This window comes from Polypterus senegalus, chromosome 15, assembly GCF_016835505.1.
Source record: "Polypterus senegalus isolate Bchr_013 chromosome 15, ASM1683550v1, whole genome shotgun sequence".
Lineage (NCBI taxonomy): Eukaryota > Metazoa > Chordata > Cladistia > Polypteriformes > Polypteridae > Polypterus > Polypterus senegalus.
Genome location: NC_053168.1, coordinates 113,429,391 through 113,573,569, shown reverse-complemented (window position 1 = coordinate 113,573,569; position 144,179 = coordinate 113,429,391). Strand labels below are relative to the sequence as shown.

Below are 144,179 nucleotides of genomic sequence, written 5' to 3'. Positions count from 1 at the left end.
CATGTCAGAGGACTGGGACAAATGTGGTCTATCTAGCCTCACGTGGGGAGGAAAAAATGGGGTGGCGGGTGGACTGGGGGGGGGAGAGAAAGAGAGAAAGCTATCTCTAATCTATCCTTTTAATCCTTATCATTACTAGGGGGCTTTGCCCCCGCTTGCTTCGCTTGCCAATCTCTGTGTTTGGTTAATCGGATATACAATTTTTTTTTTCTTTGGAATTGTTTCAGTTTCATTATTTGCACTTTTACTAAAAAGCTTCATTAAAAACAATATTTTTTGGAGACACATTGTGACAACGTAACGTATAACTGCCCGTGAGTGTTTCTGTTTCTCTAATAAATAATCTGACTTTTTCTAATGTTTGTCTCTGTGATTTATTGATTGTCATAGCAAAAGCTATTCTCACGGTAAACTGTAAATATTTTAATACGAATGGCATATCACAATCTCCTTTGGTGTGTAATGTTATTCGTGGAATATATACATCACCTTTCTTTTTGCCTGTTAAAATTTTTTCGCTTCTCCGTGATCATAAATATACACCTGACCAAATTGTGTAGTCTTTGAAATTCAACTTGTCGTTACTTTAACTGTTCCGGGACCACAGATTCTCATAGCGCATGGTCTATTATTGTGTACATCCACATTTTGTGCATTGAATGATACAAATGCGAAAAGACTTTGTTGTCTGCTCTTTGCCTTTTATTTCTGACCTCGGTTTGTCCTGCTCTGTTTTCAGTTACACCTGGTTCTGATGGTTAATCATCTTTAAAGTGTCACAAAAGTTTTACTTGAACAATCGCTGACTTCGTAACCCCAAACACGATTTTCTAACACCCTCTCCAATCCCTCATCCCCTGGGTCTTGACCACCTCAATCAGTACCCCGCTATCAGTCTTCCGTGCTGTACTCCTCCCTCCCTCCATCGGACCGAACAGTCACTTAAAACCAAAAAGCCCTCAACATGGCTGGGAAGCTACAATACTTTCGAATTTTACTGCTTTCATATTCTGTACCTTTCTCTGCATGTGTATCACGCCATCGTTTATTTGAGTATTTCGAATTACACTGCTTTCATAATCTCTTATCTGCTTTTTTTTCTATCTAATGCCTTTGGGTCTCTATTCTCCGTATTGTTCTTATAAGCTTTATATGTGTTGAGAGCACAGGATCTCTGTGCACTACGTGCTTTTACCAAGACTGACTGTTTTTTGATGGATGTGCTCTTATATGATATCTTTTGTAAGTAGGGCGTGTCTTTCAAGAATCTCATGTTCCACGTCCCCGCGAGATGGCCCTGGGACCATCTCTTGCCACCAGGTCTCATGCTTACGGTCCCCGCAAGACACTCCGTGGCAAGTCTCTTTGTCTCGCGGGTCTTTTAAATGCCTACCAAGAACTTCCAAGAAGATCACGTATCGTCGCCTTGCTTTTGCTTTCCAGGATTTCTTTTTATAATAGAAAGATAAGTGCCAACATAACAATAGGCTTCATGGCAATAACTCCTGGAAAAATTGGAAATTAAGGTCAAATCTGTCTTATTTTTAAGTTAAGACTACAAAATGACAACAGAAGTTCAGAAGAATTGTGGCAATAGCATTGAGTTAGTACTGTTCTGATTTACTGGTTTGTGAATTTTTTTGCTTTGGTTTTGGTCGCTGAAGAGCTGGTTTGAGGAATGGTCTTGTTTACCTTTTCAGGTGTAACCTTTATGGGATTATTTTGTACACTTTCCTGTTTTTGCTATTTTTTGCTATGCTTTTGCTTACACAAATAAATCCTTCAAATTGTAAAACTTCTTGATTGTCGTTGTTATTCATTCCAGAGGTTATTATGGTTAATTCTCTCTTCTTCTTCTTGAGTATGTTGAATAAATAAAGCATTTTTGAACTTTCATAGCCAATATGCCATTTTGGGTCTAAGCAGGTGAATTTTGGGGTCTGGCTGCTTGGAATGAGACTTATTTTGGTAGGCACATTCAATGAGGTCTTTGTCTAGGATGTTTGTTTTTGAATCCTTAGCACCCTTTTCACCATTTCAATCTTATGTTTTTATGTGAACATCAGAGTTAACAAAGCTAATGAAATGGGCAATTATGAACACCAATGCTGAACAACAGCAAACATTATCAAAAACATCCATCAAAAATCTTAAGCTGCCCCAGTTTTCTGGGTGATGTTGCATCACACACCCTAAAGGTACATTCACACATTCACCCACAAAGTGCATGCACATGTACACATGCATCCTGTAACATGTAACACCATGATAATCGTCATAATGACATCCCAATTGTGTGATCATCATAAGCCTGCAAAGTTAAAAAAAAAAAATGAAAAAATTGACTTAACTGGATGCTGAACTCAGTAGTTTTCATTTTTGCCTTGGAGTGTTGAAGCCCTAATGCACAGTATGAAAGAAGAATTGTTGATTTTTGTACAACAGATTAAAAACTGCTATTGATTATATAAGGGTGGCCATTGTAATTTTGATTGCTGTTATTTAAGTAATAAAAACGGGAACAATAGCAGTGCTTTCTATATTTATAAACTGTATATTATTAAATGGATGATGAAAAGCATCAACAGCTTACAGCCTTGGATAACTGCTTAATCCTTTCATACATAAGAAACTTAAAACAGACACTGCAAGGACAAAACCCACAAAACAAATAATAGAAAAAAACAGCAATGGGCTTGAATTTTAATGTTGTGTTCCAATGAGCAGAAAAGAAATAAAGGAGGTTTGGGGTCTCCCAATCATTGCAGATATGGTTAAATGGTGAAAGAGAAAGAACTTCTGGGTTTGCAGCATTACAGCCTTCCACAATAATCTTGTAATGCAGGCTGGAAGTCCAGACATGAGATGGTGGAAATGATAGGTGAATGAGTTTATATGTACTTTAGACACTGGAAAAAGCACGGCAGTTAGTCATCTTCTCCCAAGACCTGGCCTTCTAGTCTGCAGAAAAAAGAAAAAGAGAGTGAGGTGACCTCCTTTACACTCTCAATGCCAATCCCCCATATAACCTTTAATTTAGTTCCTTTAAGATGTTGTGATGCTATTAGAAAATCAAGCTTTACCGTATGCTGAATATGACTCATAATATTTAATTTGTGTAGTTTTATTTCAGCCTGTTTTTATTTTAGAATTATTTTGAGATTGACTGTTAAGTTAAGTTGTGGACTCGTGAGAAATTTTCTGAAACTGAAAGGGCAGGCAGGTACAAATGATCTCATCAGCTCATTAATATTCATGAGGTAGTTCCCTAAAACTGCCACTTTTTGGGGTGTATGCAAATACACACAAATTCTGGGAAAATAAGTACAAATTGTTAAAGAGTGTTACTGTTTATTAGATAATGTTGTGGATGCGTGCCCGGACACAGACTCGCGGACATGTTGTTAATCACCACCACATATTTATTTACACAAATATTTACAAATGAGTCCAGTGCACGCACACAAACCCCACACAGTCCTGGCCACACAATGCCTTCCTCTTCAGGCCACCTCCACTCTCCTCTCCTGCTTTGTCCTGCTTCCACCCGACTCCAGCCTCAAATGAAGGGAGACGGCCCCTTTTATTTCACCCTGGATGGGCTCCAGGTGTTTCCCAGTACTCCTCCCTGGACACGCCCCAGTGTGGTGGAAGTGCCGGCTGTTCTCCCGGAAACACTCCGGGTGTCCCTTCTCCTCTTCCCCCCAGCACTTCCTGGTGTGGCGGAAGTGCTGAGGTCCAGGGTCCCCAAGGCATTGGGGAGCCCCCTGGCGGTGACCACGGGTCACTACAGGGTTGGGCTTCCAAGCCCCCTACCCGTGGCCCCCAAAGCAACCAGGATGGCAGCCCTCACGTGATCCAGGGTGGGCATAGACCCTCTTCCGGTCCCTCAAGGCGTCCCGGCCGAGACGTAACCCCTGGCATTCCTGACAGTGCCCCACAGCCAGCGAAGACCACTCTGGAGGAGCGACACGGGCTTAACCCCGAAGCGGGTCCTACTTCTGGGCAGCCGAGGTCCGGCCCTGTTCTCCTAACAGGGATAGGGGTGGAGACGCCACGTGAACACCACCACTTGGTGCCCTCCTGTGCCTCGCACAGGCTGCAATCCCCCCTCTTACCGGCACGCCAGGGCCCACTCCTTTGGCACCCCCTCCGAGGATTTCATGCCCCTTTGGTTGGAGCCACTCGCTCCCTCGTTGTCTCCTCCAGCCGTGGCAGCACCCGCACACCAGCGGAGAGTTCTTCCAGCAGACGGCCCGTCTCCTGAGGGCAGGTTCCCAACGAAATGGGTCCTACTGCTTTTCTGGGGTCCGGCCCTGAAACAGACAGAAAGAAAGGGGCAGAACCACTGCCTGGACACCCTTCCCTGGTGTCCTTCTGTGCTACGCATTGGCAGCGTTCCCCCCTCCATCTGGCACCCCGGCACTTGCCTGTTCGGCACCCCCTCTGCGGGTTACGTGTCCCTCCTGTCGTTGGAATAGATGGAACTGCCTGCACTCCTTTCCTCTCCGCTGACCTCAAGGATTCCCTCTGCCCCCGCAGAGGACGGCCAGCACCCGGACGTCTGCACCCAGCACCACGTTCCATCCTTTCGGAGGAACTGGCATTCAACCTCCGATTCCTCCTGTCACTCTGGGATGCCCTGACGGTCTGAGTCTCCTTATTAGAAAGAAAGAGACTCCTTCCCGTCTGCGTCCCTGTAGAGCGGCACGAGACTGCTGCCGACTCGGGGTGGAGGGCGCTAGGACCTGGATAAAAGAAATCAGTGAAAACTGTAGCCTTCAAATTAATGTGACACTTGAAAACACAGCCCTACACAAAAATGGGATTCTATGAACACACAAAGTGATGTCATCAAAGAGAAAGTGGAACGGGCTACAGTTCCACGCTACCTGTTTGTACTTTTAATGTGCATAGGACACCCAGAAAAAAATGCTTGTGGTTACTCAGAAATGTCAGAAGCTGTAATTATTAAATTTTTTTTTTCCTTTTCCTTGCAGTCTTTAAAAAAATGCAGCCTATGCATGACAGATTTGTGGAACAGGAATTCACCTGATAATTTGCAGCTCAGGATGTCAGTTCAATGATGCAGGCAGGAGGACGTAGTCCAAGCGTAACATATGGGACAAAACTAAGCACAGTTTGTTCTCCTCCTTTACAGTTACAGGAAAAATGTAAAAGTGAGTGAACTTCATATATAATTGATTTTACAGTTGAAGTCAGATGTTTGCGTACATTTAGGGTGCATTCTTTAAAACTCACTTTATAGCCCCTCCACTGATTTTATACTAACATACTATAAATTTGGTATTTAATTTGAGACACCTATTTTTGCCATGCAAAAGGATTTTCTTCCAACAATGTTCACAGTATTTCACTTTTTATTGACTGTATCACAATTCCAGTGGTTCACAGGTTTACATACACTTTGTTTATACTGTATTTGGTAGCATTGCCTTTAAATTGTTTAACTTGAGCCAACCGTTTTGGCTCGCCCTTCACAAGCTTCTTACACTAAGTTGCTGAAATTTTGTCCCATTCCTCCAAACAGAACTGGTGTAACTGGGACAGGTTGGTATGCCTCCTTGCTCGCATGTGAGTTTTCAGTTCTACCCACAAATTCTTCAATATCAGCTTTGTTGTCCTTAAGCCATTTTGCCACAATGTTGTAGGTCTGCTTGGGGTCATTGTTTATTTGGAAGACCCATTTAACTCCAAACAACGATGGTCATTATGGCCAAGCAGTGTGATTATGGATTCATCAGAGCAGAGGATGTTTCTCCAGAAGGTAAGATCTTTGTCCCTATGTGCCACATCAAACTGCAGTCTGGCTTTATGGTGGCTTTGGAGCAGTGGCTTTTTCCTTGCTGAGCAGCCTTTCAAGTTATATTGATACAGGACTTGTTTTACTATAAATATAGATACTTGCATACCCATTTCCTCCAGCATCTTCACATGGTCATTTGCTGTCATTCTGGGATTGATTTGTACTTTTTGTGCTAAAGTAGGTTCTTCTCTAGGAGATAGAATGTGTCTCCTTCCTGAGCAATATGATGGCTATGTGGTCCCATGGTGTTCATACTTGCATATAATTGTTTGTACAGATGAACATGGAAACTTCAGGTGTTTGGAAATTATTCCCAAGGATGAACCAGATTTGTGGTGGACCACAGTTTTTTCTAAGGTTATAGCCGATTTCTTTTGATTTTCCTATTTTGTCAAGCAAGGAGGTAGTGAGTTTGATGGTAGGCCTTTACATACATACCGATCTTGACTCCAATTAGGCTAACTGGCTATCAGAAGGTAATTGCTGTTGCCTAATGTCTTGACATCAATTTCTGGAATTTTCCAAGATGTTTAATATATAGTACCAGTAACAGCGTACTGCACGATAATGTGCAGTGAATACACTTCACTTAAGCATTCCTAGTTTTCCTCCTCTTTCTCTGTTTATTTGTAGTGGCCCAGGGTAAAAGACCCCAACAGCAACTTATTTTGGTTCATTGTTTCATTTGGGACCTCCGGAGCACAACAAAACAGAGGGACCACACCCACACGTAGCGGCAAGTTCAAATACACATTTATTGAATGAGCAAGTTTTTCTATCCAGATGGTAAGTCTCTCCCCTTGGTCCGGGCCCCCCTTCCAACCCACCCGTGATAAACACAGCAGTCCAAAATAACCAAAACCACCCTCAGTTCTTCTTCACACAGCACTCAAGTTATATCACCCTGGGAAAGCACAACACTCAATTCTTATACCCACAACACTCAAATTATATCACTCGGGGGAAACACAGGACACTACAAATACCATTAAGGGATGGGGGAAGCATAAAAGGGGGAAAAAAAACAGTGAATAACTAAACTCCACAAACAATAACCCAATACTTGAACATTAAGAAATAAATAACTAAACAAACTTAAACAATTCTTGGGCCTTTGTGCTCTCACCACGAGGCCCTCACTTAAACCAAAATAAATAACCAAATACCAAAAACCTCTGGCAGCGCCCAATGTCCCCTGTGCTCAAATGCTCAGTTCCCACAAGTCCCGATTTTCCAGTGCTGAACACCTTCCCTATAATCCACCACGGTGTCCAGTTGCAGCAATCCAGTAATGGTATCCTTCCAACCAGCCAATCACTGTTGCTGCTCCACACCGCTGTCGCCGTCTCTCCTCCGTCACATCACGGACCCTACAGCAAAAGGGCCAAAAGAAAAACCCTCAGACCCTCTTTTCCCCCTCCTTAGCCATGAGGCCAGTGCACACACTCTCAACTCGCTATTAGCGACTTCCTTTTAGGCGGACGAGGGTTTCGCGGGAGTCTGAGTTACTCTCTCTCTCTCCGTTCTGGTCCACCCACCGTCCATTCCATCAGCCTGGTTCCACTCCCAATCTCTCTCAGCGTCACCCGATCAGCCTCGGTGTTCTCACTCACTCGCTTCAATCAGGTACCTGGACACAAAGAGAAAAACGGGACAAATATCCCGTGGCCGCTGCCCCTGCCGCCGATGCCGCTTTTCCCTCCGGACTTGGACCACCGCGCCGTAGTCCACTCTCTTTAGGTCCTGACGACACCGCACTTGCAGCCAGCAGCAAACCACCTTACAAAAAGTCCAAACATTTAGTCCCTTCGCAGCAATTCTGGACACCTTTCTCCCAAGCAAGCACCCCAAACAAACAGCAGTGGCCATCTTAAATCCTGTCTCAACCCCGCCCCAACTACCTTGTCAGTGATTGTCCAGCGAATCAATCGCATTAGGGGCGGGTTCACACAAGACCTGCATTGCTGTCCAAGGCGCTGCCAGGGTAAAATAAATTAAAGCAACATACACAAAGAAAAAGAAAAAAGAAAAAAAATGATGCTCCTCGCACCGGGACACAACACATTTACCATTCGTTTGCTCAGAGGTTGATACGCTTGTTGTTTCCTGAGCAACTCTTCTTTTCTCCACCTCACTCTTCTTTCGTCGGCATCTTTTCACGTTAAAACTAATTAAGTTAGTTTTTGAGTTGCAATTACTTAGTATGTTTTCTTTAATTTGTCACTTAAGCTGGCATTTAAGTCTTCAATCTGCCTCAAGAATGATTAGTGAAGGTGGTAGGGAATGAGAATGGTGCCCATACGTATGTGCCGCACGGCCGCCCTGCTACATGCTGCCGAGAATTGATTCTACAATAAAATAAAATAAAAATAAAAAGAGTAATAAAAATCATCACCCCGAAAGCAGATAGTAGACGTCACGTATTATATGTGTACCAAATTTCAAGTCAGCAGGTGAAACAGTTTGCGAGCTACAGGTGATCCTGGACAGACAAATGAACAGCCACGGTAGCATATTATATAAGAAGATATGTAAACTTGTGACCCACTGGAATTATGATATAATAAATAAAAAGTTAAATAACTTGTTGGAAAAATTACTTTTGCCCTGCACAAAGTAGATGTCTTAAACAATATGCCAGATTTACCCTAAACCTCTGACGTTAGCTGACTTTATTGTCTTAGACAGTGCGTATCAAGTCAGCAGCCATCTAAAAAGCAGACTGCGTGTGAAGCAATGTATTGGTTGAGGTATCTAAAATGAGTACTGCTGACATTGAAAAAAATAAAATTGTCATTTAGAAGCTGTTGTGATAAAAAAGGAAAATCAGAAATATTGCATTTGGTTTATATGTATTCAAATTATATTTAAAAAGTGTTATTTGACTTGACAACCTTAAAGACAGAGATTTCAGCTGCCACCAGGTAAGATGTATTAGCTGTTCTTTTTTTATAATCTAATTCAAATGGAATTCAGCAAGCTTTGCAGCCTTTGTTTTTTTTTTTTACTAAACCAGACCCACCTGAACACAGCTGGAGAGCCAAGACGTAAGCCTCGCACAGAAACATCTCACTTGTTATCCTTTTGCACCAGAGATTCTTGCTTTGATTATGTGATGTCTACGTATGAATGGCCTACGTGAATGGCCACCAGATTTAGGGATGGTGATGGGTTCTTTTTTCAGCATTAAAATTCAAGCTAAATGACATTTTTCTCTAATGTTGGGAGTGCTTTCTCCTTGACTGCCCCTTTCGAGGTGTGAGTTTGTTTTTGGGCTGACATTAGTTCACGAGACAGAAGTATCTATTTATCATGGAACATGTACTCTTAAAAAAATCCATTGTTAAATTATAAACTGTGAGAAGCTGTGTATATATGGAACCTCTCCCATGGTCTGGTCCACAGCCTCCATCAAAGAGTTAGAATCCTGTAATATTTTAACCTTGGATTCATCTAATGACCTTAGCCTCTGGAAGAATGCCCTCCGTGTGCTGTGTTTATGGACGTAAGAGTCAGCAGACCTGTGAGCAGAAGCCTGATGTGCACTGTTTTCCTTGCAGAAGATGATGAAAAGAAATGACCGTCTGAGTTGCTCTATGGCATGTGTGACACATCTAAGTAGTTCTGACAAATATTTCAGTGGCCTCCTTTAGGGGAGTACCTGATGTGACCCCTGCAATGCCGCCTTCTTTGAGGCCGAAGTGCCGCCAGTCACTGTGGGACTCCAGGCCTCTTCCTGCGCTAATTCTTTGTTTGTGTGCTCGTGCATGTCTTTCATCTTTAACGTTCTTCCTCCGTGCATACAATTTGAATGAGTTTGCAAACAGCATGACCCGCTTCTAAAACAATCTGCTTTCCATACATCAGGGAGTAAAGGGTAGACGCAGAATGGCAGATCACATTTGTCAAAGCTGGTACTTACACATTCAACTGTTTCTTTTTGTGAATTATTTAATTAGCAAGTATCTGCATATTTTCAGCAGAGCCTAATTAGCCCCTTTTAATGCCATGCTGCTCTCCTACCACATTCCTCATCAGGTTTATTGCTATCTACGTCTGTCGGGGTGTCATTTTTTAAGGCCTCTCTTGGGGACTGCTGTTTGTTTAATAAAACACCCTGCAGATCATTATTAAGATACTAGCTGAGGCTTTTATTTTAGTGTTTACAAGAAAAAAGAACAGATTTCCTTATTTATTGGTTTTATAAATGTTTTAAAATGAATACATTACAAATCAGTCGAACATACCAGGCATTTAATGCAGATTCAATATTCCCCCACCCGATATTCAACATGGCCTGATTGTATTTTTCAGTTGTCAGGCGTTTGTGTGTTTGAGGGCTATACAACACAAATAAGCACGCAATATTCATCCAACCATCTCTGTTCTATGGGGGCTGCAGCCTAGTATACCCTAGTAGCGTTAATTATAGAAAAAAACGAAACCAGCCCAGATCTGCTTATTGCAGGGCAAACTCACACACACAGCCACACCCACTCACATCAGGACAATCGAGAGTCGCAGATCAATCTAAATTATATGTCTTGAGCATGTAGGAGCAACTCTGAGATGCCAGGCAACAATCTTCACAAACCCAGGGAGGACATGCAAACCTCACACAGACAGATGTGAAGCTGGGAATCAAAATGCAGTCTCTGGAGAGGCAAAGCACTACTCCCCGCTACTGCACCCCCTTGTTACATTTATTTATTCAACCATTTCCAGAAGCCTCATATTCTGTTAAAAAGATGTAAGAGGCCAGAAATTGTTTTTGAGTGTTTAAGTCTGCACATGCACATGCTTGGCCAATATCTTCTTCTTTCTTCTTTCAGCTGCTCCCATTAGGGGTCTCCACAGCAGATCATATATTTCCATATCTTCCTGTCTTCTGCATCTTGCTCTGTCACACCCACCACCTGCATGTTCTCGCTCACAACCTTCATAAACCTTCTCTTAGGGCTTCTTCATTTCATCTTGCTTGGCAGCCCTACCTCTAGCATCCTTCTCCCAATATAATATCAACAGAAAATGGTTTATTTTGACTTTGGAAATGTATTGTTACAGCCTAAGAGTTCACATTAAAAATACTGAATGGATAAATCTTTTGTCATGCTGAAAATGATGATGACTGAAAGTGATTGAATACTTTTGCATGCCACTGTACTCTATGTATGTGTGTGGGTGTGTACCCATGTGTTGAATGCATATACAGTTATGTTACTGTAGCTGATTTTTGTTTGACAACCCAGTTAATGTGCCCCAATAGTATAGAAAGCAAATCCAAAAATCTTATGAAAAAAATACTCTACTATTACAATTACCTAGAGAATGATTATGGTTAGAAAGGAAAGTCAGCAGGCCTCTTGACCCTAGAATACTAGTATGGCGGCATGGATTGTGGACTATCTTACAGACAGACCTCAGTATGTGCGTCTCGGGAACTGCAGGTCTGACATTGTGGTCAGCAACACAGGAGCGCCGCAGGGGACTGTACTTTCTCCAGTCTTGTTCAGCCTATATATATCAGACTTCCAATACAACTCGGAGTCCTGCCACGTGCAAAAGTTCGTTGACGACACTGCCATCATGGGCTGCATCAGGAGTGGAGTATAGGAGTATAGAAACCTAATCAAGGACTTTGTTGAATGGTGCGACTCAAACCACCTACAACAGAACACCAGCAAAACCAAGGAGCTGGTGGTAGATTTTAGGAGGCCCAGGCCCCTCCTGGACCCCGTGATCATCAGAGGAGACTGTGTGCAGAGGGTACAGACCTATAAATACCTAGGGGTGCAGCTGGATGATAAATTGGACTGGACTGCCAATACTAATGCTCTGTGCAAGAGAGGACAGAGCCGACTATACTTCCTTAGAAGGCTGGCGTCCTTCAACATCTTCAATAAGATGCTGCAGATGTTCTACCAGGCGGTTGTGGTGAGCGCCCTCTTCTACGTGGTGGTGTGCTGGGGAGGCAGCATAAAGAAGAAGGACGTCTCACGTCTGGACAAACTTGTGAGGAAGGCAGGCTCTATTGTAGGCATGGAGCTGGACAGTTTGACATCTGTGGTGGAGCGACGGGCGCTGAGCAGGCTGCTGTCAATCATAGAGAATCCACTGCATCCACTGAAAAGGCAGGCAGATGAGCAGCTTCAGCGACAGACTGCTGTCACTGTTCTGCTCCACTGACAGACTGAGGAGATCGTTCCTCGCCCACACTATGCGACTCTTCAATTCCACCCACTTAAAGTTAACATTATTCAAAGTTATTGTCTGTTTTTACCTGTATTTTTATTACTCTTTAATTTAATATTGTTTTTTGTATCAGTATTCTGCTGCTGGATTATTTGAATTTCCCCTTGGGGTTTAATAAAATATCTATCTATCTATCTATCTATCTATCTATCTATCTATCTATCTATCTATCTATCTATCTATCTATCTATCTATCTATCTATCTATCTATCTATCTATCTATCTATCAGACCCTTCCTTCTTCCATTCTCTATTCTCATTCTTCCATTTTATTCTCTTCTTCCATTTACTGTTAAGTGTAATGCCCTTTTACCACCCAGTCTATTAACTTGCTACAAAGTAGAAGTTATTACTACTTTTTACTGTATTAAAAGGTTCCTTTCAGATATTGTTTATAATCACATTTTCATAATAAAGGTCCTAAGAAACCAGACTCTATCCTTGTTGTAGCTTGTTCCAGTCAAGGAATGGCATTCCTGTCTGTCTGTCACATGGCACTACTTCTTAAAGAAGACAAATTAGCCTAGACTTTCTATTCTAAGTATTGTGGCCTGCCAGGGGGTACACCAGCTCCACAAACCTGACATAGAGAGACGCAGACACAAGTTCAGCAACACACATGGACTTTATTCTGTTGTGGGAAACGGTTTCACTCTTGTTTCCCACCAGGACCAGTACAGCAGTACAGAAAATCACCAGAAACAAAAAAGCACAATTTTCTTTCTCTGTCTTTCTCTCTCTTATTCTTTTTGCTTCTGCCTCCACTTCTGCTCCAGCAAGCTCCATCTTCTCCCTTCCGACGCTGGCTCCTGGAGCAGTGGCAACAGGCCTCTTATATCCTGCGCCCAGGAGTACTTCCAGTGGCCTGTTAGTATGGACAAGATGCACTTTCAGGTCAGGTGGAAGACTGACAATGAAGCCATCAAACTCCAACTCCCAGCATTCCCAGTGGGACTCCATAGAGCTGCCATCTAGCGATCCAAGGGAGATAATGGATAATGCCCTGTGCACGCTCTCTCCCCCAGTCCTTACTTTAAGAAGGAATCCCTGGCCATCCTCCACAGTATGTTGTGGAAAAAAATGTCTGACTCTTTACAAATGCCGAGTGGAGCCTTTCACTAATGTATAACAGACAGTTATGCCAATAATTTAAGCAAATTCTTGAGAATTTTGTTTTATATTTCCGACAAAGCTTGTATTTATTTATTGACATTGTAAAGAGAAGTATATTTAATTTAATGTTAAGTGACAGCAGGGATGTCCTCAATCCATACTGAAAAGTAAAACTTTAAAGCATCTTCTTTGTAACCCACAGCTCTGATGACACAGGGACTGGCTGCACAGGAGTGACAGTCAACAGTGTCTCACATAATTTTTGACCCGCTCTCCAGCCAAATCAAGTGACTGTGTAACCAATGTTCTCATTAGATAAACAGCTGCTTGATTTGTTGTATAATTCATTGGCTCATTAAAAAAAGAAACGATCTGCTGCAAGAAACACAAGAGCAAATAGCACTGGGCTGCTGTATATGTACTGTAACTCAGAGCTGGTTATGTTTAGCGGTTATGAAAGACAAAAGATTTTATTTTCATCTTTAATTTTAAAAATTCTAATTTTAATTGTTAGCACTATTTACAGTAGGTACTGCTCCAGAGTCGTAGGTTTAAATCTTGGCCTGAACACTAAGTGCAGAGATTGCATGTTCTCCCCTTTTTATGTAGGTTTGCCTCTTTACCTTGGGAATCCAAAACTTTGTTCCATTCTTACTTGTTTGTTTGTTTTTCGTTTTTTTTATATTTTATTAAAACTGCTTTGTTCTGTTCAGGATTGCAGGAACCAGAGTCCACCACAACAACACTGGACACAAGGTATAATCAAACCAGAATGGGTTTCAATCCACTGCTGACCAGGTATGGTCAATAGAACTGCCATGTGTTTGAGATAAGTGGGGAAAGCCCCCCAGGCAAATACACATGTGCACACACACAGTTTAGAGTTGCCAAGTAGCCTGAAATGCACATTTTAGGGACTTTGGAAGAAAACCAGTGTAGTTGTAGAAATGGGGAATATGGGCAGACTGCACAAAGATGATGACCATGCCATACCACCACAAAGGCTTTTAGATAAAGATGACTGGAAACTCTAAATCAGCCCAGTGTGAGGGAGTGTGAATGTATCATGTGTGTGGCTGGGCCTTACAAGGTACTGAAACCCCACTCAGGTCTGGTGCCAGTTTGCATTCAGTGCTACATTGGAAAACAAGTGAATGAATGAAATTTAATTAATCAAGCAATCTTACATCACATCTACAGTGCATCCGGAAAGTATTCACAGTGCATCACTTTCTCCACATTTTATTACGTTACAGCCTTATTTCAAAATGGATTATATTAATTTTTTTCCTCAGAATTGTACACACAACACCCCATAATGACAACATGAAAAAAGTTTACTTGAGGTTTTTGCAAATGTATTAAAAATAAAAAAACTGAGAAATCCCATGTACATAAGTATTCACAGCCTTTTCTCAATACTTTGTCGATGCACCTTTGGCAGCAATTATAGCCTCAAGTCTTTTTGAATATGATGCCACAAGCTTGGCACACCTATCCTTGGCCAGTTCTCTGGCCCATTGCTCTTTGCAGCACCTCTCAAGCTCCATCAGATTGGATGGGAAGCGTCAGTGCACAGCCATTTTAAGATCTCTCCAGTGATGTTGAATCAGATTCAAGTCTGGGCTCTGGCCGGGCCACTCAAGGACATTCACAGAGTTGTCCTGAAGCCACTTCTTTGATATCTTGGCTGTGTGCTTAGGGTCGTTGTCCTGCTGAAAGATGAACCGTCGCCCCAGTCTGAGGTCAAGAGCGCTCTGGAGCAGGTTTTCATCCAGGATGTCTCTGTACATTGCTGCAGTCATCTTTCCCTTTATCCTGACTAGTCTCCCAGTTCCTGCCGCTGAAAAACATCCCCACAGCATGATGCTCCCACCACCATGCTTCACTGTAGGGATGGTATTGGCCTGGTGATGAGCGGTGCCTGGTTTCCTCCAAAAGTGACGCCTGGCATTCACACCAAAGAGTTCAATCTTTGTCTCATCAGACCAGAGAATTTTGTTTCCCATGGTCTGAGAGTCCTTCAGGTGCCTTTTGGCAAACTCCAGGTGGGCTGCCATGTGCCTTTTACTAAGGAGTGGCTTCCGTCTGGCCACTCTACCATACAGGTCTGATTGGTGGATTGCTGCAGAGATTGTTGTCCTTCTGGAAGGTTCTTCTCTCTCCACAGAGGACCTCTGGAGCTCTGACAGAGTGACCATCGTATTCTTGGTCACCTCCCTGACTAAGGCCCTTCTCCCCTGATCGCTCAGTTTAGATGGCCGGCCAGCTCTAGGAAGAGTCCTGGTGGTTTCGAACTTCTTCCACTTACAGATGATGGAGGCCACTGTGCTCATTGGGACCTTCAAAGCAGCAGAAATTTTTCTGTAACCTTCCCCAGATTTGTGCTTTGAGACAATCCTGTCTCGGAGGTCTACAGACAATTCCTTTGACTTCATGCTTGGTTTGTGCTCTGACATGAACTGTCAACTGTGGGACCTTCTATAGACAGGTGTGTGCCTTTCCAAATCATGTCCAATCAACTGAATTTACCACAGGTGGACTCCAATTAAGCTGCAGAAACATCTCAAGGATGATCAGGAGAAACAGGATGCACCTGAGCTCAATTTGGAGCTTCATGGCAAAGGCTGTGAATACTTATGTACATGTGATTTCTCAGTTTTTTTATTTTTAATAAATTTGCAAAAACCTCAAGTAAACTTTTTTCATGTTGTCATTATGGGGTGTTGTGTGTAGAATTCTGAGTAAAACAATGAATGTAATCCATTTTGGAATAAGGTTGTAACATAACAAAATGTGGAACAAGTGATGCACTTTGAATACTTTCCAGATGCACTGTATCACTTTTTAAAATTTTGTGTTATTGACATCCATCAGAAATCAGTGACTATTGGCATTGCAATGATAAATCAAATATTGCAATGAATTTTTGTATTTCATTTTAATCTTATAAACACACTCTATATATACAATAAAAACATATACAAATGTATATTATATAAAAAAGGTAGCTTTGTCAGGGATTCTTTTGTTTAATGAATGTCTTTGATTTAAATAAATATTACATCTCACTAATGCCCCCCCCCCTTACATTTACTGAATCAACAAGTCTTTTGTTCATATACAGTACTAATGTTCACTTAAAGCAATTCAGGGTAGCAGGGAGGCAGAGAGCTACCCTTACAGCACTGAATACAAGGCAGGAAGCAGAACTCTGAACTGGGAACCAGTCTTTCACAGGGCCAACTCCCAACACCCCCACATTCACACAGCGCCAATCTGTAATCTTCCAATAGTCAAATTTGCACACTTCAGTGTTATCAAAAAAGATGCTTATTGTTTACCATAATTGATTGACTGAGTGATTATAAACAGATTTACACTAACAAACTAAAATTTAGAACAAATTTTAATGTTAAGAAAGAAAGAAAGAAAGACATGTGACAGCTTACAGGCCTTGTTTCATATTTGTTTCTTTTTTGCTGACCTAAATAAAACCCCTTTTATTTCAAAGGTTCCCCCCAAAGGAAATGCCTGAGGTGTCACATTTTGTCATCCAACTTACTGCAAGCAAAGTGTACCCATCTGACAGGATGACAATGAAGGTGTTAGCCACACCAGGGGAAGCAGCAGCTGTTTTTTAGGTCAGGTAGGCTACTTACAAAATCTGGACCCTTTATTTTGCTGTTCAAAATCTTGATTAATAAGTCTTGGTGGGCTTTAATAATAATGAGCAGTAAGAATAATATTCACAATAGCAATTTCTTGATATGGTGCCTTTACAGGTCCTTGGGCAAGCCACAGCAGCAGCAAACTAAAAGTGAGAATGTCTCTTGGTAGGTGCCATGGTGTCATTCAGCTGCCACTTCTCAGAATGAAGGAAGTTGTGACAAGACCCAGCAAAGCAATAGAAAGGAAAATGTTCACAAACAGAGTTCTCAAAATTCTTCAAAAGGGCATACATTGATTCATAGAAGTTCTTTTCCCAGCCTGTTTTTAGAATCTTGGGGCAGACCCTTAGCAGTGAAGATAGAGCAGTAAGGTAAGGGATCCACCTACTAAATACAAGGAACATGATAGACTACAATTACCCACATAGAAACAAAATAATAGATAAATAAAAATATAGACAGGAAATACATAATTAGACAAATAATAGAAATAAATAACAATATTAACAGAAACAATTGCAATAAATGGATCAAAAACAAACATGGTCAAAAATAAATGGAACAAAAAAGACATAAAAATGAAATTTAAACGTAAGAATGGGGAAGAAACTTAGGTACAAACTAGCCGTCGACCATAAAAAATACCACAAGATCCTGAGTCTGATCACGAGACTAGTCTTTTTCTCTTCCTGGTTCAGATACACTGAACTCTGCATTTATCTCTGAATACCAAGTGACCATCTCAGTGTGAGTAGGTGAACACAATTGATGTACTATACTGTATCCCAGCCTTCACTGGAATTGTGACACCTACAGTGAACATTTATCCCTTTGGACAATCCCACATCCTTCAGAGTCATAATGATTTACCTGCAGTTTACCATATTATGCCCTTAGCCGAGATCCTAGTGCTGATCACCTCTTTGCTTAGCTTCCTGGCAGGTTCTAAACATTATATTAACATTTTTAATCCTTAAATAACAATCCAAAACAGGCAAACACAGGAATTCAAGAATGGTGGCTGTTGAAGAGGCACAAAACTGTCGCAGCACCACCATCTGATCTCCAAACCTTTATTTCCAAAGCCCCTCTGGTCATGTTACAGCTGTGTTATTAATGTTGCATAGCAACAGAACACAGCAAGGGGACAATATCAAGCAAAATGAGGAGTTATGGGCAGAGTGGCAGCCAGTTCTTGACAATGCCACATTCATTCAGTTTATTATTTTCAAGCTGCAAAGTCCATCCATCCATCCATCCTGCTGTATCCTAACTACAGGGTCAATCCCAGCCAACACAGGGCGCAAGGCAGATAACAAACCTTGGGCAGGGTGTCAGCCCACTGCAGAAGATGCAAAGTTTACCAAATAAATAGTAAACATGCATTTAACCATACTGAGATATGCCTTAATGCAGCGATATGTCATGCTTAAGCTTGAGCCCTGAAGAGGTACAACTGACTGCTTTTTACTTAGAGATTTGGGCAAACGTCCAACCTGATCAGAGAGCATGAACAATTGTGAGGATGGCAGTATCAGGCAAATATTATGGGACTCATATTCTGTAACCATTCCATTTGAATAAACTTTATTTTATTTGTACTTATTAATTAATAAAACCTATATGCATCCTGGTGGAGGATGAGTGCTAGCTGGATAGGTACTGGAGAAAAATGGACTTGTTTGTCATTATCTTTATGAATACAGATTTTTGCAGTCATAATATTGACACATTTACAGAATACATGTCTCCTTGATTAGATTAAATCAATTACTAGGTTTTCAAACTGATTTAGGGTTAGTCCATGCAGTTTTAATGTTTCCTTCTGTCGTTTTCCCATAAGCAATAGTCAAATTTACCGTGTGGTCTTTGCTTAGAATTACTTCCGGACAGAAGAGATGCAAAACAACTTTGAAGTGGTTCACCTTTACAATAATCAGAAAATAGACACCTGAGATACCAAGTCATGACATGTGACATCCTCAAGTGACAAAAGGTAGATCAAGACCCAAAACACTAAAACTGAACAAGAACCAGAAAGTTAAAGAGCGAAAATGAGTCCAGTGTTCACAATTCTTTTTCTTTAAATATTTAGGCTAGGGTTAGGGTTAGGGAATCTTTTATATAGGAGGCTCAGTGACATTACATCTTGTGAACTGTGAATACCACTTGAATAGCAGTGGAATAGTAGCTGTAAATAATACAGTAGAACCCATGACTAGGAGGACACTTAAGGCAAAGATCACAAAAAATGCTAAACCAAATAGTGCAGTGATGTTTCCAAAATAAAGTGAAAATAATTGACATATAAAAAAATGATGCAAATGCAATTACTTAAATTAACTAAAAATCGTCATAATAAATTCCATAAAGGCCATATCACATTACCTGATTTCTCCAGTGATTTTCAGTCTGGGACTTCATTTACATAATCTTAGCGAGACTGATGCGTTCGTTCTACCACAACCAATGACATACAGTATACAGAGGCTCAGTCCGACCAGTCTGCGATGTGCTACGACAACATGAAATAGGTGTGACTTTGTCTTGGAAGAGTTGAGAACCAATGAGAGTTCAGCAAGAAATACAATCCAATTAATACAGCTATGAGGAATGAGGAAGGGGGGTGTTTTGGACCTCACAGATAGAAGAGAGGCTCGTCGGTCTGATGTCTTGTGTTTTATGTATCATAACATAATGGAAAAAAAAAAAAAGGTGCACAGATTGTGGCTGAATTCACTGTACCTGGAGAGCATATGTATAGCACCAGCTGTATCAACAGCACATTATTATTTGACAGAAAAAAGGTTTAAACTTTGGAAATATGAAACCATCCTGGAAAGTTGTCACAATGTAATGCAATGTTCATAGCCTATGATACGGAGTTATGAAATGTAACAACCTCAAAAGGCAAAGGTAGCAACTGCAGTCATCAACTTTCACATTCACATCCTCTTAAGTTGAAGTGATGTAATGTGTTTGAGTAAACCTCCCGGCCCATAACACACATGAACCTTTTTATCAGTCATTAACCTCCATAACGGTTAACCTGATTATCACTCGGGCTGTGAAAACAGTGTTAAAAGTGTTTGTCCCGAGTGTCACTCATGCAACTGTATAGACGTGTCTCACATAAGCATTAGACTCGCGCTGTCGAAGTGCTAACAGAGTTAATCCCGAGCATTACTTGGGCAACAGTATAGGCATGTCTTACACAAGCATCAGGCTGTAGACACATCTTCTCCTAGCCTTATCAAGGCGTCTTGTAAGAAATGCTTTTCAGCAGCCCAGGTATTGCCCGCTTTTGGCAGTGATGTTGAGGAGCCTCTCATCAGAAGTGATTGGTCTTCAAGCAGTGAAATTGAAACGGACAGTGAAACCGAAATTGATGCTCATGTTTGGGTTTCTGCTGACCCTGCTTGAAATAAATCAGTTCCACCTCATTTTCATTTTGTGGGGCAGCCAGGGGTAAAAGTGAATGTTGACAGCCAAGATACTCTTATTTACTTGAAGTTATTTCTTGATGATGATGTGATTGAAAGAATTGTTGTTGAGACAAACTGTTATTCTGAACAGTGTCGGGTAAATGACCATACACCTAAGCAGTTTTCCCGTTTAACGATATACCACACAAAAGACATATTATCATCATTATTATTTGTATCATTATTATACTTTTTACGCTTCTGACTTTGTACTTTTAGTGTTTTCCGTGTTTTACAGTAGAAAGAAGAGACTTAATAAAAATGTCATTTTTCAAACCAAAAAATGCAATGCTTTTTACATGTTGTTTTGAGATAAAATATAACGCTAAGGAGGTCAGGTCACTGATAATGAAGTTACCAACTCAATGTGTAAGCTTAGTAGCTTCCTATAGAAAAGTTAACTACCGATGACAACCATCAAATGGACTGGTAACAAACTGATGGGGACATGAATCAATAAGAATATCACAGTCTGCCTTTCCTAGCTCAGTCTAACCCATCACGTGGTTTTTGTGTAATTCTGATTATTATTGTTATTCTTATAACACTATTTTGTGTTCTTTGGTTGCCACTATTTTGTCTAAAATCTTTGCATGGCCGCAGCCACAATGTTTACAAGCACTATGCCCACAGCCTGTCAAGTGACATCAGGGACATGTGACATATTGTGTCATTATGCATTATCTATAGAAGATGGCAGCATACTACTGCAAAACATCCTAGGCTGTGTGGCAGTCGGCTGGGGGCTTACGCCCAGTCGGGACGTCTGGAAGGACCGGGAGAGGGATTATACCTCTATTCTGGGCCACAAGAGGGCAGCCTCCCTGGTCTGTATGGGGGCCACGAGAACGAGCATGGAAGCTCAACCCCCACAAGGGGGTTCCCGGAGGATGGAGGAGCCCTGGATGGCAGCACTTCCACCAAACCCGCAAGTGCTGCCAGAAGGAATACCAGGGACACCCGGAGTGCTTCCGAGTGCTCATGCAGCACTTCCGCCACACCATGAAGTGCTGCTGGAAAATCGTCAGAGGGCATCTGGAGCACATCTGGGTGGATATAAAAGAGGCCGCCTTCCTCCAGTCATTAACTGGAGTTGGGAGGAAGAAGACAAAGCTCGGAGGAGAGGAGTAGAAGGACCAGAAAGAGGCCTGGATTTTGAAAGGGTGTTTGGTGCAGGGGCACTATGTTGTGTGCGGGACTTTTATTTATAATTGAAAGTGTGTGTTTGGGACTTCCTGTGTCTGTCTGTGTTGGTGTCCAGGCTGGTTTCCCACAGCTGATAGATCATTACCTTTTCCTACAACTTTTGCTAGCATAGAAGAAGCTAATGGGTGCATATGAGAAGCATTTAGTGTAGAATGTTATGGTAGTTTCTTGACTCTGACTATTCTTAGTGGTTTGTCTCAGACATTTGGTTTATTTGATTTCTCTCTCTTGGTTTTTGACTCTAGCCTGTCCCCTGATTCAGTCTTTTCCCCTCTCAAATCTCTCTCTGGGCACTTAGCTATTCTGAATCTTTTATTAATAATGAATCTTTTCTCCTCTGTCAGTCTATTAATTGCATTAGGTACAGTGTTTACCTTCCACCTTGGTTCATTTAGGTTTAATAAGTAAGAAAAGAGTTACTTAAATAAGGACAGGTAGTCTGATGTACTATGGACTGTTTGTTTAAAGGGCAATTTCTCAATATTTAGATGAGTTCAGGCCACCCCAGCCTGCTTTTGTTGCAAGTAGGCCTCCAAGGTTGGCGTCATGCTCGTTTGATGTTGGTTACCAGGAGGAAAATTTCTTGTATTTCATTCTTTTATGTTACCCAAAAGAGGCTCCTCTGCTAGTTAGTCAGAAGAAAACAAACTTGGCACTATTAAAGTGTCAAGCAGCCATACACATAAGGTGGCATTATGATGGTCCGCTTGCTGTACTAATCTGAATTGCTTTGTGGGTCCATTGGGGGTTGGCATTCTGCAACTCGAAATGCATGTGTGCTTATCATTCATCTCTTAATGCATGGCCTAATTTACCGCAGGCACCAACTGTTGAGCGAAGTGCTTTCTTTTAGTGGCCATTTGGTTTTAAGCTTGGTGCTTAAGAAAGCTTTCAGAAGGTCACAGGATTGTTAGTGGCCATCACAATGTGATGGTAGATATATAACACTTTACAATGCCTAGTTGTGTTTTACTTTGAAAGAAATAACTCCACTAAAAATTAAAATTTGTATATGTTACTTACTCTGTGTATTTTGTTGTGACACATGAGGCAAATTTTTAACCCCATGTTTTCACAGAGAACAGAGATAACACATTTTCTGATAGTTTCTTCATATACTTGGACACATCATTAGAAAATGATCAGAAACTCTCAGGTGACCCAGCTGCGGATTTTCAGTCCCCACCTTGCGCCCAAGTAGCATGCTACACCATGAATCACCCCTCTTGATCCACAACCACCTTGAGGCTTTTCTGCCGTGTCAAAGGTGTTCGTTGTGGCTCTTCTTTCCTGCAACCCTCTAATACCAAGGAGACCGAGTGCCTGACATAGAGAGTGGCCTACAAAGCTCCTGCAGCCCATCTAAATGGGCCTTCCACCCATTCCTTCTACATTACTCTACCAGCTCAAGGTATTTTGCCTTCTTGTGCTCATGGGCCTCCTCTGTCTGGTCTTCCATCATGATCACTTTCTTAGAGTGGTCAGATTTTAAGAGTGTCATCCTCACAATGTGTTCCAGGAACTTCAACTGCATTTCTAGCTCAGCCTTCAGGGGGTGTCTGCATGAAACAACACTGAACAACAGCAAATGAAATAAAAATGTCAGTGGAAGAATCTCCTGTTACTCATGATGGACTCACATAACAGATCATCCAATTGTAGGCTCATCATGTGCAAAATGAATGCATGTTTGACTAAACTTTTCTTAAATAAATACGTCTGGAAAAATTAGAGTAGTGCATGAATAGGAACAGTAGTCACACTGGATCAAGCTTTTGAATTGAAGATGGTATTCTTGACCATTGCATAAAGAAAGAGGTGGCTCTTCAGTTCAAAACCTTGTGAGGTCTCCACAGACTTCCATACCATCAGAAATGTTGTGATCTTCATTTTCCATAAAAATGTGACATTAAAATTTTAGTCAGACAATACTACAAACCAGGTGGGGTAAGCAACATTAAAAGTAATTTTTGGGTGGGAGTATTCCTTTAAGGATTTAAAAGGAGCTCAGATTATTACTTCTGTAATACTCCTTAGGGGGCAGAGGTGCAAATTCTCTTTTGGTTTCTTATGTGCCTCCATTACTGGACTGCTGAAGATCTGTTGGCCATGTTTCTTGTTGAAGTATGATTGTAAATGGTGAAGACCATTTTTTAAGATACTAGTTAAACTGTTAATACTAACTGGGCGTCTACTTACAGTGCCTTCTGAAAGTATACAGAGCCCTTCACTTTTTCACATTTGGTTATGTTGCAGCCTTATATTAAGATCATTTTAATTAATTTCTGTCCTCTTCAACCAACAATCAATAGCACAGACTGACAAAGAAAAAACAAGATTTTCAAATATTTGGCAAATTTATTTAAAAGAAAAAAAATACAATCTTCCTTTGACCCAAGTATTCAGACCATTTGCTCAGTTCTTAGTTGAAGCCCCTTTGTCGGCGATTACAACCTGCAGTATTCTTGAGTAGATAGGAACAAGCTTAGGGATTTTTTTTTACCATTCTTCTAAGCAGAATGCTTCACAATTTTATCAGGTTTTTGGAAAGTTATTTTCAGGGGTCTCCAGAGATGTTTTATTTCATTCAAGTCCAACATTCTCAGTACTCCTGTTGGAAGGTATACCTTTGGCCCAATCTGAGGCAGGAGTCCTCAGGAACAGTTGACCTCTGTACTTTTCTCCATTCCATTTTCCTCAACATTGTCTAGTCTCCCAGTCAGTGCCACTGAAAACCAGTGTCCACAGCAAGGTGCTGATACCACCATGGTTCACCACTGGAATGGTATTGCACAGGTGATGAGTGAGGCCTGGTTTCATCCAGACATAAAACTTAGAATTGAGGCCAAACACTTCAATCTTAGCTTCAACAGGCCAGAGAATCTTGTTTCTTACCATAAGAGATTATTTTGAGTGTTTTTTTTTGCAAACTCCAAATGGGACTTTTACAAAGGAAAGGCATCTGTCTGGCTACATGTTTTATAAAGCCCAGATCGATGGAGTGTTGCAATGGTTTGTTGGCCATTTAGATGTTTCTCCCATCTCCAGACAGGTTCTCTGAAGCTCAGCCAGAGTGACTGTCAGGTTTTTGGTCACCTCTCTTACCATTGCCCTTCTCCTACAATTGCTCGAAAATGATTGAATATTACATATTTATGAGTGGCAAAAGTATGCGAACCTTTGCTTTCAGTATCTGGTGTGACCCCCCCTTTGCAGCAATAACTGCAACTAAACGTTTCCCGTAACCGCCTTAGAGGAATTTTAGCCCATTCCTCCGTACAGAACAGCTTCAACTCTGGGATGTTGGTGAGTTTCCTCACATTAGCTGCTCGCTTCAGGTCCTTCCACAACATTTCGATTGGATTAAGGTCAGGACTTTGACTTGGCCATTCCAAAACATTAACTTTATTCTTCTTTAACCATTCTTTGGTAGAACGACTTGTGTGCTTTGGGTCGTTGTCTTGCTGCATGACCCACCTTCTCTTGAGATTCAGTTCATGGACAGATGTCCTGACAATTTCCTTTAGAATTCTCTGATATAATTCAGAATTCATTGTTCCATCAATGAAGGCAAGCTGTCCTGGCCCAGATGCAGCAAAACAGGCCCAAACCATGATACTACCACCACTATGTTTCACAGATGGGATGAGGTTCTTATGCTGGAATGCAGTGTTTTCCTTTCTCCAAACATAACGCTTTTCATTTAAACCAAAAAGTTCTATTTTGGTCTCATCCATCCACAAAACATTCTTCCAATAGCCTTCTGGTTTGTCCACGTGATCTTTAGCAAACTGCAGACAAACTGCAATGTTTTCTTTTGGAGAGCAGTGGCTTTCTCCTTGCAACCCTGCCATGCACACTATTGTTGTTCAGTGTTCTCCTCATGGTGGACTCATGAACATGAACATTAGCCAATGTGAGAGAGACCTTTAGTTGCTTAGAAGTTACCCTGGGGTCCTTTGTGACCTCGCCGACTATTACACACCTTACTCTTGTGAGTGATCTTTGTTAGTCGACCACTCCTGGGGTGGGTAACAATGGTCTTGAATTTCCTCCATTTGTACACAATCTGTCTGACTGTGGATTGGTGGAGTCCAAACTCTTTAGAGATGGTTTTGTAACCTTTTCCAGCCTAATGAGCATCAACAACTCTTTTTGTGAGGTCCTCAGAAATCTCCTTTGTTTGTGCCATGATACACTTCCACAAACATGTGTTGTGAAGAGCAGACTTTGATAGATCCCTGTTCTTTAAATAACACAGGGTGCCCACTCACACCTGATTGTCATCCTATTGATTGAAAACACCAGAATAGAATTTTACCTTCAAACTAACTGCTAATCCTAGAGGTTCACATATTTTTGCCACTCACAAATATGTAATATTCGATCATTTTCCTTAATAAATAAATTACCAAGTATAATACTTTTGTCTCATTTGTTTAACTGGTTTCTCTTTATCTACTTTTAGGACTTGAGTGAAAATCTGATGATGTTTTAGGTCATATTTATGCAGAAATATAGAAAATTCTAAAAGGTTCACAAACTTTCAAGCACAACTGTATATTGTTTGGATTTAAACTTTAAGTCGGACTCTTGTAGGTCATCTAATTCATGTTGCCATCAGGGAAAAGTAGTGTTTCTTCCCAATGAAGAGGCGTATCCGCGAGAATTAAAAGATTTGTTGTTTGGTGAAAGTGAAATCCACATACGTGTATGGCACAGATGCAAAGTGGCTGGCATGTAGCGCAGGTCTTGGGTTGGCGAGCGAAGCGAGCAGGGTACAAAGCCCGTTAGTGAATATACATGAAACTACCAAAATCGGTATTTTTACAGTTTAATCAGCTCAAGAAAATACTTGCTAAACTGCTGTCTTTCTTACCTTGGTGAACAGAATGAGCAAAACTAATTCAGAGGTGCTGCTTCAATTAACACTGCTGTGCTGTTGCTGATACGCCATGTTTCATGAAAAGTAAGAAAGTCTGTTTTCCTATCACTGATAAGACTATTAATGCAAAAAGTTTTACTGGTGTGGCCGACGGCCAGCAGCCACTACTCCAGGAGCTAGAGATGGGAAGGGGGAAGATGAAGCTTGCCGGAGGGAGACTGGAGGAGCAAGAAAGAGAAAAGAAGGAAGACTTTTTGTTTTGTATTGTGCTGTGCTTGTACTCTGTTGAGCTTGTGGGAACAGGGAAGGCGTTGCCCACAAGGTATAAAAGAAAATAAAAGCCCTGTGTGATTTGAGCTGGTGTCCTACTTCTGGCTATGTCAGGGCTGGCCTTTACACTGGTTAACACTCTAATATACTGTGGTCCATTAGTTCTGATATAGTGCACATCTACACTCACTGGCCACTTTATTAGGTATGCCTTGCTAGTACTGAGCTGGACCTCCTTTTGCCTTCAGAACTGCAGTAATTCTTTGTTGCATAGATTCAACAAGGTACTGGAAACATTCCTCAGGGATTTTGGTCCATTTTGAGAAAAGGTGCTCTATTGGATTGAGATCTGGTGACTGTGGATGCCATTTGAGTACTATGAACTCATTGTCATGTTCTAGAAACCAGTTTGAGATGATTTGAGCTTTGTGATATGGTGCATTATCCTCCTGGAAGTAGCCATCAGAAGCTGAGTACACTGCACTCACAAAGGGATGGACATGGTGAGCAACAATGCTCAGGTAGGCTGTGGCCTTTAAACAATGCTCAGTTGGTACTAAAGGGTCCAAAATGTGCCATGAAAATATCCCCCCACACCGCTACACCACCAGCAGCCTGGACCATTGATACAAGGCATGATGGATCCATGCTTTTAAGTTGTTGACACCAAACTCTGACCCTACCATCCAAATGTTGTTGCAGAAATAGAGACTTGTCAGACCAGGCAACATTTTTCCAATCTTCTATTGTTCGATTTTGATAAACCCGTGCGAATTGTAGTCTCAGTTGCCTGTTCTTAGCTAAAAGGAGTGGCACCCGCTGTAGCCATCAGCTTCAATGTTCTACATGTTGTGCATTCAGAGATGCTCTTCTGTATACCTCAATTAAAATAAGTGGTTATTTGAGTTACTGTTGCATTTCTAAAAACTCGAACCAGTCTGACCATTCTTCTCTGGTCTGTGGCGTCAACAAAGCATTTTCACCCAGAGTACTGTCGCTCACTGGATATTTTCCCATTTTCGGACCATTCTCTGTAAACTTTAGAGATGGCGGTTGGTGAAAATCCCAGTAGATCACCAGTTTCTGAAATACTCGGAACAGCCCATCTGGCACCACCAACCATGCCACATTCAAAGTCACTTAAATCACCTTTTTTCCCCATTCTGGAGCTTGGTTTGAACTTCAGCAGGTTGTTTTAGCAATGTCTACACGCCGAAATGCACCGAGTTCCTACCATGTAATTGGCTGATTAGATATTTGCATTAACAAGCAGTTGAACAGGCATACCTAATAAAGTGGCCAGTGAGTGTATAGGTGAAGCCACTGCAGAAATATCATATCCTAATATGAGTTTATAGTTCACAGTAAGACTAGAGCTACATAGAGGATTTAAATCAACAACACTGGTATCATTTTTTTTTCATTGTACAGTATATTGAATGATTTGTTAAAGCACTGATGTTACATAAGGTCATTTTATAAGTTAAGGGTTGCCAAACAATTATTTGCAGGAAAAATGTTTAAATTGCTGTGGTGGGCTGACGTCCTGCCAAGTGTTTATTTCCTGCCTTGTGTCCTGTGTTGGCTGGGATTGGCTCCAGCAGACCCCCGTGACCCTGTAGTTAGGATATATAGCGGGTTGGATAATGGATGGATGGATGGATGCTTAAATTGTGGATATTAATCCCTTGTATGGCATTTGTAATGCATTTATTACTTGCTATGTAGTATAACACACATTTTTAGACAATTCGACTACTGGCTTCGGTAGATTCAAAATATATCACACATTAAAATTAAGATTGAATTTCACATACTCAAAGCTGATTAATTACATTACCAATACTGTCTGAGAGGACCTGGGCACCTTGGCTGTCTGGATGTAACCCACCTCTACTGAAAAATGTCTGTTGGTCCCAGAACAAATCAAAATGGTCAACGAAGGCAAAGGCCGTGCTCGGCACAGAAAGTCTTCAACCAGGTGTTGAGATAGAAGAGATGACTGAAGGCTTCACCTGACCTTCAGAGTATAGGAAGTGGTCTAGAGATGACTCCTAGGTCCCCTCTTGAGTGATGTTGGGCAATGATGCAAAGTCCTCCTTCAGAACCTCTAACCAGAGACTGAAAGTTGTTTCCATATAAAAAATCATGTTGCCAATATCTTTATGCTTCACAAGCATGGTACTTTATTTTTTTTTACAATGTCCTGAACATGTGTCCCCGGAAAGCAGGACACAACAGTCTTTCAGCCAGAAGGAACACAGTCCATGTTTCGCACAATTGACTCCCCTAAAATGACCACAGCACTTCAGTGGGCAGTAACCACAAAGCTGAAATCTTTAAAATGGTTGCTCAAATGCAACATCGGCACTTCTCTGGGTGCTTCAGGTGAGGTCCCCTCATTTGTTGGTGTCCCCACACTCCAACCTGAGTGGCAGCAGGAGTAAAACAGATGCTTTCTGGCTTCAGGTGCTCCCTGGTGTGGCTGAAGCCAGCAGGAAATTGCTGGAAGGAGAATCTGGCTCAGGACACCCTGCTGCATTGCACTGAAATATAAGGGCTTTCAGGTGCCTGTAGCAAGAGTGAAGCTTTTGTACCTGTTACTCCAAAACTTTACATTTTTCATTGATGTTTCTGAACATCTCCATTGTACTAGATAATTTTCTGTGGGATCTTGCAGACAACAAAAACAGAAGAGCAACACACCAAAGCTCAAAGCTTCTGCACAAGACTATTCACCACAGCTGAACTATTAACAGCTTCTGTATGTCCTGGAATTGTTACAATAAAGTTTTTCGCTTATTTTGTAATAATCAATAATAATTAATATTTTTAAACGTGATTATTTTTTATTGTTAGGTGTGTTTATTTTTATGTCGCTATTTTCCTTTTTACTGGGTACAGCCATTTTGGATTGTTTTTATTGTGGCAGCCATATTATTGTTACCAACTCAGCTGCATTGCCATCTTCTGTGACTACCAGAGGTCACACTGCTAGATGTCATTGCTTGGATGGTGTATAAGACGGTAGCATTTTTGTTTATGTGTCCAAGATTCTGGACACTATATCAAAACTTTAATGATTAGATTGTACCGCTCTTCAGGAAACTTTCCTTGCCCTGAGATGGCCAATTATAAAATGCACTGCCGATCCCTAGAGTGTCAACTAAAGAGATAAAATAACTAAATAATCCAAAGCGCAAGTGACAAACACTACTTCCTACTAATCCCACAACAAGTACAGAGCACACCAACAGATACAAGGTGACAACAGTAATAAAATTTTTAATTAAATTCTTATACAAAATGCACGCTACAGTACACTCCCCACACTGATGGATCACAAAACATGACATTCCAACATGAAATACACAAACAATGATTATCAGAAAAGTTTAACTGAATGGAAAAGAAAGTTAATTAAATGTCCATCCATAGGATTACACTTCTTTTTTTATCTTCTTCTTCTTCTTTTTTCAGCTGCTTCCGTTAGGGGTCGCCACAGCGGATCATCTTCTTCCATATCTTTCTGTCCTCTGCATCTTGTTCTGTTACACTCATCACCTGCATGTCCTCTCTCACCACATCCATAAACCTTCTCTTAGGCCTTCCTCTTTTTCTCTTCCCTGGCAGCTCTATCCTTAACATCCTTCTCCCAATATACCCAGCATCTCTCCTCTGCACATGTCAGGACCAACGCAATCTCGCCTCTCTGACTTTGTCTCCCAACCGTCCAACTTGAGCTGACCCTCTAATGTCCTCATTTCTAATCCTGTTCATCTTCATCACGCCCAATGCAAGTCTTAACACCTTTAACTCTGCCACCTCCAGCTCTGTCTCCTGCTTTCTGGTCAGTGCCACCGTCTCCAGCCCATATAACATAGCTGGTCTCACTACCGTCCTGTAGACCTTCCCTTTCACTCTTGCTGATATCCGTCTGTCACAAATTACTCCTGATACTCTTCTCCACCCATTCCACCCTTCCTGGACTCTCTTTTTCTGCACCTCTCTTCCACAATTCCCATTACTCTGTACTGTTGATCCCAAGTATTTAAACTCATCCACCTTCACCAACCCTACTCCCTGCATCCTCACCTTTCCACTGACCTCCCTCTCATTTACAAACATTTATTCTCTCTTGTTCTTACTGACCTTCATTCCTTTTCTCTCTAGAGCATATCTCTACCTCTCCAGGGTCTCCTCAACCTGCTCCTTACTATCTCTACAGATCAAAATATCATCAGCAAACATCAAAGTCCACGGGGACACTTGTTTCCATATGCTTCCATAGGTATGTCATCTGGACCAACGGCCTTTCCATTTTTCATCCTCTTCATAGCTGTCCTTACTTCCTCCTTGGTAATCCGTTGCACTTCCTGATTCACTATCTCCACATCATCCAACCTCTTCTCTCTCTCATTCTCTTCATTCATTAGCCTCTCAAAGTACTCTTTCCATCTGCTCAACACACTCTCCTCGCCTGTGAGTACGTTTCCATCTTTATCCTTTATCACCCTAACCTGTTGCACATCTTTCCCAGCTCTGTCCCGCTGTCTAGCCAATAGGTACAGGTCCTTTTCTCCCTTCTTAGTGTCCAACCTCTCATACAACTCATCATATGCCTTTTCCTTAGCTTTTGCCACCTCTCTCTTCACCTTGTGCCTTATCTCCTTGTATTTTTGTCTACTTTCTGCATCTCTCTGACTATTCCACTTCTTCTTTCCCATCCTCTTTCACTGTATACTCTCCTGTACTTCCCCATTCCACCAGCAAGTTTCCTTTTCCTCCTTCCACTTACCAGATGTCACGCCAAGCACCCTTCTTACTGTCACCTTTACTACATCTGCTGTAGTTTCCCAGCTGTCTGGTAACTCTTCACTGCCACCCAGTGCCTGTCTCATCTCCTCCCTAAACTCAACCTTGCAGTCTTCCTTTTTCAACTTCCACCATTTGATCCTTGGCTCTGCCCTCACTCTCTTCCTCTTCTTGATTTCCAACATCATCCTACAGACCACCATCCTATGCTGCTTAACTACACTTTCCCCTTCCACCACTTTACAGATTTTAATCTCTTTCAGATCAGCTCTTCTGCATAGGATGTAATCTACCTGTGTGCATCTTCCTCCACTCTTGTACGTAACCCTATGTTCCTCCCTCTTCCTAAAATACGTATTCATCACAGCCATGTCCATCCTTTTGGCAAAATCCACTATCCTCTGACCTTCCTCATTCCTCTCCTTGACATCATATCTACCCATCACCTCCTAGTCTTCACTGTTCCCTTCACCAACATGCCCATTGAAATCCGCTCCAACCACCACTTTCTGTCCCTTAGGTACACTGTTCATCACTTTATTCAGCTCATTCCAGAAATCTTCTTTCTCATCCATCACACACCCAACATATGCACTGTGGAGCCAACCCGGACACAGACAGGCAGACATGTTGTTTTTCAAACCACCACACGTTTTATTTACAATACTATTTACAAATATGGTCACTCAGACCCAGTCCACTAGTGCACAAAACACCCCAAACACAGTCCTGGCAAAAATGCCTCTTCTTCGGGCCACCTCCACTCTCCTCTCTTGCCTTGTCCTCTTCCCCCCGACTCCAGCACTGAATAAAGGGAGACGGCCCCTTTTATCCTCTTCCAGACAAGCTCCAGGTGGCTCCTGGCATTTCCTCATTGGCCACGCCCCAGCGTGACGGAAGTGCCGGCTGTTCTCCCGGTAGCTCTCCGGGTGCCCTTCTAAATCTTCCCCCCAGCAGTTCCTGGTGTGGCGGAAGTGCTGAGGGAACAGGTCCCCAAGGCATTGGGGCGCCTCCTGGCGGTGACCACAGGCCCCTGCAGGGTGGGGCTTCCATGCCCTTAACCCGTGGCCCCCAAAGCAACAAGGAAGGCGGCCCCCACGTGATCAAGGGTGGGCGCAGACCCACATCCGGTCCCTCACGGCGTCCTGGCTGGGTCATTGCCCCTGGCATCCCTGACAGCACTAACAACATTCATCATCACACCTCCAGTTTCCAGCTTCATAATCATTACTCTGCCTGACACTCTTTTCACCTCCAAAACAGTCTTGACATACTGTTCCTTCAGAATAACTCCTACCCCATTTCTCCTCCCATCCCATCCACCCAGCCACAGGGGATGCACAAAGCAGTGTGTTTCTTCGTGCTGGTCCCAAGCCCGGATAAATGGGGAGGGTTACATCAGGAAGGGCATCTGGTGTAAAATTTTGCCAAATCAATAAGTAACTTCTTTTTTTATCTTAACGTTCCATATTTCAAGAGTCACACTGAGCCATAACTCGATACAGTGAACTTCCTTATACAGGCGGAAAAATCCTTTTGGTTTATTTGCTATCTATGCATGAACCCGGGTTCACCTGATTCCTCTTCTAGTGGCTATAGTTTCTCCTGCAGTTCTGTACTCTTTCTCTGGCACTGTTCCTTGACTTTTTCTTCCCTCCTCCTTTACCACTGCACATTCACCCTTTTTTATTTTAATGATTTTATTGAAATCACACAACATTCCATACAAATAAATCAATTTTTACAAAAATAGGATCGAAAACAAATCAACCCCCATCCCTGAGAAAGAGAGTTAAGCCAGCAGAGTAAAACGTAAAGCTAGTAAAAATAAGTAAATAGATGAATTAATAAGTGAATAAAGATAAATAGAGAAGAAAAAAGGGGGAGAGAATCTGCTTTCTCAGTACTTTAAATGTTTATTTTAAAATATTATTGATTAGCAAAATACCCGTGCTTCGCAGCGGAGAAGTAGTGCGTTAAAGAAGTAATGAAAAAGAAAAGGAAACACTTTAATAATAACGTAACATGATTGACAATGTAATTGTGTTGTCATTGTCATGAGTGTTGCTGGCATATATATATATATATATATATATATATATATATATATATATAGGGCCCCGCCGGGCGGGAGCCGGCGGGACGCAGGAGGACGTGAGGAGGGCTTGTGCCTCCTCCAGACCGCGAGGCGTCCGTCCTGGTTTTGTTGGGGCCACGGGTTGAGGGCATGGAAGCCCTTCCCTGTAGGGGCCGTGGTCACCGCCAGGCGCGCCGATGCCGGTTTATCCCGTCGCGGTTGCCGGTCGGGCAGGAGCCCGGCGGGGACGCTTGGAGGACCGGAGGAGGCGAGTGCCTCCTCCAGACAGAGTGGGGCGTCCGTCCTGGTTAGGCAAGGGGCCTCGGGTACAGGGCTTTGAAGCCCAGCCCTGGGGACCCGTGGCCACCGCCAGGCGGCGCCCGGTGCCTAATTATCCCGGGAGCCCGCACTTCCGCCACACCAGGAAGTGCGGGGAAGACTTTGTGTGACGCCGGAGAGCTGCCAGGAAGGCAGCCGACACTTCCGCCACGCTGGGCGTGGCCAAGGAGCAGATGGCGGAAGCACCTGGGGCTCATCCGGGAGCCTTATTTAGGGCGCCTCCCTCCAGTCAGTGGTGGAAGTCGGGAGGCAGAAGGACTGAGCTGGAGAGCGGACAGGAGGCGGCCAGGACAAAGGCACAGAGACTGTGGGCCCTGGACTTTGGGGGATTCGGTGCAAGAGGCACTGGGGTTCGTGAGTGCACGTGACTTTGTATATTTGATAATATTGTAAATAAACGGTGTGTGGGGAGCAAAATATGATGTCCGTCTGTCTGTGCCGGGGCCAGCGTTCACAATATATATATATATATATATATACACACTCACTCACATATAAACATATATATACACACACATATATATATATATACATATATATATACACATACATACATATACATATACAAATATATACATATATATACACATATATACACACACACACACACACACACACGCATATACATATCTACATATATATATATATATTAGGGGTGGGACTTGTTTAAAAAAAATTAATTGAATTAATTAGAGGTTGTGTAATTAATTAATCTTGATTAATCGTATGTAATCGTACATGAAAATTTGCCCCAAATCGCAAATGTTTTTTTTTAATTTAAAAGGGTTTTAGTGGGCGACAGAATCAAATAATAGACATGGACATGAATATTGTAAACTCAAGCTCTTTTAATTTCTGAAAATAAAATGTATTTAAACTGCATTTCAATTCAAAACAGAAACAAAAATATCATCCCTGGCTAAAATTGGGCATGACTTAAAAATAAAGTTGTATTTTAAGTACTTTAAGTACATTTTCAGAATGGTATTGTGTTTAAATAATAATAACAAAAATTTCAACATAAAGTGCAGTTTTTCGTCTTAAAAAAATAAGGCAGAAACATAAAAGGTAATTTGACCAGCTTCACCTTTAAACTCTGAGTAGCCTTAGCTTGTACATTAGGCTAAAACAGTGTGATCATTAAACATTTTGTAATTAGATGTAATTAGAATTACTAACAGTCATGAAAGTCCAATGATCCCCAATAAGAGCCACAAAGTCCGCTTTCTGTAATGCTTCTAATGCTGTAATTTTGCTTGCTTTTCAGTGCCATAAAGCTGTTGAATTTTACTTGAAATAGTCTTTCGGCATGGCAGTTATAAAGCTGGATGACCTGATGCTAACTGTAGCACATTTTCTAACCCCCTATCTTCCACCACTGTTATTGGTCTACATTCCAAAGCAATCCATTTTGCGAGAGAATTTGTAAGTTTGACTGATGTTGACTTACTAATTTTGGTCCTGAAGCCAGTCATTTCATCAGTTTTGGGCTGCCGACACCTTTTGTTGGTACTCGAACTACTAGTGCAGTTTCTGTGCTCGCTGTAACATGTTTTGCATTAAATGGTACCGTAAGGTTGAAGTGCGTTGGTGGTATGCAAACTCATTTTTTCACAGTTTGCACAAAACCATGATTTTTATCAAGGCTTCCATCGGGTAGTCTTTTGAAATGAAATTTGCCTCCGATCAGTCCTAGCAACGTGCTTTCTTCCGACTCTTTCATTTTTGTAGCTCTAATGTGTGTATCAATGTAGTCGGTGTACCAGGAAATCATGCATTGACAAAAGTTCCCCTTTGCTTGGAATGCAAAGTGTGATTAAATGCGTTATTTTTTTAACACGTTATGGAGTATATGCATCGAAGCTTCTCAGCTGTGCTTGTGCTAAGAAAAGGAAACATTTTAAAAATAACGTAACATGATTGTCAATATACAGTAATTGTTTTGTGACCGTTATGAGTGTTGCTGTCATCAAGGATTTGATTATCATTATTTATTTCAATCAGGTTCGTATTTGGAGGATGTGTTGTGTTCAAGTTATATTCCGTGTTTGTCAACCGTTGTAAAGATAACAGGTTTCATTCATCAAAGTGTTCACCACCCAAATCGGTACTCGTGAATGTAAGATGTTCAACAGGCATTCCCGGTATTAAGTTGGGGAAATTGCCTGCGAATATTTAGCGGTAGCATGTGTATGAACTTCATTTAATCTTTTCCAGCCATGCAAAGTCAGTTGACATGAGCTGCTCGGAGTACATGCATCGAAGCTTCTCAGCTGTGCTCGTGCGATCTCGCGATGTCAACGGCTTTATTTAATGTTAGCTAAGACCCGGCACTTAAAAGTTTCTTGCTACAGCAATTTTAACTCCGTTGCAAAGTGATCCAAAGTCTTGTTTATACCTCATGTCTTCTCATTAAACTTTTATCTCGCGAATACCGTTTTCATCGTAGGCATGACAAACGGCAGCGGGAGTGTGTCTATAAACTTAATTTAAACTTACGGTTCACACCGTGCTTTGTTTCTGCAGTAGCTGCACTTATGAATATGCTTGTATGCATCACTCGCTTCATAATGTTTTGCTGCCTTCTCAATTGTGAAATGGCGTTTTTTGTTCAGCACTCTTTGGAGGCTTTCCTTGTTTTCTACGTACTGTATTCACAGTCAGTTCATATGATTACGTGGGAGGCGTGATGATGTCACATGCAACTCCGCCCCCCACGGCCATCCAGCAGCTGAAGTCCATTACAGTATATGGAGAAAAATAGGTTCCAGTTATGACCATTATGTGAAGAATTTCGAAATGAAACCTGCCTAACTGTTGTAAGTAAGCTGTAAGGAATGAGCCTGCCAAATTTCAGCCTTCTACCTACACGGGAAGTTGGAGAATTAGTGATGAGTGAGTGAGTCAGTCAGTGAGTAAAGGCTTTACCTTTTATTAGTATTGATTAGATCCTGCCAGGTTTTGAAAATGTTCTGCACAGATCCTCTAAGTGAGAATTTGATTTTTTCCAGTTTCAAATAATATAAAACATCAGTTACCCACTGACTTAAAATAGGAGAGTTAGGATTCTTCCAGTTGAGTAAGATAAGTATACGTGCCAATAGTGTAGTGAAGGCGATCACAGTTTGTTTATCCTTCTCCACTTTAAGCCCCTCTGTGTGCCCACCAAACACAGCTGTTAGTGGATTAGGAGGGATTGTGACACCAAGGCTGACTAAAAGGCATTTAAAGATTTTGGTCCAGAATGATGTTAATTTGGTGCAGGCCCAAAACATGTGACCCTGTGAGACTGGGACTTGATTGCAATGTGCGCAGGTTGGATTTTGGTCTGGAAACCTTTTGGACAATTTTAACGAGACAGATGTGCTCGATATATAATTTTGAGTTGAATAATTGTATGCTTTGCGCATATGGAGTTCGAGAGAAGTCTCTGCATTGCTACCTTCCACTCCTTTCCTGAGATACCGAGTGAGAGATCCTTTTCCCAATATCCTCTAGGATATTTGAAAGGAATGAACTGTAAAATGGTTGTTGTATATTGCAGAGATGCTGTCTAAGTCCTTAAAACTGAGCATAGAGGGAGGTGGGAGGTGAGGAAAAATGGGCAGGTTCTGGAAAGTTACATTTGCAGTGTAATCGTTCGTAGGATGCAAAGATGTTGTCTATGTACAGATCTCCAAGTGATTTAATCCCAAATGTTTTCCAGACATTAAAAACTGCATGTTTGAGAGGGTGGGTAAAGGTGGTTCTCATGCAGAGGTGCCACTAACAAAAGCTTCTCTATCTAAAAATGATTCCTACATTGGTTCCATATTCTGGGTGAGTGAAGCACAATTGGGTTCTTAGTATATTGGTGATGACTTGTATTTATTGGGGTACAAGCAAAGAATATAAAGAAGTACTGCTGGATTTTTTTTCTATTGCAAACCAAGCCTGTGTCTGTTCATCTATTTGTGCCCATGTCCAGGTTTTAATCGCTCATATATTTGCTGCCCAGTACTAAAATTGAAAGTTAGGTAGAGCCATGCCGCCTTCCGCTTTAGGTTTTTGTAGGGTAGATCTTTGGATATGTAGATGTTTTGAATTCCAAAAAAATGAAGTTATGGTTGAATCTAATTTCTTGAAAAAATGATTTATTGAAGTATATTGGAATGTTTTGAAATAAAAAGAGAAACTTAGGAAGGATATTCATCTTAACAATGTTAATTCTTCCAGCTAGAGTGAGATGAAGGGTTGACCATCTATGCAAGTCTTGCTTAATTTTTTCCATACAGGCAGTGAAATTTTGTTGATTGAGAGCTTTATGCCTACTTGTGATGTTTACTCCTAAGTATTTAAACTGATCAGCTCCTCCCCCATTAGATTCTATTGGCCCTCCGAGTCAGGTGCTTCTTTTCAGGTAATACCTTCATTCCTAATATCTGTTCAGTGGTTGTTCTTCTGCAATGATGGAGAATGTAAACCCGCCAATGACTTCACACACACATGACAATTGTTACAACCTATTGGCAATCATGTAAGAGAGTTAGGTCTTTGATTATTAACTTTGATTCTTGTTCAGCGATATGGCTTTAATTTGATGTTTTGGTTCTTTTTGACTTGGCGTTTTTGACCTCAACTTGTCTTTTGACTTGCCGTTTTCTCTTCAAGAGGTGCTTCTGCCAGTTATTTTTCAATTATGCCCATTTTCTACATTGGGGCAGGACATTTTGGAGTATAAAATGACAGACCTGGAGATGATTTGGGTTCATTCAATGCCTGAACAGTCGCAACCAAAATACATTTAATATTATTTAATGGAGGACATTTGGACATGTTCAGTGTTCTTTTTCCAGGTATGTGAGTAAATAGTGCAGTTAGGAAATTATTAGCTTGAAGGATGCAAAAAAGATATCCTGTTAAGTTCCATAAGCGGGAGATAAAAGCCTTTAAATTAGTTAGAAACACAAAATTTAATTTAAAAGAGGAAAACAGATGCACTTCTGAAAGCTTGTGTCTGGATTGTGGAAATGAAGGACATTTTCTGAACAGTTTCTAAAAGTAATTGAAAAAGAATCCAGTTTTGGGTGTAGTTTATAGTAACGAATAACCTTATAACTTGGTTAATTTAAAACTCCTTCCTTGCACTTGTCCAAATAAACAACTGACTTGAAGTAACAGCTCTAATAGATTCAGGAATGGTGGAAAATGCCTAGTTGAGATCTTTACAGAACATTAACTAGTAAAAATACCTTAGAATGTAAAAATAAATAGGGAGTTGGTCTTTCTTAACACTTCCTTTATACTGGGCAAGCTACATCCTGTGCTTATTATTCAAAGAAACTACACTGAAGAAGTTTTGTTATTTCCTCTTAGTTTCCTTTTATATTCATTTTCTCTTTGTTAAAGGAAGTTATGTTCTTGACTAGTCTTTTCGAAGCTTTGGAAATTTAGTAATACAAAGTTTTCTTTGTTACTTCTTCTGACTGGTTTATTTAATTTCTTAATAAAATGTTTTAATATCAATCATTATTACTGCTAATTTCTTATGTTAATCAGTTTCCACCATGTTTTTAGGTGTGTGGCCAGAATGGGATGCTCTCCTTGGACCCGCTTGTCCTCCTGGTGAAGGGTTATCTTTGTACCATTTCTGGTTGACTTTAGGGGTATTAAGAACATTTTGAACAAACAACTCCAAACAAGTCTTTCAAAGGAGATCTGAGAGGTTGATGGAGAAGGTTGTTTGTTTAAGGGTTGTCCAAAGGGGATCATCAAAAGAACAGGCAAATCTCTGGTATGCATATGTCAAGAAAATCTGTCACCAAAACCAAAACCTTACCCCAGGTTCAGAGTTAAATTTGAATTGATTCAAGCAAACCTAGAATTGCTTTGTTTCTTTAGGTTATCTCATGCTACAACCACGTCTTTCCATGATCATCCAATGTTCAGAAATCAACATAAGTGCACCACCTTCGTTTGTATGCGTGGTTTTATGATATCATTCGTCACATTGTTGTATCTCCACTTAACTCAGAAGGGATGCCATTGCCAATAGTAACATTCGGGTGCCCATGAAAACAATGCATAAAATGGTACATTTGTGACGTTAGGGGTTTCCAACAATAAAACAGAATAGCAACAAAAAGAATAACAGTAATAATTCCAAAATTCAAATCAAACAAATGAGGATAATGACTAACATGTTTCTTTTAAAGAGATGTTTTTTATGACATACATCCAATTTTAACTTATAAAAAAATGAGAATCAGGCTCTGACGCATGGGTGTACGAGGTGAGACACAAAAATAACCGGACTGGTCTTGGGGCTTTCCTAGAAATCCGTCTGGAGGTCGACTAAACATGAATCATAGAACCATATCCCCTCCTACATGCCCTCTCAAACCGCCGACCAGCTAGGTATATCCTATGAATAGCCCAGTCAGTATTTGCACAACAATCACTACACAAGTTGCCGCTATAATGTCGGGTGAAAAAATCGAACAGCAAATCAATGTCAAATTTCTCGAAAAATTGAACGAAACAGCCACAGCAACTTATGAAATGGTAAAACAGTGTACAGTGATAATAGTGTGTCTTGCACAAAAGTTTTTGAGCGGCACAAACGTTTCAAGGAAGGGCAAAAAAATGTGGAGATGGGGGTGGTTGCTACACGAAGATACACGATATCCCACACACAATGCTTTTTCTGTAAAGTAGTTTTTGACTGACAAAAAACATTCCTGTTCTCGATCATCCTCCCATATTCACCCGATTTAGCGCCCTGTGATTTTTACTTGTTCCTGAAAATCAAGAGTGGCCCGAAGGGAACACATTTAACTTCAGTGGATGAAGTGAAGACAGAAACGGCAAGCCAGTTGAAGAGCCTCAAGCAAGAAGACTTCCAGCACTGTTTCAATCAATGGAGTGGTGTAGAGATCAGGAGGGGGACTATATAGAAGGTGACAATGTTCAGAATGCTGTAATTCATTAATATATATATATGTTTTTACCAATATGGTTATTTTTGTGTTGCACCTCGTATTTAGAAACTATTGTCATTATCTGGGACACATTCAAAATAAGCTTAAACTGAGCAGAGGTGATTGGGAGTCAAGACTGCATTGTGCAGTGAGCTGCCAACAGTTTTCTCTGTTTAAGCAATGCAGTTGACTGTCTTATTGTTTTCTGGTGATCAACAGTACAGACTAACGGAGAGTGCGGAAGAGAGGAGAAGAAGAGAGTGCAGGCAGGGTGGAGTGGGTGGAAAAGAGTGTCAGGAGTGATTTGTGACAGACAGATAGATAGAAAGGGAAGGTCTTCAAGACAGTAAGTGGGACCAGCTAAGTTATATGGGCTGGAGATGGTTGTACTGGCCAAAACATTAAAGACAGAGCTGGAGGTGTCAGAGTTAAAGATGTGAAGATTTGCATTGGGTGTGACTAGGATGGACAGGATTAGAAATGAGGACATTTAGAGGGTCAGCTCAAGTTGGATGGTTTGGAGACGTGAGATTGTGTTGGTCTGGACATGCACAGAGGAGAGATGCTGGGTATATTGGGAGAAGAATACTAAGGATGGAGCTGCCAGGTAAGAGGAAAAGAGGAAGATCTAAGAGGAGGTTTATGGATGTGGAGAGAGAGGACATGCAGGTGATGGGTGTGACAGAGCAAGATGAAGAAGACAGGAAGATATGTAAAAAAGATAATTCACTGTGGCGACTCCTAACAGGAGCAGATAAAAGAAGAAGTTGGCTGTCTTATTGTTTTTTTTTTATCTATTTCACACCCGTTTCATTTTTATATCTGACATATGTTTATTTGTTAAAACATTTCTGATAATTATGGATTTTATTGCTATTGGTTGTTTAAGTAATTTCGCATTGTACCATGTGTTGTATTGCCACTCTGCATTTCCATACCAGTGACAATAAAAACATTTACTTTTCATTGTACTGTTGGGTATGGTGACAAAAAAGTGAGCTGAGTTGAATCGTCAAACAACACCAAGCCTGAGGGAGGGCCAGTGAATGTACACGATCAAGCATAATAGCTGAAATGTTTTGCCTCGTGTAAGAAGCTGTGTGTGAAGTTAATTATGGGTGCAATCATTCAATTATGTTTTGAAGTGGAAATCTTCAATAGTGTATCGATCCATTTCTTTGTCCATTCTTCTGATTCCATGAGTTCTGACACATCTTTTGCTCTTACCTCCACCATTGTATACCTGAGAGTCTCCTGTATTGTTGTACCTGAATATCATATGTCCACATCTGTAATTCATTACGCTTATTTATTTGGCTGACACCTTTATCCAAGGTGACTTACAACATTTATGATACAATTGGTTACATTTGTTTTGGTGTTCCGATTGGAGCGCAGGCCGGTCATTTTTACACAGTGTCAGTAACAGGACTGGAACCCACAACCTCAGGGTTTGAACTCTAAAGCCTTAACCACATATGCAAGGAGAGACAGAGGCCACTGGAAACTATGCTGGAATCTCCTCTTTTGACTGCATGGCCTCTCTTTATCCACCAATGTTCTCTGCTTCTCCAGAAGCTCTTAGCTGTACATTACATATTTTCAAAGCCCTACCCTTGGGCATCTTGTACATCTTATACCTCAAGATTCCTTTATTTCAGTCCCTTGCAGATATGTATTTTGTGTTTTTAGAATTCTAGCCCTATGATGACAATTTTGTTAGAATCTCTTTTGCTTTCTTTGTAACTGCAGTGGTTCCTTTTCCTTACTTCTCTAATTCCACATTCACGTTGGTATCAGTAGTCATAAAGCTTCTTTTTTCATGTTGGCTGTTTTGCAGGAGAATATTCCGTCAAAAAAAAATATTTTTATTGAGTTGTTCACCCTATGTGGTTTGTAGTGATGCCTGAGAATAATTTTAAATCTAATGTTTTCACAAAGAACAAAGATCACAAAAATAACACAATATATTGCAATGAACTTTCGTAGGGCCTAGTGTGGGAGCCAATACTGAACAACAGCAAACAGTATTAAGATGTTCATGGTGAAAATCTCAGGTTACTTGTGCTGCATAATATCTAGCTGTATGCTTACAATTTCCAAAACACTCATATATTTTGCTAAAATATTGTTAAACTAGCCGACGCTAAGAATAGGAACGGAAAACGGTGAGAAAGGAATTCAGAAATCAAGAAGAAATAAATACTTCTTGAAAGACGCAGTGTGCATGTAGAATTTCCGGCCAAGTAGGATTACATGCGAAAGTGATAAATAAATCAGGCTTTCCGAATTTACGTACTATGGCCATGGCATCCTAATAGTTTTGTTGGACTTCCTGGAAATGTGGACGGTAATATGATAATCTTGCCTACACGTACGTTGTTATTTTCAGCGTTTGCTTGCAGTGCGTCTGTATTCAAACATTGTATTGTTCCACGCGCAGATCTTGTTGATGTAATCTGAGATAGTTGAGACGCGCACCCTCTGTTTTAACATAGATAGATAGATAGATAGATAGATAGATAGATAGATAGATAGATAGATAGATAGATAGATAGATAGATAGATAGATAGATAGATAGATAGATAGATAGATAGATAGATAGATAGATAGATACTTTATTAATCCCAAGGGGAAATTCAAATACGCATCTATGACGTACTGTTGGAATAGTTTGCCACTGGAGTGCAAAATACTAAATGTATTCCTCATTGCTAATCTGTACGTGTAAAATTGGCATTGAGTAAGCCTTATTCGCTTGGCGGTTCTTTTATTGGGAACATGTTGAAAATCTTTGTGCCAGCCAATGTCTCTGTAAGGGAATAAAAGTGGGCAAACCATAGGATCGCAATTCATATTGAGCGTGGAAATCTGTGTACAGGAGTTGCGTATGGGATAGATACAAATGTCCCTTTTGGCAGGCGTTTCGCCATCTTCTCCGACGAAAATCGCTGTTGGGGCATTGTATCGTTGTAAATCCTCCCTAGGGTTTTCCTTGAAAACCATTCGTACACATGCTGTTGGATTGGACTGAGCGATTTCATGCATGTGTTTGTATGATTAAGCGAAGGGTTTGATGGTTCTGAGCATGTAATCTAGCTGGAGAAGTACATTTTCGCTGCATGCAGAGTTTGCTTTATTTTGTAAGCGTACTGCAGTAGCTTGCACTGTGTCAGAAACATACAACTGTCCATATCCTGGAGAGGTAGAAGTGTTAGCATATAGTGGGGCGATTTGGTGATAAATTTGCCCGTGTATTTTAAAACAGTATGGTCCGTGGCCAGGAGGTTGAGTTATCTGTGCACCCATGGAAGCAAACGCTAGAGAAGAGTTGTATTCTCAGATGTGTTCACGATCATTTTTAGCTTCTGATGTTTGCTGTGTAAGAAGCTGTTGTAAAGACACAGGTGGCTCCCGCAAAGGTGGTAAAGCTACTTTACCGTTGTGGCAGCACCTCGAGTACTTGTTGGATGTATTACATTCAGCAGGCCAGTATAGTGCATGACATGGAAGACGACGAATAGGAATCGAGAAATGCCGTGTCGGCTGCTTGTGGGCAGGACCGGTTTTGAAGTGGAAGCAGGACGAACCAGAAGAGAAATATATATAAGAGATGGTTCTATAAAATCAGAGTAATGCAGAAATCTGAAAAAATTGCCTGCTTCTAACTTCATTTCATTTCACAATTGCACTTTACTCATCCATTCATTCATCACTCAAACCTTCTTTACTTTTCTAGATCTCCTATTTGATTTTATTTTCTTTCAATTTTTTGTTTTTGGGATTCTAATCCAATGACCTTGCTTAACCAGACCCTCATGTTGCCTCCTTGTTACCTGTGCTCATGTCTCTCATTTCACAACATTCAAATTTCACCACAACACTCGCCTGTAGATTTTTATCTAATTCAGTTGTCTGCAGTTGACTGGAAACCTACGCTTTGAGGATTAGAGTCCCATTGTGTTGTTGCATTCCTGTTCCTTAACATTTTAACTGTATGCTGTTCTTTTACTCATTCATTAGTCTCACTTCTGTTCTTGGTTTTCCAGAATCCCTGGTTTTCTAACTGTCTTTTTCACACTCTGTGACTCTTGACTTATGTGATCTTCTGTTGCAATCTATGAATTTTGTTTTAATTATTATCCAACTCTTGTATTTCTTACCTTGAGAGGTTTACTTACCTTGGCAGCGACATTTGTGTCTCTGGTGACTCTTCCTATGAAGTCAGTAGACAGATCGGGAGAGCATGGGGGGATCATGAAGTCGTTGGAAAGGAGTGTGTAATGCTCCTGATTTCTTTGCTAAAGGACGAAGGTCCAAGTCTTTAGAGTCCTGGTGCTTCCTGTCTCGCTATATGGTTGCGAGACATGGATGCTATCCAGTGACCTGAGATGAAGACTGGACTCCTTTGGCACCATGTCTCTTCGGAGAATCCTTGGGTACTGCTGGTTTGACTTTCTGTCGAACAAGAGGTTGCTCATGGAGTCCCGAATGAGACACATTATCTGCACTATGAGGGAGTGTCAGTTACAGCACTATGACCATGTGGCGCGATTCCCCAAGGGTGATCTAGCTCGTAAGATCCTCATTTTTGAGGATCCTAGCAGCTGTACCAGTACCAGGGATGCCCACATAACTACTGGCTGTAGTAATTTCCGAGGGTAGGACTGGACCGAGTGTCTGCCTTGGGGTTGCCAACCAGGATCCCAAGCTGTTCTGTTGTGTGGTGGGTGCAGCAACACGCTGTACCAGTGCATGCTCCCCAACCTGAGTTGACCTGGCCTGACCTTGGATGTTCATAATTTGTCATTTTAATTTCTTTCTCTGCAGTGGGCTGGCACCCTGCCCGGGGTTTGTTTCCTGCCTTGAGCCCTGTGTTGGCTGGGATTGGCTCCAGCAGACCCTGTGTTAAGATATAGCGGGTTGGATGATGGATGGATGGATTTCTTTCTGCTTCTCAGTTATTGGCACTTTCTCTTAACCCATCAGTCAGTCTCCTTGAAGAGGAATCATATTTTCTCATGAGTTTTCATCAATGTCACTGTTATTCCCTGGCTTTCCTATTTTTGACCCCTCACTTTAGCCATCCTTCTGCTTCATTTTGCGGATGCTACAGTTCCTAATAAATTTGTATTGTGTTCCTGGCTTTCTTGCTTCTAGGATATCAATCCCACAATTTTTATTTCCCAAAATGTCCTATTGCTGTCTCTGTGATTTACAAGCTGTTTGGGATCCCCATGATGATTTCCTCTTCAATTTCATATTTATTATAACATCTCTTTTTTTTCTTCCCTGTTCATCTTCTTGGTATAATTTTGTTAATTGGCCTTCTCTGGATAGCTTTTATCTTTTGACACTTATTTATCTTTTTTCCTTAATGTTGTAGATGACCATTTTTTCTTTAACCACCCACCAGTCTCACTTTACCAAGATATCTTATTCTCAGACTTCTGTGATCCGACTCCTCTCAGCATACCATAACCTCTGATTGCTCCCTTCTGTTAACCTCCAGTCCGGATGGGTCCTGATGTGGAATACCTACTTGTGGAGTGGTTTGCCTGACACTATAAGAGATGCCCCTTCAGTCTCAGCCTTCATATCCCGGCTGAAGACTCACTACTTCAGTTTAGCATACCCAGACTAGAGTTGCTGATTAACTGTACAGACTGCATCTCTGTTGTTAGTCATTAGCACTGAAACATAAGTAACATGATAGTTACAATTTGTTACTAACCCTCACCTATTCTGTTTCTTTTCTCGATACTCACATGTGGCACTTGATAAAGGAGCACATCATATAGAAAGGGTCCTTTCCTTTGATTGGCTGGCCCAGCACTGACTCAGCTGTCGAATGGCCAGTAGTGGGGTGGCAGCTTGTTGGCCAACGTCTCCAGGATTCTGAATTTATTTATTTTTTATTTTTTTACATTTTTTTATTTTTATTTTATTTATTTTTAATTTTTTTATTTTTTTTTTTTATATTTTTTATTTTTTATTATTCTTTTTATTTATTTATTTATTTTTTTACATTTTTTTTTCTCCAGCCGTCTGGAGTTTTTTTTTTGTTTTTTCTATCCACCCTGGCCAATGGATCTTACTCCTTTTCTATGCTAACAAATGTCTTATTTTAATTTCTTATTTTGTCTTATTGTTTTTCTTTTTTTCATTATGAAAAGCACTTTGAGCTACTTTTTGTATGAAAGTGTGCTATATAAATGAATGTTGTTGAATAAATCTGAATCCTTTTGTGTGATATAATCTACTCTTGCATTTTTCTCTGTATTTGTACTATTACTGTTGTTCCACTGCATTGTATTCCAGATACGATGGCAATGATAGATTGGCCATGTAGATCTATGAAGAGGATTACCTGTGTCCTGCTCTGTGTATTACTGGCCTTTCTCTGAATTGTCTTTCCTGAGATTTCTTCTGTTTTTTTTGGGGAGGTTTTTCTTGTCTTCTTATGGAGTAAAGGCCTTGGGGCGGTTAAAAAGGGACCTGTTAAAGCCCATTGCAGCACTCCTTGTGTGACTTTAGGCTATACAAAAAAAGGAATTGTTGTTGCTAATTTTCTATCTGTGAAATTGTATGGTTAAGGTGGCATCTCATATTCAAACCTCTTGTGGTACACTGCATTAATCCCCCAGGGGAAATTGTCTTTTGGCATGGCCTTTTTCACACCATAGGTTCAGCCATAGTATAGCTCCCCTGGAGCAATTTTCCAGTTAAGGGCCTTGCTCAAGGCTTCAACGGAGTAGGATCCCTTCCGGCAGTAATGGGATTTGAACTGGCAACCTTCCAGGTACCAGTACAGACTCTTAGCTTCAGAACCTGCACTCTGCCTCTGTCTACTGTATGTCTAATTCTTACGTCCACAGTTCCGTTTTGACTATTAGCCTGCTCTTACGTGTTCTTATTTTTCTACTTTAACATTCTAACTCCGTGATTTCTCTTTAACCACCCTCACTTTATTAGGACCTCTTACTCTCAAAATTCGGATTCTGTGATCTTACTTTACTATAATTGCCAGGATGTGGCTGCGATTCCACCGCTTTTGCCTGTAAATTGACCTTGACTGCTCCTAATTGTGTCTGTTGAGATACTACATTAATCAGGCAGCAATCATTTCAAATAAAATAAAAAAATTGGCAAAAGCATTTTTGCTCAAGCCTTTTGCATTTAACTCTGCAAATTCTCCTGTGAAGCTCTCCCATAATGTATTGTGTGGTTCTTGTGATTTTTGATCTTTGCCTTTTTCTCAGAATCATTTTGTCATGTACCCTTTTAGACATTGCTATGTCATATTTGACAATCTACATGCCTACTTCTGATTTCTGTTATCGATCATGGACAGGGCCGGATTAAGGTGGGTGCTATTGATGCTGCAGCATTAGGCCCACTCCTGAAATAGACCCAAATGAAAACAGATGAGAATTTTCCGGAAGCTGAACAGTTTTCCTTTGCTATATTAACCTCAAAATAATTCTTAGAATGGAATTTGGAGTCCGACTTTCGGACGCCTAGACACAGTGTTACTTATTATACAATTACTTTTGATCTTTGTGCTGTGATGTAACTATAACGTTGTTGTGTTTATTGTTAACCGAAGAATTCAAGTTAATGCTGTCAATTTTACGTTAAACAGTTTACTTAGTAATTTAGCTGCGTTTTTTGCAATATCTTGGGGATTCTTGCCACTTTATTATTGTTCGGTAAGTGCCACGTAGTACATTTTTCAGCTTGAAAGTTAGTTGTACAGTAAAAATCAATGGCTATTTAAATGGTTATCTGTAAAGGTAGGGCGGCACGGTGGCGCAGTAGTAGCGCTGCTGCCTCGCAGTTAGGAGACCCGGGTTCGCTTCCCGGGTCCTCCCTGCGTGGAGTTTGCATGTTCTCCCCGTTTCTGCGTGGGTTTCCTCCGGGTGCTCCGGTTTCCTCCCACAATCCAAAGACATGCAGGTTAGGTGGATTGGCGATACTAAATTGGCCCTAGTGTGTGCTTGGTGTGTTTGTGTGTGTCCTGCGGTGGGTTGGCACCCTGCCCAGGATTGGTTCCTGCCTTGTGCCCTGTGTTGGCTGGGATTGGCTCCAGCAGACCCCCGTGACCCTGTATTCGGATTCAGCGGGTTAGAAAATGGATGGATCTGTAAAGGTAAAACTAAAAGCCGGTCCGCAGGCCCGGCACGGATGTTTAGAATTTTTAAAATCCTCGACAGGATTCTGGTCTATTATGAAATTTAAATCGTGGACAAATTTTTACCCTCAAGAGCCTGAACTGAGTTACTTTGACCCAATGTCTCTGCAAATTCATTTTGTCTTTGTTTCATAAGAGAATTGCGAACTTTGTGTATTTCATTGTTAGGTTTTCTGCATTAAGTGCACTTTTCAGACAATTTCTATTGAATGTCGATGTTACATAGTTTGATTTGTTTGTTAATCTCGAGTTGTTACGATACTACGTCGTTATTATTATTCATGTTCAATAAAGGCTGGCTGGTTGCGTCGCAAGCATTTAAGGTTCCTTTATCGGTCTGAGTGCGCATATACGGTGAGTGTCGAATACACATGCACCAATGCTGAGAAGAAATAGGCCTTTTTTGCGCTGCAGCATCAGGCCCAATTCCGTCTTAATCATGGACCTATTAAAATATTATAGTAACTGCTGTTTTACCACTTCAATGTGCCTCTTTCTGTGTTGTCTCTAGCCTAGGTTTAAGTCGTTGATCATGCTTTTCAGAGTTGTGTGCCATGCAGAGGTTCAGCAGCTTGGCTTTTTCTGCTGAAAAGCTGCCACTGACAAACTGTGCTGTGCCTTCTCCCACTTCTGTGAGAGCGTTTGGTCGGCATGTACCTGACAGTCCTCTCTTATTGTAACTCTCTGGCTTTTTTTCCAGAATCTCTTCACTTCCACATCACAAAGTCTGCAATCACATTTTTTTTTATTTCTTCTATTTTCACAATCTTGTTTTATCCATTCATCAACCTCATTTCTCCATGATATTAACGTTTGTTCTCCTAATTTATGAGCCTTGCTTTTTTGGATTTTCTCTGTTTTGAATCCCCTTTCTCAAATGGATACCTCTCCTATTCTGCAACCCTACCAAGCTCCTCTGATATTTACTTCTGTAAATTTTCCAACTGCATTGTTGTTTCCTTTACTAATTTCTTTGATTCTAACCAGTTTCTAAATCTGCTTAATCCAACATTTGATTCCTTGGTTCCTTTTGAGAGATACTCTATTTTTAGTATTCCAGTTAATCCACATTAAAACACATCCACAGGGCCAAAGTAAACAGAGTTTATGGAGAACGTGTCAGACATGAAAGTCTGATAATATTAGAATAGGCAGAAACTAAATTGGAATAAACTTGCACTGAAATAGTAAGCCCAATAACAAATGAGCCCCAGGCTAGCGTGTTAAGTACACCCACCATGACCAAGCAGCAACATGCTACCGGAAAAGGAGATGAGGCCAAGGGTAGCAGATTGACACTCTGTGCCTCTCTGGCTATGTGGGGATCCAGATTCCCTTTTTATGATTTCACGCATCTTTGTGATTTCATCATCTTATATTACCTGTTATTCCACAGTCTATCTGTTTTCCTTGTCTGTATGGTTTTAATCTCTCACCTATCTGCCAAGATCTCCTATTCTCATCATTCTTTTTCCTACTATTAGCCCCTTTACAAACCTCAGATTAACTCATTTCACATATCATTTCCTCTTGAACTTAGCAGTCTTGCTCTACCCAGTTCCATAATTTTGTTGTGTTCATTCTGTTCTACTCCTTTGCTTTATTTTCTATTCGTGCTTTTCTAAATAAGCGGTTCCACTCAATAGAGGGCTGCTACTGTTTCCACTGTACGTTTTGTCACACAAGTGTGCATGGGAGGCAGTCAATGGGCTTAACTAAATGTAGTTTGATGCTGAACCAGGAGTTGGGATGCAAAATAACACCTTTTCTGCTTCTTCTGCAGATTCTCTGAAGGAAATCCCGCTTGACCTCACGTCTGGCTCCAGCTCTGCTCTCACTTCCGGTTCCTAATCTCAATCCTTGCCCCTTTCTGGCTACCCTCTATAAATCTGCCATATTATCTCATTGTCAGTTTAGTTGTAGACTCAGTCTGTTAAGGCTACTCTGATTTTTCTCACATTTATGTTTTTTCTTCAACTATATGGGGTGGAAAGAAACCTTTTTCTTGGTTGTCTTTCTTATAGTCCGTAATGTTTGGCCTTTGCCTAATGTTCTTTAAAGAGCATTACATATTGAGTGTAACACAACGAGTAACCAGACTCTCCATGGTTGGACATCAACCATCTATACTGAATGATCCACTGCCAGCAGAAAGAAAAGCCATTGCTCCCTGTGTGGACCTTACAGTGAAATGAGTCACAGACACAATTGAGACAGCATCAGATTCAAAAAGAATTACGATTAATGATTCCAAAGAACCAACCAGAAATCCAATGACCAAAAAAAGGAAAAGTGACTTCAAAAAACAAACCAAAGACACATTTAATGAGTTGTTTCATAGAAAAAAAAAAAATAAAAACTCCAATAAAACAAAATGGGGTAAAAAATATGCAGAACTTGTACCACAGTAGTAGCAAGAAAAAGGAATCTGATAAGAACATGTCAGACTTTTAGCTTTACCACTCTTGTGATGTTCTTCAGTCAGTGCGAACAAGCTCCTGGCACAACTCTGAGGAAGCAGAGATTCTTGGAGCTGGCAGTATTTGCAATAAATACAGGCGAAGCCAATACAATATGCCATGCATATAATCTAATTTGTACAAATGAAGACATTTTGCAACAAATGCTCTCTTATTAATAAATGGCGTCAACAGTATAAACATAGAAAAGTACCAACACGGAATGTAGAAATCCGGCCCGTTGAGAATTTTCTCCAGCACATCTCTTATTGTAGAGCTTTGAAACTGTATTACCCCTTTGTGTCAACTCACCTCAAGTCTTCCTGGCAGGTCATAGTACCCTCTGTGGGCCCGTCCTTCTCGACCCAGACAGCATATGGTCGACCTAACTTCACCTCCTAAAGAAATCGAATTACTTCACTCACCAAATGCAGTAACTTCATTAACAGCAACTTATCATTCCCAAGAGTTAGTGCCACCATTTTCCTATATTTTATATTTATATACTGTGTTTATTTTACCTTCTTAGTATTAAAATAAATTAGAGTTAAAAAAACAATCTACCACAAAAACCCCAAACAATTTTTCTTCATTTAGTTTCTTTTAAATAGCACTTTAAAAATTGCACTTGAATATGGGAGCGATGAGCCTTTGTCATGATCTTACTATTGTATTCTGTTTAATGCATTTCTGAAATAAAAAAGACAACATACTCTGTGCTATATATATAAAACACTTTCAAGACTGCAAATGAATACACAAAAGTGGCATCCATTTCAAAATGATTTCATATCTGAAATAGCATTTTAAGCCAAATTTTATTGAAATAATGAAATGTACTAATTTCACCCAAAATAACAGAAAACTTATTTTGGGACGTTTTGTTACGTACAGCTGTATAACAGATGTAGTAGTTCTAACAGTGCTCTAGCCCAGCAATAGCCCGCACTGGAGACTTGGCTACTGCTCGGCATTGTTACACACTAACCACAGCCAAAGAAATGCCATCTATTCTGCTAGGACAGCATTGTCCAAATAAAAAGTGCCATTGTTAGCAGTCCAGCCCCGACCCCACCCTCACCCTAACTCCTCCCTCAAAATGATAGAAAGGAAACAAAGCAGCAAAGCAGTTCAATTTTAGAACATAAAAAAGAAACAGTCAGGCAGGAGAGGTCTTTAGCCATGTAGAGCCTAGGCTACATTGTTGTCCCCTTCATCTTCATCTCTCATTTTTTTTAATAGATTTACTGATTCAGTTTGTTTCTTCATTTCTCAGAAATACAGAGAAGGGCTGTCAAGAAGTGCTTCAGTTCACTGCCTTTGAAGAGACAGGACCCTCTGCTGCCAAAGAAAGAGTTTCCCTGTGCTTTCTCAGTAGGGAAGAGTGTCCAGGAACTTGTCGATTATCGGTGGCGGTGGAACGAGGTCCTCAAGTTTCAGGTAAAAGATACGCTGAAGGCCTTGGGTGCGGAGAGATCTCAGTTCTGCTCGGACGTTTAGAATTCGGCTGAGGGGGGCGGCACCCTTTCCTGTAGATCCCCCACTGCTGCTGGGACTGCTGGTGAAGTTCAAGTGATCCCTTAGGCAGCAGATGATCTTATTTTGCATTTCCTCTACCTTCTTTGGTTCTTTCAACCCATGGCGCTGTTCTGTAGGGCACAAACACAATAAAAATAATTTCACAGTGGGGTTGGTTATATATGAAATTAAAGGACAGAGAGGAAGAAAACCTAGATTATAGATAGATAGATAGATAGATAGATAGATATGAAAGACACTATATAATAGATATTGTAGATAGATAGATAGATAGATAGATAGATATGAAAGACACTATATAATAGATATTGTAGATAGATAGATAGATAGATAGATAGATAGATAGATACTTTATTAATCTCAAGGGGAAATTCACATACTCCAGCAGCAGCATACTGATAAGAAACAATATTCAATTAAAGAGTGATAACAATAAGGGGAAATTAAACAATAACTTTGTATAATGTTAACGTTTAACCGGGTGGAATTGTATTATACCTATTATTATAGATATTGAAACCCATTATAAGCTAAAGAGATCAAATTCAGAGTTTATATAAAGAAATTTCAAGGTCTGATTGACATTACCTTTAAGTTCAAAAGTAATGATGAGCAAAATGATTTGCATGAATTGAACTCACAGCAAAATAAATTGTGTTTCATTTCCAGTGAAATTTGTGCCGTTCACGCAACAAGCAAGCCATTTCATTGTTGTCTAGAAGTATTTCCGTGCATTAATTCTGCATGTCATATAGTATTTAAAGATTTCGAGTAGAAAAAAAAAAAACCCGAAGTGTGCATATCCACACCTATCAGCATCAGTATAAGAATCAGTATGTTGTCTTAAACTGTTAGGGTGCTGGCCAAGTTTTTCTCCTCTTACCAAGGTGTTTCTCTTGATTCATTTGGGTAACACTTTGTACCATTTGCCTTCTATTGATTTATGAGCATATTGAGTCGACCCCAGTTTGCAAATGTAGATATATTGTGCTGTGTTGAACTATGAGCTTCATGAGTTGAATTATCCAGAACTACCTGGCCACATGCAATGGCGCTGTCCCCATTGTCTGAATGAACAAATGTGCTGTTGAATTAGTTGGAATGGTTTTTGGAGATTGTTAACATGCCTTTTGATTCTTTATTTAAGTAATATGCTAAGATTAATCAAATTGTATACTAATCAGTCAAGTAATATGTTTAATAGGAATAGAAGAATTTAATACATTTATTCTGGTGCTTTGTCAATTTATGAAGCTACTAATCCAAATTAGTTAGAGGGTTGGTTCCTTTTAAATTTAAACAGATATCAATTTAATTTAATAATTTTATCATATTTTGCTTTGAATTACATCGGATACATCACATACCATACATAGTCTGATATATCAAATTTGTTCATGTCCTTTTCAAATCAACCAAATACAGCAATGAAATTGTTACCCAGCCTTTATTAAGACTTGTCTCATATCACATAGAGTATCCAGACTTTACTCCACGTGAATTCATAGTACATCCAAATAGTTCCATATTATAAATTTGCCAAGTGTTGCTCAGCATTGTGTAGCATAACTGCAGATTAGCCACACAAGATGCAACTATCGATAAGTGAGGAAGGTTTCACACTGTTGAATTATGCAAATGGTACGGTACACCAGCTCAGATTACCAGAGTGCTACTCCGCATCAGTCAGGGCATACGTGAAAATGTACTTTCACTAAATCAAAACAGTACTCTGCTGAATGAGAATTACAGGTCAGTAAATTAAATTAGTCATGTGCTACTCCACAGTAGCTCAGTGTTTACACAAAATTAGGCGTTGGTGTTTCAGATTAGTTCCCCCACAACCCTCAATTGGATTAAATGGATGTGTGAATGTTATACTATATGACGAGGATGGACAAGATTAGAAATGAGTACATTAGAGGGTCAGCTGAAGTTGGGCAGTTGGAAGACAAAGTCAGAGAGGCGAGATTGTGTTGGTTTGGACATGTGCATAGGAGAGATGCTGAGTATTTTGGGAGAAGGATGCTAAGGATAGAGCTGCCAGGGAAGAGGAAAAGAGGAAGGCCTAAGAGAAGGTTTATGGATGTGGTGAGAGAGGACATGCAGGTGATGAGTGTAACAGAACAAGATGCAGAGGACAGAAAGATAAGTAAGAAGATGATGATCCGCTGTGGCAACACCTAACTGGAGCAGCCGAAAGAAGAAGAAGAAGATTTCAAATCATCTAAGTTGTTCTGCAATTTTGCCAGGTAGACCATCCAATTAGCCAAATCTGACTCAGGCTAAGCAAACACTACATCATATGTGCAATGCATTCTGTCATGACGCATGTCTGCTTGATACTGAATCGTTAGTTACAGTAAAAGACAACAAAGATTAATTATGAACCACAATAAACTTGTGATGGGTGACATATTGGGATTCTAACAGTGTTCTGTATTTGGCTGGGGAATTTATTAGGTGCAAATCAGCTAAACTGAACCTTTACTAGGCATAATACCACAGAAAACTGGACAAGTGCTGCTTCATATTTACCTGACAAAGATAAATGTTAGAGGAGGCATAGTGGTGCAGACATTAGTGCTGCTACCTCACAGACCCAGTGCCCTGGGTAGACTAGGGTAATTCTGTGGGTACTCTTGATTTCTCTCCCACACCATCAACTATATACAGGAAGAGTTAGTTGCCACCCCTGGTGTGAGTAATTGCAGATAAATTAAGTACATATGTGTGCCCTGTAAAGGCCTGCGCTGTGTTCGTCACTGCCAGAATAGGCTGTGACTCTTTGCAAAACTGAATTGGATAAATCTGAACATGTATGTATGTATGTATGTATGTATGTATGTATGTATGTATGTATGTATGTATGTATGTATGTATGTATGTATGTATGTATGTATGTATGTATGTATGTATGTATGTATGTTTAGTTTCATCATACTCTGCATTAAAAGTACCCAGAATTTTGCTCAGTGAGTCAGTCAATCAATTTAACAAGGTACACCAGATGTGTACCAGATATGTACATTTAACTCAGTGTGTTAAAATGAAGAGTTCAATATGAATCCCAATTTAGCGAGTCACTTATTATTTCTTAAGGAAGTCAGTCTGAGCCTGGCTCCAATGGTCAAATAATACCTGTGATAGTATCCTAGCCAAGGTCATTATCCTCTACTAACAGCTCCACACATAAATGGTGAACTTTCACAACATTACAATTGCACTTTAAGTCAGATATAATGAGATTAATTCAAAATGCTAGATTCAATGACCTTGTTGCCACATGAATTGAACTGGGAATAATACAACTCTATAATTTTCTGCATACATTCTCATCCCGGCCTAATCCAGACATTCCTCTGCACATTCAACTGTTCTGTATTATGAGGTAATCAAGTCATGTGCTGAATTGCTCAACAGGGTTGCGTGAAATTGTAGCCTTTCTTGGTAGTACTGGGCACTGGGCTTGACCCCAGATGGAGTGCCTGCTCACTTACACACCCGCACTCCTGCAGGGTCTAACTTAGAGTTGCCAGTTGAGCAGAAACACACACCCATCATTGGAGATATATGTAGAAAGCCGATGTAGACATGAGGAGACCATTCAAACTCCACACAGACATTGACGGACTATGGACTTTGAACACAGGACTCTAAATCAGTGAGACTCCACTGTGCTAACCACTGTGCCACTCTACTTTATTTGATCTATATGTCAACTTAGGCTAAGCTGCAAGGCATACACTACCAATCAGAAGTTTTAGAACACCCCCACTTTCTTCAAATTTAATGCAATGAGTGACCTAAAATGGTGAAAAGGTAAGCAGTAAACTACCAGAGGTTTAAATTTAAAGTTTAGGTCATAAAAAAACTGAAAAAAGAAAGACATTTCAAAACATTACAAATGGGCCTTCTTCAGGGAACAACTAATTGGTTACAACCTACAGATGTTCTGCAGCAATTAATTAAATTAGTCCTTGCAAGTTGAAGCAAAAAATTTTCTCAGGTGTCCCAACTTCTGTTGATTACTTAAAATCCTCTGTCTCTCTTAAAGCAGAGTTGGAACAGACTGTGTTACTACACCCTCTGGGCAATATTACACTGTAGAAAATTGTACATACCTGTGATAATGGCAAGAAAACATCAATCAACAAAGGAAATGAGACAGAGTATTATTACCATTAGAAGTGTAGGCCTTTCAGTTAGAGAAATTGCAAAGAAAATCAAAGTGGCAGTGAGTGTTCTACACAATCCAAAGACAAATGGAAATTGGAAGAAACTCTGATAGGAAGAGATCTGGCAGACCCAAAGTCACAAGCCAATCAGAAGACAAGTTACTGAGGGTCACCAGCTTGCATGACAGGCACCTCACAGCACAACAGCTCCAAGCAGAGCTTAACAATGGTCGGAAAAAACAAGTCACAGTTTCTACTGTGAAGAGGAGACTTTGTGCTGCAGATTTGGCTGGGCGAGTGACAGTAAGAAAGCCATTTCTTAAAGAACTAAATAGGGCCTTGAAATACCAGCTCTACTACTAAAGACTGTCTTCTGGACAAAAAATAATAAAAATTTGAAATATTTGGTTCATCACACTGCGGTGGGCTGGCGCCCTGCTCAGGGTTTTTTTCCTGCCTTGCGCCCTGTGTTGGCTGGAATTTGCTCCAGCAGACCCCCGTGACCATGTAGTTAGGATATAGCAGGTTGGATAATGGATGGATGGGTTCATCACACAGGGTGTTTGTACGCCTTTGAGTTGGTGAAAGGATGGTTCCTGAGTGTGTGACACCAACTGTCAAACGTAGAGAAGGAAGTGTGATGGTCTGGGGATCTTTGCTGGATTCAGAGCTGGTGACTTACACAGACTGAATGGCATTCTGAATCAAAAGGGTTACCACAGTTTGGCTGTTGTTTCAGCAAAAGGTGGCTTCTTTGGTGAATCAAAACTCTGAATAACATATGTACACTTATTGATTCCTTGATTTATTTTTTTTATTTGCCATTGTTCATTTGTTCTAAGCCTTGACTTCATGAAACATTAAGACATTAAACTGTATGCATTTCCATAAAAACTGAAACAGCTGAGGTGATCTAAAATTTTTAACTGGTAGTGTACTTGATGCCTAGATAAGTGACAAATCATTCTTCATCGGTTATATATTCATTAAGGGTTTCAAAACATAATAAATAAGAATACATTGCAATAAATATCAACATCTAATACATACTGTAAGTCTGTCTTCACTAAGAGTTGCAAAATATTCCCAGGAGATCAAATTAAAGACTCCAAAGTAAGTGACTTTGGGAAGCTAAATACCTGTGGAGGTATTCTTGCAGATAAAAGAGATTTTAATTCCTTATTGACCCCTTTGAAGACCAGTTGCTGCTCTTGCATGAAATGCTAATAATTTGGATAATACAAATGGCCACAGAGTGTCATCAATTATGCATTGCTATTTGGTAGCTTTACACATTAGATGGGCTGTCAACTGGGAAACTTTCCCACTGCCACAGTTATTTAAAAAGGGGGTCACAGAATTCTAACTTGCTTTCTTCCTGATGTGACTGCACCTCGGCTACTCAGTGACTAATGTCCGTGTCCTAGCTAGTGCTCTACTTCATGTTTTAGACACACACTTCCACTAGTCATATATCTTAATTTAAATAAAGCTCAGATGGTCATGGCTGTTTTTCAGTCTTTCTAGTTTATGGAATAAGCCATATATAGTACTGGTACCCTGGTAAACTGGTACACATTGGGTTCAGATTCAGCTCAATTCCATTACAAATCAAAGTAATAAACCACCCTGAATTCAATTTGCTGTTATTTACTCTTTTATGATGCATTATACAAAACGTAGATTAATCGTCCAATGAATTGCTTTGATCTGATGCACACACAAGTACTGGAAAAGCTGTTCAAATTTTTTATTTCGATTGTGTTGAAAAGCAGTTTGTGATGTTGATCAAACACTTTTCAAAGTGATTCATCCATCCGTCATCAACCCAGTTAGTTCAGTTCAGAATTGTGGGAGCCAGCACCTCTCCTGACAGTATTGGGTGAAAAGCAGGAACCAAAGACACACATACACACTCATAGTCATTCATATAAGACCAATTTACTGTTTATCCTAAAATGCAAGTCTTTGGGATACAAGAGGAAAACTGGAGCACCTGGAGATAAACCATACAGAAGCAGGAAGGAGTTGCAAACTCCACACAGACCTGTTCTATTACATGACTGCCATTTATAACAGAGACCATCTGCAGTGTGTCAAACATGAAGCATCAGAGCTGAATCTTGTAAAACCAAATAAAAGAAAGGACCAGGCAATATTAGTACACATCACTATTTGTTACTTTGGGGACTCAATAAATTCTGTCTGTATTATTCTTTGCAGTGATTCCAAATGAAAAGAATAGGATATATATAAGTCTGCTGTACCATACAATCAATGACTTTAGTGTATAGAGTATAGTGCCTTTGTCGTGCATTTGTCTACACTGACTATCAACCCCATTTTCAGACTGTGGAAAGAGCTGTAGCTGTAATGCTGAAATTAGGCATCATTTTATCCATTTATACACCTAGTGCTTTGCTTTTGGTTGTGGAAACCATCTTTAGCAGTTTATATTTTATATCAGCTGCTATGTTCACATATGTCATCATATTGACATGGTCTACTTGAGGTGTTTTGGGTATGAAGTAAGCATATCCTACTGGGAGAAGAATGAAGACCAGAGCTGGGATATGCTGGAGAGATTTTATCTCTTAACAGGACTGGGGGCTTTTGTGAAATCCTGAGGTGGAAGCCACAGCCATCTTAACATGTGGGCTCAATGGGCATGGGCTGGGGGCCCCAGGAGCATACAGGCCCACAATGTTTCTGATGCCTACATATGTTTCTGTTTTGCTATCAAAACAGTGGCCCCAGCACACTACTTTGCCCGGGGGCCTATAAGGCTGTTAAGATAGCCCTGATAGAAGCTGCTGAGGATGAGGACCTGGTCAGCTTGGTATATCTGCAGTAAAGGCCTTGCCACGAAAAGTGGAATGAATGTAATGAAAATTAATTTTTCCTGGACAAGCACCATAACAAAGTACCATAAACATGATCAGAATCATATTTTAGGTTGAAACTTTTCAAAGCTTTAATTGCAGGGCTACAGTATATCAATAAGCTGTCTTAATGGCTCATATTTTCTATAATGATTTTTCCAATGAACATCATTCCAAAACAAATGTGGCATATTCACAGGGCATTCAAAAAATCTGCAATTCTGACACGATATAGTTATATTAGTGGACGCCCGCCGTAGCATACGGTGGTGTAAGAATAGGAATGGAAAACAGTGAGAAAAGAATTCAGAAATCAAGAAGAAAGGAATACTTCTTGAAAGACGTAGTTGTGAATAGGTGTTTTGCTGGAGACGACAGATAATGAGTCAAAAGATCTACTCTCGGAAAGAGCTTGAATTTCAGCTTCACCAGCATAAACTGTAGATGTTGCCATGTATTGATAGTACTCGTGACTTGTTGTGATAACTCGACTTGCTTTGGAAAGAATAACAGGAAGAACATCTCCAAATCTGTCCCAATGTGATGCAATGAACTCTACTGTCCTATGTCGTAGTGAGAGTGCATTGCCTTAGTCAACCGTTGTGTCCAGAAATAACCCACTGATAGGAACAGGCAGTTGCCAGATCCCAAAATACAGATCACCTTGTACAAAAACCCGTCGACAGAGAAGATACTGTTGTACATTTTATAACACAGGCTTAGGAAACAACCGTCGCAGTATAACGAAAATAGCAAGGAGCGAAACCAATAGCAAGGAGTGAAACCAATGGCAATGGTCTAGAACGTACCTTCCTGTAGCAGGCTATGGAAAAGACTCCCAGGTGCAGACATGGCCACGTGGTCAGGCTAGATATCGGGCAGTAACGTAACACCAATGGGGTCATGAGAGAGGAGAGGGGAACGCGGTAGTCCGAAGGAGGAATAGGACTCGAGAAAAACAGTGTAGGGGTGTATGAGAGTCCACAGGCAACGTAGGGAAGGGTTTGGAAGAGGACAAATAGGAATCGAGAAATGCCGTGTGGGCTGCGTGTGGGCGGGACCGGGTTTGAAGAGGAAGCAGGACGAACCAGAAGAGAAATATATATATAAGAGATTGTGTATATGGCGCCTTTCACAGTGGTCTCAGTTTATATGAAACATGTGGCTTTAAACCCCCCTGAGTTCCATGGCTGAAAAAGTAATATTCCAAAAGTCAGTAACAAAATAACATCCTAAACAAGTGTAATTATTTAAAATGAAAAGTTACAGCTTTAAAGGTAAACTTTTTGAGCTATTGACATTCAGCCTTTGTTTTGTGTACTGTAGAACCATTCATAGCATTACGACATTCAAAAGCAATTTGTACACATAGTATAGTGCAGGCTCTATTGCTGTAATGTCATTTTTTTAGATGGATATTTTTGCGTATTTCATGATTTTTTTCACTCAGTGATTAGATTTCTGAAGTTTGCTTTTTTATTTTGGTTTGCATTGGTAAATATGAATTTGACTAGCACCTTGTTCCTATTGTTTATGTGACACACCATATAGCATCACAAGAAGGCTTCTGTTGTGCTGCTAACATCCCCGGCAGTGATGCTATAAATATAATGTTGGTCCCAACACCTGTTATCCGTCAGTGGATACATTTACATCTTGTAATTTTCAGCATAGTTAACTTATTTCCCAAGCAGGTCCTAGTGTTAGGTGTTTTCATGGCTTCCTGAAATTCATTTTGGCTTTGACTGTTGATTTCTTTTTCCCCTTTCCCTTTAATTTTGGTTTCAGGATATTTTGCTCCTTCGGTTTTTTAACGCCTGCCAGTACCTGAGCACGTCTTTTGATTTTGTTTATCACCTTCTGGTCTTTTATCCTTCTCACAAAAATCTTTAGATATTTTAGTTTCTCTTAAGAATTGCCACATTGACTTGCTTTTAGAGTAGTGTTTTTCAAGCAGTGTGCGCCATGAGAGCTACCCAGGTGTGCTGTGTAGATAATAGTGTAGCTCACTTGGGACTGAACCTGAGACGGACCAGTTCTGTAGGTGATCAAGTTCTGTCTGAGGAGGACAGGACTACCTAGAGAAGCTGATGTAAAAGCAGCTCCACGATTACTATGTTAGAGCACTTCAAATGTGTCTCCTTACTGCTAGAGTCGGGGCCATCTTAACAGCATCGTAGACCCCTGGGCAAAGTAGTGCGCTGAGGCCCCAGTTTTGATAACAAAACAGAAACATACATGGGCATCAGAAACATCGTTGGCCCCAGCCAGTGCCCATTGTGCCCATACATTAAGATAGCCCTGGCTAGAGTCCATCTGTTTGGGTGTGTGGTCGCCAGTCAGCCTCATGGTGTTGGTGCATAGTGGGCATGAGTTGCTTCTGAGGAAGAGAGGAGTAGTAGGCAAAGGGGAAAACCAGCTTGGAGATGCCACCAAAGTACTCACTAAGTCTAAAAAAAAGGCTGATCTCGGAGCTCACTTTTTACCTACTCTTCAGGTAATTTCACCCCCTTCGGGCAACTGACCACATGTATGAGATATGTGTTTATGGTTAGTAAGATGGTGGTGTGTCTTGGAAAGTTTTTGGTTACAAAAAGTTTTGCACCACAGAAAATTGTCTGGGAATTGCTGTTTCAGAGCGTATGGCTGAAGATCACAGGGGCTTTGTGTTTCCATATTCAGATACCTGGCCACTTGGCCTTCAGGGAAGTAGTGCTTCATTATGATGAATGCTGTACACTACTGCACAGAGTCACGGAGACTGCTAGATTCTTTTTTACATCTCATGCAAAGTGTCATACTAACTTTAATCCTTCATGCCGGCTGTATATTTATGGTGCTTCCTCCTAAGGAGCACATTTTTGAACTTCATAATCAGTTCCATTTCTCACTAATGTGTATTCTTTGTAAAATTTGCATGATCTTTCAGTGTTTGCCTGAATTGTTTTGGCATATGTAGTCCAAACACATGCACTGGGATCACTAGGCATCCTAAATAAACATGGTATGACGGTGAGTATCCTCTTTGATGGATTGGCATTCAGTCCAATGTTGGCTACTACTTTGTTCTCATTACTCCCTATATTGCTTTAGTTAAATAAAAGTGCTCAGAAATTGGATAGATGGACAAATAGAGCAGCAGCACTAAGGAAGAATCTGGTTGAAACTGGGTGACCTACAGGAGGGGACAAAAAGCCCAGACTCATCTCTAACCCTGAGCCTTTTTTTCTGCCAGAGGCAGTTCATCCTTGTTGGAGGTGGTGTTTCGGAATTCTCTCCATTTCTCCTGCAGCTGCCCTACGCTCAATAACTATGGCAACCATTATTAATTCAGCAAATTCAAGTGTAGATCAATATCCTCCTTCACGTGGTGCACCTGTCAGCTCCATCCGCTCCGGGGCTGCAAAACTCCACTGGGAATCCACACGAGCTCCAGCATGCCGGCTTTGTCCCTTCTGCCGTTTCAAGGCTCTCTGCAGGCATCCTACAACATATCAGCCTTCTATTTTCTCATCTCAGACTTATTGTGGAGCACCGCGGCAATATCGGTTTGTCCTTACACGCCATGCATTGATATCCGAGAAAACTGGCATGCTGCTTCTTTGTAATTGCGTCCTTTTTTGTCTTTTCTGTCTGTTTGGATTATTTATTTTCTTTATTATTTCAGTCCATAGCACAGTGGTGCTACAAATAAGGTGTATTTCCTTTTTTGAAAGGCTTTTATGTTGTTGTCAGCACTTAAAAAAAGACCCTAGGATTTAATGACGTCCCTGTGGTTTGAAGACAACAGGGGTCTTATGACTGAGGAACTGAAACTGCCACCGGTTTAAGGGATGCCAGCTGTCTCGTTTTGTGACTTGTGTTTGGTTGGTCACTTACGTTGGTGTTCTTGCTCTAGAAGAAACATGGGAGATACATGGACAGGTTCACGTCAAGTACTTTGCATCTTCACCATCTGGTCTGTCATTCTTAACTTTTACATTAAGTGACCACCATTACAATTAGTACTTTACAGTACTACTTTCAGTTTAGTTACAGAGCAATGTGCAGTAGATATTCAATCTGCCCAACCAAAACCATGAGCACCAATGTGTCATACCAAAATCTTTATACATATAATCGCACAAAATATATAAGGAGTATTTCATACATCTCCATATGAGCATATTTAATTCTCATTATGTTCAAATCAGCCTATGAAACTTTTATTTTAATAGTGTCAGTCACAGTGAGACCATCACACTTGATACATCAAAGCACATGTACTTTAATAAGCAATCTGTCTACATTACTGTTCAATCCATGTTTTCATATCTCCTTTCACTGCTTTATAAAGAAGCTCCCATTACTCTATCATGACAATAATAATTTTAAAAATGCAGTTAGATGCTGCATGAGAATGTGCTAGTGAAGCTGGAGATAAGTTTTTAATTAAATTGTAGGTTTAGCAATTTATCTATGTCCTCATCCTCACTAGTGATCAAGAAATATGGCAGAGACCAGAAGAATAAGATGAAGTATACAAACTGCATAAAGGTGGATGTCTCCACATAATTGGAGGCTCGTTAGCTTCGGAGGTTCAGCATTAGCTGAGGTGGATTTGGTTGGATATCTGAGGCCCTGAATCCTGACAGACTGAGACTCGGACCTCCCGCCTGTGACATCAGAAAGATGGCAGACAAGGGACCTGATATGTGGTTAATGCTGGCCAGTCACCATGTGTATTCTGGTTTCAGGGGATGCCAAGGGGCTTCCCATTCAGGTCTGAAGGCCATGTTGGCACCACTGGGGAGGAGGAACACTAAGCTCTCCAAGTGTCCTGGGGTGCTCTGCAGGAATGATATCTCAGAGTTGGTCAGGGGACACCTGGGATAACTTTATGGGGAGCTGGAACTTATTACTGAGCCAAGTAATCACAAAAGCTGGCATGAGTTTTGGATACATATGATGGACCTGTGAAATCGCTTCATACTTTTCCATTTCTTGACATGTTTTTTCAATCAGTACTATATGCTTTGTACATTGATTGAGTTTAAAAGCTATAATAGACCTAATGAGCAAGGGTGTCATTATTAGAGGGTTTTTTCTGCAGATGTTAAAAGCCTGACACAATTATGAACTTTAGGAGTGGTGCAAGCAGACACTGATTAAGAAACCAGAAACTCATTGATGTGGCTACAATAGTAAACATTCATGTAGTATTTGTACTGGAGATTTCTGTAAAGTAACAGACGATACAAAATAAAAATCTGTATAAATATAACTTGTAATGAAGTCTCTTCTCTTGTCCTCCTTCATTGTACCAGGACCTTGGAAAACTTGTGTAACACACTTCTACCACAATAGATTGTTCAGATGGCATAGCTCTGACCCTAATATACTGTAGCGCAGTGGTTCTCAACTTGTGGGGCGGGCCCCCCTAGGGGGGCACCTAGTAACAAAAAGGGGGGTTGCGAAGATGTGAAAAAAAGAAAACAAGAATCAAAAATATGAAAAAAACATCTGTTGAAACCAAAACAAATTAACTTAAACTACATTCTGATACTAGAACAATAAATATAGAGTTAGATAAATGTCGATAAAAGTTAAGTAGGTTTAATAAAATACGCATTTACATTTCAAAAATGTTGGGGGGGGGCGCGATTAAAACTGTTATGAAAACTCGGGTCGCAAATACATAAAGGTGTAGCCAATGAGACTCCAACAATTTCAAAGCTCAGAATTAAGAAGCATGCTTCTAGCAATTCTGGAATCCATCCCAGCAGCACTGGGTACAAGACAATCTCAAGGTCCACTCCCGCTCACTCTCATACAGGGCCTATTTAGAATTTCCAGTTAAGACAACACTCACAACTTTAGGAAATCAGAGGAAAACTACAATATCTGGAAAAAAACCCATGTAAACATGGAGGGAAGGTTCAAGTTCAAACAGGCAATGACCTGAGCATCAAATTGGGTAATTAAGTCATCCTGATAATTCATCTCCACTTGCATGCTCTGTGTAAATGCGCCCTAACAAATGTACACATTTCATGTCACATATCAAATAAAAAATGGTGTTCAAAATATTGCACAGACAATTCAAATCATTATTCATTATTATTCATAGTGGCGCAACACAGCACTGGGCTATACCCCACTTACAAAGGGTCAATTTAAATTTATGAATTAATCTAACAGGTACTTTTTTGGGATGTGAATGGAAAATTAGCCTACCTGAATAAAAAGACACAGAGGCACAGGAAAATATGCAAACCTCTGACAAATAGTGGTCAGGCCTTGGTTGTGAATACTTGATGTTGGCAGCACTATACTACTTTGACTGTGCCCACCACTAAAAAACGGGATTCCTTCAAATGCCACTTTTTTAATGTTATTTTCAAAAAGCATTCCATTACAACAACAACAACAACATTTATTTATATAGCACATTTTCATACACAGAGTAGCTCAAAGTGCTTTACATAATAAAGAATAGAAAAATAAAAGACACAATAAGAAAACAAAATAAGTCAATATTAATTAACATAGAATAAGAGTAAGGTCCAATGGCCAGGGTGGACAGAAAAAACAAAAAAAAACTCCAGACGGCTGGAGAAAAAAAATAAAATCTGTAGGGATTCCAGACCATGAGACCGCCCAGTCCCCTCTGGGCATTCTACCTAACATAAGTGAAACAGTCCTCTTTGGATTTAGGGTTCTCACGGAAGGATTTGATGATGATGGTCACGTACAATACAATACAATAACATGCTACTCAGTCAAATAAATAACAACATAATAGATGCAACATTTTACTCTAATATAAATCCAGAGCAAACAAAAGAATGATAGAAATACATACGATTGAAAACAAAAAAAATACGACACCAACATGGAATGGATCACAGAATAAAGGCAGAATACAATTACAGTATATTGGTGGCCAACATAATAAATCATGTAATGGGTATGTCAAATATAACATTCCCGTTTAGCCCAATTCAGTGTTGCAGGGGTGGGACAAAGTTACGGGCAAGGTGCCTGTCCATGACAAAGCCCATTCATACACCCAGAGGAGCTGCCAGTTAACCCTTGATCAGTACATCCTTGGACATGTGAGAAGAAAATCCATATGCACATGGAAAAAATGTGCAGACTCCATATGGACAACTGCACAGCACTGAATTTGAACCCAGAATGTTGAAATTAGCAAGGTGGAAGCACTACTCACTGCACTACCAATCCATATATGGGTGTGTATAGCAAAAGTACAAGTAACTTGTTAACATTTTTTATTTATTTGCACTGCAAATCATATAGTGTCTTTCATTGGAAAATTTGCTCTTAAGAAAGAAATATTTTAATATCCAGTAGGGCCAGGTAGAAGCTGGCTAAAGGTCAGCACCTCATTGAAACCATCTGGGCAGGTCATTTTGAGCCATGTTATTGTGGACAAACCATATGTTGCCTTTAGGAGCAGGGGAAACTTACAATTATTCTGGTAGCTGCACACAATCTGAGGTGGTCATATTTTTATTTGTTACTAAGGGGCTTTGCCCCCTGCTCACTTTGCTTGCCAAACCGCACGTGTATGTGGATTTCACTTTCAACAAAAAACAAATCTTTTAATTCACATGGATACGCCTCTTCATTGGAAACAAACACTACTTTTCCCTGATGGCAACACGAATTAGACGATCTACAAGTCTCCGACTTAAAGTTTAAATCCAAACAATATATTCAGTCCCTTTTCGCTGTTCCGTTATTTCACCGAGTAATAATTTCCGTTTGTTTGCGCTAATGCGATCTTTACTATCATTTTTTTGAGACTTTCGAATTTTAGTACTTTCATTATCTCTAACCTGCTCTGAATGTGTATCGCTCCAAAGTTTTTGAATTCTTTACGACGTTCTACTTTGTCATCTACTCTTTGTTTTTTATTTTTGGCCCCGGGCCTGGTTAAATCTGTGGGCACAAAGTCTCATCTCGCGGAACATTAAAGTATCTCTCTGAAAGTCACGTCTCGTTCCAAGCTAAAAAGTCTCGTCTCATCCCAGGATTTTTTTTTATTATAATAGGAAGATAATTAAAGTGGACTCTGATTCTTAAAAAATCTCATTAAAAAAATAAACAGCCATTGTGACCCATCCATTTATACATCTTCCAAACCCATGTCCCCTAGCAAGGTGGAGCGGAAGCTGGAGCCTACCACAGTAAGCATTGGGTGCAAGGCAGGAACAACTCCTGGTCAGGGTACCAGTGAACACACTCACACACAAACAGACTAAACATTCTTTTATATAGCACCCTCGCAGTGACTACCATACATGTATCCCCAAACAGGTCCGTCGGGCCCACGCCCAGGAGTTGAAATGTTTGGAAGGGCCCTTATTAATATCAACATCAAACCAGCTTAGTCTCTGAAGCTAACACCAGGTGCAGTAGTAAAGTCCAGGTTTTGGGTAACATTGCCAGTGTGGGGTCTTTTGCTCCCTTGAGAACACTGCACACCCTGAACATTATTATTCTTCTACATTTCTAGTGTTTTCTACTTTATTTATGCCTGTTGATAGATGTTGGCCTACATTGGTTGGCTGAGTTAGGATATATAAACAAATAATGTTGATCGCTGTAACGCTGTTGTTTGTAGGACTACAGAATTGGTCATGTAGTGTACACTTCACTGTCGTCTGCAAGCTGCTTTTAGTGCGCACCTGGTGAGCATAGGCAACTGCTGCACTGAATGTCGTGTATCAGCAAAATCCGACGCTACACCATTCCCGTGGCTTTAGTGTGGACAGTCTCAGCTCAAGCAAACTAGTGAATGTGATTTTTGAGACTGCTTGTGAATAAGTACGACAGCATTATTTGTCAATTTGTATTGTATATTATTACAACTTTATTGTGTTTGTGTCTTACTACTAAAAGCTAGTAAAGTATAGGCTACTGTGTTTTTCCCCATTGGCTAGCTCTTAATGGCTCTGAGGCTAGGGATCTGCACTGGCAATGTGTCTGGAAGTTGGTTCTGGCTGGTGGCATGGGTTCGGGGATAGATGTCTTGACAGTCACAAGGATGTGGACTTGGAATCCATTCCTGGTGGCTACTCAGTTAAACTTAAAAAAGGTAAAGATCTCCAGTTTTTTTTTTGCACACCCAATCCAAAAATGGCTTACAGTTTGTCCAGTGCTGATGCTAGGTTATTTTGCACCCTGTACCAAGTTTATTAGTGCACCAACCGGCTGTTCAGTAGCTAGCCCGTGCGGCTAAGTTTTACTCCACTTATGATCTATGCCCTAGGCAAATGTCTAATCCTAATTAATGGTGGCACCAGCCCTGAGTATGTATGTCCACAACTGGTTCTTGTTCCCAGTGCTTCTGGGATAGGCTATGGTCTCCAGTTGATCCTGTACTGGATTAAGTGGGTTTGAGAATGTTATGTTATTATATTATACAAAAAATTAGGTATCTGCTTTGAATAGTGCCATTCACATTGCTCAGTCTTTGCTTTTTCAGAAACTATTATAAGGCGTCTATTAAAATGTAAACTTAATTGAGCTATCATTTGCCAAATTTCTTTTTTTGATGGGTATTTATAGTTACCTATGACGACTAATGTAAGCACAACATTTTAGAAAACATTGCAGTAATAATCTATATCAGTCATTCCAAGACTTACACTGCCACATAACACTTTACAGACGATTTATTGAGCCTTTAATAGTTGATACTGTATTATCACCAAGTACTTCACAACACATTCACATGGTTTGGTGTATATAGTGCCATTCACCCTAATTCTCGCCTTTATACTCTTTGCTATTTAGACCTTAATGGAACAAATCAATTCCTGTCCATTACCTTTGTATGTTTATTCTTACCAGCCTGGTCACTGTAGTTAAATGCCTCTAACTTTCTTCTACATTATTACCACAGAAAATTAGACAGAGTACAAGATGAGAACAGGTAGGTAAGAAAGTTACACATTTATTCATTATGTATTATAGATAATATGCCCAAAATAATAAGGTAAAGTAAAGTGAGTGTGACAAAAAAACCCTTACAACCTAAGCAGTGGTTCATCTTGTGTCCATATCACCGAGGACCTCACTTGGACATCCAGCTCCACTGCCCCAGTTAAAAAGACTCAACAGCGGCTCTGTTATTTAAGGACAATTAAGGAGGCCAGCTTGGCTGTGGAGCTTCTCATGTCTTATGTGTTGTGAGTGTTTTGACATACTCTATTATAGCGTAGTATGCCAACAGCACAGCAGCAGACAGGAGGTCATTAATACAGTTCAAAAGATTATTGGACTTCCTCTGGCCTCACTGGAGGATATATATACAAAACTTGCTGCCTCCGCAGAGCTAGCAATATCTGGAGGGATACAACTCACCCCTGTCATCACCGTTTTTCCTTGTTACCATCAGGTAGGCCCTATAGAACCCTAAAGGCTCTCACTAAAAGGTTCAAAAACAGTTATATTTCCCAGAGCCATCACTGAACTAAACTCCAGTTCAGCTTAGACTCATATATCTTGTATATCTTAGTGCTATATGTTCAACTTAATATCTCTCTAGTATAAAAAAAATCCTGGGAGAGAAAGACGGGAGACGAGACGTGATCTTCACGTGATCTTCATTTCAGGCTCCGTGGCCATTCTCTTTCGTCTTGGGGGACCTTAAACATGAGACTTTGTGCCAAGAGATTGACCCAGGACCGCCTCGCGATGACGTGGAACATGAGTTTCTTGAAAGACACTCCCTGCTTACAACCAATATCAAATAAGACCACGGACAGCAAAACACTCAGTCGTGTGAGTGTAAGGATTTGAGCACACACAGATCCAGGGCTCTCAGCGCATATAAAGCGTATAAGGACAATATGTTATACATGAAACCAAGATGACTAAGCGAAGAAGAAAGCAGCGTGGAGAAAAGAGACTCAAAAGCGTTGGAGAGAAAAAAGAGCAAAAAACAAAAAGAATAATCTAGGTGCAAATTCAGAAAATAAGGAAAGTAACGATCAGCCCGGAACAAGTGGAATTGAAAAAAAGCACATCCAATTGGGCTCAGAATTAAAAGACAGAGAAAAAGACAAAGTAGAACTTCATAAAGACATTCACAAACATTGGCGCTATACACATGCAGAGCAGGTTAGAGATTATGACAGCAGTGGTATTCGAAAGGCTCAAAAAAAAAAAACGTCACCATACGCATGTGGAGGAAGTTAAATATGAAAGTAGGAAAATTAGAAAGTATAAAAAAAAAAAAGAAAGTAAAGATCGCAGTAGTGCAAACAAACGGAAATTACTACTCTTAAAAGGGAAAGTAATCACCACGGACCAGGTGTCATTGAAAAAAAAGCAGGATAAAGCGAGGTCAGAAATAAAAGACAGAGTAGAAAACAAAGTAAAACGTCATAAAGAGGTTAAAAAACAAGGGGGCCAAACACATGCAGAGCAGGTTAGAGATCATGAAAACTGGAATTCAAAAGACTCAAAAAAAAATATAGGCACAAAACACATGCAGAGCAAGATACAGAATATGAAAGCAGAAAAAAGCGACAGTGTCAAAACAAAGAAAGTAAAGATCGCATTAGCGTAAAAAAAGAAATTATTACTCGGAGAAATAATGAAAAGGCGAATAGAGATCGAATATATGGACATAGGTGATATGTCAGAAGTATGTAAATATTGTAAGGCTTTGAAGTTGAAGTCAAGAGAATTTCAAAAATGGAGTTTACCTCACATACATTTATTGGTTACTTTGCAAAAAAATTATTAAGTGCTGATGATGTTGATCATTTTGTCTGTGCTGAAATTCCAAACAGAGAAACCTATCCTGAATTATGGTACAACGTCATTAAACACATGTCTCACTGACCTCATTTAAAAGATTCAGCATATTGGGACTCCAAAGATTCCAAATATTGTTTTTACTGAAGTTCTGAAATAAAAGTGAAACTAATGAAATAGTAACAATTGAAAGAAAAAAAAATCTTAAAAGTGTGTATCCAGGAAACCAAACACAGGGGTTGGCGGGCGAAGCGAGCAGGGGGCGAAGCCCCCTAGTTTTGTGTAAATTTATTCTGGTGTAAACTGTGATGAATTTTGGATAACTAGACATTCTAGGGACTGCACTGCAAATTTCGTTTTTCAAGAAATGTGCAATGACAATAAAGATATTCATTCATTCATATGCTTACTACAAGGTAGCTGTCTGTCTTCCTGTCCTGATTAGTCTCTAATCTTACATGGTCCACCATGGCTCTTGAACCTGCATGATGTCTGCACGGAGCAGCAGAAATAGCCTCTCCTCAGGATGGAAAATAGCAGAGACAGCATGGCTCTCCACGTGAATAAACCCGATATTTTTCTTAACTCTCACCCCTTAATTTAAGTTCAATCTTGTCATCCTTGACATTACTCTTGCACTGAGTGGGGGTGTGTAATTCCTAATGACTTTGCTTAAACAGATTCAGCCCACCCCAGGTCTAGCCCTTGCTTTGTTTCTGTTACGTATTTTCTCATGTTTCAAAGGATGCAAATGTTTATTCGGACAAATGAAAAAGAAAGGATATATAATACAGGTAATTAAATCATAGCCTGCCTTCTGAGACCTGCTTCTTTTTTAGAGTCATAAATGTTCTTGTCCCTTCCAGTCCAGGAAACTTCATAGAATGTGAAGTGTTCCTGTACACCTGGCCCACTCTTCATCCCCCCCACTGGTCACAGTTGGCCAGAGCACAGCACTTAACAGAATGTCTTATCTGATATAGTAAGTTGTAAATGTCCTCTGAGCAGGGATTGACTTATTATTTTAAAATTAGATATTGTTAGACTTAAAAAAACTATAGGCTGGATATTATTCTCTATTATAATAAGATCATTAAATGCTTTCCAGAACATTTGGACCATTTTTGCCTTATAAAGCACCTCTCGCAATGATCACAAGGCCTAAACCATGCAAGCTAGTGGCTTTGGCTGTTCACAGCAAGTGTATTTCATTATCATCAATACAATTTTGTTTTATGTAGCACCTTTATGTATGGTGTCTCCCACACAAAACTGATTTTGCTTCACAGATTTTGTTTTACAGTAAGCCCTAATTTAAATGCATTATAATGCAACCTATACATTTCTAATGTTTTTTGCTTTATATAAGGTATCTACAGTATTACTGTCATGCCTTTCCAAACAAAACTCCTTTGAATAACGTAACATCATTCTCCAGCAATGCAGTCTAATGTTTTATATTGCACTATTAGACAGAGAGCTCACAAAACAGTTTACCAAAAAATATTTGATTTATAAAGACCCTATAAAGACAAAGCAGTGCTGAATTTCAAGTTGCCATTGTAAGGCACTGGAGAGTTATTTTATGTTCTATGTTGTTTAGCACATGCAAGTAAGAATTTCACTGTAGCCTGTACATCTGTCAAAAACGACTCCATAAACTATAAAACCATATGCAACAGTACATGACAAAAGAGTGAAAACAGAGCAGGAAAGGAGCATAAAGTATGGCTGGTTAGAAATAAAAGCTGTGTGGCAGAACATCTGCTCGCTCTCTCTCTCTCTCTCTCTGTCGCTCTCGCTCTATAGTTTATCTCCTTTTAAATTATTGCTTCAGGGTCAAATAATAAGACATCTCCAGATATGAAATAGGCAGAACAGCGGCAGCAGAGATACTACGTGCTCATAGCAGATGAACAGCTGGACCTCAGCCCTGGCTGGTGCAAAGAAGGCAGAGAAACAGGCAATCTGCCTATGAATATTCAACAGCTTCCCCAGCAAAATCCCTGCAAGATGTAATTATCCAAACATAACAAGACAGGGAAGTTGTAACAGACACTCAAGATGATACTGTAGAAGCCCTAGAGAAACCAGTTTGGGCGGGGGTGCTCCACAGACTCCACTCAGTTCAGCTGTGCTGCCGATGATTGTTTTTTCTATGCATACATGTACACTCAGTGGCCACATTATTAGGTGCCCAGCTCTCGTACTGATCAGTACCCCTTTTTGATTCCAGCACAGACTGAATTCTTTGAGATATGTATTCAACAATGTGTCAGCAGCATTCTTCTTGAGTTTTATGTCCGTGCTGATGCAACAGCATCAAATTTTTCATTCAGATTGTTTTGCCTGCACATTCATAATGTGAACTTCCTGTTCCACCTAACCCTACTTTATTGGATTGAGATCTGTGGACTGTGCAGGCCATTAACTGAAGTCACTGTCATGTTCATAGAATCAGCTTGGGACAATGATTAGTTAATGACATGGCACATTATCCTGTTTTGAGTATCCATTTGAGAAACGGTAGACTTTGGACATAATGGATTCACATGTTCAACAGCAATGCTTAGCTATGCAATGACATTCAAATGGTACACAGTAGTTATTAAAACATTTAATATGTGTCTCAAAAACATTCCCCACACCATTACACTCTAGCACCTTGCTAAATTGTTGACATAAGGCAGGATGGATCAACAGATTCATGCCATATATGCCAAATTCTGCCTCTACTATCTGCTCATCAGAGTAATGGAAACTCGTCAGACCAGGCGACATTTTTCCATTCACATTTTTCTGATCACACATCTTCTTCAGCCTCATCTTTCTGTTCTGTTTGATAGGTATGGGCCTTGACAATGTCTTCTGCTACTATAACCTATCCTCCTCAAGGCCTAATGCATTTGGAGATGCCCTTCACACACTACTGTTGTAAAGAGCTGTTATTGGAGTATTTGTGACTCTTCTGTTAGCCTAAATAAGTCTGGTCATTATCCTGTGACCTCCCTCATTACATTTACTCATTTGGCTGATACCTTCATCCAACGCAACTTACAACATTTATGATACAGTTGGTTACATTTCTTTTGGTGTTCCAACTGGTGCACAGGCAGGTGAAGTGACTTTCTCATTGTCACACAGTGCCAGTGGTGGGGTTTGAACTCACAACCTCAGGGTTTAAAGTCTAAAGCCTTAACCTCTACACCCCATTAATAAGGTGTTGCCCACACTGTTGATCACTGGATATTTTATTTTCCGTAAAGCCTAGAGACTATAGTGTGTGAGGAGTAGCTTTTTGTGAGGTTTAGCACCGTCAAGAATACCACGGTCAAAGTCACTGAGAACACACATCTTTTGCCTCTTCTAATGTTTGGTGGAACAAGAATTAAACCTTTTAACATGGTCTGTTTGCTGTATAGAAAGAGTATCAACCACATGATTAGAGGAGCAGGCCTTTTTATAATATCTATTTTATATTATCTTACTCTTTATGCAAATTTCAGTTAATTTAAAATGCTGCTGCAGGAATTAATACACAAACCAAATAGATAGATAGATAGATAGATAGATAGATAGATAGATAGATAGATAGATAGATAGATAGATAGATAGATAGATAGATAGATAGATAGATAGATAGATAGATAGATAGATAGCATGAATACGTAACTCCAGTTCTCAGTTCCTTACACTGGTTCACTGATAAGCATGGGGCTGATTTCAAAATTCTCTATTTAGCATACAAAACATTAAATGGCCACAACCATACTTACTGATCCAAGCTTATCATTACTTGCAAAACAATGCACGCATTGAGATCTCTATAACATTCCAAGGATTAATAAACCAAAAGTGGGAGGATGAGCTTTTAGTTACAGGGCCTTGAAGCTGTGGAATGATCTGCTTGCTAATATAAGAGATGCCCCTCAGTCTCCGCTTTTAAATATTATCTAAAGTACAGCTAAGTACTTTAGGCTAGCATACCCTGACTAGAGCTGCTGATTAGATGTACATTCTTCAACTCTGTTTGTCAGTCATGTGTACAAAAATACAATGTTTATAAACCATTACTAGCCCTCCTCCATTCTATTTCTCTCCTCTGTATCTTGATATTGCACCATATACATACACACACACACACACACACACACACACACACACACACATATATATATTCAGTCCAACTATACATGAAAAGAAAAGCTCTGGATGAAGCAGACGGGTCATGGGTGACTCACCTGTTAACATCACCAGTGCAGCCAGGCACGCAAAGGCAGAGATGTCCAAGTTAAGGCTTTGAAAGTTTGATGAAAAGTCTTTAATTGATTCCAGCCACTCCCCAAAACCTCGAAGGCACTGAGATCTGTGCAGCACAAGTCCATTACAGAATACAAATTTGTCTTCTGCAAGGATGGATCTGTAGAGGAGGAAAAGGAAAGCAATACATGAGTAAGAAGGAAAAAAGAAACCCATAGCTGCTGAAAGAAAGGGGGCATTAATCAGTTGATCAATCACTCATTTATCCATTTTTTTACTTGTTTAATTCTGTTTAGGTTAACAATGAGCTGAGCCCCACATTGGCAGCACTGAATACAAGGAAGTACCTGGTTGCCAATCAGAAGTTAATCAAACAATTTTTAATTTAATTTTAATTTAATTTTTAATTTAGTCAACAACTACAAAAAGGAATATTAACATTCACATTTCTGAAGATCTAGTGGTCTGTTTAATGTCTGTTTTAGACCATTGGGGCAGCACATTTTTAAATTATTAAATAAAAGCCAACGTCTCAAAGTGATGGGGCATTTTGGGACAGGTGCCCAATGGAGCATTTGTGGGCCACAGGGAAATGAGACAACTTTAATCCAAGTGCCAGTGGGTAGGCTGGGAATGAAGGCAGGAGCTCTCCAGTTTGCAGCTATTATTCCATAAAATGAAGTGACTGTTTTTGCACCTTCAGGGGAAATTAGGATTGGCAAGATTCAGGACGGATGTAGAACAACAGCAGCTTTGTGAAACTTTCTGGTAATAAGACTACAAATCAATGGTGCCTACAGCAGAGTTTATAACAGCAGTTTGGAAAGCTGCAGAACGAAGAATAGTGGTGAGAACAGAACAGAAGTGAGAATAAAGAAAAGGTATAATGCATTTTTAACAACATAACTTGCTTCTTCTCTGGTGCATAGCCAGAAACAACTCTGGATATTGTGCCCAGTACATTGCAGAGCCCACTCACATAGCACACCTGCACTCACACAAAGTTATGTTAGAATAACCAATTAACACACATCAGGAGAACAAGCGAACCAGGAGGAAAACTCACTCTAACACAGGGAGAATGTGCAAACCTTACATGGGCCGTGGCTGGACCTGGAATCTGAACTCAGGATGCTGGATCTTTAAGATACCACTGCACCACCATGCCACCCTGCATCTTTTATACTGTATGTCAAAAATAATTAAGTGTATAACTAATACCTTTTCCTCAGTTCAGATGCAGCAGCACAAATCCATCACAGAGAGAAAGGTGAACATGCACAGTTGTGTTTGTATGTGTATTTATATACTGGCTGCACGTAGGAGTGCGTGTTTCAAACCAAATATTAACCAATTATGATCAAACACATCTACTTTAGTTCAAGTTTTCAGCAACAGTGGATGCAAGGCCATCACATGGCTTGTACACTGTCAGATCAGAGTTACCAGTCAACCCAATAACCTCCTCTATGGTAGGAAATCTCTTGCAGACTGAGAGAACATGCGTGCTTCACTCACAGAGTGCTTGTCCTAGGATTTGAACCCAGGATTCCGAAGCTGTGAGTCAGCAGTACTAACCACTTTGAATCCAAATGTAAAATTGCCTGCGTGTATCAAAAATGATCAACTGCTGTAACCACTAGAAAATCAAGTCAACTCAAACTCAAATCAACTCAAATCAAATTACTCTTCAAAATATCACATTAGATGAATCACTAGTTCATATAGTGCCTTTCACACAAAGCACCATCACAGCAGAATTCAGTGAAAGGTATAGCATTACATTCTGAAACCCACATAACACAGGGTCATGGAGGGGTTGAAGCCTTTGCAAGGATCAATGAGTGTAAGGCAGTATTGAACCCTCGGTTGGATACCGGTCCATTCTGAGGTCTATTCACACACATATGCACATGTCTTTGGAATTTGTGTGGAAACCAGATTTCTGAGAGAAAGTCCCATGTAGACATGTTGAGAAAATGCTGGGTCTATGAGTTGGGGTTCTATGAAGTCATGGTGCTAATCAGTCCTTATTTTACATAGCACCTTACATGGTGTAAGTGTCATCAGGAATAGTCTGGTGTCTCGATCAGGTCAAGTACTGATCACTTGCCAGGAAGGCAGGCCAGAAGTATGCAGTGATCAAAGGCCTTTTCAGAGCCTATACTGCCCAGATATACTAGAGGGCAGCATTCTTGTCTCATTGCCCCCACTTTTCAACCCAAAGGCATGATGGTAAATGTAGTCCTGTGCTACAGTCCAGTGGTACACTATGCCTACCACTAGGGGGAACTACAGGGAGGAACCTTCTCTATCTTCTAAATACTTCCGATGGACCTGGAAATGCTTCCATTGGGCTATGCCCCGGACCGGTTGTATTCCTGATATAAGGAACTGCCCTGCCACATCTGGGCAAGTCAGAGCTGGGTGAAAGGAAGGAAACACTCACTGGAGGGAGGTGGAAAATGGGAAAAGAGAGACTGATGAGCAAGTTTTATTCTGTGTAATGGCTGTGTTGATTGTCCTCTTAAGAGTTGTGTGGTGTGGGAAATACTTAATGGAAGGGTTTCCCAGAATAAAAATCCTTTTATTGAACAAGAATGGTGTTGGGTCTTGTGCATCTTGTACTCTCCACAATAACAAAGGGCATCAAAAGATGCTGCAAGAGCAAAAATATTACAACACAAGACATCATTAGGAAATAAGGTAAACTACAGATAATTTAATATACCCTATCAGTCACATTTTTATTTTAGAAAATGCCATCCATCACAAAACACTTTACAAAATAAAGAAGCATTCGCAAAGAGGCTGCATTTTGGGTTTGTGTGGCATGGACAACTCAGATAACGCAGATAAGGGCAGTGTGGTATTTTTAGCTTTTTCTCAGAGCCCACCTATTTAAGAATTAAATCAAGAAAAATATATACAGTACTTGTCAAAAGTTTTAGAACACTTCAGCTTTTCCATTTTTTTCTTCAAATATAATCATTTGAATGCAATGAATGAACTAGAATGGTGAAAAGGCAGGTTACAACCTACAGATGTTCTGCAGCAATTACAGTAAATTAAGCCTTGTAAGTTGAAGCAAACAATTTGCACAGGTGTCCCAATTTCTGATGATTACTTAAAACCCCTCTGTCTTAAAGCAGAGTTGGAACAGACTGTGTTATTAAACGCTCTGAAGTACTACTTGGACAACATTCCAGTGATAATGGCAAGAAAATGGCAATTAACAAATAAAATGTGGCAGAGTATTATTACACTTAGAAGTGTAGGCTTTTCATTTAGAGAAATTGCAAGGAAAATCAGAGGGTCAGTGGGTACAGTGGTGTCCTACACAATTCAAAGGCAGTTGGAAACTGATAGAAACCTTAATAGGAAAAGATCTGGCAGACCCGTGGGTCACCAGCTTACACGATAGGCGCCTCACAGCACAACAACTTCAAGCAGAGCTTAACAGCGGTGGAAAAGAGCAAGTCTCACTTTTTACTATGAAGAGGAGACTTTGTGCTGCTGGTTTGATAAGGCAAGTGGCAGCAAAAAAGTAATTCCTTAAAGGACATAATAGGGCCTTGAAATACTGGCTGTGGATTACTGAAATATCCATTCATCCATCCCGCTATATCCTAACTACAGGGTCACGGGGGTCTGCTGGAGCCAATCCCAGCCAACACAGGGTGTAAGGCAGGGCAGGGCACACAAACAAACCCACACACCAGGGACAATTTAGAATCTCCAATGCACCCAACATGCATGTCTTTGGACTGTGGGAGGAAACCGGAGTACCCGGAGGAAACCCACGCAGACACGGGCATATCATGCAAACTCCACGCAGGGAGGACCCGGGAAGTGAACCCAGGTCTCCTAACTGCAAGGCAGCAGCACTATCCACTGCGCCACTGTGCCACCCTACTGAAATATGCAATTTAAAAAAAAATAGAAAATAATAACAGCCCCTTGAGGAAATGTGTTTGCTTAGACATCCAGCTGTTTTTAAAAATGTGTAAGAAATTCTGGGTTGAATTAGTGGATGCCATGGCCTCATAAACACACCTCTTATAGGATGCCAGCTGAGTACTTGCCAGTCCCACATCTCCTATGCAGAAAATGCACAAAGCTGCTGTGCCATGCAGCTCCCCTGTCTGGACAATGCTTCCCTCTAGGTGAGAATCTCACAGCCAGTCAGTATTGGATGATGAGTGCCTGAGAGTTATCTCAGTAACCAAATCAACTTCTCTCATAATCTCCTTTCTAACAAGTGGCCATAATGCCAAGAGCAAGGATAAAACAAGTGGGGACAAATATTAAATGCTAATTCTTGTGCTCTGTGGTTGTCCTTGGGGCAAATAGCTAGCATGTGGTTTATTAATGTTTGCTAATGGAGTTATGAGATGGGTCACCTCCCTGGGAGGCAAACAGAGCATTATGCTTTTGGAGTGACGAGTGCTATGGAGTGTGGGGGATGAGGTATGGCGATGTCGAACAGTCTACATTTGAAAGCAGAACATCTCTGGAAAGCTGGCTTAGAATGTGGACTTCAATTTTAGTCAAAAAAAATTCACAGGCAAAAGACAATAAATTCTGGCAGACGCCATGTTTTCTAAAGATTATTTTATGTTTTAAAGAAACACTTTGGAATAGCAGATGTACTAAAAATACATGTTACTGTATATAGCAACTCTAATGGCAAAATTGGTACAATTCAGCTAAATATAAGTCACTGGTGGGGGTCAGCCCAACTGTCTGTTCTGTGAATAGAAATTACATAGAAATTGAAATTGTATTATACATATATAAAAGATTAAACTTTCTCATTCAACATTCATTACAAGCTTCTTGTTTTTTAGCCTCTGTAAATATTGTTAGCCTTGTGCAGGAAAGGCAACCATGTTTAAAGGGATGACCAGGAGAGGAAACATAAACAAGCAGAAAGTTGAAACCAAAAATCAGTCGTAACAAAAATCAATAACCAAATCTAAAGCCTGAAAATAGTAGTAACAGAAATCAAAGCAAAATACAGAATAAGGAAATCCTACTAACACAACTAACACATGCACAAAGATAGATTTTTGTTTGATATCTGCAACATTGTGACATTTGACATGCTGATTCTTGAAGTGGTGCATTGATGGCATCAACCATGCAACAGAACAAGTTGGTGGCCAGGAAACAACAAAAATGGCAATGAAAATTCTGCAACACAATTCCTGGCAACTTCTAACAATTTATATGATAAAAATAAAAGCAGAAGTCTGATTAAAAATAAACCTAACTGGGAAATAATAAAAAAGAATAAATTAAAAATTTCAAAATCATAACAAATATGAGCATAATGCCCCATTACGATTCATTCACAAAAAATGGAAGTAGGCCTAAAAAAACAACCCACACAAAAGACCAGGTCAATCTTTAATTCAGGTTTGGAACCATGGATTAGGCCTCTCCCTAGGCAGCCTAACCCCTACTCAAAAAGCAGGCCCAGAAATTGGGCTGAGGCTGTCAGAAGTTTACAAAAATGGAGGAAAACTGAAGCTTCAAATCCAAATAACTAAACAAAGTACTTTATGATCTAAGAAAGTGTTAGTCAAAAAAGAGAACAAAAGTCAGGACAGGAAAAATGGGCTAAAATAAATTTTGTTTAGTGTATGTGTGTGTCTCTGTGTGTTCACCCTGCTATGTACTGGTGTCCTGTCCTAGATGTATTCCTGTCTCACACCCTATGCTACCTGGAATAGGCACCAGCAATATAATGACCCTGGTATGGGTTAAGTGAGTTAGGAAATGAAATTACATGACATGACAGAACCTTAGGTTCCTCCAATTTGTATCCTGTTACATAGCTTGTTCTCCATTGCTTGGCGAGAGCAATTATTCAGCTGTTACCTGGAGCAGTTTAGTTGGCCATTATATAAGAATGTGTTCACGTGATCAGTGGCTAAAGCCATTTGTGTTTCTATTAAAGCCTTAGAATTTCTTTCTGGATTTTGGGACTTTTTTCTATTTCTGTTTTTGTTTGTAAGATTCATGCCCGTCCTTGTCAATTTCCATACCTCCACACCAATGTGCTATACTAACTACTCAATGGGAAGCAGATCATTAAGCTTTGCAGCAGGACAAGCATTCTGTGTATGGGGCCAGTAATGGCCATGACTGTCACAATGAAATAAGCAGCCAATATTTTCCACACATCTTGGCAGCCTAAACAATTAGCCACGGATAGGGTACCATTTCATTTCTATCTCCACATACTAGAAGTAAAAATAATTGATGTCCAGAGTATTCCAAACCAATAGATAGATAGATAGATAGATAGATAGATAGATAGATAGATAGATAGATAGATAGATAGATAGATAGATAGATAGATAGATAGATAGATAGATACTTCATTAATCCCAAGGGGAAATTTACATACTCCAGCAGCAGCACACTGATAAAAACAATATTAAATTAAAGATTGATAACAATGAAAGTATAACAGAGAGACAATAATTTTGTATAATATTAACGTTTACCCCCTGGGTGGAACTGAAGAGTCGCAAAGTGTGGGGGAGGAACGATCTCCTCAGTCTGTCATTGGAGCAGGACGGTGACAGCAGTCTGTCGCTGCAGCTGCTCCACTGTCTGGAGATGATATTATTCAGTGGATGCAGTGGATTTTCCATTATTGACAGGAGCCTGCTCAGCGCCCGTCGCTCTGCCACTGATGTCAAACTGTCCAGCTCTGTGCCTACAATAGAGCCTGCCTTCCTCACCAGTTTGTCCAGGCGTGAGGCATCCCTCTTCTTTATGCTGCCTCCTCAGCACACCATGCATAGAAGAGGGCGCTCGCCACAACCGCCTGATAGAACATCTGCAGCATCTTATTGCAGATGTTGAAAGACGCCAGCCTTCTAAGGAATAATAACAATAACAATACTAACTCTGCAGAAATTTCTTGCCGCTGCTTTAGTATTAGTATGTTTTAAAAATGCACGTCTCAAGTTCTAAAGCGATCACCTGGTTTACCTGTACAGTTGTTACACCCCATTCTGTCTCTTAATAATCCATATGAAGCTATATTCATAGTTGTTGTGATTTTTTGTAGTGATTTTTAATTCTTTATTTGACATATACAATTTATTGTATTAGGAATTTGTCATTTTTCAGCAATTGCACATTAAGGGCCTTGCTCAAGGGCCCAACAGAGTAGCATTCCTTCTGTCACTGCCAGGATTCAAACCAGCAACCTGAGAGTAACCAGCCCAGATCCTTTAGCCAGAGAGCCGTCATTCCACAACCTTGTGACAGATCTGCACCTATCCCATAACCGTAATACAGTTTTAATAGTAGTAAGTAGATTGTTTTTCTAAATCAGCCCACTTCATATTGCCCAAGAAGTCGTATTCCGGTCAAGAGCTGCCACGTGCTTTTTTTAACAAAACTGTTCATCTGTATGGCTTTCCCTCATCCAGTGTTTTAAATTGAGGACCCCAATTTATTTTTTGCTTTTCACATTTTTTTTTATGAGGAGATGGGTTATGGGGTTAATTCAATGTCTCATTATCATCCTGAGGCAAATGGGCAAACAGAAAAGGTCAACCTTACCTTAGTGAAATTTTTAGATGCACTGCTAATGCTTGTCAATCCAATTCTAGAAACATGTTACCAATTGCAGAATTTGCCTGTAATGTCCTGATTAATTCCTCTTTAAAAATGTTACTGTTTGAATGTTTGTATGGATTTGAATGCCTGCTGTTCGATTTGCCTCAAGTTTCATCATCTCTATCTAGTATGACAAAGTATCATACTGGTCTTTATGCAGTGTGGCGACTAGCAAGGGAGAATCTGACAAATGTCGAAACCTCTGCAAAATGGATCAAAGACCATAAACATAAGCCAACATCAGAATACTGAGTTGGATATGTTGCGCTGTTTCAGTGAGGCACACAAATTTCCAGTCCAAAAATCTATCCAGTCTTTCATCTAAACTCAAAATTCTAAGCAGAACCATTACTCTAAAAACTAAAAAACAAAGAATTGAAACCAGTGATTGTTAAGTAAAGTACACACTAACAAAGAGGATTTGTTTTTATTAATGTCTGCAAACTTCGATAGCTAGAAAGTGCCTGGTGCTGACCTCATTTATCAACCTGAACCATGCACTCCCAGTCTTCCCTGAGAGGCAATTATATCAATAATAAACAAACATTACGACTCCCATAAAAAAAATAATTGCATCACGGAAAATTGACACCAAATTTTAACATTTGGAAATACACTACAAATAAATGTATAAAATTTAGAACCTGTAGCAGGAGGAAATCAGAACTGAGAGACACAAGAAAGAGGTCTGAAAAATGTAAAATAACTGCTGATCATAACAGGGCACAATGTGAGGTTTGTGATGTGAGACATCTGCCTGAGGGTTCCATTTCATAAATTAGCATTACATTTTTTTGACCTTATTCAGTTTTGACGGGGGAAAGGCCAGACACATACAAAGTTGCTCCTCACTATAAGATACATTCCATATTTCATGTATCTGACTGAAGCATTTTCGTTCAGTTCATTCACCAGTTCAGGTGGATTGTCCTAAAGAATTTGATATCCACTAATTTTTGGACTTTAGACATCGTGGTTCTCATGTGTAATACTTTGTCTAATAGCATGGCTATAGTTAAGAAGACCACCCTTGGGTACATGTGGGCCTGTTCATTCACCTCATTTGTTGACAACATTTTCATGCTTGTTTCTCTCCCATACCCAGTGGGTGCATGTGGAGGCCATGCCAAGGCAAGTTTCTATGTTATGATTTGGTTTTGTTTTCAAATTGTTTTCCACTTTTTTCAAAACTTTATGTTTACTTTATATGTGCAATTATAGAGTGTTTTGGATTGGCAAATTAATTTCTGGTGTTTATTTATAATTTTGAACATTTTTAAAAAAGTGGAAAATGTTTTTTTCTGATTTTTTTTTTGTTTTTCCATGGGCACTGCCATTGTGTAGACTCTATGTATACTGCTATTAGCATGGCTGCCACAACAGAATGACCAGAGGTTGCAACCTGTGGTGTCATTGTGTCTACAATATAAAGGTCAGTACCACACACTACCAAGTTATCCAAGATTTTGGATAAAAACTTGTTATTGCGTGCTTTGTTTCATTTTTGACCTTAAATAGTAGACCTCTGCGCTTTGTTTTGAAATTCATATAACATTTGGGCTGCGGTGGGTTGGCACCCTACCCAGGATTGGTTCCTGCCTTGTGCCCTGTGTTGGCTGGAATTGGCTCCAGCAGACCCCCGTGACCCTGTGTTTGGATTCAGCGGGTTAGAAAATGGATGGATGGATAACATTTGGGTTTTGTTGAAAGATAAGACTAATTTTGGGTTTAGACCTAAGCTTGGCATAATAGCTTTGCCTCTTTTCCTGGTTGCTTCATAAAAATCCACTTGCCTTTTCCATCAGTTATAACGTGTACATTTTGAGCATGAAACATACTGCAAGCTGGCTGAATTCTAGCACACATTTGCAAAGAGAAAAAAAATAAAAGCTCAGAATACAACATACTGCAATTTGGGTACAAGGTCAGAACTGCATTTTGTGTCCATACATTGACCCATTTTACATATACAGTATAGCACATTATATGTATAGAGTTGAAATAAATGTATGAAATATGATACTATATAAATAAAATAATAATAATAATAATAATAATTATTATTTTTATTATTATTATAGGCCAATACATAAGGCAGTCTTATGTTGTATGTATATACATATATACAGTAAATTTTAGGGGATTGTGCTTGTGCAATGAAATTTCTTTGCAAAGACATTGCATTTAAAATCAGAAAACAATAATCTGCCTTTCAGAATTTTGAACTTGAATAGATGGCCGCCCCATAACACTCTTACATTTGAGTAAAGCGGCCCAAATCTCTGAATTGCGCATGTCTATGTGTATTTTTGAGTCTGCAGATGCCATACACGATGCAAATGGATTTTTCTATTTGTGTGCATTGTTGGCATAACATGGGCAGGGAATGTGAGCAAATCTGTGCAGATACAAAAGTTAGGAGGTGCCTGTGCAGTTGTCCAGACTGATGTAAAAAATCGGGTTGTTTTGTTTGCAGCTTTGTATATGTGGAAATTATAAAGTGACCGCTAAGCCCCTTTCAGTTATTTTAACATGAAGGGCTATGAGGTTAATTGTGTGTCAAATACAATAAGGAGGCTGCTTAAATGTTTAGTATTAATCAATTGATCTTTATATTCTATAACTTCATTCATTAGAGACCACTATCACAATGTGCTTTACAAAGAAAACAGAGCACATATCAAAGTAAAATAAAAAAGACTGTTCAATACATGAAGAATTACAGGGAAATAAACTTACAGGAGTCTACACAAGGATGGATGAAAAGCAATTTGATGACAATACAACAGGATCAGGGTCCATGCAAGTCAAGTCAAGTTGGGGAGCATGCACTGGTACAGTGCGTTGCCGCACCCAATGCACGACGAAACAACTTGGGATCCCGGTTGGCAACCCCCAGGCAGACACGTGGTCCAGTCCCACCCTCTGGAAATGACTCTTTATCTGCCGCAGCCAGGTGTTACGTGGGGACCCCTTGGCCTGGTCCAGCCACTTGGGTCCCCAACAATGAGGATCTTACGAGCCGGATGACCCTCTGGGAAACGCGCCACATGGCCGTAGTGCCGTAACTGACGCTCCCTCACAATGCAGGTAATGTGCCTCATGCAGGACTCCATTAGCAACCGCTCATTCGACACAAAGTGAAACCAATGGTACCCAGGGATTTTCCGGAGAGACACAGTACCAAAGGAGTCCAGTCTTCATCTCAGGTCACTGGATAGCATCCATGTCTCACAACCATACAGCAAGACAGGAAGCACCAGGACTCTAAAGACTTGGACCTTTGTCCTTTTACATAGATATCTGGAGTGCCACACACCCCTTTCCTGTGACCTCATGACCCTCCATGCTCTCCCAATCCGTCTACTGACTTCATAGGAAGAGTCACCAGAGACATGAATGTCACTGCCAAGGTAAGTAAACCTCCCGACAAGGTCAACACTCTCTCCACAGATAGACACACTGCTCATAGCTGTGCCCAAGAGGTCATTAAAGGCCTGGATCTTGGTTTTTATCCAGGACACTAACAAGCCCAGACACTCGGACTCCTCGCTCAGTCTCTTGAGTGCCCCGATCAGAGCCTCCATTGACTCCGCTAAGATCACAGCATCGTCAGCAAAGTCAAGATCCGTGAATCTTTCTTCACCAACAGATGCCCCACAGCTGCTGGACCCCACGACTGTGTCCAACACCCAGTCCATACAAGCATTGAACAGAGTAGGAGCAGAACACACCCCTGACGAACCCCAGAATCAACCCCATGCAGTCGATGGCAAAAGATTTGAAATGGAGGATACAGCTACACGTATAGCTGATTAAAATGTGAGAGAGAAGAGGTGAGTTTGATGTGAGCTACACAAACAGACAATAGCGGGCATAAACAGATATCCAGAGCTCACTAGTAGCTAAATGTGTTTCTTTGCACTTAGTTCAGTTATGGTAAAGGTGTTTGTTTAAATGGCTGGCTGTATGAGAAACATCCTTATTTACAAGCACACTCAATAGCCATCAAAATAAATGGTTTGCTATACTGTAAATGTCATTATTATTAGTAGTAGTAGTAGTATGTTTTTTATGGAAATTAATATTTTTTGTAAAGTACAGTATATTGCATTGAGTATATGAATTACACTATATATAATTTTTTATTATTATTACTACTATGGTAAATCGCTTTCAAATCCTGTTCTGCACATCATATATATTATACATTTTTAATTCTAGGTTGTGTCAGATGTGTGACTGCCTAATTAACACCGTGGCCCACAATCAAGAAATCCACCCGTCTTTAAGCTGCTTTTCAGGTCTGGTAGGAATTCTCATAAAAATGACAGGCCAGACCTTTGGTGAAAGCAGCTGAGCACATTGGTGATGCTGAATGCTTGGCTTTGCTCCACATGACTGCAGGAGTGCTTGCTGCTGCTCTGACTTGCACCGCCCAAGTCAGGAAGGGGAAAGGCGCCCTGGCAGAAGACAATCGTTCTAAACAGGCTTTTATTTCCTTGTGCTGTAGTCTGGGGCTGTCCCATTTGCAGAGGGGCTGCAAGCAAATCTGCATGCTTAATCAGTTCAAAAAAAAAAAAAAAAAAAAAAAAACAAACAGGTTATGTGTCAGCACACCCTCCCTAGAAAAGAGCCGTTTAATGTATAAATGGGGCCAAAGTGAAGTTATACATATATAACTATGTTTATTAGCTAAAAAACACATTTGTACACATTTTGAGGAGTAACATATGCGACCCTCCGTCGGCTTGCCCATCAGGCTCTCGAGAAGAGTGTTATATAAAAATAAATTACTGCTGCTGTTGTAAACAGACTCGTTTGAAAAAAGAAGATACGTTGTAAACGAAATGGTCATTCTTTTCATCACTAGATGTGCAGTGCTTTTCTCTACCATAGTAAATAATGCAGTGCATCTTAACTCTGAGAAGACATTGGTGAGCGGAGAGCACAGAGCAGCCTGAGCACAAGACCTACCTGTTAGCAAGCCTCAGCACAAACAGGTCCAGAAAAACAGATTCAATGAGGAGGGTCTGGTCTTCCTTGGGCAGCTCATTAAAGCCAGGGATTTTATCTGCCCAGGCCCGGGTGGCATCCATGGAAACCGTAAGAAGGCTGTAAAACTGCTGTAAGTGCTGGGAGTCTGAAGCGGCCGTTGGCTGGTCAGTAGCACAAAACTGCAAAGAAAATGGAAACATGTTAAATATGTGCAGGAAAATTGTGGAGACGCTGTCCAGGGTTCTGGAATTTATCACATACATAAAGCAGGCAGTAAGACAAAGCTATCTGAGAATGAAATATGGGCTCTCTATATCTTAACAATTTGAATGTACGTTCCCTCCCTTCCTCCAGTGACCGGTGCATCTGTACCCCTGTCAGGCTTTTTCTTTCTGATCAACAGCTTGCACCTTTTAATTTTAACTTTTTTCTTAGTTTTTGTCAAATTTTAGGATTTATGCTTATCTTAATTTGTTTGTCATCTCACTGGCAATATTTCCACACCAGAATGCTGTATTACACCCTCAATGGGAAGCAGATTATTGACCTTTGTGGCAGAAAGGCCTTCTCCATGGAGGCCAATAGTGCCCACAGTTAACAGAATGACAAATAGCCAGTATGCTCCATATTTCAAACGATATTAACTCACTGAATTTACAATGAATCAATCACACACAATTTAAGACAAGCTAGTGTATTACTGAAGCATATTTAAAGTATAGATGAGCACTGGCAGGCAAAGATTTGGCAGAGACAGGAGGGAAACAAAAATGTCACAAGCCAAATCAATCCATACTGATGGCCTGGGAGCTCCCATTTGTCAGCTTGGGACGTCACTTGAGGGTACCATGATATCTAAGAATGTATTAAAATACTTACTTTCATACATAGCCCTTCAAATAACACTTCTGCTTTTAATAACATATTCAGAAATCGATACCTAACGCCGATGGTCAATTGGATATTACATTGATATCAATGGGACAGATGTGCAGTGCTTAGCACTGATGTCTAATGGACTGAGCGTCCTGGGTTAGAATCTCACATCAGCTCTTTTGCTTGAGTTTTTCTTCAGATTTTCTTCTATCTTACAAAGATGTGTGTGTGTGTGTTGATTAATTTGCATTTTCCAAATAGCCCTGTTTTTGTGGGTACACTCTTAAAAATATAAGCGGCAATGTGGTTTTTCAGAATGATGTCATAGGGGAGCCATTTTTTGTTCCCAAAAGAACCATCCATAGGAAGGCTCCAGAAAGAATAGATGGTACCAATAGGTTCATGATTTTAAAAGATCTCTTGCTGCATACAATACCACAAGATAAGTTCAGGTGTTCTTGATCTGTTAGCAACCTGCTAGGTAGCCTACTAGACACATATTAGGAACCTTTTCAAAGTCCACCCCCAATAAAAAAAAAAAATACTCATATTCAAAGAACCCTTCCTAGAATAAAAAGCAATGACTCTACAAGGAACCACCCAGCCCAGTAAATTTGGTTTTGAGAGTATATGTACATAAGTGGGCCCTGTGACAGATGGACTTTCTGCCTAATGCCCAATGCTACCAGTTAAGACACTGACCTTCTGCGACCCTGAGTCTGAATTTCATTAATTGGCTTTGACAATGTAATTGAAAGTTATAATTGCAATTATATGCTGTATATATATAAATGTATAACTATTATATTATTATTTTTGTTTTGATAAGTTTACCAGTGGAGAAAAGAGCAGTTGGTTTTTAGTTGGAGAATGATTAACGAATTGATTACACTCATTGACTAAAATGCTTAATATTTAGACATAAATACAACTAAGTTTAATGCATTCACACACAAATGTAACATAACATGCCATTTCATTCTGCGTAATCCATTTGTGGGTTGTTGCAGCATGAAGTCAATCAGGCAACATTAGGTGCAAGGCAGACGCTAACCCTGGACATGGCAACAGTCCATCACAATACCCACTGACACACACACCCACGCAAGGTCAATTCAGAATTTACATTCAACTTGAAAAGCACATCTGTAGGGAAAATATGAAGAAAATGTATTGGCTCCACAGAGAAGCAAGGTTTTAACCCGTAGGATGCCAACTCTGTGAGGCAACAGCACTAACGACTGTGTCACCTTATGATCACCTACCCACATTCCCATATATATATACCATATAAAAGAGAAGAAAGGGTAAAGATTACTCCCATGATAAAAAAATAGAAAAGAAGGCCAGAAGCATAAGATTACAACTGCATAAATCACATCATGTATCTACTGCACACATGCTCAGGTAGTGTGGCCAAAATAGTGGGTAGCTAAAGGTAAATGAGGGGCATGAAATCTGTTTGTTTTCGCAAAGGTTTTCTTCATAAGTTAATGAAGCTTTTCACGTCCCATCATTATCTATCTATCTATCTATCTATCTATCTATCTATCTATCTATCTATCTATCTATCTATCTATCTATCTTCACACACCAAGCAAAGGTAATTCCATGCCAGGCCAGGAGGTGGAGGGGTGCACTGAACCTTCTCCTGTTATCTCTACAGACCAGTCGTGGGAAAACCTGTCTGATTCAGTGCTGATGACGTCGCTTCCGGCCCTCAGCACGACATCACTTCCGGTTTCTGGCGCCCAGAAGAACGTCACTTTTGGTGCACAGACTGACGTTGGAAGAACATCACTTCCGGTTCTCCTATATCACTTCCAGTCTGATCCCTTAAAGCCGCCATCTTTGCAAACCCTCACCAGTTCTGTTTTGGACTCAGTATTGTGAACATCTCTGTGCTGTTCAAAACTCTTTTGCAGCTAGGAATATTATAGGGGTGGCTGCCCCAAACCTTTTTAAGTGTGTCGAGTCTGTTCATTTTCACATTATCTATCTATCTATCTATCTATCTATCTATCTATCTATCTATCTATCTATCTATCTATCTATCTGTCTGTCTGTCTGTCTGTCTGTCTGTCTGTCTGTCTGTCTGTCTGTCGGTCTGTCGGTCGGTCGGTCTAAAACATATTGATGTTTTAAAAGAAGAGTTGTCTAGGAAGGTAAGGGCACTAAAGGTAATGGACATCATCAGTAATTGGCAACTGTGGCTCAAAGAGGATACTTCTACAATGTATTATCTACGTATTATTATGAAGAACAAGGTTAAACAGACAAGTGAGGTCTCTAAAACCAGTTGACTGCAAATTTTGTTTGTAGTTGTGAGTTGATATTTTCTAAAAGAGCAATCTATGAAAATGCTCAGAAAGCTTGCTACAATCTTTGGGATGCAGTACACATAACCGGTGCTAAAAAGAGCAAATATGTTGAGACAGGATCTCTGGTGGTTATTGAGAGAGACCAGAAAAGGGCCATTCCAGATCAATACCAGAAAATCAAATAGAAACACAGGTGAACACAGCAGAAGAACAAGCAAAAATCAAAGTCAAAGACAGAAAGGTGGTCAGAACCCAAAATAAACCTAGCACTTGGCCTACTTAAATTGCAAGCTGTCACTAAAGATCTTTGAAGTTTACCCCACCAAGTAATACCAAAACACGGGAACCACTGTCATATTTATAGCACAATTACCGCTTACATCACAAATGCACAAGTCGTGGTCATGTGTCACATAAACAAATGAACAGAATGAAACAAAATAAAAGATGAACTTGGTGAAAACAAACAAAAATGTTTGGAAACCTCCAAAAATATGTTTCACCTAATACAAAAGTAACAAATACACAAAACCTGTGTATTAAAAGGTGTAATTACTTCAAAATGCATTTGACTAGTGAGCAGTGGAAACTTGCTGTTTTGAGAGAGGAATCATACCCTGCTGTGTTTTGATGCCAGAGAAGACACAGCGGCCTGAAGACTTTGTTCAAGCACTGAATGGTTCTAGAGGTTCTGCAAAGGTGTGACATGCATTTTCCTGGCAAGCTTTGTGGGTGCCCATTCCCTTAGTATATAATGTCAGTGCTAATCTTGCCTTTGACATCTCATTGCATTTTTTCTTGCCTGTGTACTGGGGGGATGTCAATGTCCCAGAATAACAATGTCCCTATTCACGGAACTAGAGGGCTCCATCACTCCTTGGATTGACTAAGGAGACACCACAGTTCTCCATGTGCCCTATGGCCTTCTCAGCCACAAGGTCACATTTATGGATGATCTTTGCACAATATTTTCTTCCACATCTATCACAAGAAGTGATTAATGAGAAAGTGGAGAGAGCTTCTTCCTGAAGAAATCCAGTTAATGATAAATTATGTACCATACTGATTATAAAGCGGTTTGACTTGTTATATGAGTGACTCCTTATATTTCCGAAATTTGGCACAAATTAAACACATTTATTTATAGATGGAGATATTTGGGTTTGCACAATGTCACAGTAATTTGCACTGTTGTCCTGGCCTTGATTGTGTAGTCCATTTGCATTTCCTAGCTGTACCCATGTGTTTCCAAAGACACATATGTTAGGGTGACTATAAATCATTCCAGTGGGTGTGTGTGAGTGAGTGCTGTAGTGTACTGACACCCTATCTAGAGCTGACAGGATGCCAACTCCATGTAGGAAATGTGTCCAGTTCCTCCTCAAAAGGTTTTTGAACAGGAATAAACAGATTCATTTTGCGAAGAAAAGAAGGAAGTAACGAAGTGTGGATGATTCAGTTCAGGACGAGAGGTGGTTCACTTGCCGCCATGCTTACCCTGGAGTAGTCAAGTTCACGTGGTACAGAGTCTGAAAGGGCTCTCACTAAGGCATTGATGAGGCTGACTGGAGGTGAGGGGGGAGATGGTTCTGGCTGCAGTGGACTCTTTGGTTTGGATGGCAAGCGACCCCTTCTGCCTTTCAGATTGTCAGTACGAACCACTGGGGAAAAGAAAGAAACAAGAAATCAATTGTTAGAACACGGAGCCATAAAGCTTGGGCTTATTTCGACTTAAACACAGGCCTTTTGAGGAAAGGGCAGAATACAACTCCCGATACGCTGGAGCCTGAGAGGAAAAGGAGATTGAATTCAATTCAGTTTATTGTTGTTAAGTGCATTTCTACTTATGAACCCAGATGCACTCATAATAAAACTCACATACAGTACTTGCTGAAGGAAATGGCAGATTTTTTAAATATATTATTTGCAAAGACATTCAGCATAATTTATGTATATGAAGCATATCCTAATGATTCTCAATGATTTTAAACTGACTTCATAAAATGAGACCACAGAGTCTGGACATCACTGCCCAGGACAGACGCTCGAAAACACTCTAGTCTGACAGAAGTAGTCTCATTTTTTACCATCTTCCTGTCCAAAACCGCAGTAACTTGTCTCTCATGTCAGCAGTGCTAATCACTCTTTCACTGGGTCACAACAATGTAATTTATTTAGTATAATGTCAAGTCAAGTCAAGTGGCTTTGTTGTCATACCATCCATACACAAAATTACAACACACAGAGGCACAAAATAATGTTCACCAGGGCTGTAGTTCAAAATTTACATATACATATTATACTATAATAGATAATTAATTAATTAATGAATTAATGTAATATGCAAGTTCAGAAAATGCAGTTCAATCAAATATGATGTTTTATAATTAAACAAAATGTTTCATAATCCTTATATCTATATACAGATTACCGACGGCACTTTACATTACACCAATTTTAATCTCGTGCATATACTGTGAAGCAATGTATAGCGTAGAGCTATGCAACATGCAGAAATGAAAGCAGTAAATATTTAGATAGTAATGCAAACACACTAGAAACTCGAATTTGGACAATCTATGTAAAGAATACAGATTTCAGGGATGATGCAAATGTGTGTTTTTACAACGGTACGAGTATTGCATTCATATTTTTACTGCATTTTTGAGTGCTAGCATGTGTGCCATTTCTTTCATCTCCATCACGCAGCAGGCTTTAGATATTTTTGGCATTTATTTATCATTGCCAGTTTGTACACATGGCCAAGCATATGTTACTTGATCTAGACCAACCTCAAGAGCAAAAGTTAAAGTAAAAGTTCTTAAACAGAAAAGCAAAGAAAACTAATTCCCAATGAGAACAGATTGATTACTCAAAATATTGTGTATAAGGAAGTATTTTATTTTTAAATATGCTATTTAATTCAACAAGGAGATGCATAAGCGAACAAGAATATATATACAACAAGCATTTAAGCATACAACTTACATGTTGTGATGTATGCGCTCCGGAGGAGCACCTTCATTAGAGATGAGAGGGGATGCTGTCGCTAACTGTGTCATCTGCCTCCACAGCTCAGAGAAAACGCCCCATGAAGCCAACTGACCCCGCCCCTTCCAGTCACATCACTGTAAAACTTTGGCTTCCCAGAAGAGGGCTGGACTGAGCTTTATGTTTTCATTCTTATGGATTTAAACAGGATGATCTGCTTGGTGTCCCAGCTTTTTACATCTCTGGGCTGCGTCATTCCCCGACTCGATGACCATAGAAGGATGCATGCATACAAGTCTTTTGCCCTTCCAGCCGCAAGTGCTGTGTTGCTGTCTAATAACACAGCCCACTTTCTGTTGGATGTGCTGGTTTTAATGGCATTACAGATGAAATTCTATATTTATGTGTATTTCTATTGTTCCAGGGTGTTTGAGCAAAAATGCTCCAGAGCAGTTGGACACATTCTCAAAGCAACACAACATCAGAAATCCACCATTTAAATGGCTAGTGAACGTGATGTGAAATGTACATCTCCATGACATCACACAGATTGTGCTTGAAGCAATAATGGTTATGAATAACGGCAGTTAGTAAATTGGGCTGACTTTATCATATAATTACATCTTTTCGGATCTTGGGTACTGGGAAGGTGAAACATACAGTTTTTTATCGTTTGTCATTTCATATAAGTAAGTACATAGACAGCTGGAAAATGAAAGGAGCTATATATAAACGAGATTACTTACATAACATTCCCAAACCCACTTAATTTATTTCATGGTTTCAAAGAAGCTGAAGCCTGTCCAATAAGCACTGGACACATGGCAATAATTAGCCCTGCCCTGGGCAGAACATTCCAGAGAATAAAAAAAAGCTGAAAAATCTCATGTGTATAATTTATATTTACATATCAATCTAGTTGGTGAAATGATAACATGTTGGTTAATGCTGCTGCCGTGCATCTTCTGGGGCCTGGTTCTATTCATGGCCTAGTTAGGTCTCTCATGAGTTCACCTATACTCCAGGTACTCCATTTTTCCTCCAATATCTTGAAAATATGTTTGACAACTTATTCTAAGCTGGCTTGATAAATGTAATTGCAGACATAGATTGAATAATGAACTGAGGATAATAACCTTCAGGCTTTTTTATTTTCTCCAAATTTACAGCAACACCCTAATGGGAAAGCCAAATTCCTGCACCCGACAAATGTGTTTCGTACTTTGCCACACCTTGCCATTCAGCATTCCAGGGACCCAGCTGATATGCTGGGACTAAATCATTAGATCAAAGATGCCTCACATGCATCTGAAGGCATCATTACCTATCATTAAGCAAATTAAGCCTCACCGGCAAGCTCCGTAAATTGTTGCATGAAACTACATTTTTCTGCTTAATAACGCTACTGTTAGTCATTACCCATTTGTTAAGCTAATTACACAGGACAGGAAAATCGAGTCTGGTGAGCAGAAACACAATGCTGGTGCTAATGCAATCGAACCTTGCGTGACCGCATCTGAAAGAGAAGAGTACAGAGCTCTGTAAGATAAGGTCCAGGAGAGCAAGATTACATGGAGGGCAGCCTCCAGGCCCCAAAAGAAGACCTTCACCTGGAAAAGTGAAATGAGAATCCTATTCACAATTTAAGAGCCCAAAGTGCTCTCAGAAATGCTGACGTGACAATCTATATGTCAGAAGTTGGCTGTGGATTCAATGAGAACGGAAAAATTTTTCCTGGAATGGGTCGTTGCCGTGATGGAAAACAAAAAGAAACGTTTGTGCAGAAAGAAAATGGACTGCATTCATTATACATGGCAAAGTGCATGAGACAATTACAGTACTGTGTGTCTAATTAATAGTGGTCTGAGGGTAGCTCTGCCCTGGGGAAAGACGTATAACCTTTGTACCTCAGCGCTTCACTTCACCATCTTAACATGTGAGTCAATACAATGGCCGTATGAGTGAACATAACTGTGATGTCTGTGTGACTTGATTTTAGATGGTACATTTCTAAAGTGCTTTGTGTGCAAAGTATACAGGAATCGTTTCCATATGCCTACATTGTAAGACTTAGCAGGTAAAGTTACTTTCTTAGAACCAAACTTTGAGTCGTTGCATGGGATTTGACTAGCAGTCCTGCTTTTTACTTTTGTAAGTTTAAGTAACCTTAGCCATTCAGTCACACCCATGCAACTTGAAGAAATTCTGACACTGATCAACACATACAACTTAACAAATACTTTCTAAGATTTTGTTAATTTCTTGCATTCAAAAATCCCAATAGAAAATTAATCATAACATTTTAATATATAAATATAGCAATCAAAAGCCTGTTGATATGATAGGTACCGTATATGAGGAACTGAAACACCTTTCCAGTTATTATAGTTGCTTAAAAAATGGGGTGCTAGTATTAAATAGAGAACAAAAAGACAAAAGCTTCTGCCATAAAGGCCTTACCTTCCTTTACCATGCCCACACTGAGACACTTCTGAAACCGGCAGTACTGACAGCGATTCCGACGCCGTTTGTCCACCGGACAGTTTTTGCTTGCCAAGCAAACATATTTTGCATTTTTCTGCACAGTTCTCTGTAAGTAGAGAAACAGGAAAAGAGGGTCAGAAAAGAAAAAAAAATCAGTTTGAAGAGACAGTTCCTTTTGCAAAGAATTAGTGAAGAACTGGCAGGTCAGATTTTAATTACAACGTGTATGGCTACAGTGCCTTCGGTATAATTAGATAAAATTAATTTCCTAACATGTTAGCCTGTAGGAAAAACAGTTTTATTAGTGTTAGCTGCTGACAATGAGAATCAGGAAAGATCGTGCTGAAGCCGGTCTCTGGAGACAGAAAGCGTTGAATGATAAAATTATTTGTGAAATTACAGGGTCATCACATGATGCCTTTGGGGGTTATATATCTCGCCTATTAATATCCCTTTGGGGGTAATTTTCTTCTCGGCTGCCTCCCATGGTGATTACTGACCTTATTAAAATAAAATAAAAATGATCCGGGGCGCACAGCTCCCGCCACCGCTGTTTTAAAGGGAATATATGACAGCAGCTAATTGAGCTCATCACAGAGGAGAAGGGAAGGGAAGGTTTGCCGGATTTACGGCAAAACTCTTTACCCTTTTATTTCCTTAAAATCACTTTGCTGTAATTTGCCACCTAATATGAAACATCTGCGTGGGAAGCCTGGCGTGGGTGGAGAGGATGATCTATCAACTCTGTTATCATAAAGATGCTGGCCACAGTCACAACATGCTGAGCATTAGAATCAGCAAACAGTCTTGGCCAACAGAGTTACACAGCATGACTCGCTAAGTTGGCCTGCCATCACCTACCTAAAGGTGAAGAATATGTCCTTTACAAAGGCCACAAAGGGATAGCACAGTCATACACTGGGTTGGGTTACAGAATGGAGTGCCTTCTTTATATAGTTTGCATGTTTTTCCCATGTTCACATGAATATTCCCCTAGGTTGTTAGGTGCCTGCAAAGCAATGAGTATAGGTGTGTTGGCTTGACTTATAGTGGTCTACCTGGATCAGCTCTCCAAAGCTGAGACTGGGAAAAATCTGTTTCATAAAATGATCATTTATCAGCTGCATAAGGATGTTCAGTTTGGCTCCTCTCCAGGTGCTGTGCTTTTTCTCCCACGTTCTAAAGACACGGAGGAGTTAGTTGGTGACTCAAAATTGATCTGGCCTGAGTGTCTGGGCTGTCATGGACTGACACCTAAAAGCTGGTTCCTGATTTAACAGCTAGTGATGGACTTCAGCTCACCAACAATGCATTCAGAAAGTATTCAGAGCAGCTACAATTTTTTTTACATTTTGTTTTATTGCAGCTTTATGTTAAAATTGTTTGTTTGTTTACCCTCATCAAGCAACACTGAATACCCCAGAATGACAAAGCAAAGAACAGGATTTTAGACACTTAGGTACATTCAGTTCTATTGATCATCACTGAGATGTGTCTACGCCTTGTTTAAGTCCACTTGCTGTCAGCTCAATTGACTGATCATGATTAGGAAAGGCACACATCTGTTCTTAGAATGTCCCACAGATGAGCAAAAACCAAGCCATGAGGTTGAAGGATTGTGATGAGGCAAAGATTTATGGATGGCTTCAAAAAATGTCCTGAAGGATTGTAGGTTCCCAAGAGCACAGTGGCTTTTGTAGTACTTAAATTTGAAGATATTTGTAACAACCATGACTCTTCTTAGAGCTGGCCACCCAGACAAACTGAGCGATGGTGGGAGAAGGGACATGGTAAGAGAGGTGACCAACAACCCGATGGTCACTCTGGCTGAGCTCCAGAAAATCTTTGTGGAGATGAGAGAAACTTTCAGAAGGACAACCATAACAGTAACTCTCCACCAATCTGGGCTTTATGACATTGTGGGCAGACAGAAGCCTTTCCTCAGTAAAAGACAAATGGAAGCCCACTTGGAGTTTGCAAAAAGACACCTAAAAGACTTTCAGACCATGAAGAACAGATTTTTCTGGTCTGATGAAACTATGGTTAGTGTCATGCCTGAAAGAGTTCATCACCGGTGCAATACCATTCTAACACTGAGGCATAGCGGTGGCAGCATCATGTTGTAAGGTTGTTTATGAGGGGCTGAGTGACTAGCCAGAGTTGAGAGAAAGCTCAATGGAGCAAAGGGAAAATATCCTTAATGAAAACTTGCTCCACATCACTCTGGACCTCAGACTGGGCTGAAAGTTCACTTTGTAGCAGGACAATGACCCTAATCACAAAGCAAAGATACCACAGGCATAGCTTAGGAACAGTCAAAATCTAGACGTGAACCCAATCAAACATCTGTGAAGAAACCTGAAAACAGCTGTTATCCAATAGTCTCCATCCAACCTGACAGAGCTTGAGAGGATCTACACAGAAGAATGGCAATAAATTCCCAAATCCAGTTGTGCAAAGCTTGACACATCAAACCCAAGACGTCTCCAGACTGGAATCACTGTCAGAGGTGCTTCAATCAAGTACTAAGCAAAGGGTCCGAATACTTGGGTCAATGTGATAGTTCACCTTTTTCAATTTTAATAAACTTGCAAAAATGCCTAAAATCCTGTTTCCATTGTGGGTTATTGAGTGTTGCTTGATGTGGTGAAAAATGAAGGTAAACAACTATAGCAGAAGGCCGCAACCTAACAAAATTTGAAAAATGTGAAGGGGTCTGAATACTTTATGAATCCACTGTACAGTTGGACCGAGCAAGTTCCATGGACCAACGGGTGTATTTGAACTAAAAGTTATTATAACTTGATACAATCACATTTCTTATATATCTTCTAAATCTGATTATCAGGTGATACATATTCATTTGAATATTTCTAAAAGAAATATCAATATAGCCCCTTTCTAAATGTAGATAGAATTTGAAATAAAAAAGTATACTAAGAATAATAATAATAATAAACATTTAAAGTCATTTAACAGTTATAAAAAGTTTAAAAGAGATGTAAAATAAAGCACATCATATATACAGGTCCTCTGAATGTACCTATTTAATAATTCTTTCGGACAAACACTCCTTAACTTCCCACATTTTAACTCAAAACACAAGGTATCAATAAATTAAATATGAATATAAGTTTATATCAGTATTTAAACACAGACACACACAACTGCCCAACTTAGAAGTATTAGGAGCTGATCACACTAAATTACCACGAGCTAGTGTTAATGAATGGCTAACTCCGACACTGGGGGTCCAAAAAGCAGACAACTAAGTTCAGCTCAGCATTGAGCAGGCCTTGACCGTCAAATCATCATAACAAAAAAACAAAGCAGCAATGATAACCATAGTATGAGAATTAAATTAAAATTAAATGAGAATTGTCCCTGTAAAGGAGCATGTGACACAACAACACTTCTGTAGGACATTCTTGTAGCATATACTACAGTGTGTGTGTGTGTGTGAAAAAAGAAACTTCATGCACTTGTTTCTTGTTTTGTCCTCATCTTTTAAAAGATTTCTGACTCAGATTGCCATGTTTACTTCTTTTAATTTCAGACCATCTTTTATTTTACAAAATATGATCTTTTCTGATGCCAGACGTTTAGGAGTTGTAATAGCACTAACATGTATACAGAGCTCAGTGAAATTCTTACTTCTGTGTCCAAACCAAAATGCCACATGGCAACACTGTCTGGTGCACTGATAAACAAAAATGTATTTTAATACACAACTACACTGCATTTAAAAAAAACATATATCACTGTGGGACCTGCATATGTCACTTAAATTGTCTGGTCTCCAATTTTAAAAACATTGTAAAACAAGTGTACTAGAGTTCTGTCCTTGGAAAGTATTTTGGGATTGTTTTCACTATGAAAGGCTCAGTATAGCATTACAAGGATTCAGGACAGTCACCATCACCGTCTCAACTGTGTGACCTTCAGTGGGTCACTACATCTGCTTGTGTTCTGACTGAAAAACTACATTTTAGCAATTGTAGCTTTGAACTAACAAAGCACCTTAGGATGATGTTCACTGTGAAATGAGTTATGGTTTATATATGTAAAGTAAACACTTGGGGAAAGAAGTGGCACATTGTCACGAAGCACGAATGAGCCTGCACGGTTGACGGCCATAAGGTACCGCAGAGTCGGCGGGCAAACATCTAGCAAGAAGACTCTTCCCAGATGGGCATTTGGCAAAAAAAGAAACGATGCAACTGTAAGATGGCTATGTCGTGTTGAAGTGAGGGCTGCTGTTTACCTAGTTTTGGACTTCTTACAATTACAATCGGTTACATTTCTTTTAGTTTTTCTAACGGGATCCCAGGCAGGTGGTTAGATTTATTTTAGTTTTTCCAACGGGATTCCAGGCAGGTCAAGTGACGTGCTCATGGTCACACAGTGTCAGTAGTGGGATATGAACCCACAACCTTAGGTATCTCAGTATTCAAGGTTGCAGAATAAATATAAAGGATAAGACCCAAGAAATAATAATAATACAACAAAAACAGTAAAGAAACCAAGCTGTGTTACTTAAAAAATGTAATACATTTTCATAGTGTGCATAAACTTCAATATTGAAATGTGACCCTGAGTGCCATGTTTGCAGTCTGAGCATATGTGTATGTGTGTGTGTGTGTGTGTGCATCCAATTTCTGAATCCACTTTTTCAAGCAAGGGCAGCAATGAAGAAGAGTCAGGAATAAACCCTGATTTGTCTGTTCATATGGCCTGAGACATAGATAGATAGATAGATAGATAGATAGATAGATAGATAGATAGATAGATAGATAGATAGATAGATAGATAGATAGATAGATAGAAAAGTACTACATAAACTAGAGAGTCAGATAGAAAAGGTCCTACATAAAATAAATGGAAAATAAAGGATTAAAAAAGATAGACTGATATGAATGGATGGTGTAATATAAAAATAAATGGCTAGATAATGAAAAAAAAAACTCCTAACCATCCATCCATTATTCAACCCGCTATATCCTAACTACAGGGTCACGGGGGTCTGCTGGAGCCAATCCCAGCCAACATAGGGCGCAAGACAGGAACAAACCCCGGGCAGGGCGCCAGCCCACCACAGAAAAACTCCTATAAATGTCTTAATTACATAAACATAGTGGGTAGCATGATGGCAGAGTGGTTCCTACGGCTGCTTTGCACCTCCAAGAGGCTGTGTTGTCTTCTTGGCCTATGGTAATTACTGTGAATGTGGATTTGGCCTGTTCTCTCGTTGTCTGTATATTTTTTCTCCAGTAAAATGTGCGTGACAGGTTAACTAGAGATTCTGGGCCATCTCATTAAGAGTAAGCACACCCTGGGGTGAGCTGTGTTAGTTCCTTTCTTGCACTAGATGCTACCAGGACAGGTTCTTGCTCTTTGCAAGTCTGCAAATGGGAAAGCAGGTTAAGAAAATGAGTAGAAAAATAGAAGAAATTCAGATTTATGGGGCATATGGAGCTAGTTAAGTTTAACAATTTGGCTTTCATTTTACTTTTATTTTTATCTCCATACTGTACTTATCAAAGACAAATGAATTTTATTTTGACTGTAATTGTGTGAGCAGTAATTTACCAATAACATAAATAAATACGTCATTATGCTCCCTAATCATGGCATCGGAAAATGACCACATGTTGCATGTTGAGAATATTATTAAAATAAAAATTGCACTGTACTCTGTACACATGACCATAACTATCCATCCATTATCCAACCTGCTATATCCTAACTACAGGGTCACGGGGGTCTGCTGGAGAAAATCCCAGCCAACACAGGGTGCAAAGCAGGAAACAAACTCCGGGCAGGGTGCCAGGCCACCGCTGGGCACACACACCCCCACACACCAGGGACAATTTAGGATCGCCAATCCACCTAACCTGCATGTCTTTGTACTGTAGGAGGAAACTGGAGCACCTGGAGGAAACCACGCAGACATAGGGAGAACATGCAAACTCCACGCCAGGGAGGACCTAGGAAGTGAACCCGGGTCTTCTAACTGCGAGGCAGTAGCGCTACCCACTGTGCCACCATGACGCCTCTGACCATAACTAACTTATAAAAAAAAAACTCCTTTCCAGCAGTTATGCTTTAGCATGTTTGCTATTTATTTCTGTCATGGCACTGAAGAAAAAGTGAGCAATTCATAAAACCTGCATAAATCTGCCATGTGCCGCAGTCTACAGCTCAGACTTTTCTGATGTCTATTATTAAGTGTGCACTACATGTTTGTGTCTCTGAGATGTGAGCTGTTAACCTACGCAGTCAAGGGAAGAACAGGTGTACTAAACATGGAGACAACCAAACATGAATTCAATTTTGTTGGCATCAGAGAAATAAGCAACTACTTGGAGGCTTATACTGAGAAAAGAGGCGAAGGTTATGGCACAGAAATCAGAAGAACTAATAACGAAAAACTAGAGAAAGTTCTTGGTCAAAATAGCTTCCAAAAATTGATGCCAAACCAACTCTGCTAATTCTTTATTTTATCAAAGTTCTCTTGTACGTGACAATTAGAAAGATTTTCCATACTTTTTACATGGTTCAGGGTGCTTGTTTCTGCTAACTGATATTCACTTTGGCACTGGCCTTCATTACAGACTGAAGTTTAAAACTCTTGTTGAGCACTCTCAATAGCCGCTTACATTTCAACATGTGTTACTCCGTACAGCAAGGAGAAACAATTGTGCAATCAAAAAATATATAAACACCAATACAAGTGATTAAAAATAACAATAATGCTTGTCATCAACATGATGAAATTAAAGAATAATAATGAATGATAGCACTGCTCATCGTCTGCTCTAGAGGAGATAGCCAATCGGCGACCAGAATGCCATCACGATCTCTTATAAATATATTTTCTACACGCAAAGCTCAAAAAATAAGGCTAGAAATTTCAATTTTTTTTTAAATCAAAGAATATCTTAGAATATAACTGAAACAGAACAGGAACCCGCTAGTTTTGAGGTGACTCCGACAGTTTAAGGAACACAGGACAAGTGAACAAGGCAGGATGACGGCGTGAGCTTCTCTTCTCCGCATAACTTTTCACCTGGATAGAATGATCCAAAGGCAGAAGAAATGGCAGGTTTATCTAAAACTAGCCAGCTTTGCTTTCTTTAAAGTTAGCACGCAAACATTAAAAGATCCCGCACATCAAAGGTTGGAGGAATTGGTGAGTAATTTTTATGTGGCATATTGCTCATGTTGGGAGGAAATGCTTTCAATTAATGTGAAAGACACAATTTAAAGAGCAAAGGGAGAAAAGTCTGTTATCTTCAATGACACAAGACCCAGCAGCTTCGATGATCTTGTGATTTTTCTACATGCCTGTAGAGACGTAGACACTGCAGCTAAAGGTAAACAGAGGGCACTAACTCATGACATACCACTTTTCTAAGAAAACATAAGCCACTAACGTAATGCCGTTTCTTTGATATGGCCCAGACTCTAAAGCTCTGGCTCAGCAGGAACATTTTTTTTTATTTTTTTAACAAACCCTTCACTATCCTTTATGGCTTTTAACACCAACAGTAAAGACAGGAAAGCGAAAAATAAATTGCAAAGAGGGTAACTATCAAGTATCTTCAAAACTCTGTGATGGAGGTGTACAGGGCTGTCTTCTTTCTTCTTCTTTCAGCTGCTCCCGTTAAGGGTTGCCGCAGCGGATCACCTTTCTCCATATCTTTCTGTCCTCTGCATCTTGTTCTGTTACAGCCATCACCTGCATGTCCTCTCTCACCACATCCATAAACCTTCTCTTAGGTCTTCCTCTTTTTCTCTTCCCTGGCAGCTCTATCCTTAACATCCTTCTCCCAATATACCCAGTATCTCTCCTCTGCACATGTCAGGAACCAACGCAATCTCGCCTCTCTGACTTTGTCTCCCGACCGTCCAACTTGAGCTGACCCTCTAATGTCCTCATTTCTAATCCTATCCATCCTTGTCACACCCAATGCAAACCTTAGCATCTTTAACTCTGTCACATCCAGCTCTGTCTCCTGCTTTCTGGTAAGTGCCACCATCTCCAGCCCATATAACATAGCTGGTCTCACTACCGTCCTGTAGACCTTCCCTTTCACTCTTGCTGATATCCGCCTGTCACAAATCAGTCCTGCCACTCTTCTCCACCCATTCCACCCAGCCTGCATTCTCTTTTTCACCTCTCTTCCACAATCCCCATTACTCTGTAGTGTTGATCCCAAGTATTTAAACTCATCCACCTTCACCAGCTCTACTCCCTGCATCCTCACCATTCCACTGACCTCCCTCTCATTTACACACATGTATTCTGTCTTGTTCCTACTGACCTTCATTCCTCTCCTCTCTAGAGCATATCTCCACCTCTCCAGGGTTTCCTCAACCTGCTCCCTACTATCATTACAGATCACAATCACAATGTCATCAGCAAACAAACCTTTTGTCAAATTGTGGAAAATCTGAAAAGGCAAAACCGATCAGGTGTGTGAGAGACACAGGCAGGGCTAAGCAGGCAACTGGAGTGGACTTTTATGAAAGTGAGGAGGGCATTAGCCACAAGTACGTGAATCAGTCAGACATAGTTTGAAGCTGATCATCTGGCCTACTGTGAAGGCTTCTGTAGAAAAAGAAATTCTGTTCAGTTGCTTGTAAGTCATTGCCATGTTCATAGGAATGAATTAAAGCTATTTGTTAACCTTCTGAATACATGAAATCAGCAAAATAATTTTTAATATATGATTTGCATACTGCGATGGGCTAGCGCCCTGCCTGGGGTTTGTTTCCTGCCTTGCGCCCTGTGTTGGCTGGGATTGGCTCCGGCAGACCCCCGTGACCCTGTAGTTAGGATATAGCAGGTTGGATGATGGATGGATGGATGAATGATTTGCATATTATGCACTGTATGCTATAATACTGTATATATGTGTTTACAGTACAAACATTATGTTGCAGAAAAGTGAAATCCCACATTGCTGATCTCCCACCTGTCAACAGGAACAGAGAATATTCACATTGCTAATAATATTAAAAAACAATTAGGAAGCTTGTTACTTTGTGTGTTGGGTAAATGGGATAATCTTGTATTCCAAACATTCAGTGATTTATTTTGGAGTGATAATTTTAAACCACATTCCATTCTCAAACCACTTGATAATAAGGGGTTGCCAGAGCCTATCGGACAACATCGGGTAACAGTTCATCACATGGCTCCGTCACTCACCTGCCAATTTAAAATGACCAATTATCCAGACACGTGTGTCTTTGGGATATGGGAGAGAAGGATGCACTGGCATGAAGAAAGCATTGCAAATTCCACGTAGACATGTAAGGATGGGTGAGGCAGAAGTGGCTTCCACTGGTCTAAAACAATCAGTTCATAAAAAATGATATGAAACTTTTACATGCTTACAGCTACAAAATTTCAAATACTGTATGCTTAATTCAATTATAAGCCTGGGAAGCTGGAGCCTTTTTTTTTGGAACAACTGATTTATAATATTAAAATAATTTAGATACTTTTTGTACTGTGCTGAAGGAAGTGCAGTCTGTTATGACCACCTCAATCTTATTAAATAAAAGACCAACACAGTCAATGGAGGTCAATGGCGTAGATTTTAAGGCAAGTCAAATGGAGAGCGGTGGCTTGTTGCATGATGTTTAGGACATGCAAGGACAAATTTCACTCCACTTTGTACACATGACAATAATGACCATATAAACCTATAAGAATCACTAGAAGAAGCAAAGTTCAAATGCTAAGTAATGAAGTTGAAAAAAATGCTTGGCCAAAACCAAAACAGTTTGCTAAGGTTATTTAAGGTTTTGGAAAGTGATTTGTTTAAGATTAGCTTTATTTTTAAACAAAGTCCTTAGCATGTGGCTCAGTTTTAAACAGCTGACAACTATGACATCACGTGCATAGGGTGCAGCTCATGTGCCTAGCAAGAAGTATTGTCATGGAAACTGACTGATAAAATAGAGAAAAAAAAGTAAAATTAGATGATCACTTAATTTTTGTCAGAGTAAAGACATAAAAAATACCTAATACAATTGTAAAAGTTGTAACTCAGAGCTGGGCCGTTACCCATGTGTCCGTTTTGGGGTCTGACGAGTGAATCAATGTATGGATTAAAGCAGGCAGCAGAGCTCTTATGTGGAGAAAATGTGAAATGCTCCTACCCTGAAAGTATCAATGAATTATTTTCTGTCCTCGAGTAAATATGCGTGCAGCTCATATTTTAATCTTTGTAATAAATATTATGCTTTTGGGAAGAAATAAGAAAAGAGGGTATAGGTTTTATAGTTTTAAAATGACACACCAGTGTATGTTTTCTTGATCTCCAGATGAGAAATGTTTTTGAACCATAGTCAAGTGGACAATTCTGTGCTTTTAATTAACTTCCATTTTGAAAGCTTCATTAAATTTAGTCATCTATACTCCCCATGGCGTGACTGGAAAGTTTCAGAACAATGTGGTACGGCGCCAAGCATGCCAAATTATAACCATACAGCTGCCAGAAAAGCATGCCTTATAGTTTTATATTGAATGTTACTTATTAAAAAAAAGAAAAACTATTGTAAGAATGGTTCATTCATAATTTTAACGTTATGACAAAACTGTAAACATGGTGGAAGTGTTCCCAAAAAACAGCAATTGACTGAAAATCAAGATGCAGCTTAAATTTAACACACATCGATAATCGGTTTAATTTGTTCTGCTTTAAGTTATGTTACTGACATGTTAAAGATACATATATTGTCTCATTTATTGTTTATATTATGTAATTATCCATACTTAATATTACAGAATTCCATCCATGTCTGTTTATAATCATTATATTTTGATGCATCGTTATAGCTCTGTTAAAACAATTTATTGTCATGGCAACAAAGCTTTATTTTTAACTGAATCTCTATTAGATGGCAAGAGAGTATCACAGCGGGTAGCATTTCAGTTTCATGACTTCTGCAGAGAGAGGGGCTTCGATTCCCCACCCAATCTCTGTTTGTGTACACTTTGTTCACTTCTGTCGTGGATTTTCATGAAGGTAATCCAATATTCCTCCTCCATGCCAAAGATGTGTGCATTACGGTGACTGGCAACTAGCCGAACTAGCCAAATGTCAGTGACCATGGTTGTTTGATGGAGTGCCTGGTGGTGGCCTATTTAAGGGAAACCCCATGCCCAGGCTGGTGCCACCATAATGGTGAATTAGGCGCAGATCATAAGGGGGGAAAAACCCAGCTGTATGGGTTAGCTACCGAACAGTTGGTTGGTGCACTAATAGGCTTGGCCTACGACACAAAATAACTTAGCAGTGGCACTGATTATATGACCCCTACTTGTACTAAGCAGGTGCAAAAATGGGTGGATATATCTACTGTATTTATAAACACATAGATATGCCATCATTTGTCTCTCCATTTACTGAACCTACTCATAACACTTGCAATTTGGGCAGCTGCAGATCTTAAGCTAGCAACACTGGGCATCAGGTAAGAAACTGCCTTGTACAAAGAGAACAGAGCAATGCTATATCATCCAGACTGACATAGACATTTAAATTTATTTTATCTGTAACTAACATGACTTCAATATTTCAATGATACTGTGACAGAAATTAATTTTAATGCGAAGTTTTCTTTTTAGATGACATGAATATCTGTCCATAAAGGACTGCAGTTTAATTAAGATGGGTATCATCAATGATATTTCTAAAGGTTACTCTCTTGTTTAAATAATTACCTTTTCAGATTAAAGAGATTCTTAGTTTGCTTCTTCGTCAAAAAAATTGTTTAAAAGATCAAAACAAACCCCTATGGGACAAATTACAAATATTTCAGCAGAAATGAGAGGTGGCTAAGATGGAATATCGTGTGTTATACCATGTAAAAAAATTATATTTTTCATTTCCAATATATAAACCATCTGCCTAGCAGGTAGTGCTGCTTTCATAACGAAAGGGTCAAGTGGGGAGCTCTCCTCTTGTCTTCCTAATGGCAATCAGCTGGAAGCCCTCACAATAACACTCTGGCCCACAAGAGACAGCCATGACATGTAACATGTGCTAATACTTCATGCTTAAATTGAAAGGCTTCCGGGATAAACCCAGCAACCCCAGCGCGTCTCTGATTCAGCAGTGTCTGCCTGGGCTTCAGTGCTTGACAAGCACAATGACTTAAAGGCAAAAAAAAAAAAAAATAGCCCTTTTTGTGGCTGGCAGAATACTGAAAATAGGTCAGTTTAAATTGGCTCACTGAACAATATTATGGTTGACAAGTTCTTCTGTTTTAGCTTTTTAATTATGACTTTGTGTGTCGGCTATTTATCCTCCTGTTATGAAAAACTCAAGATAAAAGAAAAACTAAATATAAATACAGTGGGAGTGGTGTTGATTGCTAGTGATAACAATATACTTAATGAAGATATTTTCATTTTCATTATGGGCTGGAATTATTCTTTATTTTGGAGCAAAGTAACAGCACCATTAAGCTAATTGAAAAATAACAATATGGGTGCCTTAAATTAAACTAATATAGTGCTTTTCATATCTATCTATCTATCTATCTATCTATCTATCTATCTATCTATCTATCTATCTATCTATCTATCCAATATAGTATATTTACTGTATATACAGTAGTGCCTTATCTATCCTAGTCAGTACAATAAATGTATACAGTGCCTTACCTTTCTACTAATGAATGTAGTTTGTAACATATAGATATACTTTGAAAAATAAGAGTTTAACATGGTTTCATCATTCTAAAACAAATAAAACGCTTGTCTCTAAATTGTTCATTTTTATATTAAAAAAGTATACCACTGTGAAAGTTAAGGAATGAATCTGAAAATATAAAAACTGTAAAATCTAATAGTTTGATTATTTAAAAAAAATTAAAGAATCAGATTTTAATTTTTAATATAATATTTTAAATGCTCTGTAAAACATAAACACATGCCCTAAGTGGCATTAATCAGTATTAATACACATACATACATATATATGGACACACCTGATTGAATGGATGATTTTCATAATCTTAAAGACGTGTTAGCCTAAACACTTATGCTTGGATACTTAACATTTGTTTTTAATACAAATATAAATAATCAACTTGATGTCTTTTTATGATATTTTTTTTTCAAAAGAAAAATTAAAACATTTTGAAGCTCTAAAACAATCAAGTAGTTTTTATTTAGAACTTTATTTGACATTTTGAACTAAAATCATTATATCAGTCTGTCTAATATAATATTTGTTGATCTGAGGAGTTTTTCTTGTCATTGATGCATTTGAGCTATTTAGTTGGGTTGTGGTAGGTCAAGGTTTTTGGTTGTAGCAGTCCATGATATGGCAAGAACAGCTCAGCCAAGAATATATAAATTATCCTACATTTAATATGTTTTTCTTTCAGAAAGATGCCATCAAGGCAAAGGGTTACAATTGTGATGAATCTAAAATATAGGACAGTCTTGATTTGTTGATTACTTTTATGATCACTGCATTACTCTGTATGTGTTACTTAATAATTTTAATGTTTTTGTTGTTATTCTAAAATTGTTGAAAATAATACATAGTAAAGACAAACTCTTCTATGAGTAGGTGTGTCCAAACGTTTGAATGATACTGAATATTTATTCTCTGTTTGGGAAGCCAGTCTGCCACAGAAAGACATTTGCAAGCACCCACAATGTCCTTTACACTGGACTTATATGTATGATGTCTATGTACGTATGTGTGTATGTACTGTAATGTAAATAAATCTAAGTTAAAGTTTATTCAACATGGTGTATTTTTAATATTTATTCGGATTCATTTTATTTTCTGCTTTTAAATATTATAGTACATGCATTGCACTGCTGATACACATAGAAAGAGAAGATCCTGCCTGAGTGTGGCCTGTGACGACGCGGCACATGGTGTTGTTGTACATCTCTCTAGTTAGGCTATAACTGACAATGTAAATAAACATGAAATATCATGAGACTTTCTAGCAGCAAAGAACACATCATTTCAGCCCACATCCCCCAGGCCTGCCTATTGACACACACGCTGTTCTGGCAAGCAAGACAGACAAATTAATATGACAGAATTTAGAAGGACTGTGCAGCCGTATCATCACACAAAGGCAGTCTCTTAGTTCAGATTTCCTGATCAAAAATGGATATGCATATTGCAGCCTGGTCTTGAAATATCGCAGTATGGTTTGTCATTGTCTCATGTCTCTGAACTCATTAATTGATCGGTGTAGATCAAGTACAGATAAGAAAGTCACTCACTACCCAATGAATCATGTGCTGCTGACTCTTTGCTTCGTAACAATGACAGAATAAAGGGGCTGTTGCATTTTTCAAGTACACTGTAGTAAGGAATTTACCCCGCTTGTTAGATTTTACAACCACTGTACAATTTTGCTTTTCAAAGAGGTAAAGCACCCATTTTAGACTTGTGCACCCTGGTTACCACACAAACCACAGCTATTTGATGCCAGACACTGCCTGGACACTCAGAGCTCTGTGCTGTGTTAACAATGTGCAAAGGAAGGCCACTTTGAGGTAATCTGACCCCCTATTAAGGCCCCACTTGCCACTTCTTCCCTTATTGCTCATATTAACGCCGAAGGACAACTCAACATTTAATATATGAGGCCCCAGAAGGCATGCCTCCAAATTTGTCTTTTTCTGGTTTGAACGCTTTGAGCTCTTTTAATGCGCCCAGCTAAGACACAGCTCAGAGTCCTGCTTTGACTTAGTATTGTCATCTAAATATTTCCCACAGCTATGATGCCTATTTGATACACAAGAAGAGAACCGAGACTGGCCTGAGGGGGACGCTCTGCAGTTACAGCACTGCCACAGCTGGGCATGTTTTTTAAAAGAAAACTGAGTGAGTTTTAGAAAATCGTCTTTTACCTTGAAGAAGCCTTTGCATCCCTCGCAGGTGCGCACTCCATAGTGTTGACAGGCAGCGTTGTCTCCACACACGGCACATGTGCCCTCTCCTGATGATGAGGAACGGCTTGGTGGCGATGGAAGGCTACTGTCTCCAAGTAACTGGGGGTTCTGACCCATAGTTAGAGGGCTGAAGTGCAGTCCACCACCTTTTCCCAGGTGCAGAGGGTACAAGTGTGTTTCCAATCCAGTCTGCCCTGCTGAAGAGGATGAGGAGGGCGATCTCTCTGGTCCAAGAGGAAGGCTTAGGCTGGGTTCATAGCACAAATGGCTGCCTGAGACAGGGGTGTGTGGGGGGGACTGTTTGAAAGTAAAGAGAGGAAAGCGGGTGGCTAGAGATGATGACTTCAGTGATCCAGCATCCGCCAAGTGACTGGATGCCATGCAAGTCTGTGCGACTGGCGGCAATGGGTGATGTTCATCCCACATAGAAGAGGTAGCTTGCTGTCCCGGGAAACCAGGGGTGGTTGGTGTGGATGGCGGAGATTGTTTGAAATACATGGAGGTGCTGGCCATGGGATCCTCTGCCTGGGACTGCTGAATAGGAGGCACTGTATAGTGGCCTTCCTCCAGTTTAATTAAAGATCGAGGCTGGGGTGAGTGCATTTGATAAAGGCAAGAGGGCTTCACCTCATAGCTCCCAGAGCAACCTTGTACAAAGGTGCTAAAACTGGGCAGGGAGGTGGTGGCGGCTGCAGTGATCTCCGTGCCAGCCAGGTCCAGGCCGAGCTTGGCGTATTCCGGGTTCATGACATCAGAGCTGTACTCGCCCGCATAAGCGTAGGTCTGGGTGGCATAGCTGGAGCCGAGAGGTGGTGGGCCATACTGGGCTTGCACACAGGGCATATCTGAAAGAAAACCAGAGAGGAGTCAGAGGAGACATACTAAATATAAAAAAAGCAAAACAACAGAGTGACTACCTCCCTGGGAGGCAGGCAGGAAGAAAGGACCAACAAAAATCCCACATGTATCTCATTAAATTCACAGTGAACCTCAACTCTGCTCTACCAGGGGAGTTTCACATGTTTGTGTCTGGGTTAAATCTCCCTCCGCATTTGGCCTCTCTCTACATTAACATGCTTTAGTATCTGTACCCTAATAGTGCCCCAGTTGACAAGTGCATTTTTTTTTTCTAGAATGTTTTACCCCCAGCACACTCATGTTGCCAGCTGAAAACCCTGTACAGGTTGGGAAAAAAATAATTAAAAGGCGTAATTTCCTACAACTCACTGAGTCCAACTGAGAACCTACTGTCTGGATAGCCTTACTCAGTCTTAGCACTTGAGGACAGTTAACATGAGTGCAGCGCGAGTGACTTGCTCTGTGTTGCATTCTAAACTAGCCGTGGCCCTGTGAATGTTAACTGAGGCTTCTAATTGTAGCAGGATGACTCCTTATGGGAGAAATGAAAATTTTAACATTTAACTGCACTGCTGTACAAGCAGAGTGGTACAAGCTGCTTCAGCATTTAAAACGATCACCCAACCAAGACTGAACAAGGAACTTCTTTCAAATAAAGAACTGTATTATCATTACTTATTTGGTCTAATATTTAAAAAAAAACAGGATGCTAAACAAGAAACACAGATTGTAGATCATAACTTTGACTAGCCATTTTACATTTTCAATTAATAATAATATAAAATAACTTAGGTAAAGAAAAATCATTACAGTTTTCATTGAAATATTTTCAGATGCTCATGGCAGCAGCAGCATTTACAAGGAATCGTTTTTAAGATATATAATTAGACAATACACACATGGAAATGAAAAGTTCTGTAGATAGATAGATAGATAGATAGATAGATAGATAGATAGATAGATAGATAGATAGATAGATAGATAGATTTTGCAATAAAATATTTTTCTTTATAGACTGTCCTCCACTGTAGACATATATATAGTTGTATAGACACACAAAAAATATTTTATATAATTATACACCTAATTTATGTTATGTTGATTAGCTCATGCAAGTACGAATTTTACCTTCATTTATGTAAACTCACCATGCCTATATACAAATTTACCATGCAATTGTGTGTATATACATATGTATGTAGGTTTAATTTGTTGATGATAATTATGTATTTTACATCTGTGGAAGAATACAGTCAAAAAGAAATATAAAAAACATGCAAATTTACTATTTAGCTATGCTCAAAAGAAGTAATATTGTATTTCATTCAGATTTCAGGATGGTATGAAATTGAGACCAAGCTGCCCGATTACAATTTGTGATTTCAGGTAAATCACTTAACTTGCCTACATTTCAATTACAGACATAAATAAAGTTGGGGTCAATATATTGGACTAACATTATAATGGAAAATCAAAAAAGGCATTACATAAAGGAGTTAATGCAGACTGATCTTATGCTGTCAGTTACTGAGTCTATTCATTTGAACTTTTCCTGGGTGCACATGATTTATGTTGTCGTCGTTTTTGCTTTTTAGTAAATTTCGACATATAATTGCGGCAGCAATTTATTGTAATAGCAGCTTTATTACAAAGCGAATAGGACAGCATGGCTAATGCTGCCAGATATAGCTCTCGACTGGGATGGATGTCTCCTGTTTTTCAGTTGATTTCTATATGCACGATTTCTTTGGGGACTCCATTTTTCTCTCCTCGGTCTAAAGGCATACATTTAGGTGGAATTACAAATCTAAAGAGGCTGACTGTCGGTGTTTGGTGCCAGCCAATGGACTCGCGACCTATGCAGAGTTTGACCCTGCTTTGGACAAAAAAAGGTTTCAAAAATGAAGAATTCCAAAATTATTCCTCCATCCTATCTTAGGTTTATATTCGACTAACAGCGCTACGCAAAGCAGCTTACAAATTCGGGATACGTTAATACTTTACAGATTTTTTTCTTTTACAATTGCAAAGTGACTTTTCCATAGCGACTTACTCACTTGCTTACAGTCAATGACTAACCTGTCATCCTTGGTGTTTAAAGTCCAAAGCCACTCTCATTCTGGCTACTATCTATCTATCTATCTATCTATCTATCTATCTATCTATCTATCTATCTATCTATCTATCTAATATAGCGCATTATATATCTATCTATTCGAAATACGTGACTAATCACTTTCTGACTGTCTCGGTTTCTGTCTTTATCGCGTATGTGTATATATGAACTTATTTATAGAGCCTTTTGTTGTTATGACCAAATCGTGGGCGCGGAGAAGTATAACTGTTTATTTCGGGTCTGGCAGAGCTTTCATCGTTTTAATAGGTACACACATAAAAGACAATTTAAAATGTGCTGCCCTCAAATGACTGAGGAAATCTGCCGAAGTCCAAAGGGACCTAGAAGTGATGCCTCGGGTCGTGTTTGTTTATCTTTGCCGCTCGTAACTGCAGCGCGTTATTTTTAATAGGCATTTCAAGTACGGCAAGGGAGCTACGCTGCTCTTTCGGAAGCATCTGAATACAAACAAGTCCTTGAAATAGAAGTTACGTGGAAAAAAACGCGTTAAAAAGTATCGTCCTGACAGCAACACCAATAAAGAAAAAAATGAAGTTGACCTGTAGAGGGGACAAAGCGACCAATGCAATCCTATAGAGGTGAGCGTTTAAGTGAGCCGTCGGACCTACGTGGCTTCTCTTTGCTTCACTCCACTCCAGTTTAAATGTCTCAGCGGCTTTTCGTTTCTTTTCCTTTCTTTATGTCCTTGCCCCAAAGTGAAACAAAATGAACTGGCGGAAAGATTACAGTACAGAAAGTGGTGAGCCACGCTCCTTCATCAAACACCCCGACAGCTAGGAAGTTCTGAATCTGATCGCTGCTATCAACTAGTAAGGAACTGGCGCTAAGGAATCCAATTAAAACGAAATAACCAGTTTACAAATGAACATTATAAAAGATATTATGCAAGCCGACTGCTTCACTTTTGTCATAGATAATTATACGATTATCCAAACAAAGAAGAGAGAAGGAAAAATAAACTGTTATTCTCCAAGTTAAAATCTTTGGAGCAAGATTTTTTCCCCCTGTCTTCTAATGTAACTTTCTTTCGTCGATCAGAACGTATTCCAGTGCATCGGTTTTTGGAAACTGACAACTGAAAACGTGAAACAAAAGTGAAACGTGTTCTAAAATAGCATTTACAAAGTAATAAAATAAAATCAAATGGGGCAGCACTCATAGACCGTTTAAGAAATAGATGTTAGTAAACTACAATGAAAATGCACAATATAAATAAGCGGTTATTTTCTTGATTATTACTTTCAGTAAGTTAGATTGAGTTTTTCTAGGTTAGGTAGTAACAGATTTCTTTCCAATATTAAGTCGGTATATATTTGTTAACAATATGTTTAATTTAATACTAATATTGATAACTGCTTGTTTTTTTTTTCATTTTTGAAACATTACAACAAACTTAGAAAATTCAAGCAAAACATTCTTAAAATAACTGACAAAAACCAGAATAATTTGGCATGCATTAGTCGTTTCGCTTATGGAAAAACAAATAGGGAGACAGCCAGGTACTGCATATATGGTTTCAGAATTTATCAGTTTTCAAAAATATATTGGATTTATAATGAGGCATTCAAGTAATAAAACACAAAAGGTGGTAATTATGTCTGTTCTAAAAATAATAATAATAATAACTACTTTGTGTTTAAAGGCATCAGAATTCTGCATCCTGTATTCTGTCTCACTGGTTACAGCTAAAAGGTACTTTTAAAGCATGAGTCACAATTTCTAATTGGAAACAGTTAGCGACAGGTAGCAACCCCCCCATCCCCCTGCCACATCCTCACTGCGAACCCTACACTGGAAAAAAGTATGCAGATGACATCACAATACATGTACAGCAAGGCTGACACAACTGACCAGTGCTTCCTTTCATTCAGGAAGCCCCATTCAGAAATCAAGCGTGTGTAACATGTCATTCAGAATTGTCAATGGGTGTTCCTTTCTCACAATGTTGCCTCATGTGTTTTTGGAGAAGTATACATACATTCAGGCCACCACTCATTCATTATACCTGTTTATTTCTTCTGCTTTTAGAAGCAGAGCATATCTAGTATCAGCAATTCCAGTTTTCAGTTGCAAAGTAATTAGTGAGTTAAGAATCACCAAACAAGCAACACAAAACCATTTGAGAAAGACAAGCAAATCAAAGGTCTATAATGACTGCAGCGAAGAACAGGGTTATTAAATAGTTTTAAATTGGCACAGTCTTAAGTTAATCAGTAATTCAAAATAATGTCTAACCTCGAGATGCGCATTCTAGTTGACCAAAATGCAGCCTCTCCAGGAACTGAATAGGCTTGTTCATATTCAGTAAGCCATTGATCTATGAACAAAAATTAATTGCGAAAATAAATATGAGACCCAACACAAAAAAATAATCTAAGGTGACAGATAAAACAAAAGTATGGATGGTGAAATAAATAAGCTCAATTAAAGAACAATCTTTAGTAAAAAATACACACACATTAAAAACAAGTAAGAGTCACCTGAAAAAAAAAAAAACATTTTCATTTCAGTCTAGACAAATGAATTGAACATTTACTCTGACTTCTCCCTCAGTAAGGCCTTGAGGTGTCTATCGTTTGCCTTTACTTTCATGAGACAATTTGACATTCAATCTCTGCAAAAGGAAAGGTCGAAAGCAACAGTATTATTTTCATTCATTATTTGTGGGAAAGAGACAATGCTGTTGTTAGTGTCTTCTGACCAAGTGATCTGTGGTATTGTTTGTTGTGCAAATAAAAATTGTTTTAAAGGATGATACTGATATTTTTAATAAAGGTAACCTGTCCTGCTATATTTCAACATCTGTTAAATTGAACATTAAACCAGAGACTATGTTATTAAAACAAATCAGAATCATATACATGTTGGTATAGCACATTCAACACAAAACAGAATGTGGACTAACTTGAAAGTATAAAAGATAAACACCATGAAGACAGACATCAGTTTTTACTTTCCTGTAACGTTAAATGCTCTTATGTAAAAGTAATCAATTAACTGCTTTATTTTTGAAATATTTGGGATAATCTTTACAAACCTGGTAGACTGAAAATAGAGGATGACAAATGTTTGCTTTTTAAAGCTGCCCAGCCAAGACAAAATGCATTGTGCAAGTACAGATAACGCATAAGGTATATTACTTTGTCAGTTTGTAGGCAGTGATTAGTTTTTGACACACAGCTTGAATATGGTCAAATAATATTTTTTGAATGAATATGGCACTGTATTTATATAGCCTTCCTCTGAGGGTGCCTGCTCAGACAGACAGACAGACAGACAGATAGATAGATAGATAGATAGATAGATAGATAGATAGATAGATAGATAGATAGATAGATAGATAGATTCTATCGTGAACAGTGTACAACCTCTCAAAAATGTCTGGAGTATAAATTTTGACTTACAACTAACTTTACATTAACCGCCATGTTTTTTTGTCCACTGGCAACTAAACTTGGAACTGAGGGCTGAGTTCAGCCTTTAAATACATACAAATCCATCGTATTTTTATTTTTTACAAATTTACTTCATTAATGACATCTGAACTAAAAAAATCAAGTAATGTATGGGAATGACACGTGGTGCTTCACTACCTGGTTGGTATTTTGCTCGCTGAATTGTGGTTGATTTCCCCGCAGCAGGTCGAACGAGACGAGGGTGAGCAGAGGACTCGATGGACTCCTCAGATGCTGCGGAGCTCTCCGTACGATGATGGGCAGGAGCGCCGGGGCTCGGCTGGGGGTGCTCTTCCGAACCGGAGGCTGCAGGTAAAAGATTAAATAAACAAGTGATGAGAGGACATGGCGGAAATAATAATAATAATAATAATAATAATAATAATAATAATAATAATAATAATAATAATAATAATAACTTGAGCCGTGCACCAAAACGAATGTCCCCACACTCACGAATAAATAAGACATTAGTAGTTGTAACGGTAATGAAGAACAACGTAAACGGCTTTAAAGTTAACTACAGCATACATACATAAACTGCGATGTGGCTAAAAATAAAACAAGTAAAACATCACAAAAGGATAAATAATAACGCACAAAGAAAATCGAAAAAAGAAAAGAATATAAAATTACAATTACATCAAAAAGGATTATATTGTTCGAATTGGGAATTCAGATAAAACTTGTGTACAAACTGTCAAGAAAGAAAATTGCAACAAGGAAAAACTAACACCAGGTAATTAAAATTGCTTCCATAATTATATTTTAAAACCGAATATGAAATTAAATAATCCAAAAAATCAAGTAACATGGCTAACGCAATACTTGATAATTCAAGGGTAATGAACCCCGGTCAGTTATGTGTTAAATTAGTTTGAATAACTCGAATGAATCCATATATATGAATCCATATAAATATCTATTAATCAGCTGATAGTTTCGGGCAGTTACAAGTATCTCAAACTCCCACTCGATTTTTAGCTGGTAAACGAGGACGGCTATTCTATTGAAACGGTGCTGACGTAACTGGAGGATCCGCGGCCACCCGCAAAATATTAGAATTAGCAGGATTTAATTGAGTACCCCTATAAATTCGTATTCATTATCTTAATTCCTCATCTCATCATCTAGATACTATATCCAAAAATCCAAACAGAGGCAGATGTTGAATTAAGATTTAAAAAAAAAAATGAGCTGCATGCTGCCCACTCCATTAAGTTAAGAAAGTGTCCCACACTGTTCACAGTTTGACAAAACCTGAAGGTTTTCTTTAAAAGTTGGACGCCCCCATCGCGATCTGTTCCTGTTAAGTGTTCTCCAGTGAGGAATCTAATCTCTATCGGCTGTGCTCCCCAGAATGTTATGCTGTTGCAGTGCTTTAGCTCAGCCCGCTGCTGTTTGACGTTCGTAACTTAAAGCTCATGTTATAGAGTTGTCAGAGTGATGACGGTGACGAAACCAAGCACGTTTGGTTTGGTGTCACAACGAAAACAGCCGCCTAAATCATCAACATCAATTCAATGACGCAAAACAATAAAAACTCGTTCTAGTGTCAACACAGTTGATTGTAACTAAGTTTAACGTAAAAATTAAGCATTGTATCAGTATAATGCGTCATTCATACACTGTAAAAATTGCCAGGATTTCACAGGTGTTAACTGTAAGTTTTCACAATAAAATACTGTATTCAGAATTTTTGTTGTAATCACAGTAAGATACGCTGTCGTCTGTCAAAAGACAGCAAATTACTGTAAAATTGTATTTGGAGAAGACCCCGTTGCACTGTGGGATATTACATGCTCAGAGAGTGGAAGAAAGTAATAAAATGGCGTTGTAGTGTGCTTGTTACTTATACAAACGGTAATTAACTTAACATTCATTGCCTTTCTCCATTATCATTATAATAATTTCTGTTTTGTATTGTTAGAGAGGAAGTTATGCAGTCATTTTAAGACTTTACCACGGAGTGTATTAGAAAACTTACATACTGCGCGCTTTCAGTTTGTACTTTCTCACATTGTTTGAGTACGTGCAGTTTCGTTTAATTTCAGTTTGTGCATTTCTCAATCTACTTTAAATCATGCCTTTCAATATATATTAATGTTTACAGCTGTAATTAGTGATTTCTTTCATAAAATTTAAGTTCTAGCATTTTCAAACCGTTTCATTTTGTGCATTTTTTTAACTCGTGTCTTATCTTATAGCTTCAGGAAAGCGTTTTCATATTGTTTCAATGTCAGCTTTTTCATGTAGTTTTAGTTCATGTATTTTTAAACAGTTTTAATTTGTGCATTTTGATTAAGTTTATGTGCTTTTGTTTTCAACTGTGATTAAAGATGTTAGCTCAGGAATAGCATAAATATATATATATAAATATAAATAAATTAATTTATGGTAAACTCCACAGGCAAAAGTAATACATGGAAGCAAATGTATTGATTTAAGCACGGTTGATAGAAATTTGACTTCAAATGGTATTTTAATGGATTCTTACTGGTTTAACTTTTTTGTAGATACATAGTGTAGTTTTTTTGTGTGTGTGTTAACATTTCCCTTTGGGATCCAAACCATATTGCATTTTCCACATTTTTTAGTTATTGTTAGCTGGTCTGTGTTAGAAAAGGCAGTCTTAGCAAGGTATTTTTGACTCTATTAGCCATTAAATAAATTGCCTATCAATTCACAATGTTCCATTGTAAATTTAGTAAGTGCCAGTATATCTGTAGTAATGTTACTCAGTTTATTCAACACACAAAGCTGCACAGTAACACTCCCAATTATCATTATCAGTGTGGTGTGCCTACGTGTTCTCGGATGTACCGCAAAGCCAGTGTTCTGAAAACACACATATATAGAGACCATAAGGAAGCAGTTCCTACTCTGGCACTACAGGCAGTTCATTACACCTCTAAACTGTGTGGTTCAGTCATGTGAAGTTAAGTGTGACGCTTTGACCTCTTTCATAAAGCATTTAAAATCACACATAAAACAAGGACTGAAAATCAAATGCCCATTCAGAGGTTGTGAGAGCATTTTACAGTTAAGTCAAGTTTAGCCTCGCATATTTCAAGGAAACATAGAGGCTCAGAGGACCTAGATGATTCAATTCTAGATACATCTGTTCCCATGGATCCCTTTGGTGTTCCTAGTCAGACAGATTCAAATATTTTTGATGAGGATGATTGTGAACCAGAAAGGCCACTGGCTGTGGATGAAACTTTGTTTTTACAAAACATTACACTTCTTTATCTGAAATTACAAGCTAAGGTATTGTTACCAGCAAGTACCATACAGACAATCATTGAGGACTTTCAAAATGCCCATGACATTGGACTTTCACATTTACTTAAGATTCTGATTGAGAAATTGAAGGCACTTGAATTCCAGAGGCCACTATAAGTGACATAATTGATGAAATGAACAGGGGATCTCCTTAAGATGTATAACAAGGAACTTCTAAGTACAGAACAAAAGAGAAAGACTGTATTTAAAAAGAATTTCAACTATGTTGAGCCCGTACCCTTGTTTCTCGGCACTGATGAAAATGGCAAAGAATGCTTTGCCCAGTATGTACCAATACAAGAGACTTTACTTGCATTGTTCAAAAGCGAGTCTGTAAGAGAACAGTATGCCTTAGCACATTCTCAAGCATCCACTGAAAATGTCTATAAGGATGTTGGAGATGGAGAGGGAGTTCGAAGTAATCCACTATTGAAAATAGAACCTTCTTCTATTGGTTTGATTTTATATCAGGATGCCTTTGAGGTTGTAAACCCACTTGGTTCAGGGAGAAAAAAACATAAAGTTTTAGCTGTATACTTAACCCTGGCTGAAATTTTGCCACATAATAGATCCACTACAGCTCACATGCAACTTGTTCTCTTATGTAGGAGCAGAACTTAAAATACTTTGGAGTGACCAAAATTTTTGAATCTTTGATCAAGGACCTCAAATTTCTAGAAGAGAGAGGGATTTTGATAAGTGATGGCAGATTTGTAAAAGGCACTCTGATTGCCATTTCAGGAGACAACTTGGGATCCCATTGTATTGGAGGTTTTCTGGAAAACTTCAGTCGGGCTGATCGTTTTTGCCGCTACTGTGAAATAGATAAAGCAAAATTTATTAAAGAACCATACTTGTGTGGTGCTGTGAGGACAATACAGTCATATAAATGTCATGTTCAGGGTTTAGACCCTGCTGTATCAGGTATCAAGTGTGACTCTCCTTTTAACCAACTTTCTTATTTCCATGTTTGCCAGCCTGGGCTCCCACCGTGTCTAGCCCATGACTTGTTTGAAGGTATTGTGTCGTATGACCTCGCTTTGTTTGTTGGTCATTTAATACATGAGAAGCACTTCACTTACTTGCAATTAAACAGATGTAAGAACCAATTCAAATATCAGGAAATGATGGCAATGACAAACCTGCAGATGTTTCCCTGGTAGTGAACGACTAAATGGACATGCAGTTCAAAATTGGTGTTTTCTTAGATTGTTACCTCTCTTGATAGGTGACAGAATTCAAGATCCCTGTGAAAACGAGGTATGGCAACTCCTTTTACAACTAAGAGAGGTAGTGGAGCTTGTCTGTGCACCAGCTATTGCAGCAGGCCAAGTAGCATATCTCAAAGTCATAATTGAAGAATATCTACACAGTAGGAAAAAGCTTTTCCCTAATCACCCTTTAAGGCCTAAGCATCATTATATGTGCCATTATCCTGAACTTATACTCCACTTTGGTCCACTTATTCGCCTTTGGACATTAAGGTTTGAAAGTAAGCACTCATTTTTCAAAACATGTGCCAGAAAGCTACACAACTTTAAAAATCTGTGCAAAACACTGGCAGAAAGACATCAGCTTCTTCAGGCTTACTTGAGTGCAGGCAGCCTGTTCCCTACAGTTGTACAGGTACACAGGGGTACACAGTTTTTTGTGAATGATTATAATGACAAAATCAGAGAATCTGTTGCCAGTTATAATTTTGAGTCACAGTCTACAGTGGCAGGCAATGAAGTGACTGTGAAAGGCACAGCATACAGGAAAGGAATGTTTGTTTTGCTTGGAAGTAGAGATGAAGAACTTTATGTTGGGAAGATTATTCTGGTCCTTACTGTCCACGATTCTGCATACTTTGTTACAGAGAAGCATACCTTTGTGAAGTTGAGAGATATAGGTGTCTATTGTAAATTAGGAGTAGTCCAAAAGGATTATGTTTGTATAAAGCAAGATGATTTGCTTGACTACTACCCACTTCCGGCTTATAATGTGTGTGACCTACTGCTAATTGTTCTTCATCATTCTTTTTTAGAAATTGTGTAAGTAGAAAGGATAGATAAATAATGGAGTAGGAAGAGTCTGTGAGGTTCTTTTAAAGAACACATATATGTATATAGGACTTTGTATATATATGTCTTTTAAATAACATCTTTGTATTGTGGTGAAAGTATTATAGAAGGATATGATTCAGAAATTGCCTTTGAAGATTCCAGCACATTTACCTATAAATGAAGAGTTAAATTTTCTAATGCAATTGAAATCAAACTGAGATAGGGATAGTCTGTAGTTTGTGAATGCTTTCACTTCTTGGAGTACTCACTAGTGCCTGAATAAAACATAAAATCATACAGAGATACAATTGTAGCAAATAACGCATTACTGATAATAAACAAATAATCAAGGGGTTTTATGAATTAATTGGTTGATATTTGACTGTCTGCTCCCAACTCTCTTTTAGAAAATGAGTCAAGACATAAGGGAAGTGGTGCTATCTATTTTGCCAAGCCTCTCAAATGAATCCTTAACATCTCTTCTTGAACGGTTAGAAGAGCTTGGTGTGGAAAGCAGAGAAGACCTTGCTTTTGTACAAGAGAAGGATCTGGAGAAACACATTAGGCCAATCCAGTGTCGCAAACTGTTAAACAGCATTAAAAATGAAGGTAAATATATATTTTGATAACTGCCATTGGTAAGCTGAACAATTAACACTGAAGTTCAAAGATTATTGAAGGGCGAACTCATTGACCTGAAAAATCATGTCTTTCTCTTACTAGTGTCCTTCATTCTGTTTCTTTTCAGTGGCTACCAATATAATATATTGAACAGGAAGAATGTAATTTATCATAAATTAATTTAGTGTGCTGCTTTTTTGTTTTTTTTCCATTGATCTTTTTTGCTATCATCTCTAGGACTTGTAACAGTTCAAAGTGAACTGGATGCTGCTGCCTCTTCATCCCTCTCATCAAGCCCCATGAGCACTCCACTCATCCTATCTTCTAACTCCTCAAGCAGTTCAAACTCCTCTGTTTCTTCGTCCCCACATCCTGGCAGGCCATGGTATGCAGAGTTCAAAGTCAATTGGAATAGGATGCCAGCAGCAATTCAAAAAGCAGTGGCAAATCAAACAAGACCATCACCAGGAGACAGAAAAGATATGGTGAAAGCAGTGGTAGATCAGATGCTTGAACATGATCTTAACCCAACTAGAGCAATGTGTCACAGCGTAGTCCGAGGAATTGTAAGGGAACACCCAAAAAGTTTTGCGGATGTTGGAAAAAAAGGAGACATGGTTGGAGAGGGCTGCCACTCTCTTCTTCAGCAAATTAAAACAAGAGTGGAATATAAAAACAGAACAAATACTCTTGCAAGGCGACGCAGAGAGAGAAGGTCCCACACTAATGCAGCAGGGGAGGCAAGAGGCCCTGTAGATCAGTATGGATGTGTGAGGTGGTGTCCTGTAGAACTGCCAGCTGGAGAAACGGAGGCATCATTAGATGACATGAAAATGCAGCTACTTAAAATATTCTCCGAGTTAGGGATGAGTGGAGCAGAGAAAGCTGAACCTCTTATGGAGAAGACCTATATCCACCAGCGCCGATACCTTAATGGAGTGCCTGCACCACACATTGCACAAGTTCAGAAGGAATGGCCTTTCCTTTTCTCTCAAAGATGTCTTTACTCCCACTTTAGGCTTCTAACAGACATATCTATCCTCAGCAAGCTGCAAGAGGCACTGGACAATAAAGGCAGTACAATTATAAAGTTCTGCCAGGAACTAAGCCATCATTCAGGAATTCAGGATGTGCTGTCTAAGTTTGAACCAGAGGTTTCAGTTAAGGCTGCATGTGTCCTTCTCCTCCTGATGGCATACTTTAAGGAGCCCAAGGATGCAATCCTACTTCAAGCAGATGTAAGTAATTGTTTTACAGATAGAAAACTGAGTTTTGCTTACAATAGATCAGGAACCCAACTGGCATTGAAAATGCTTTAGAGTTGAATTTATTTTTTATATTTTTCTAAAAATTAATGCCTTGAAATTTTAGAAAATTAATATGGTATCTTGAGGAGTGCTGGATGTGCTTGATTTTTTATATAGCAGTAAATGTTCAGTATTCTATATGAAGAACTAGTTTGATAGAAACAATAAGATGAATATGATGGCTCAACTCAACCTGACTAAGAGTAAAAAAGGTAGGTGCCAATGCTGGAACTCGGGTAGACAATACAGTATATTAACCTTCATACTTGTATTCATACACTCTTAATCTCCCATGTAGACACACAGTTCTCTGACTACTGAATTTTAGTAAAATACACACCTTGCTAAATCTACTGTAGAATTGTGAATCACTGGGGTCAAGGGATTTTCTTCTGCCATCATTTTTACTCTTCAGTAAGGGATATACAGTACACACTGTACTGTACATATATCCAGCATATTTTAAAGTTATGTATTACTGTATTTTACAGACATGTGCCACAGGTGCTGATGTTCAGAGGACAATGATGCTACCAAGCACACCCCGCTTGATTATACAAGGTAATGTTAACAACACATGTAGCTTATAGTGTCAGCAACTTTAGTAGTATGTAAACCTGTATTACCTTCTCATATATGTTTTGAAGGTCTGTGCAGCTGCTCTTTACTTTGCAAAGACCAGAAGAACAGCGTGCAGACCTTTAATAGTTGTAATCTAAGACCCTGTGTTAGCGACCCATTCCTTTCACACTGTTGTTCATTAAGAATTCCACTTCTTTGCATAAGTACGTGATGAATATCTTTTTTATTTCAGATGACATGATGAAGCCTAAAGCCTGGATGTTGTCAATTGAAGGACAAGTGGTCATGGGACCACATCATGATTTTGTCAATGGTATTGCTACAATCTTTGCAAGTTATTACAACTTTAACTTGCAGTATCCTGAAGATGCCTCATCCACATTGGAGTTTATCCAAAGGTAAACTAACACACTGACATTGTAGATAACACTAGCAAGGGTAATAGTGAGACTAGTAAATCACCACAACATTGTTAAAATGGCAGAGAAATTGTGTTTGGCTTTCCTACTTAGGAGGAGTGTTAGGCATCAGTATTCTGTAGAAAGGAACAGCACTTAATGTCTTTTGAAAAACAGTGTGAAATAGCTCAAATAAAACTAATAGCTTCTATATTTTGTTTACAGGTTTTTTTTGGGTATTAACCCAGAGTCGGGCTCAAAATCAAAAAAGAAACACGGACACATCAACCAACAAGTCTGCACACTTTTGAGGAAACTAATTGATTTTGAATGGATGTCAATGTAGACATTTTCAGAAAGGACTCCTAATAATTCAAATTGATTTAAAGTGTTTTAATCCCCTGTTTTGCCTCAGTTTAATTTCTATCTTGCTGTCTTTAAAAATGTTACACTGCTTTATAATTACATTTTGTTTTTAACATTATCGTTTAAATGTTAAACACTGGAGTTTATATCTTTAATTTAATTTCTTAAAATATACCTTTTAAAAGGGAAATGCTTTCAGAATTATTGATTGCTTTTCACTTGACCCTTTCAGATGTCTGCATATCTGGAAAAAGTAGCACATATTTACAAATAATACACTGTTGACTACTAGACAGCCAATAATAACTGCGGGCACTGAGGTACAGTATGTGCAAGTTGTTTACTACAGAGGATATTTAGATATACAGTACAGTAAAAATGTGTTTTTGTTTCTTGTACATATACTTACTGTATGTGAGGTTTAGATAATTTTGTTTGTGCAATTTAAAAAAAAAAGTTGAACTGCCTGTTAAGACTTTTATTGAATTTAAAAGTGTATACTTGAGGTATTCTGTGCATTTAACGTTTGAAGAAACACTGCTGAATAAATATGCAAAACTCATACAGTAACGTGTTTTGTTTTTATTTTTGTTTAACTTTATTAATTTTCAATAATTTAAAGATTATATGTGTTGTAAAGTGACTGATAAAAGTCTAATCCTGACTACAGGGACACTGATGGAAACATTTTGTACAAACATCATACAGAAAACCACAAATGCAAGGAACAAGTGAACAAGTAGAGATGGACAAGGGACTTTAGAGACCTTCAGAACTTAACTTGATGTAAATTTGGGAAAATTTGGTAAATAGGATGGGTGATCAAGGTTGTTTTAATGTCCTTTACAGTATTTAATGTTGTTATTGCACCTGTAAATTTACAGTAAATTACTGGCTACTGAGTTGCATTACTTTTACAGTTAGCATGTAAAAATACAGTAGATTAATGTAAATTGAAAATGGTTAATTATTGTAATTCAACAGTAACATACTGCTACATCACAGTAATTTTCTTGCCCAGTTTACTGTGAAGTCACAGTGTGGTATGGTAATTTTATTGTAATGTACTGTAATATGATACAGTAAAATACTGTAAAAGTAATGCAACTAGTAGCCAGTAATTTACTGTAAATTTACAGTGAAATTTTTACAGTGTACTATCTCTATAAAACATTGTGTTTGTGTAAGTAAACTTTAACTATTAGCCGAACATGACACATAATAGGGTATGCGAGCATTATAAGTTCATATACAACATCATTGGCCTTATACAATACGTTTAACTGTTAATTTGACCAATTTGGCACAAGTGTAATCTACGGATTTTGCCGTGCAACAAGTAATAATCGGCTAAATGAAGTACAGCTAACAAGCAACGGAATATTTTTAAATTTAGGTGACATATTTGCGACGGACAACTTGAAATTAATCTCTTTAAATAACTAAAGGCAGACGAAAAATGTGTATTTCTACCTACAGCTTTGGCAGAAGAACAATGATTTCCTTCCATAAAAGTAGTATAGCCAACAAATAAAAGATACAGTTATTGTTTGAAGAACGGCGCAGATAATAACGTTAAGATTGGAAAACATTGAATGCGGGAAAATTAAAATGGGCTTGGCTTAATAAAAACTGAAAGAAATAGTACAACTGTCAGATGTAAGAAAAGTTTGATCATTCGTCATTTTCAAGTGGACTGTATTATTAGAACGTGCAGACTACCTATTTAAGTATTGTATAATGAGAGGTTTAATAATAATATATTTACATGCTGATAATGAAACGTCATCACGGCTGTTGTCGAGAATATCTGGCATTACCAGTTTCTCAAAAGATCTCTCAACCCTCGAGATATACTTGTCGAAATTGGGAGTATAAGCAAGTGAATGAGGTTCTGAAAATTTCTGTTTGTGCTATAAAAAGAAATAATTAGCCAGAATAGACAGGTTGTTCTAGCTATTCCAGAAGTATATCTTTATTGCCTGTCAAAAGGTACGATACTCTCAAGCTTCCATTCTACTAACCTGCCCAACGATCGACAGTTAACTTCAGCCTCTCAGCGACTCCACAGGTTTGTAAACGCTAAGCGTTTAGCGCCACCTCTCTTCTGAGAAATGAATTTTGTTCCATAAAAAGAAGGGAACAAAGTCCTTTTTTTAGTTTCGAAGAATACGACGAAAAACTCGAAAATCGAGAGCCTGCTTAAGAGGCTATTTTCTCATTTCATGCGATGGCACACGAAACTTGTGACTTCTCTTTTTGATATCAAGTGAAACATCATTTACCTCGTCTTCGTGCCCACGTTTTGAAACAAAAAAAAAAGAAAAAAACTCATTTGTGGTAAAGAACAATTGCATTTCTACACAAAGCTAAAAGTCAGTATTACTTTTTCCATAAAACGAAGGTGCTGAGATAATTGTACTCCTGTCCGGCTTACCAGTTTACTAAGAAATGCAAAACGTAACTTAAAACAGACTTTGTGTCACAATGGCAAATTTGAGCAACACATGACTGTCTAGATTTGAAGAGGGTTAATTTTATTGTATTCGACTTAGATATTGTTTTACCATGTCAACTAGTGAACCTTTGAGGTGACATTTATATGTTATATCAGTCCGTAATAATTTACTGTCGGTTTATGGTGCAGAATCTATCTATCTATCTATCTATCTATCTATCTATCTATCTATCTATCTATCTATCTATCTATCTATCTATCTACAGAACTTTTCATTTCCATGCGTGTATTTTCTAATTATTTATCTTAAAAACGATTCCTTGTAAATGCTGCAACTGCCATGAGCATCTGAAAATATCTCAATGAAAAGTGTAATGATTTTTCTTTACCTAAGTTGTTTTTTATTATTATTATTATTATTATTATTATTATTATTATTATTATTATTATTATTATTATTAATTGTAAATGTAAAAAGGCTAGTCAAAGTTATCATATAGTGCCTTTCATGTTATCTGTCTGTCTATCTATCTATCTATCTATCTATCTATCTATCTATCTATCTATCTATCTATCTATCTATCTATCTATCTATCTATCTATCTAATCTGGTCACCATCACTTCATTGGATATTAGCGCAACTTTCTAAAGGACGCCAATACTAAACGGCATGTCTGGCAGAACGAAGTAAATCAGCCGGTTTCCAAGGAACAGCCCATGTTCTCTTAAACATCCTTCTTATTACAACAGCAGCTCTGAACTTCAATAATCCAGACAGAGACTTGCAGACAAATAAATGAGAAAGAAAACGTAGTGTGTTCCAAAGCATCAGAAGAACCCATTTCTGCTGTTTGAGTTTATATCAAATAGTTCAGACATTGTGTAAATAAAAACATAACTTAATAATGTGATATGCGTAAGGAAAGACTATTTAAAATGTTTTTTTCTTGCTGATTAAGTTAGTAAATTGATTTTCTTTCTTTCTTTCTTTCTTTCTTTCTTTCTTTCTTTCTTTCTTTCTTTCTTTTAAGTACAACGGCATATCCGTTATCCTGCATATTACAATGTACATTATATACACTTTCTATGTGCAACGGGTCTACTGTGCGTTTTATACGAGTCCGTTATGACAGTTCCATCGACTCACTTTCCAACCTACTTATCCAGTTCTGTTTTGCGGGGAGATGGAGTCTACAATGCAGGAATATCGCCTAGGCACCATTGTAGGGCACATTCTTTCACATAATTCTTTCATATATCTAGAATTTACAATTACTAATCAGCCTATGTCGCGGTAGTAATAACAATAAAAAACTACAACAAAATGTTTAGTTTGAGAATGAAAACTTTAAAGACTCCCTAAGTGGACACGAGACTGGGCAATGTTATTCTCTTTGACGGGAGTTTACATGAGCATTGTATAACTAGTTTTTAACTTATTTCGCACTGTTAGTTAGTACTTTCGTTGACAGCATCATTAAAATAAATGTGTAAGACATCATGTCGCCCTTCCCACTTCTAAGTAAGACGCACTAAAAGGGCAGCCTTAACGTTATCTCTAAGATTTTTATATTTTTTTTTACCATGGAAGTAACCTTTGTCAAGTTTTGTTTATTTTATGCTCGATAACTCAACCCTTTTTTATTAGTGCATGAACACGTTATACTTAAAAATATATTGCCATTAGCTAATGTCATCTGCGGTATTTTAGATATATTATGATAAAAATCATGGCATAGTAAGTACTCTAGTGGCGCAACAAACATGATCCATATTTCTGCATAAAACATGAAACTTCAATCATTATACGACCAGGTCACTTTAAAAAGGAAACTGTTGAGTTTATAGATCGTCTTTTCTTAATCATCATTATAAAGTACAATGCTAAGCTTTTGGAAAGAAAGAAAGAAAGAAAGAAAGAAGGAAAGAAAGAAAGAAAGAAAGAAAGGTGTATTATGTCAAGGGTGGATCTTGCTTTTAGAATATACTCTTTCACCAGTGAAGAGTTTGGACCAAATTGTACCTCAATTTTAACCCAAAGAAACAAGCGCGCAAATTTGGCCACAGCGTTGCCGAGCACCCCGTGCGGCACTGTGCTGAGCCCCGCTCGACTCTTGCTGGTTCTGTACTACACACACACATACAGACACACGAACACGCTCACTCTGGAGCCGGGTGGCATCCCATTTCCATGACAACTAGCAAGAATACTCGCCGCAATTAAACACATAGAAAACGTCTTTAGCCCTTTTCGAATACATTTATCGGCTCCAATCAAATTCGACACGAGTACAAACATTCAAGAAAGCCGAAAATGTCTTCGTTGAAAAGAAACACATACAAAACAATAACTGATATTCTGTCTTTTTTTCTCTCTCGAAAAGGCAACAGTTGTCCCCTTTTCTAGCAATAGCCATAGCAACTTTCGCGAAGTCCACAAATAACTGATTAATACCTACTTGCTTGCTGTAGCGGTTCCGTCTTTACATGTGGTATACGCCTCCTAAAAGTTGCGAGTAGATGTCCAGCATAATTAAAATGGGCAAATGATAATAATAATAATAGTCGCAGCAGAATGTTCCCTTGCAGTTAATATAGAAGGCAGTAATTACTCCGACTGCATCGAAATGAATGGATGCGATCCTGTAGTGGTTCGTCCGTACTGGTGATGCTAATGATGCGCCGTGTTGCAGCTCCAATGTGGCTTTGTTTATGTGCAGAGAGAAGCGAGGTTGTGGACTGAGAAAAGTCCAATTGCTAGTAGTCATTTATGTGAGAGCGCTTTCTCCATAGAGCGTTTGGTATGCAGGACGTCAATGTGACGCCATGGGAGAGGTGACGTCACTCACTGTAGTGCTCTCCCCTCCGCTGAAGCCCTGCCTAACTGATACAGTAAGAGAGCATGGCCAAAAAATGGTTTCATGTTTCTTGGTACGAAGGAAGCAGAAGTTGTCAGCGGGAGGTAGAAAACCAGAAATCAAAGAAAACATTCGCGTCACAAATAATCCCCCTATTTAGCACTGATTTGAAGAGAAGCAAGTACGCGCACTTACGACTTAAGGGTAGCTTTTCATGTTTAGTAAACTGTAATGATCAAAGTTACACTAAATATTACTAGTACGCACAGGGTTTAACTCTAGGTCATGGGTTTTAATCCAGGACTCTCATTTGCATGTTCTCACCATGCTCAAGTGTTGACTTTTCGTGCATTATTACGGTGATCAGTGCCTCTAAATCGTCTCTGTATTAGAAGGTATAAATGTCTGTATGATTTGGATTCAGCTTTGTGTTTGATCCTACCTGTACTCTTTATCACTGATGAGTTTGTACTGTAGAGTGCTGCAGTGCCTTCCACCTGCATCACACAGAATTGACTGTTGTGCACGACCCTCCTGAAAATATGGAGAATGGGAGAATAATACATATTATCTCTCCAGTCACTCATTTGTAGATCAATTCAGAGTTGAAGGTGGGTAGGACACAGCATTGGGTGCAAGGGAAGAATCAGCCCTGGATGGAATGCCATTCCAAAGCAGGGGACATTCAGAGAAAAAGAGAAAGATCAGAGTCACCAACTAACGTAACACGCTTATTTTTGACATGTTGGAGGAAATGGCCAGACTCACACAGAGAGAACATGCAGACTCTACTCAGAGAGAGGAGGTGTCATTAGTTTTTTTCCACAATTTTTAAAACTGAAATAAAATAGAGTGTCATCTTTAATGACATGAGGCTAAATCAAAGAGAGATAGAAAAAGAAACATCCAATTTATCCATTTTGTAAACCCACTTATCTGGAGCAGGGTCATGAAGAAGCTGGGGCCTTGAACAGATCAACGGTCCATGGGTTAACATACACACATATCAGGGCCAATTTAACACCACCAACCCACCTAACTTGCATGTCTTTAGACTGTGGGAGGGAACAGCACAGACATGGGGAAAACATGCTGACTCCACTGTGGGAGCACCCAGCCTCTTTGTTGTGAAGCAGCAGGGCTACCACTGTGTCACCATGCTGCCCAAAACAAGAAACGAGCCGAAGAGTGTGAATAGTTTCATTTTTATTTGATTTGTATAATCTGTTTCATAGGAACATATTATCGATAGAACCATTGCATTAACCACCTCAAGTTTTAGTATAAGGTTATGCTATTAATATTATATAACATCTTCTATCTCTTTATAGGTCTGTCTGTTTACAAAGTATGTTTTGTTAACATATTTTAGAAAACATTTCTAAACTTTATCCTGATTAATAGCCTTAACCTGCTGTTCCCACATAGAGTTACATGGACCCTATGAACATATACAAATACACATATGTACTCTTCTGACCTACTTAAATATCAACTGGAAATATCAGGCATTAGGATGTAACACGGTGATACCACTTATAAGAATCCTACACTATACAGAGATATCAATGTGTCCAGCAACTGACCATAACCTATACTGCCACTTACACATGGCATGACCAAGTTAGCCTTTTCACCAGTCAGTGCTGTAGTACTAGGGTGTTGTACCGTGCTAGCCATTGTGGATGTAATGAGAAGTCAAGCAAAATGACACCTTTTATTGGCTAACTAAAAAGATTATAATATGCAAGCTTTCAAGGCAACTCAAGCCCCTGATTACATCTTGCCCGAAGAAGGGGCCTGAGTTGCCTTGAAAGCTTGCATATTATAATCTTTTTAGTTAGCCAATAAAAGGTGTCATTTTGCTGGGCCAGTCAGTGTTCAAACAATACAAGAGTGCCACATATGTACATTTTGTGTGGGTGTGCACAGTTTGATAATTCATGCACATCTCCTGAGAAAATATCTGAATTTTTACTCACCTCCATAACCAAATACTTAATAATGAATTTTCACACGGCCCATTTAAATACTAAACATATACTGTAGGTTGGTTTCAGGCCTGTTCCATTATTCTAAGTGTAATATGCTTAAACATGGATCAATGTAAAACTGGCTTATGAATACTAAGGTGCTTTTTATTCTAAAGTGACCCCACTTCAGCAGTTTTCATGATTCTGCTATTTACTGCGGAGAGGTGTGAATTGTGTCATACTAGAAGCCTTTCTAATAACATTATTCAAAATTGTGGATTTATATGAAACTGGCATCGTGGCTTTTTAAAATCTAGCCTGGTGTCCTATTTGCTCCCCATAACCCAGGACTAACAGAAAAATTGATAGATGAGTAAAGCTTCAAGTTAGCATGAACTGCTTTTCTTACCCTTTTCCAATGGAAAGAGCTGAATTTGTGCACCCTGAGCAGAATGGTGTACTTATCCCATTACAGTAATTTTAAAATCTGCACATCTTCCTATTTTCTAAGCCTGTGTATCCAGGGCAGAGTTGTGGAGAAGCTGGAGCCTATCCCAGCTAGCTTCAGACACAAGGCAGGAACAATCCCCAGATTGGGTGCCAGTGTATGGTATGTGAACACACTCACAAACCTACTGTACACCAGGGCCAATTTATAAAACCTGCATGTGTTTACACGGTGGGAGGAAGCCCACATGAAAACAGGGAGAACATGCAAACTCCACAGAATACATGGGATGTGAACCCTGTCTACTTACTGCTAACGCTGCACCACTCTGCTGCCCATAATATTATAATTTTGGATCAGTTAAAGCATTAGATCCCAGTCACCCTGAATTGGATTAAGACAGATTAGGAATGTTATGTTATCTTTGTATTTGATTCCTTCAAACATTATCTCTTCTCTGCGAATCTGCTCATATATGCTGAGCTTTTTTAAAAAATGGAACATATACCTGGCTGCGGTGGGCTGGCGCCCTGCCCGCGGTTTGTTTCCTGCCTTACGCCCTGTGTTGGCTGGGATTGGCTCCGGCAGACCCCAGTGACACTGTAGATAGGATATAGCGGGTTGGATAATGGATGGATGGATGGATATATACCTGGATATTTTTATGCTTCACCATCTGCTTGTTCATTTTCCTAAGGTTTATCATGCATTTGAATTATTTTGCATTGGATTTGATTAGCTTGTTGGCTGGAAATGTATTGTGGATTACTTATAAAGAGTTTGTGATAATGAATGTTATGAAAGGTGCTATATAAAAAGGTATTCTCTAGTGTAAGAACTCATAAAGCTTTCATTTTCCAAACGTTCGATCTTTTCTGTTTAAGCAACATGTACAAATACACTCTTTGAAATGGGAAGTATAAACTCTTTGGGATTTGGTCTTTCGTGACCACTTGTTCTTTTTATTTTTATTCTATTTCTTTTTGTTAGCAGGTGTTGTGTCTTCCGCCTGATGTTACCCAGATGGATTCTGGCCCACTGCAATCTGCACTTAAGAATTAGAGAGTTCAAGAAATGCATGGATTTAAGGAATATGTTGTAATCGTGTCGTTTAATTTTCAGCTAGAAACTACAAATAACAATTCCATATGCACAAATTATATAATTGCACCTTTCAAACTGCGAATATGTGCTACGAGTAATATAAATAACGGTTGATCAACGGATTCGGAAACGCACGTTGCCATTTTTAGTTTTCTATCGCGTACCCAGAAAGAAAGAAATAAAGAAAGAGAAAGTGATCGAGACACACGGGGGAGTGCCAAAGCGACTCTCGAGCTAACGGCTTTCCTGGATTGCTGGAGGTGGGGAATGCACATGGCAGCGTCACTCGGCAAGTGGCACGCAAGGCTCAGGTAGGCTGCGGTCGAGACGAGCGTTTACATTCCGTGAGGCAGTGAAGGTGCCAAGTGAATCTGCAGACTAGGACCCGACCACATCCGACACGCCGCGTGGTGGCGTTGGTATCGTGTAGGCTGAGAAGACAGTATAAGTGAGTCGCATTTTTCATCAGTTACTTTGAACAACGTGAATAGAAGCCAGCACTGTGTACTTTTTTCAGCGTGACCCATAGCTTCATGCAAAACTCTGGATCGGGATTCAGCGTCTGATGTGATGTTTTTTTTTTTATTAATACTACCGCTAAAAAACGAACATGCGGCAACGAACAACTGGATACTAAAGGGGGCAGGGCGAAGTCGGGGTGAAGAGAAAGTCAGATCGAGCCAATCATGGACCTCGTGGTGTTCCGCGGACTATCTGCCCGCGTGCTCATCTTGGCCAATGATTAGAAACGTTCCATTCGCAAGGGGGCCGATAGAGGCGGGGCGAGGAAGCTGACGCACTTGAGGCGCGTGATTGACGCAGGCTCAGATGCTAATTTTAGCCAAGGGGTGGTGGGGTGCTGCGAAGCAGTACAGCGCCGGGGCGGACCCGGCTATTTTAGACTCTTGACTGAGAGCCAGCCAAACCAAATATAGTCCTAGACAGGTATTTTTAGCCGCCGCGTGTCCCTTTTTAAAAATCGGACCTGGAATATGTCATTTCTTTTTGGTTTATTCTGTGCAATGGAAGCAGGTCTGGAATTGTATTAGTTGCCTTCCTGTACCGAGTCCGGGTTTAAAAAAATAACTTAATTTGAAGTATAGCAAGCTTTGTAAGTTGATTCGTGGTTTGTTTCATTCTTTACTGAAGCTTTCCTCCACAAAGAATATTGGAAGTATGGAGCACTCGCAAGCGTTCGGCACACGCAGTTGTATTTGTATGTCTGGCGAATGTCGTACCGAGTAGTTTAGTGTTTCCAGAGCAAAGCGGACTGACTTGGTTTAGCGCTCGAGATCACAGAAAATCGGGACCACACAGGCGCGCCTGTCAGTACAAAAAAGGGGGAACTTTAAGAGTTATTTGCTGAGATGCAGGATCATTCGATTTCCTTTGGATTCAGTGTACATAATTAAATAACGTACACGGTTTAACTAAAAACATTTGATCGTTTTAACCTGATGGAACCATTTCATAGTTAGTTGAAGCTTTTGATATTAACCGAGATACATAGAAACAGGTCCAAATAAACTGAATATTACTGCGATCCCGTTAGTATAAAATGGTAAATAAAATTAAGTGACATTCTGTGAGTGTTAGCCGCTTTGAGTTAAGAGCTTTTTGGTACTTTTGACACATGTCTACGGTAAAGAAATCACTCGATATGTACACTGTTCTTTGCAAAAATTGCTAAAGCTGCTGCGGGTTAGAAGACAACCTTCAATAAACACTCAACCTTTGTGGTGCCGCATATTTTCAATTAGACGGTCTGGGCTGTGATGTTTTAATTAAACAGTCTGCTTAGAGCACTGTCCTGTACTCCCAGTACTCTGGTTCCTCATTGATCCCAGAGGACTTTGACTCTACTTACCTGTATCTTCCCAGTCCTGATGCTAATAACTTCATATCTCATGCTAAGCCTAATGTTTTATGGTCAGACGTGCTGTTACTCCTTAGGGCTTATCGTTAAATGGATAACACCATTGACACTTCATATTTCAGACTTCAGAGGCCCTCACATGACATACTTCGGTGTGACAGAGATTTGGTGTAAAACTTGTTCATCAGTAGATTTTTTTGTCACTTACCCATCATGCAGAAGACATGATGATGACATGAGAAAAAAGAGTCTCGCATCACAAGATGCCCAGGACCACAGAACGCGAAGGAAAAATATTTGGACAGCCACCCTGTGTAAACCTGGAACATGGCTGTTGAACTGGTAATAGCGACGTACTCATGAAGCTTAGATTTGTGAAACTTGTGGTTAGCAGTTTCTTACATTGTAGCATTTCTTTTTTCTGTTTTAACTCATTCAGGGTTGCCATAGGCCTTTTGCTGACCTAATTATTTGCTAGGTGCTCAGTTTTGGACTTAGATTCACTCTTCACTTTTCTCTTCTTTTCTTTCTTCTCTTCTTCTTGATGTGTTTCAGTGTTTTGGAAGTGTTCTTATCTCCATCCTTTGAAATGTACTTTTCAATAACTTTGTGTTCATGATCAAATTTTGTTTAGGAATAACACTAACTCTGTCTTCTTAGGATCATGTGCATTGACCAGTAGAAAACTTCACGGCGCGCACACACACACACGGATTTCATTCAGCTGTGTGTGTTTACAGACATTTGGTTAAGTGTGCCATGTAAAGCAGGTGGAATACTTGAGAAAGTAGTCATCTTCTGTTTTTTATCTGTAAATAATTTACAGAGGTCTGTGGAGGTTTACATGTGTATTGATCAAGAGGGAAAAAAGCATCAAATATTACTTTAAAATGTTATAATAAGGTTACCTTCTGCCATATTTCCTGATTATATATATGATTATTACATGGGTAGATAGATTATAGAATCTTTATGAAAGGCCAATCTTTATTCATCTCTCTCATGACTACTTGTGAAGTGATTACGTTAGAAACTTGATCTTGGCCTTAGTTGAAAGCTCATATGATTTAATATGTTCTGGAGATTAAAAAGAAATGTAGGTAGTGGAAACCTGGTGGGCAGAAAAGTTAATCGTAATTAAAGCATAGTCCCCACAAACCCATCTATTGACAATTCACAGTGACACCCAACATACGTGTTCAGAATCCATAATCAAGCATATACTCTTTCCATTTCATTTTAGGACTGTTAGTCCACATGTTTCACTAGTAAAATGAAAAAGTTGGAAAAGTTCAAATCCAGGTTGGGGTTACATTTACAGTGCAAAATGGCTGTAAGAGGCTGGGTGCTGGATCTTCTCTAAAGTGTAATTTAACTTAAGTAGTCAAACGTAATTAAAATACACAGCACACAAATACATATACGGTGCAACCTGCTCCAGAATGTATTGGCACTGTAACGGAAATTGGTTAAAAATAACCATTTAAAGTTAGAAATACATATAAGGATTCAAATATTCCTCGAAATTGCTATTTATTTGATAAAAAATAATTCTTATTGGAATTTTGTTTTGTTTTTGTATTCTCTCAAGAACATAAAAATTATTAGTACCTTATATGAATACCTTGTGTGCATCATTGGTGAACAAAACATCTTTAATTTTGTTGCTCCTGTAATCCAGAACTTGTTTGTTGTCTGTGACCACTTCCTGTTTATTGGAGGTGTAAATATGAGGTTGCACATTTGCAAAACCCTTATGTCATCCATCATCATGGGCAAATCCAAAGAGCATTCAACTCAGATGAGACTAAAGGTTGTAGAAATTAGGTAATGGTTATTAAAATCATAGACAGCTGACAATACCATTAAGCACAAGCAGGGCTATAGTACAAGGCATTTTAGAAGTATGAAGCAGTTGAAAATTTAGGAGGGCACATAAGCAAACTGCTCCAACACACAATGAGAAGGATGGTATAAGACACACAGAAAAACCAAAAGTTTAGTTTCTCAACTCTGTATTTTGGTTGACTCCTGGGGTTATAATATTTTTAAATTAATGGTTAGAAAACACCTCCACAATGAGAAGTTCTTGGGAGCAGTTTCACGAAATTAGTACAAGCCACAAGATGCTGTACCTGACGGAACCACAAATGGAGTTGTGGTTTTTAGTGAGATGAGACAACAATTGAAGTTTTTGGTCATGCACATGTGATGGTGCGGGTCCTGCTCCATGCTCCCTCTTCCAGCTTTGGGAGCCTCTTGAACCCAACACAGCCGGCAATGTAACCAGATGAGCTGTGCAATGAGGATAAATCACACTTGGGAGCAAGGGGATGGTGTAACAGTGTCCCGTGCTTTTATTTTTAACAAACAAAATCAAAACAAATGTTCCCCCAATAAAGTACAGAAACAGTCCATAAATAAATAATCCTTAAAAAATAGGTGACAAGTGGAGGTTAAAATCCAAAATAAATAGATCCTTTAAAACAATGTTAAAATATTGGCTGGAAGCTTTCCTTTTTAAAAACCTGGTGCCTTCTCCTTTTAACTGACGGCTCCCTTGCTTCTCCCATACAGGCCTTGCAACAGGGGAGTCATCCTATCCACAGGTGCAACTGACTCTCGACTGCTCTGGTAGCCTTCCATCCCCTGGCTACGTACAGCTCACACGCCGGACCGAGACTCTAGGTTTCCCCCAGCGGCCAGGGTGCTCACGCTGGGGCTCAAACTCCCAAGCCTCCCCCTTTCTTTTGTGCTGGCCCATGCTTATACGACTCCGTGTGCACAGCGTCTCAATCATGCACCGCTGGAAGCCAATGAAGTAGCTGAGAAAGATCGCACCCTCACGTGCAACTACCCCAACTACCTCATTAACACGCTGCAGTTGCATGAGTGCACCCACCGAGACTAACATGGCCAATGGATTATTAAAAAAAACTGGCCATTCTTTCAGAGCACAGAACATCATCGCCATATTTGGTGAGGAAGGGGGCTGCGTACAAAGAAAAGCACCAGATACCCACTGTGAAGTATGATAGTGGATCACTTGTGCTTTCGGACTGACTTGCTGCAAGTGGTCCAAAGGCTCTTGTGAAGGTTAATAGAAGAAGGAATTCCACTATATACCAGGACATTTTATTTCAAAACCTGACTGCCTCTCCTAGAAGGTTGAAACTTGTCCATAAAAGGACATGTTAATGCAATAGTGACCTCAAACACTCGTCAGAATTAACACAGAAATGATTTTAAGAGTGTAAAATCAAAGTTTTGAAAAGGCCATCTCAGGCTCCAGACTTGCACACCTGTTGTGTGAATTGCGGAGGGCAGAACACAAGCGCAAACCCTGGAACTGGAATTGTCCCACATGGAGTCGTGGTCCAAGATCTCTCTTCTGGTTTTTAATATTACAGAGAGGAGCTTGGTGCAGTGATTTTCTCTAAGGGAGTTCACTAAAACTGCTCAAAACGATTAAAGGAACACTTTGAATACACATCAGATCTCAATGGGAAAAAAGTTCTGCTGGATATCTCTACTGATCTGGACTGGATAATGTGTTAGAAATGAAAGGATGCCACATCGTTCGATAGAAATGAAAATTATCAACCTACAGAGGGCCGAATTCAAAGACACCCCGAAAATCAAAGTGAAAAAATGAAGCAGCAGGCTATAGAATTTTGCCCAAATTTCATTACAGCAACTCCAACTCGTACTCAGCATACCTGACAACATCGGCAGAGGGGTTGGGGCATGCTCCTAATGAGATGATGGATGGCGTCCTGGGGGATCTCCTCCCAGATCTGGACCAGGGCATCACTGAGCTCCTGGACAGTCTGAGGTGCAACCTGGTGGCGTCAGATGGACCGAAACATAATGTCCCAGAGGTGTTCTATTGGGTTTAGGTCAGGTGAGCGTGGGGGCCAATCAATGGTATCAATTCCTTCATCCTCCAGGAACTGCTGCATACTCTCACCACATGAGGCCGGGCATTGTTGTGCACCAGGAGGAACCCAGGATCCACTGAACCAGCCTATGGTCTGACAATGGGTCCAAGGAGTTTATCCCAATACCTAATGCCAGGCAAGGTGCTGTTGTCTAGCCTGTAGAGCTCTGTGTGTCCCTCCATGGGTATGCCTCCCCAGACCATCACTGACCCACCACCAAACCAGTCATGCTGAACGATGTTACAGGCATGTTACATGTTCTCAGGGTGGACCTGCCAATTCTGGTATTCTATGGCAAATGCCAGTCGAGCTCCATGGTGCCAGGCAGTGAGCACAGGGCCCACTAAAGGAAGTCAGGCCCTCAGGCCACCCTCATGAAGTCTGTTTCTGATTGTTTGTCAGAGACATTCACACCAGTGGCCTGTTTCAGGTCATTTTGTAGAGCTCTGGCAGTGCTCATCCTGTTCCTCCTTGCACAAAGGAGCAGATACTGGTCCTACTGATGGGTTAAGAACCTTCTATGGCCCTGTCCAGCTCTCCTAGAGTAACCTACTGTCTCCTGGAATCTCCTCCATGCCCTTGAGACTGTGCTGGGAGATACAGCAAACTTTCTGGCAATAGCATTAATATGCCAAAATGCGTATTGATGTGCCATCCTGGAGAAGTTGGAGTACCTGTGCAACCTCTGTAGGGTCCAGGTATCCCCTCATGCTACTACTAGTGACACTGACCGTAGCCAAATGAAAAACTAGTGAAGAAACAGTCAGAAAAGATGAGGAGGGAAAAATGTCAGTGGCCTACACTTGTTAAACCATTTCTGTTTTGGGGGTCATCTCATTGCTGTCCCTCTAGTGCATCTGTTGTTAATTTCATTAACACCCGAGCAGCTGAAACTAATTAACAACCCCCTCTGCTATTTAATTGACTAGATCAATATCCCACAAGTTTCATTGACTTGACGCTCTACTCTGGTTAAAAAATGTTCCTTTATTTATTTTTTGAGCAGTGTATTAATCATTTTTAAAACCAAAAAGATCTTTGTTTAAAAATGTATTAATATAAAAGAGAAGACTTACCCACTTGTTTAAACCAAACATATTACTCATTGCATGTGTGGTTCATCAAATATATTAATGTTTAACTCATTTTTATTAGACATTCCAATAATTCCTAAGTTAACTGTAATCGTTGCTTAATTGTACAGTATGCGTAAGTTTGTTTCATAACATAATTTTCCTGTCTGTCTTAGGTAGTGTCCATTCAATCTGTCTTATCCATCTGAAGTATATAGTGCCTTTTATATCCATTGGCCTTATATTTCTTAGGCAATTCAAGAATCATTGTTAAAGCTCCTTTCCAGTGTTTCTTTTTGTTTGCTCATTAAAACCCTGTATAACATTAATATAAACACAATTAACTGTTAATGTAATAAAAAGAAACAAGGTGTTCCTGTGCTTTCAAAAAATATATTGACATGTTGTAAAATGGTTAGATCAGCACAGGTTTAGCTCCCAAGTCCTCCATGTCATCGCACATCCATTTCATGTTAATGAGTGTAGTGAGTAGATGAAACAGGTGAAGTGCCATTTAACAAGTGAATGGAGTGAATACTGCTGTGCCTCGACGAGAGATGTAGAAATGACTAAGCTAACACACTTGGACAAGTAGACAATCAAAGTTTTATATCAGCTAGGTGATAGTGAGCAATCCGAACCAGATTTTCCAGATGTGGTGTACAACCTGTCAAAGGTATTTGTAAAAACGGGCAAGTTGGAGACAAAAAATGCAGTAGAAAACCTGAAAGGTTGTCTGCATCCGATGAATGGTATGTAAAGGTCACTTCTTTAAGGGACAGAAGGGAATCCAGTGGAGTTGTTCAGGACTTAGCGTAGCCATTTGGTAGCAAAGGTAACACTGCGACCGCATAAAGAAGTGGTTATGTGAGGTGTCTTGAAGCTAATAAAAAAGCATTTTCGTGGAAGGGCAACACAGAAAAGAGATTG

The 144,179-nt window shown here is 39.5% G+C and overlaps 2 protein-coding genes across 6 annotated transcripts; one reads left to right on the top strand and one right to left on the bottom strand.

The window, feature by feature from the left end:
• Positions 1-51,530: 51,530 nt before the first annotated feature.
• Positions 51,531-132,799, bottom strand: nr4a3 (nuclear receptor subfamily 4, group A, member 3). 5 transcript variants are annotated; one of them, XM_039736325.1, is made up of 9 exons: positions 132,436-132,799; positions 119,052-119,219; positions 117,694-117,775; positions 112,422-113,308; positions 97,484-97,613; positions 93,530-93,693; positions 88,815-89,014; positions 76,172-76,350; positions 51,531-53,202 (listed from the first exon to the last, which is right to left on the bottom strand). In XM_039736325.1, exons 3-9 carry the CDS (start codon positions 117,755-117,757, stop codon positions 52,925-52,927), a joined length of 1,902 nt encoding a protein of 633 aa, XP_039592259.1. In that variant the 5' UTR covers positions 117,758-117,775; positions 119,052-119,219; positions 132,436-132,799; the 3' UTR covers positions 51,531-52,924. The 5 variants fall into 5 exon arrangements, with proteins under 5 accessions (XP_039592259.1, XP_039592261.1, XP_039592260.1 ...); XM_039736327.1 differs by lacking the exon at positions 132,436-132,799 and adding an exon at positions 120,152-120,297; XM_039736326.1 differs by lacking the exon at positions 132,436-132,799 and adding an exon at positions 120,174-120,297.
• LOC120515387 lies at positions 120,674-127,616 on the top strand. Its single transcript, XM_039736330.1, has 6 exons — positions 120,674-120,776; positions 124,651-124,852; positions 125,102-126,102; positions 126,663-126,732; positions 126,986-127,151; positions 127,377-127,616. The coding sequence occupies exons 2-6, from the start codon at positions 124,654-124,656 to the stop codon at positions 127,495-127,497; spliced, it is 1,557 nt and encodes a 518-aa protein (XP_039592264.1). The 5' UTR covers positions 120,674-120,776; positions 124,651-124,653; the 3' UTR covers positions 127,498-127,616.
• Positions 132,800-144,179: the final 11,380 nt, after the last annotated feature.

Coding starts and splice junctions, on each gene's coding strand:
- nr4a3 (XM_039736325.1), bottom strand. CDS start 117,757: ATGAACAAGCCTATTCAGTTCCTGGAGAGGCTGCATTTTGGTCAACTA. Junction 97,614..112,421: donor GATGCAAAGGCTTCTTCAAG/GTAAAAGACGAT, acceptor CTCTACTTACAG/AGAACTGTGCAGAAAAATGC. Junction 53,203..76,171: donor TGCACTGGTGATGTTAACAG/GTGAGTCACCCA, acceptor TGTGCCCTACAG/AACAGCGCCATGGGTTGAAA.
- LOC120515387 (XM_039736330.1), top strand. CDS start 124,654: ATGAGTCAAGACATAAGGGAAGTGGTGCTATCTATTTTGCCAAGCCTC. Junction 126,733..126,985: donor ACCCCGCTTGATTATACAAG/GTAATGTTAACA, acceptor TTTTTATTTCAG/ATGACATGATGAAGCCTAAA. Junction 127,152..127,376: donor ACATTGGAGTTTATCCAAAG/GTAAACTAACAC, acceptor TTTTGTTTACAG/GTTTTTTTTGGGTATTAACC.